The sequence below is a fragment of the Dipodomys merriami genome, unplaced genomic scaffold (assembly GCF_024711535.1).
Source record: "Dipodomys merriami isolate MVZ:Mamm:240054 unplaced genomic scaffold, mDipMer1.0.p SCAF_31, whole genome shotgun sequence".
Lineage (NCBI taxonomy): Eukaryota > Metazoa > Chordata > Mammalia > Rodentia > Heteromyidae > Dipodomys > Dipodomys merriami.
In genome coordinates, this window is record NW_027204604.1 from 10,537,183 (window position 1) to 10,678,105 (window position 140,923).

The 140,923-nt window shown below is 49.4% G+C and overlaps 3 protein-coding genes across 11 annotated transcripts; all 3 read left to right on the forward strand.

The window, feature by feature from the left end:
* The first annotated feature begins 23,115 nt into the window (after positions 1-23,115).
* Blacat1 (BLACAT1 overlapping LEMD1 locus) lies at positions 23,116-44,543 on the forward strand. 7 transcript variants are annotated; one of them, XM_070041688.1, is made up of 2 exons: positions 23,116-23,184; positions 37,912-44,543. In XM_070041688.1, the coding sequence occupies exon 2, from the start codon at positions 37,950-37,952 to the stop codon at positions 38,049-38,051; it is 102 nt and encodes a 33-aa protein (XP_069897789.1). In that variant the 5' UTR covers positions 23,116-23,184; positions 37,912-37,949; the 3' UTR covers positions 38,052-44,543. The 7 variants fall into 7 exon arrangements, 6 of the variants coding, with proteins under 6 accessions (XP_069897789.1, XP_069897790.1, XP_069897785.1 ...); XM_070041689.1 differs by lacking the exon at positions 23,116-23,184 and adding an exon at positions 27,890-27,975; XR_011376327.1 differs by lacking the exons at positions 23,116-23,184; positions 37,912-44,543 and adding exons at positions 28,972-29,057; positions 29,552-29,611.
* A 12,139-nt stretch (positions 44,544-56,682) lies between these two features.
* Positions 56,683-86,177, forward strand: Lemd1 (LEM domain containing 1). The gene is made up of 6 exons (XM_070041456.1): positions 56,683-56,759; positions 58,651-58,769; positions 61,392-61,508; positions 64,663-64,733; positions 84,019-84,095; positions 85,758-86,177. Exons 2-6 carry the CDS (start codon positions 58,688-58,690, stop codon positions 85,921-85,923), a joined length of 513 nt encoding a protein of 170 aa, XP_069897557.1. The 5' UTR covers positions 56,683-56,759; positions 58,651-58,687; the 3' UTR covers positions 85,924-86,177.
* Positions 86,178-107,345: 21,168 nt separating this feature from the next.
* On the forward strand, positions 107,346-127,688 carry Klhdc8a (kelch domain containing 8A). Of its 3 annotated transcripts, none has more exons than XM_070041691.1 (6): positions 107,346-107,500; positions 119,767-120,344; positions 123,744-123,908; positions 124,343-124,558; positions 125,185-125,286; positions 126,685-127,688. In XM_070041691.1, exons 2-6 carry the CDS (start codon positions 119,969-119,971, stop codon positions 126,876-126,878), a joined length of 1,053 nt encoding a protein of 350 aa, XP_069897792.1. In that variant the 5' UTR covers positions 107,346-107,500; positions 119,767-119,968; the 3' UTR covers positions 126,879-127,688. The 3 variants fall into 3 exon arrangements, with proteins under 3 accessions (XP_069897792.1, XP_069897793.1, XP_069897791.1); XM_070041692.1 differs by lacking the exons at positions 107,346-107,500; positions 126,685-127,688 and adding exons at positions 119,304-119,459; positions 125,475-125,622; XM_070041690.1 differs by lacking the exon at positions 107,346-107,500 and adding an exon at positions 119,306-119,459.
* Positions 127,689-140,923: the final 13,235 nt, after the last annotated feature.

Consider the following 140,923-nt stretch of genomic DNA (forward strand, 5'->3'; position numbering starts at 1 on the left):
AGGGCAAGCACTGGGGCTTTCCAAGGCCAGTGGCCCTTGGTGGGAGCCCAGGATCCTTCCTTCTTCTCCCCCCCACCCTCACCTCCCCACTCCTGGTCCCCTGCACAGAAGGCAGGGGTGGGGCGGGGCTGCTGGGCTGTGGGCTGCTCAGGTGTAAGCTCAGGGCAAGTTCTCCTGACAAGTTCTCTCTGGACTTCTGCAGCCCTCCCCAGCCCTCCCCCACCCATCCCCCCTGCCCTGACATGGACTAGGGAGTCTCCCCTTTGTACCTCCTTCTTCCTGCCCCCACCATCCCACATCCTAGTGTATCCCCTCCACCGCCGCTCTCCTGGCAGGATCCTTTGCCCCTAAAGGGCCAGTCTGGCCAGTTCTCTTGCCTTTAAACCTCCAGGGTCTCCCAGCCCTGGAAGATCCTGGAAGCTTCTTCACATGCTCAAAAGGACATCCTTGAAGCCGTGCACTGTAGGGCAAGGAACCTAAATGCTGCAGTCAGACTTTCTGGGTCCAGATCCTGCCCGGGACTTTCGAGCTGTTGATTCAGGACCAACGACTGCACAGTGAGCTTTTTGGTGTAAAAGCTCTCAGAACCGGGTCCGCTCCTCCAACCTCGGTCTCCAGCTCCCTGTCCTCTACCAGCCTCGCAGCGGTAGCCGATCTCCTGGTTGCCTACAACAGATTTCTTCAAACAAGGAGCCTTCACTTCCCTGCCTTCTTGCACATTCCTCCCTCCGGGCCCCTCCTGCCTGCGGGGCACACGCCTGGCCCTGGTGCCAGGCTGGAGAAGAGGTGGAGTGAAGAGGTGGAGAAGGTTGTCTGAGAACTCTGCATGGCAGCTGGAGTGTTTAGGGAGGGAAATTTGTGGGTTTCATGCCAGTCTTGGGGGTGCTTGTCAACTTCCCTCCCCCACACCCCGAGTCCTCTCTACTTCCACAGGCCACAGGACGGGGTAAAGGACAAAGCCTGCCAGGGACTGTGGCCTCCTAGGCTTTGCCTTCCCTGTGGGACTGTTAGAGGCCCGAGGCCCGAGGGCTAGGTGGAAGATAGGAAGACCTGGTAAAGAGAGGTCTGGCTACGGTGCCAACTTTGCTTAGGCGTCAGGGGCTCCTACACTCCTGAGGACCCTGTTTCTAATGTGGCCAATAGCATTCCCTCTGCTGAAGTCCAAAGTGTCCCCTTCCATCGCTCTGCCACATTAGTGCCCTGAGCACACACAATGGATAGTTCACTACTTCCTGGGCAATGTGTCTACTCTGTCTTCTCTTCACCCCACACACATGCACACATCCAATAACCTTCCTTTGTTGTTGTTGTTTTTTCTTTCTTCTTTCTTTTTTTGCTGGTCCTGGGGCTTGAACTCTGTTCCTGAGCTTCTTTTACTCAAAGCTAGCTCACTACCACTTTGAGCCACAGCTCTACTTCTAGTTTTTGAGTGAGTTATTGGAGATAAGAGTCTCTCTTGGGCTGGGAAGGTGGCTCAGTGGTAGAGCACTTGCCTTGCATGCATGAGGCCCTGGGTTCGATTCCTCAGCCCACATAAGCAAAAAGAAAAAAGCCGGAAGTGGCGCTGTGGCTCAAGTCGTAGTGCTAGCCTTGAGCTGAAGAGCTGAGGGACAGTGCCTAGGCCCAGAGTTCAGGCCCCACGACCGGACCCAAAAAAAAAAAAAAAAAAAGAGTCTCTCTCATGGGGACTTTTTGCCTGGGTTGGCTTCAAATTGAGATTCTCAGATCCTAGTCTCCTAAGTAGCTAGGATTACAGATGTGAGCCACCGGCACCTGGCTATTTTTGTTGTTGGTGGTGGTGGTGGTCATGGGGCTTGAACTCTGGGCCTGGGTGCTGTCCCTCAGCTCTTCAGCTCAAGGCTAGCACTCTACCACTTGAGCCACAGCACCACTTCTGAGTGGTTTATTGGAGATAAGAGTTTCATGGACTTTCCTGTCTGGGCTGGTTTTGAACTGTGATCCTCAGATCTCAGCCTCCTGAGTAGCTAGGATTGCAGGAATGAGCCACCAGTGCCTGGCTCTATTTTTTTTTTTCTATACTGGCATTAAACTCAGTATTTCAAGCATGCTATGCAAGCTCTGTGGCACTTGCCCCCCAGCCCTTTTTTTTTTTAATTTAATTTTTATTTTTTGCCATTCATGGGACTTGAACTCAGGACCTGGGCACTGTCCCTGAGAGTCTTTTGCTCAAGGTTAGCATTCTACCACTTCCAGCTTTTTCTGTTTATGTGATACTGAGGAATTGAACCCAGGGCTTCATGCATGCTAGGCAAGCACTCTACCACTGAGCCACATCCCAGGCCCTTGTTTTTATTTTGAGATAGAATCCTGTTAACTTCCACTCAGCCTAGCCTCAAGCCGCTATCTTCTTACCTCCTCCCAAGTAGCTAGGACCACAAGGTGCTGACAGCGTTCATTCATGCATTCCATCCATCCATCCATCCATTCATCCACTTATTCATTCATGCTGGTACTAGGGCTTGAACTCAGGACCTAACACTCTTTTTGTGTGTATGTCGGTCATGGGGCCTGAACTCTGAGTCTGGGCACTGTCCCTCAGCTCTTCAGCTCAAGGCTAGTACTCTACCACTTGAGCCACAGTGCCACTGGCTCTTTCTGCTTATGTGGTGCTGAGGAATTGAACCCAGGGCCTCATGTATGCAAGGCAAGCGCTCTACCACTGAGCCACCTTCCCAGCCCCCACACTTTCAAAAATTATTGTTATTATAAAGTGATGTACAGAGGGATTACAATGATAGGAATTGGGTAATGAGTACATGTCAGGACCTTGTACAGGATCCTGTTCAGCTTTTTCTGTCATGGCTGATGCTCTACCACTTGAGCCATGCCTCCAGCTCTAGGTTTTTGCTGGTTAATTGGCGATAAGAGTCTTGTGGACTTGCCAGGGCACCTCTGACTTCCTCATTCATCTTGGTACCCCAGGGCCTGGCTCAGGGCCTGGCTCTGAGCAGGCAGGCCAGAAATATTCGTGAAATCACGGCTGTGTTAAGCAGTGAGTGAGCGTGCATGCACCGTGGGCTAGTGTGGGCAGGCCTCCAGCTGCCTGGAGGTGGGCGGGTCTTCTCTTTGTTTAGGGTCTGTGGGAAGATGTCGGGGTGGCAGGAGGTCTGTCTGGTCTGCCTGATCCGCGTGCCCACACTTCTGCTTTTCCTGCTCGCAGATCCCAGGGTGCCGTGGCCATCTGCTGGGGCTGGAAGGGGCTGGAAGGGCGGCCTGGCCTGCCAAGCAGGTGCCGGGGAGAGTGGGAAGCCAGCCTGGAGGATTTACTGTGCTGCCTCAGAGCTCCAGGAGCAAGGGGGGAGGGCCCCATGGCCGGGGTCAAAGGGCAGAGCAGGCAGGCAGGAGCCGGGGTGCCCCTGGAAAACTCTGGGGTTCCACGAGAGACAGGGTGGTCCTGACAGCTTCCAAGAGGAGGGGGAGGAGGCCCGTGCCTGTGGGGCAGGACTTGGGGTGTCAGCAGAACCCCGGCCAGGCCCTTTGCACTCCAGGGTGAAGGGGAGTGGGGGGAGGGGGAAGAGGAGGAGCAACAAAACACATGGGAACGAGGGGGTTATGGGCTAAGTCATCACAAGTCAAAAAGAGTCTGTTCTTCTCAGGGACAAGAAAGGTACAGAGTGCTGGTGAGGCCTTGGGGTGAAGACTGCACCCCTGTTCCCTTTCCCTGCTCAGAGATGGGCTTCATTTCTCCTCACAGCCCAGGAAATGGAGGAATGGGACCAGCAGGCCATGCAGAGCTGAGAATGCTGGTGGAGCTGCAGGGAAGAATGTCCTGCAGGGGGACAGGGATCCCAGGGGGCCCGGAGCCAATAGGAGGGGTGACTCCACGCCGGAGTCAGTAAGTTCATGCTACGGTCCACTCAAGAACAACATGCTAAATGCACACCCGACCATATGTACACACACACACACACACACACACACACCTCCTTACAAGCTGACAGCCATGGCCATCCTGTGTGAGTAGGATTAGAGGGCATGCGCAGGCGGTGGCTGAGGACCAGCTTGGGGAATGAAGCTGGAAGTTCAATCTGACGATGTTCATTTAGTCATTCAACATGTGTCTTGTTATCAATTCTGGGGATCTTAGTTTGGGCTTCCCATGACCTAGACCTTGAGAGAAGACCTTTAAAAAAAAAGTAAAAAGCACAATCGAGAGAAGAGTCAAGTATAATTTACTCTTTAAAGTGTACTTAGTGGTATTTAAAAAAAAAAAAAAGAATACTCACAGAGTTATGCGACCATCGCCACAATTCTAGAATAATTTGTCACCCTGTAAAGAAAGCCCATTCCTATCATCGGTCTTTCCATGTTCCCTTCCCTCATCCTCTGGCAACCTTAAATCTATTTTTGTCTCCATAGATTTACCTGTTCTGAACATTTCACAATGGAATCGAACCAGGCACCAGTGGCTCACACCTGTAATACAAGCTACTCAGGAGGCTGAGATCTGAGGATTGTAGTTCAAAGCCAGCCTACGCAGGAAAGTCCAGAAGACTCTAATCTCCAATTAATCACCAGATAAACAGAAGTGGAGCTGTAGTTCAAAGTGCTAGAGCGCTAGCCTTGAGTAGATAAACTCAAGGACAGTGCACAGGCCCTGAGTTCAAGCCCCTTGACCGACAAAAAAAAAAAAAAAAAGGAATCATATGCTATGATTATATGCTTATGACTGGTCTCTTTCACTGAACATAATGTTTCCAAGATTATATGCTTTAGCCTTCAGCATTTTGTTCCTTTTTATGGCTGAGTAATATTCCGCTGCATCAATGCACTGTATCTGAATGTCCATTCATCAGCTTCTACTTTGAGGCTATTATGAATTCTGCTGCTCTGAATATTTGTGTACAAAAAATGCTTGTTGGAACATGTGCTTTCCATTCTCTTGGGTATTTACCTGGGAGTGAAATTGCTGGGTCATATGCTAACTCCATGTTTAACATTTTGAGACACTGCCAAACACGTTTCAAAGCATCTGCAGCATTTTACATTCTCACCAGCAACATATGAAACCTTCCAATTCCAGGTAAGCTTTCACCGAAGAGCCAGGCTCTGGTGGCTCAAGCCGATAATCCTAGCTACTCAAGAGGCTGAGATCTGAAGAGTGAAGTTCAATGGCAGCCTGGACAGGAAAGTCCATCAGACTCTGATCTCCAACTAATCAGCAAGAAGCCCGAAGTAGTGCTGTGGCTCAAGTGGTAGAAAGCCAGCCTTTAGTGAATAAGGGACTAAGCCCAGGTTCTGAGTTCAAGCCCTAGGACTGGCACACATGTGGGGAAGAAAGGGGAGGCAGCCTGCGAGGAATCACTACCAGCCGATGCCTACAGAGAGGCCGGAGAGCCAGCATAGAACCTGTAATTCCTTCTGACTCACCCTATCTGAGGTACAAGGGGGAGCCAATACAGCCTGGATCCAGCTCCCACACTTGCTGCAGGAAGCAGATTCAGGTCCTGCCCTCATACACCTTATGCTCCGCTAGAGAGCAACAAACCTGGATGAGCTATCAAGTCAGGTGGCACCCAGGAACATAAAGCCGGGCAGACGGTGGAGGGAGGCAGTGTTGGCTCAGGGCTCCGATTTCAGCCGAGATCTAAATGACGTGACTGACAGATGCCTGAAGCCAGCTGCGCAAAGTCTGCTTTAGAACCTGGGCATGGGAGCAGGCAGGGCTGAGGTGTCTGGGAGTGCAGAGCGACCTCATGCAGAATGGCTTCTGCAAGGAGCCCTGAGCGGCTCCTGCACAACACACAAGGCCCAGCCTGGTAGGAAATGAGATCAGAAACACCAGGACCTTTATCAAGTCAGGCCAGCTTGGAAAAGTGTGTGTGTGTGTGTGTGTGTGTGTGTGTGTGTGTGTGTGTATGTGTGTGTGTGTGTGTGTGTGTGTCCGCATACATGTGCACGCACACTCTGAAACTCACCATCCTCCTGCCTCAGCCTCCCAAGAGCCAGGATTACAGGTATGCATCACCATACCATGCAACTATTTGGATTTTGTTTCTCCAGAACACAGGATACCCGGTGGTGACAGCAGGGAATTTCTGATCTAGTTAACCCTTTCGCTTCTTGTCACTGAATTACAGAAATACTGAAGCTCTCTGTCCCCAAAACTTCAGTGAGCCTGTGAGACACCTCCCTCCCCGCCCCGGGACATGCTAACTCCATGCTACTGGGCCTTTGAATTCAACACCCATTCATTCTGCTTATGTGCTTGGTTCTGCTCAGCTTCCCTGGGCACTGAGTTGGCATCTGAGCCAGCACTCTCTAGGAAGACAGACAGGAAAGAACATAAATGTGCAATGGAGTCCTCACTGGGAAGCAGAGGCTGGAGGTGCTTAGACTTTTCTTTCCTTCTTTCTTTTGCTTGCTTGCTTTCTTCCTTTCTCTCTTTTTTTGTGGTCATGGGGCTTGAACTCAGGGCCTGGGCGCTGTCCCTCAGCTCTTCATCTCAAGATTAGCTCTCTACCACTTGAGCCACAGTGCCACTTCTGGTTTTCTGAGTGGTTTATTGGAGATAAGAGTCTCACGAACTTTCCTGCCCCGGCTGGCTTTGAACCGCGATCCTCAGATCTCAGCCTCCTGAGTAGCTAGGATTATAAGCGTGAGCCACAGAAGCCGGGCTAGTGCTTAGACTTTTCAAACAGACCATTCGAGGATACTTTCTCCAAGGGTATCAACACTGAGCTGTACCTCTCCGCTCAGCTATCTCCCGGGGAGAAGCTGTCCTTTTCCTTCTTGGCAGGGACCCTGCAGTCAGTTAGGGAAGGCCCAGCCAGATCTCCTGAGGAAGAGGGACAGACCCCAGGGACCCCAGAGTAGAGGACAGGGCAGTGCTCCTAGGCAGGCCTAGTCATAATCTGGGAGGAGGGAGAGGCTGGGGGAGGCAGGGTAGGAGAAGGCTGGGTCTGCCAAGCCCCGGGGGAATATTGATGAGTTCTCTGGCCAGAAGTGACGGAGCTGGTGGGGCTGGCATAATGAAGACAGATGATCCCAGGCCGGCTGGGCTGTCTTCCCGCTGGAGGAGCCGAGTCACAGCCCTGGGTGGGGCGGCGCAGCGAGGGCTTGCCAAACGCCCGGGGTGCCCTCTCTTCTGGCATGGCGCCTCTCCAGCTGCCTCAGCTTCTCCACGGACACCCGCTTCCCCTCCCGCCTTAGCCCACTCTCTTCCCTTCTGCCTGCCTTGGTTTCTCTGGTTATGAGGTCCCTGTCTCCTTCGCTACTTTTCTGTAATCTTCCTTCTCCTGTTTTCTCTCCTTTGCCCATTTGGTTTGCAGCAATTCCATTCTTTCCCTGCCCATCCCTTCTCCAGCTCCTGACTGTGGCCTCTGGGGCTGCACTCAGTCTTTTTCTGGGGGAAAGACAGTGTCGGTCACCTGGTAATTCTCCAGCCAGCAGCCAGCGCATCCCATTCTATCAGCACTGCACCAAGTGCCCTGCCAGCCAGTCAGGGTACGGAGTGTTTCCTTCCTTCCTTCCTTCCTCCCTTCCTTCCTCCCTTCCTTCCTTCCTTCCTTCCTTCCTTCCTTCCTTCCTTCCTTCCTTCCTTCCTTCCTTCCTTCCTTCCTTCTTTCCTTCTTTTTTCTTCTTTCCCCTTCCTTCTTTCCTTTCATCTTTTTTCTTTCTTTCTTTCCTTCCCCTCTTCTTTTTATTTATTTATTTTTTATTTTTTGGGTCCGGTCATGGGGCCTGAACTCGGGGCCTGGGCACTGTCCCTCAGCTCTTCAGCTCAAGGCTAGCGCTCTACCACTTGAGCCACAGTGCCACTTCCAGCTTTTTTCTTTTTGCTTATGTGGTGCTGAGGAATCGAACCCAGGGCCTCATGCATGCAAGGCAAGCACTCTACCAATGAGCCACCTTCCCAGCCCTCCTTCTCCTCTTCTTTATTTCCTTCCTTCCCTTCTTTCCTTCCCTTCCTCCCTTCTTCCTTCCTTCCTTCCCTCCCTCCCTTCCCTCCCTCCTTCCTTCCCTCCCTCCCTCCTTCCTTCCTTCCTTCCTTCCCTCCCTCCTTCTTTCTCTCCTCCCTCCTTCCTGTCATCCTCCTTCCCTCCCCTTCCCTTCTTCCTTCCTTCCGTTTGGATCTTGAATGACCCCTACATTCTCCTATGTTAAAGGACTGGCCCTAGGGTGGTGCTATTAGGCAGTGCTAAAGGCTTCATAGGTGAAGCCTTTTGGGAAGTCTTTGGGCCACTGGGGCAGGCCCATGAAGGGTATAGTGGGATTCCACCCCTCACCCCCACCCAGTCTTTTTCTTTCTGTACTGGTTCTCTGTGCTGGTATTCAAGACCTGAGTATTGTCTCTTAGCTTTTTCACTCCAGGCTGGTACTTTAGCACTTAAGCCATAGCTCCACTTCTGGCTTTTCGCTGGCTAATTGGAGATAAGAGTCTCACAAACTTTCCTGCCTGGGCTGCCTTTGAATCGTCATCCACAGACCCCAGCCTCCTGAGAAGCTAGGATTATAGGTATGAACCACTAGCTCCCAGCTTAGGCAGTCAGCCAAAGTCAAGTGCTGAGTCTCACACCACTCAGCTCTATGTGATCTTGAGCAGCCTGGGAAATGGAACCGAAACATTTTAAAGCTCACGTGTTCTTGGAGCATAAGGGGGAAAAATGACCTGCAGTTCTTTGGCTTGATGAATTGCAAAGTGCCTCTCACATCTCTCTTTCTATGCCTTCTTCTCTATTGCTAAGGAGTTTGGGATCAGTGTTCAGGAGAGAGATTCATTTGCCAAAGACAGCTGGACAAGCATCTGTCACTACATTCTCAGGCATCTAGATCCTTCTGCCAATGCAATGAGCATTGTTTTTCAGATTCTTACTATCTTTGAACTTGACATATGTCTTATAACCAATGGCTCCGTAGTAATTAGGAATGTTCTCTATTTTTCTCAATGGTTTTATGAAATAATACTGCTTGGGACAACTAGTGGTTCAAGGTAAGTAGATTATGGTAGACACAGGTCAGTAAATGTCACTACTAATAATGGGAAGTATAAAGCTGATTGCCTAACAGAGCACTTTTGATGGTGGGATCATGGAGGTTAACCCAGATCTTGGCCTGTGGACCTCCCAACTGAATGAAGTTGGATGGAATACTGATATCCTTGAGCTAACAACACGTCAACGTCATTTAAAAAACCATGCAGGTACACCTGTGGGCACAAGCATGGGTCTAAAACACACAGCTGCTGTGGGAGGGCAGAGATTGGGTGAAAAACCGTGTGTGCACAGCTCTGTGATCTGAGATGCACACTGGAATGCGAGGAGGGGCTGGCACGCTCTCATCTCCCCCGGCTCTGCCTCCCTGCCCCCTCCAGACCTCTCCCATGCGCCAGGAGCCACGTACAAACACAGAATATTTTTACCTTCATTAAAATGGGCCAGATATTGTAATTATGTCCTAGGGAGCGGAGGGCTCCGTTGAAGGGAGGAGGGAGAGGTAGATAAAAGTCAGTTAGACATGTAGAATTCATGAGCCGGGCTAATTGAGCACTCCACTAAGAAGCAGATCTTGGCTGCTTGGGGAAGAACACGGGGTTTTGTTGTCCTGCCTCTGCTCTGTCTCCTCTCAGAGCTTTGGATGGGGCTGTGTGGCCTCTAACCTCCCACAGTAGGCCAACCGTCAGCCCCAGGCACCCACTGATCCTGGGGAAATCTTCCTCCTGCTGGACTGAGAGCTGTTTGAGCACAGAGGCGTTTCACAAGTCCCTGTAGAGCACCACAGGGATGAATACAGACAGAGAAGGACCAGGAGCCTGAACCAGGGTCCTCGGTACCCCCCAGGCCCCTGCAGGGGCTAGCTGCCCCCAGAATGGCCACAAATGAGATGTCTAGGAATCTAGCCAAGAACTTGCCTTTGAACACGCTTTCTTGGTAGCACTCTGTTTGGTAAAGTGGGAAACTCACTGAGACTGAGTGTTGAACTAGGTGATCTTGCAAATGCTTTTCAATTCTGGTGGCCTCTTGTGTTTTTTTTTGTTTTTGTTTTGTTTTGTTTTTAGGTCCAAACGTGGGGCCTGAACTCTGGGCCTGGGCGCTGTCCCTCAGCTCTTCAGCTCAAGGCTAGCGCTCTACCACTTGAGCCTCAGTGCCACTTCCGGCTTTTTTCTTTTTGCTTATGTGGTGCTGAGGAATCGAACCCAGGGCCTCAGGAATGCAAGGCAAGCGCTCTACCACTGAGCCACTTTCCCAGCCCCACCTCTTGTGGTTTGGATGTGAATTATCTCCCCCAAAGTCTCAAGTGCTGAAGGTTTACACACACACACACACACACACACACACACACACACACACACTGGTTGATGCAATCACTGAAAAATGATTGTATCATGAAGGCTCTGATCTAATCATCAATCTATGATTAATGACTAATCATTAATGAATCAATATCAATAATGCATGTGTTCATAGACTCATGGTTTGGTGGCATTATTGGGAGGAGGTGGAAACGGGGTGGTGGGGTCTTGTTAGAGAAAGCAAATCACCAAAGACACAACTTGGTAGGATATATGGTGTCCCTGGTCCCTTCCTGTCTTTCTGTTTCCTGGCGGTTTCCTCTTCTACCTGCTTCCGTCACTGTGATGTTCTGCTTCCCCTCAGGCCCAAAGCAGCGGAACCAGCTGACCTGGAATGGAAACTTCTGAAAGTATGAATTCTTGTAGGTTGACTTTCTCAGGTGTTTTGTTACAGTGATGAAAAGTGAACAGCCACATGGCCTGTAATGTATATTCCAATATTCCAGGGGTGTGTGTGTGTGTGTGTGTGTGTGTGTGTGTGTGTGTGTGTGTGCCAACACTGGAACTTGAATTCAGCATCTGAGTGCTATTCCTTAGCTTTTTCACTTGAGGCTGGCATTCTATGATGTAAACCACAGCTTTACTACTGGCTTTTGGTAGTTAATTGAAGATAAGAGTCTTACACTTTCCTGCCCAGATCTGGTACCGAAGGCTCATGCCTGTAATCCTAATTACTGCTCAGGTAGGCTTTGAACCACCAACCTCAGATCTCAGGGGAATAGCAAGGTATGAACTATCAGCACCCAACTTACATTCCTATTTTCTAAACATTTAATCCTCATCCTCCTTGGTATTAAAAGCCTACTATATGCCTTATTCCTGCCAGTGCAGGTAACTAAAGCTCAGCCAAGGTTCAGAGATAGAGACAAAGAGGAGGCTCTTAGCAAGTGAGTGAGGAAGGTAAGGAGAAGATGAGATGGGGAAGTGGGCTTGGAAAGGGCAGAGACTGGGGCAGGAAGGGGTCAGATGAGCAAGCAGGTGCATCTGGAGCCTGGCTATCACTAAGGGCCAGACTGGTTCCATGCCTCCACACTGGGGGAAGTTGGACACTGCTCATTGGACAACTGTCTGCATGAGTCACTCAGAGAACTCTAGACCACCAAGGTGGCCAATTAGCTAAAATTAAACAGGACTGAGGTCAGAGCCTGAAGATGCACAGATTCATGCCACTGAGCTGAGGGCTTGGCAGCCTGAAGACCCCTGTTCTCCACTCTCAGCCATATCTCTGGGGGCTCTCAGGTTGGAGGTGAGCATGCTCAGTGTTTAATAATGCCTACCACAGCTCATGTTCAGCGTGTAGAGCTCTGAGAGAAGCACTTTACCTGCATTGCCTTACTTAAGCTCTATGCCAGTCCTGCTAGCAAACAAACTCACAGATAGGAAATGTTATTTGCCTTGCTTCCTTGTCCTGTCTGTTGGCAAATGCTTCACAGCTTCCTTAGACATCCATCCTGCCTCCCCCGCCCCCTAGCTAGCTACTCTCCATCCTCTCAGGCCGGTCCCTGCCCCTCTCATGGGAGGGAGCCCAGAACCCAACCCAGCAGGCCTGCTGCAGGGGTTCTGTCCTGGTTCAGGACACTCCCTTCTAATGAGGCACCCCTGCCATGGGCCTTTCTAGAAAGGGCATCCATGGTGACTCAAGCTGAGCTTGTTTCAGGTCAAGCTCCTCATTTAGTGCTTTTTAGTCCTCCTGAGACTTCCTCTACCCCCCTTCAATTCTTAGGCAGTGAAGATTTGTGCCCAGGTACAGGAGTTTACACCCATTCCTATGAATATTTTTACCTTTGTGCTTTTTGGATCCATGTAGCCAGCTAGCCAACTATACACACACACACACACACACACACACACACGAACACACAGAGACATACATGTGCGTGTACATGCACGTTCTTTTCTCCTGGGAGGTATACATTTTCCACAGTTGAATCCATGTGGCCTTCTCTTTTCTGCACCTCTCCCTCCAAATGGGGGGAAAGAAGTTGTACATATATACCTCTTCCAAGGTTTTCCAGTGGGGGTTGGCAGGGTGTGTGGGGTGTGTATTCAGACCAGACAGCGTCATGATTGAGAGCTCAGGGGAGCCTCAGACTGGCTGGGGTGGAATCCCAGCCAGAGCTCTTAGCTCTGTGACATTGGGAAATTAATTGAGTCTCTGGTGCTCAGTGTTCTCTGTCACCTTCATTTTTATCTTGAGGATTAAATGTGGTAGTAATCAGTCAGCAAATGCTTCTCCTCCTCCTCCTCATGTTCTTCTTCCTCCTCCTCTTCCTCCTTTTCTTTCTCCTCTTTTTTTTTTTTTTACCTCTTTGCTTCTCTGAGTTCCCAGCCCCACTGTCCTACCTTTATGTTCTCCTGTCTCTGCTTGATCATACTTGACCTTAGTTACAAAGAAGGATCTAGAAATTCTGTGATGGACAGACTACAGGTGCAGCCTAACCCAGCCATGTCTCACAGGTCCCTTCTGCCGTCCCTCCATGGCTTCATTTCTCTCCAAAGTTGGAGTCTACTTTTGATCTCTCCAGCTCCCATAATGAATCAGCTTCCTTTTTTCCCCCGGTGCAATGAGTGAGCATCCAGCCTCTAGCCTGCCAGATTTATGGCTCTCCGCCGGCTCCCAGGGTCCTTTGGGGTCTGTGCAGCTCAGGAATTATGCACTGGCTGAGACAGGGCTTCTGGTACCCTTGGCCCAACTTGTCTGTCACCTCCTGGGGCCAGTTGCACAGAAGAAAGAAATTATGAGGACCAATATGCTGGCCACATTTTTATGGTCTTCATTCGAAGCTAGAATTTCCCCCGTGGGTCTTGCTGAGAGAGGTTCAGAAACACAGACCATTCCCCACCTGGCCAAGGAGGGAAGATGTCATTCAATATGGGCAACTCTGAGAAGTTTACCACTTCTTTCCAAAGAGAAGAAAGTTTATTATTATTTATTTTTTGTGCCAGTTCTAGGGCTTGAACTCAGGACCTGAGTGCTGTCCCTGAGCTTTTTTTTTTTTTTTTCTCAGGTTAGTGCTCTATCACTTGAGTCATAGCCTCCCCTCTAGCTTTTTCTAGCTTTTTGGTAGCTTACAGTAGATAAAATTCTCACAGTTTCCTGTCTTACAGGTATGAACCATCAGTGCCTACTGGGAAGAAACTTTCAGTTAGTGCCTAGGTTAAGTGAGTCCACTGAATGCACTAGAATGAGAGGACAACGGAGTCAGGGGTGCTGATTTTTTCTAGATCTTTCACGAATTTCTCCAAATCAGGGTTACTAATTATGCAATCAGCTTCACAATTCCCAAGCTTCTAACCAAGCCACTGCCATTAGACCCTCCTGTACAGACATTCTTTTTGTTTTTGGTTTTGGTTTTTTTTTTTGCCAGTCCTGGGGCTTGAACTCAGGGCCTAGACTCTGACCCTGAGCTTCTCTGTGCTCAAGGCTAGCTCTCTACCACATGAGCCACATCACCACTCTGGCCTTTTCTGTTTATGTGGTACTGAGGAATCAAACCCAGAACTTCATGCATGCTAGGCTATAATCTTCAGATCTCTGCCTCCTGAGTAGATAGGATTACAGGTGTGAGCCACCAGCACCTAACTTTATATTTGTTTGTTTGTTTGTTTTTTCCTCTCAATCATGGGGCCTGAACTCTGGACCTGGGCTCTGTCCCTGAGTTCTTCAGCTCAAGGCTAGCACTCTACCACTTGAGCCATGGCACCACTTCTGGCTTTTTCTGCTTATGTGGTGCGGAAGAATCCAACCCAGGGCCTTGTGCATGCAAGGCAAGCACTCTACCACTGAGTCACCTTCCCAGCCCCATATTTGTTTTTTTCACAGCAATGATGTGAACATGATCTTGAGTCGAAGGCCTGTCATGTAGTGGAGGGCCTTCCATTGTGCCAGATGTAACTCTGGGTAAGACAATGAACAGATTTCAATGTCAGTGAACTGGCCTTCAGTTTGTCCATCTGTCAAATAGGGCTGATCACACGGATCACAGAGGACAGGCAGGTGAGAGGGACAGGGAATGGCAGGAGACACTCACCAGGCATGTGTGAGGACAGGCAGGTGATGTAAGATGTCTTGTCCAGTGCTCAGGGCTGTCCAGAAAAACAGGCATTCTCGTGACCATTTTACAGACAAGGAAGCTGACACTCAGAGGATAGAAAAACTGTCCAACATAACTACAGACTTAGAGTCTGTCTGAATGCAAAGTCTGTCTCTCTAGAAGGGCAAGCAAAAAGAAGAAAAGGAAGGGCAGAGGAAACTGAGGCAGGCCTCCTTTTTCTTTGTAAAATAAGACACAAGATCATCTCCTGAGCTGAGGAAGCCGTGCAGGTCGGAGACATGTCTGAGCCTCCAGGATAGGGGCCACCCCTCCTTTCAGAGCATGGCGAAGTTGAGGCGAAGTTGAGTGGCAGCTGATTTCCTCTGTGACACTATTGCTTTTGGAGAAGAAACAGATTTTGGTTTTAGCTTACTGCTAAATCCCTAGATGCTGGCATGGTGCCTGGCACACAGCAACAAACTGACTTATTTAGTAAATACTATGGCACATCTATTACTGGCTGGGGCTGGGGATCCAGCAGTGCTGAAGACAGATTAAACCCTCGTCCTTACATTCTAATACCCTAGAAACCTACAAATGAAACAATCTCAGATAAAGCGAAGAACACAAGGTAGAATCATGGGATAGCCAATGCCTATATGATGGGGTGGGGGGTGTCTTTTCTCAGCAGGTGACATTAGAGACCAGACCAAATGATGAGAAGGTATTCCCACTGGGAAGGAGAGTGGCTTTAGGCAGAAGGAGCAGCAGGTGCTGCTCCCTCTGGGAGGAGCTACCGGGAATGTCTGAGGGAGCCAGAGGAAGGGCTGGGCAGGTGGAGTGGAGGTGAAGGTGAGTGAGAGTCGTCCGAAATGAGATGCGAGAGTTTCAGACCATGTAAAACCTCATAAGCCAAGTTAAGGAGCTTGGCTTTTATTCTAATTCCAGTAATAAGTCTTGGGGAGGTATTAAGCAGTGGGAGGATGTGATCTGATTTGTGCTTTAAGGCACTCACTGTGGCTGTTAGGAAGAAAGTACACAGTAGCAGAGAGGTAGGGTGAAGTGGGAAGGGAGGAAGGGTCTTCATTCCTTCTCTCTCCCTGAGAGTAGGGGAGCAAAGGAGGCAGGGAGGCAGGACACGGTTTGTGCACTAGGCCTGATCGATTGGCTCTAGAGGTGAGAAGAGAGCACTTAGGATATTCTCCTGGGTTCTGTGGAAACGTGGGAGAGGAACAGGTTAGGAGCAAGAGGTTCAGAAGTCAAGAATTCCATGAAGGACAGGTTAAGTTCCAGATACTCCATAGACATCTATTAGGGGTTCCTCAAAAAGATTTGTTAAGGTCCTAGCTCCCAATACTAGTGAATGTGATCTTACTTGGAAATGGAGCCTTTGCTGATATAATCAAGTTAAAATGAGGTCATTAGGGTGTCTCTGATCCAACAAGACAAATGATCTTATCTGTAAGAAGAGGAAAACTGGAACTACACACACACAGACACACACACACACACACACGCACACACGCACACAAATGTATACATGACACCAAAATGAGGCATTACTTGTAAAAAAGAATTGTGAGCCAAAGGAAAGTGTCTTGTATTTCTTTTCTTTTCTCTCTCTTTTTTTTTTTTTTTTTTGCCTGTAGTGAGCTTGAACTTGGGGCTTTGCACTCTCACTTGGCTTTTTCACTCAAGGCTGGTGCTCTACCACTTGAGCTACAGCTCCACTTTCAACTTGGTTTGTTTGTCTGGTTTGGTTTGGTTTTTGCTTGGTCATGGGGCGTGAACTCAGGGCCTGGGTGCTGTCTCTGGGCTTTTTTGCACAAAGCTAGCACTCTACCACTTTGAGTCACAGCACCACTTCTGGTTTTCTGGTGGTTATTTGAAGATAAGAGTCTCTGGACTTTCCTGCCTAGGGCTGGCTTTTTCAGATCTCAGCCTGCTGAGTGGAGAGGATTGTAGGAATGAGCCACCAGTGCCCAGCTTAGCTTTTTTTTTTCTTTCTTTTTTCTAATGCCACTTCTGAACTCAGGACCTGGATACTGTCCCTGAGGTTTTGTGCTCAAAGCCATTGCTCTACCACTTGAGGCACAGTTCCACTTCCACTTGGTGTTTTTATTGGAGGTAGGAGTCCTGACCAGGTTGGCTTCCAACCGCAATCCTCAGATCTCACCCTCCTGAATAACTAGAATTATAAGCATGAGCCACGTGCATCTGGCCTTTCAGCTATTTTTGCTGATTAACTGAAAATAGGAGTCTCATAAACTTTTCTGCCCAAGTTGACTTTGAACTGTGATCTTCAGATCTCAGCCTCCTGGGTGACTAGGATTACAGGCATGAACTACCAGGGCCCAGCCTTAGGAAGGTGATTTTTTTTTTAAAGGTGGGAAACTTCAAGGCACTTTTTGTTGTTGTTGTTTGTATGTAGGAATGCTGTAGGGATGAAAGAGAGACTGATGATTCAGGAAGCAGAGGAGATAATTGCAAGGAAGAAGCAGGAATAGAAGGACTCAGAGCAGACAGGGACACAGACTCTTATCTCTCACATCTACAAGAACAGTGGTGAATGTGAGCAGAACTGAATATTTTGTGGTGGGAGTTTGAAGAGATGCTCGTTTGTTTACACTGATTTGAATTTATACCAGTGAAGCATGGTGCAGAGTCACAAGGAGGGATAGAATGAAGGTTTAAAGTTTAAAGAAAGAGGCGAGGGGGGGGGGGAAGAGAGAGAGAAAAATAGGTCAAGAAACTGTGTGGCAGGCTAGTGAGGTAGGGTTGAGTGCTTTTTAAAATCTTATAGTAGTAAGTTAGGAGTGAGATCAGTCATTAAGCATGGTGACATGACTTTCTTCAGTAATGTGCAACCGAGAGGGTGCAGGTGCAGGGGAAAAGCTAGTATATTTAACAAGGATCGGGGCTTTGCCTTATCAATGAAGTGGAGAAAAAGGGAGGGGCAAGGAAGACAAGGGAGCCTGGAAAGGAGAGACAGTAACCATTATGAGCTGGGTGCTGGTGGCTCACACCTGTAATCCTAGCTACTCTGGACACTGAGGTCTGAGGATCAGGGTTTGAAGCCAGCCCTGGCAGGAAAGTGTGAGACTCAGGAAAAAAAAAAAAAAAGCCAAAAGTAGAACTGTGGCTCAAATGGTAGTACATTAGCCTTGAGCAAAAGAAGCTCAGGGACAGTGCCCAGGCCCTGAGTTTAAGCTGCAAACAACAAAAGGAGTCATGGAATCTAAGCTGGTTGGGGGAATTGGGTACAGGCAGGGGATGGCAATCACTAAGCTTGTTCCATGAATTAGGTCCTCAGGACATGGAAGAACAGTCAGAGGGAGGGTGTCAAGGAAAGCTAATTGAAAGGATGAGAGGCATCCATGACTCATCCTGATTGAGGAAAAACCCAACCATGATCCACTATGAAAAATAGATGCAGTTCCCCCATCAGTCTTGGAAACAGGAAGCGCGCTCGTGGGAGGGACAGCGTATAAACTAGTTCTATATTAGATGCTGAGGTTCATGGGGTGCAGAAAATGTAGGGAGACAGTGTGAGGGCCAGTCGTGAGTGAATGGAGAAGATGGTGACAGAGTAGCAGGGTGTGGAATCTACCAGATGCCCTTGTTTCTGCAGAAGGATGTCTGAAAACACATCAGACCAGCATCAGACTTGTCAGCTGAATATTTACATTCTCTGCGGGCCCTGCCCTAAGCGTGGCACACAGAAAGCACTCAGAATCCTGCAGGTGGAGAAGGCAGGCTGTCCCTTCTAGGAAAGTTCCCCTTTTCGAGACTGATGGAGTTGGGATTTGCTGTAATGAGGACCAGGTGGACAGGAGGCAAAAGTACAAATCTAGAAGGTGACCTGCCCAAAGTTGAGGCTGTAGGCTGTCTCTGCCTCTAGCCCCAGACTAAATCAACACAACCCGCTTCCCAGACCCTTCTCTGGAAACCCAGGAGAGAGCCCAGAAGTTGAAAGCTCTCCAGCGGGTGAAAGGTTGCTGGTCCTGCCCTGAGCCTTTGACCTTCCTTCCTTTTCCTTTAGCTTCTTCGTCTCTCCAGAGTAAGTCATTCTACTTCTTGTGATTTCTATTTTTCTCTTCTTTCTGATTGTGTTTGCCCTCTCCCTCCTTTTGGTTGTTGTGGTGGTGTGTTTGAAGCTCGGCCAAATACTCCTTTTTTCTCCCCAGAAACTCCCACAAAATGCTTCCTGTCCCAACCCTTCCCCCAATGCCACTAGCTGTGAGTGCAAAGCTTGATTTTTTTTATGAGGCTCTGAAGTTCCCACTGATATTGTGCCCCAGTGTCTGCGGTGACCTGGCCTGGTCTCTGTGCACTCAGAGTGTCTCTTTGTGCTGGCTGATGAATGGTTGCCCTGTCCTGTCCCAAGACCTCAATACCTGCAGGGTAACAGGAGAAAGCCCCCTCTCCTCCTTAGGCTTTGCACCTGCTGCTCTCAGCTTTCCTCGGGGGCCACAGGGTATCTGGGCAGAGCCTCCCTGAGTCTTAGCAGCACCCTGTGGGGGTGAGGAGACTGGAGTTTTTCTTTGTCCTCTCTCAGGACACAGTGGGGCTGGCTGAGGGGCCCTACCCAGGCGTGTGGCCTTTTCTCCCCATTACCCCCCTGCTTCATTCCCACTCATCTTCTGTTATCTGCAAGGATCTGAATCTTTCAGTAGAACAGCAAGCCTGTCAAGATGCTGTTACCATGTGAGAAGGAGGGTCTGAACTGGAGTTTCTAGACTGCCAAATACCTTACCTGGTAAGCCATCTACACCCCTGTCTGCAGACAGGGCCACAGGCAAATGCTCTGGGCTGACATTTACTTTCTGAAAGAGACTACAATTTTCCTCAATAATACATCCTGGTGTTTCAAACCAGGAAACTCCATTCAACTTAACAAGGGAGCACAGAATGCCTATTTTAGTGTGGCTGTTGTATTGCTTTACTATCTCATTAAAATATCTCACTATTCATTATGGATATAGCTAATGCATGCACAAAGACAAATCACAACAACTAGAGAGCTAGCCATAAAGTGAGGTGTGGTGAGGCACACCTCTACTACTTGTACTCAGGAGGTTCAAGGAGAAGGTTTCTAAGGTTGAAGCCAACCTGATCTACATACAACAAAGTTCTAAACCAGCCTGGGCAAAGTACTTAGCAAGACCCTGTCTCAAAAGAGACAAATCAGCAAATAAAAAACCCAATAAAATGTAGGCCAGCCAGCTCCCCTTCCCAATAGCTACTGTCACCAGTCTCACGACTGTCACAATGTCTTGTGTATTTTTCCATCCAATTTTCACACACGTACACTCTCACATGCTCCTCATGATCAGCCTTCTCAGAGGGATCTTGTGAATCCCGTTTGACAGTGGAGGGAACTGAAGCTCAGACAGGCATGTACAGTACAGAGTGTGTTAGTACAATGGCAATGCCAGTCAGGCCCTGTGTAAATCTGAGCTCGTTCACATTCCTCTATCTGCCAAAGACTCAGTGCTGGGCAACTGGGTTGGCTGGAGACTGGGTTTGTAAGCCCTGTCCCAGGTGCTGAAGGTTTTCACAGACCCTGCAAGGACCAGGCTCACGGAAGGGCAGGGCGGGGAAGGCTGGCAAATACCTCAAGTGTATGGCGGGGGGGGGGGGGGGGGGGGCAAGGAGACACAAACTCAACTTCACCACTGAATTTCTATACTGCATGAGGTAGGCCATGCCCCTTTTTTGACTCAGTTTCCCCACCTGTCTGTGGGAGATAAACACAACTCACAGGGATGTGGTAGGAAGCCAGGGCTGATAAAGAAGTGCTGGGAAAGAATGCAATCTCACACACACACACACACACACACACACACACACACACACACACACACACACACACACACACACACACAGAGGAAGCAGGCCAGTGCACCAGACAGCTTCTCCGAGGTGAGGGCCCAGGGTCACAGGATGACGACATCTACAGCAGGCTGTGGGGAAGTGGTCAGTTAAATTATCTATTATGGCACAGATTTGGTTCAGTTGCAGCAGATGGAGTCCAGAAGTAAAATGGGGAGTAGGGGGTGGGGTCGACACCAAGAAGCCTCATCCAAAAAGTTAATGTGCAGACCCAGGGGAAAACACCTGTCATACAACTCTAGCCCGTTCCTCCAGGCCAGTCTCAGACCCACCTGATCTGTGTGTATTCTCTGAAACTTGCCTTCAAACAAGTCAATTATCTGCAGCTTAGGCCCTTCCTGTAAGTTATCTCTGGCCATAATTCTTCTCTTTCCTTCCCCATCCCATCTTCAATAGCCATCTTTCATCTTTTGTATCTCATTTCCCCAGAGAAACCTTTGCAGGCTCCCCAGCCAGAGTAGATTAAGATACCTCCTCCCTGCACCACCCCCCCCCCCCTCCACTATATTCTCCTATGAGTCTCCTAGTCAGCTCAGAGCACACCAGGGACGATGACTGACTGCAGCAGGGGGCTGGACTCTACACTGGCTGGTTTACCTAGCCAGGCCTGGCCTGTAAAATGAGCTGAATTATTTGTTGCATGAATGGCCGAAGTGAGTCATTCCTGCTTCCCGGTTCTAACCTGCACAGCTGTGTGTTTCCCAGGGCTGACTCCTCTCTCTGTCCCCTTGGTATTCCAAGGGGGGCCTAGGTCTGGTCATCATCCTACAGGGTATAACTGCACCTCGCTTGAAGAAAGAAAGGAAAAGGAAAAGAAAGAAAGGAAAAGAACGAGGGAGGGAGGCAAGAAGGAAGGAAAGGAGGGATGCAAAACGACAGGAATCTTGGCAGGGAGTTCCTGGAGGGCTCTTCCTTGGCTGGCAGTTAAGGAGCTGGCCTTCCCTGCTGGGTCAAAAGGAGGCAGGCCCAGGATCTTGGGCTGGAGCGGGGCAGGCTGGAGAGAGGCCAAAGGTCCTTGGTGTCTTCTTTGTCATTGCTGCCATGCACTGCGTAGGCCGTGGCCCTGGGACTTGAGCCTCAGTGACTCTCCAGGCCCTTCTAGCCTGGCTCCTGGACCTTAGCGGGTTACCCCCCGACTTTCTCCTTCTAGGGAGGGGGCGTGACAGGGAGGAGGAAGGGGCCCCTCTGACCCGGTCTCCTTCCCTTCGCTGCCTCGCCCCCTCCCCCCCATTCTGGCTGGCGGGGCGGGGGGCGGGGCGGAGTGGCTGGTTGGCATCCTCGGGTGTCTGGAGCTCCCGCGAAGCCCCCGCGCGGAGCGGCGAGGCGAGCCGGGGCTGTGTGCGGTGAATGCAAAGCGCGGGGCGAGCTCCCGGCCCCGGCGCCGCCGACGGCGTCCTCAGCCGCGGCCCAATGAGAAGACGGCAGATAATTTATTCTCTAATCCGGGTTCGGGTGCCCGGCGCTGGCTAGTGGCGAGGGCTGGGGGTGGGGTGGTCTCCCCTTCCTCTCTCCCGCCCCGCCCCGCGGGCGCGGGCCGCGCAGGCACGGACGCACACACACACACACGCGCGCGCGCGCACACACACACACGCACACACACACACACACACACACACGCACACACACACACACACACACACACACACACACACACACACACACTTCCTGACAATTAGCGAGCACACCTTGGCCGCGCAGCCTCCGGCGGCGCCGCAGCTTTTGTCTCCCGCCCCGCCGGGGGCCCGCGGGGCCGGGCTGCGAGGCCGCGGGCTGCCCGGGCGCGAAGTTGCCGCTCCGACGCGCTGCTCCGGAATGCCAGCCGTCCGCTGCCGTCGGGGGTGGGATGGGAGTGGGGGTGGGAGAGGCGGAGGGGGGGAGGACCGGAGCGGGGGGAGGGTGTGTGTGTGTGGGGGGTGCTGCCAAAGAGAGGAGAAGCAGGAGGAAAGTAAGGGAGCGCTGGCCCCTCTTCCTTTGTTACAACCCCGAGTGTGTGCGGGCGTGAGCGCGCGCGGGAGGAGTGTCTGGGCACCAGTGTGTGCATGGGCGCGGATGCGTGCGTGTATGCGCGCGTGTGCACACGCACGCGTGTGCGCAAGTGCCTGGGTGTGTGCAAATGCAAGTATGTGCAAATGCATGCGTGTGTGTGCGGGTCGGGATTCTCGGGGGGGGGGAACGTGGTGTGTGTGTGTGGGGAACAGCAGCCGGGACCCCCCGAGGCGCGAGGCGGCTTTTGCAGGAATGAGTGGAAAGGCGCCTGGGTCTCGGATCCGCTCAGAACTCCCGCGAGCCGGCAGGTAGCCGTCCCGCTCGTTCCGGAGCTCGGAGTTGGTCCCCGGATAGAATCCAAGCCGGGGACTTCGGGGCTGGGGCCGGGCCTGCAGGGGGGTAAGGGAGGAGGAGCCGCGCACTGAGGGGTCTGCCCCGGCCGCCGGGCGGGGCGGGGGGGGTGCGCGAAGGGGTTCTCCAGGTATCCCAGGTCGCAGGCCGGAGACCCGGGTTCGTGGTAGCTAGCGATGGCCGCTCTGAGTTTGGGCAGGGCGCGAGGGGCTGGGCGGCGAGGCGAAGTGTGTCCGCACGCCAGTTCCCCCGAAGTTCCGCGCCTCGGTGGTCGGCTGTCATTTCCGACCTTAATGCATATTTATGCCGCGCCGAAAGAGGCTTCGTAATTAACTCCCGGAGTCATCCGCAGAGGTTAAAGGGACCCCGAAGATTTGTGCATTGATTGGGTACCAGGGCGGGGTGTGTGTGTGTATGCGTGTGTGTGCGTGTGCGCGCGCGCGTGTGCGTGCGCCCCGTGTGAACCCATTGAGAAGAATAATTATTTTTCCCCACTGGAAGCTACAGCCGAGAACCAGACACGGAGGGAAGAGAGAGGTTTGAGGGAGGGAGAGAGAGAGAGACAAAGGAAGTGAGTCCAAGAGGAGCCGGCGCAGCCACGGAACTGTGAGTACTGAGCGAAAACAGGCAGAAAGTGCCACCAGTCGGGGACCCCCCTGCCGGCGGGGCGGGGGCCCGGAGCGGCTGAGAACTCCGCTTGGGATTGGGCTGGGCGGTGGGGGGAGCGGGGGTCCCTGTGGCCTGGACGGACTCCAGGGTCCCGGACTCGGGCGTTCACCTGCAAGCCAGCCAGCGCTGACGGACTGCAGGCTGCTTCCACCGCAGCCCAGGTCTGGCCAAAGATGGGGGGGGGGAGCCCCCCACCCACCCCGCCCCTATTGCCTTTGTTCCTTCTAAAGGTTTTTGCGGCTGGTGGGATTTAGAGGGGGAGTGTGAGGGAGTTCGGGGATGTGACCCCCTGAATTTCCCTTTCTGGGCTGAGTGAAACCTCAGCTTGGAGAGCCTCCCTCCTTCCCCGGCTCCTTGGTGTAGCGCTGGGTGAGGAAGGGGCTGTAACTAGCCTAGGGGTCAGGACTTGGTGACATCTGAGCGTTTGTTTAGCTCTAAGGGGGGTGGGGAGGAGAGCAGAGGTGTCTGTTACCCTAGGAGCTGGGTCCTCAGGAGACAATTGCTTGGTGGGGGTGGGGGAGAGGCCACATCCTGGGTAAAAGCATGAACTCCAGCCAAGGAGGCAAACACGGTCTCCAGGCTTGGGGGGGGGGGGCGGGGTAGCAGTTATCCCACTCCCAATTAAGAAACAAACAGATTCCTCCTGTAGCCATTGGGGTTGTGGGATCTAGCAGGACCTCTTAGAACTGCATAGTGTTCCCCTTGGGACCCTGACATGCCTAAGAAGGGCTGGAACAGGGCCTACCCAGAAGGAGGAGCCAGGCTGGAGGTCCCTAAGGAGAGAATAGGGGCTCTCTTTCCTGAGAGGGTCCTTGACAGCATGCCCCTAGGGAAAGAGGGCAGGCCAGCCCCTGCCTCTCCCTAGCCAGTCAGGAGAGGGCGCCTGGGGGCCAGTGGCCGGCCCTCCTCCCCTGACCAGCATTCCACAGCCTTCCTCAGGAAGCTCTAAGATTGCTGCCCTCAGCCCTCATTGACCAATTCTTCTGGTTTGATTTAATTTTCCCTGGTGATATTTCAACAACGTATCTTCGTCTTGCCAGTGAACAACTCAGTTCAGTTTATGCCTCAAGAATGGCTAACTACAGGGAGAAGTTTTGGGTGGCTGGGATGTGCACCCCAGGGTGAATGGGGCTCTGAGTTTAGGAGAAAGAGCCTGTCCTGCTCGCACCTGTCATCCTAGCTACTCAGGAGGCTGAGATCTGAGGGTCTGTTCAAAGCCACCCAGCAGGAAAATTCGTGACACTCTTAGCTTCAATTAACGATCAAAAAGCCAGCAATGGTGCTGTGGCTCAAGGTGGTAGAACACTAGCCTTGAGCACTAAAGCTCAGGGTCAGCACCCAGGTCCTGAGGTCAATCAAGCCTTAGGACAGGCACACACAAAAAAGGTGTGTATGTGTGGTGGGGGAGACTCTTTTCTTCAGGAGGTTAAATCCTGGACGACCCAGCTGAGGTACAGCTACCTTTCAGGTCACTCTGCTCCATGGGGGCTGTCACAGAGGCAGGAGAAAGAGGAAGATTTCTTCTATCAGGCAACACTTCCTTCAAGGGGTACTGGACACCCCAGACTCAAGGCTCCTGCCCTGGCCCCAGCCCTCTTCCCACATTCCCCCAAAGAAGAGACTATTACCCAGTGGTCTTAGATCCCAGGGCCCTTCTTCTAAAGCACAAAGAGGACACAGTCTCAAGTAGGAGGACCAATTCCAGTCTGATCCCCAGGGAGAAGGCCTCACAATGCCTGGTAGAGGTGACGGCTGGGGAGGGGGGGCACTGAAATTTGCAGGTAGGCTCTGGTGCCTGTTTCCCTACTGGACTACCAGCTTGGTGGCAATGCCTTACCTAGTACTGTCTCCTAGTGTTTGTCTCAGTGTCCATGTTGGGAGCATGCTTGCTAAATGAATGGCTGTTTTTGCATACCTCCATCTCTACCTGCGTCTTCCTCAATTTTTAGAGAGGTACTCCATAGTCAGACTAATGGGGCCCCAAGTTCTGGAGTCCTGTAGGCTGACCACCATTGTTCTGTGCGGGTTGAGGGGAGTATAGGATGAGAGTGCAGGAACGAGGGCCTGGGCAGGCATTGGAATATTTTAATCTTAGTCATGAAGTGCTCTAGGTGAAATGCACGTGAGTTTGCCAATGACACGTTATTGTATTTTTCTTTAACAGCGTGGCTGATTAAGAGACACAAAACTGTGGCCTGGGTCCTATGCTTGGGGAGCCTGGAATCTGGTGATATAAGCGCCTCTCTATGTTCTTGCCTGTCTCCTTATCCCCAGCCTAGATTAGAGGAGGGGCTGGGGGTGGCAAGGTTGTAGGACCCCTTCCCACTCCCACTCCCCCGTTTTTAATCTTTGTTGTTCTTTCTCTGGGTCTCTACCTTGATTCCTGAGGCTAACCCCCAGGCTTAGTCTATGAGATCTCAGGGATCCTACCTACCAAGCTGGGAGCCTCTCTCTCTCTCTCTCTCTCTGCTTACCTGAGAAGCCTCATAATGGAGACTCCAGGGACAAGTGGAGAAAGCCCCAGGGATAAAAAGGAAGTTCATGCCTGACCTCTCCGTGCTTTCCTGTTCAATGGAGCAGCACGTACCCCACTCCCGGGGGCGGGGCGGGGTGGGGGCTTCCAAGCTGTTACACGTTAGAGGGAATCTGAGCTGTTCCCGCTTCTGAGTAGAGATGGGCTAGGGCACAGTGAAGGCTCTAGCCATGGAGAGAGTCATCTGGTGGCCTAGAGAGAGGTCACCCTGTCCTCGGTAGCAAGTAACACTCATTGCTGCTCTGGTCCAGGTCTGGAGGACAGTATGTCGGGGAACCTGCTGGGTGCTTCTGAAACTAGTCTTCCGGGTAAGTTCTGGGCCAGAGATGCTCTCACAGATCCATGCCAAACACAGCTGGATAAGTCTGGATACTGTAGAAGCAAAGCCTTTGAACCTCAGTAGTGCTCCCCACCCACCTTCATGGGTGGAGTCAGACTGCTAAACTGTGCTCCCACAGCCTGTTCTAGTTTGAGGACCCTCCTCATTTCTGACAGAACAGACCTGCGGGAGCCCCGCACACCCCACGCTGAACTAGGGGAACACCTGGCTCTTTCTCTTGCTTCTAAGCTTTGCCCACCATTCATTCATTTCTCCAACAAATCCAGCCTCGTTTGCCCTGCTACCATGGGCAAAGGCAAGTCTGTTGTTGGGTGCGGAGGGGGGGAATCTCAAACTCTCCCTCAGAGTACGAAAGTTTACCAAAAACTCTTAGAGAGGAGAAGCCAGGTCCAGAGTGAATTCGTGAATCCTGGTGGAACCTTGGATTAGATCGATCTAACGTCTTTCTACACTAGCATCTTGCTTTTTATTGGGTGCCTACTGTGTGTCTGGTGTGGTTCTGAGCTTTGCTGTGCACCTGTGTTCTGCTGCCTGGGCCAGGGCAGGGAGCCTACTGGCTCCTTCTGGAGCCAGGCTAGTTCTATCCCTTCTTGGGCTGGTCCCCATCTGTCCCTGGCCCTTCTCTCTGTGACCTGGGCAGATGGCTCATTGAACCCCTTAGCAAATTCTCCTTCATCTGGCTCATCCTTAGCTGGAAATATCATAGACACCCCCCCCCCCAAGGCGCAGATACAGGTGCAGGGTGACTGTTTTTAAAGAGAACGGTAGGACTGGGGATTCCCTAAAAAGCCAGTGTTTTCCCTGAAAAACAAGCTTTAGTTTTCTGGCTAGACCTGGGGTCCCTGACCACCTGTGCTGGATTGTGGGACTGATTATCAGAGAAGGAAAGTCACACCCCTGAGTCCCTCCACACCTCCCAGAGGGGCCAGAGGTCAGGGACACCTCAGGCCTGCTCTCCAGCCTTCTTCTCCATCGCTGTCTGCTTCTTCCAGCTCTCTCTGCACTCCAGGTCTGCCCTCACTTTCTCCTTGTCAGGATTCTTCCTTTCCAGGCTCTCTCCTCTCCCTTTTCCACAGGCTTCTCCTACTCCCTCCTCTAAGCAAAAATGTCCACCCAGGCAAACAAGCAAGCCTCGGAGTTCTCATCTTGCAAGTTGGGATAGCAGTAGTGTTTGCTTTACTGAGTGATGATAATTAATAGATCCCTTGTGTGTGACAACCATTTTTACTTAAAAAAGAAAAAAAAGCTTCCTTTTCCTGTAGAACTTTCTCTGACATTCTCATGTGCCATAAGCCCCTTCCTCTTCTTGCACAATTTCTCTCAGTATCTCTCCTCTGTGTCTCTCAGTTCTATTCACCTCCTTTCCCTCCCTCAGGCTTGTCACCAGCCCACCCTCCCCCAGTTCCGGCCTACGGCCGCAAGGCCCAGGTTATACTGACAAGGGCAGGGCAGGGCTGGTGGCAGTCTTGTTTCTCATTAGAGCTCAAGAATGTGTGGAGTCATGGGGGACAATAAGAGCCAGCAGCAAGAAGAATGGGGCCTCTGTCAGGGCAGGACAACTTTCCCAAATCCTGGCCTTGACTGAATGGGAGTACCTGAGGGCTGGGGAGGGTTGGAAACCCTGTGGTCGCAGGTGGTAGGCGTGGCGGGGGGAGGGGACTGGGCCTGGGCTCCCTGGAGTCAGCCAGCTTGGGAATTCTTAGCCTCTGAAGGGAGAACAGCTCAAGATCCTCATGGAAGACAGGGCCTAGGAAAGCCACAGGGGTTTTTAGTGGCCTTCACACATACCAGGCTGGAAGCGGAGCTGCCTGGGCCCACCAGCCTCCAACGCAAGCAGAGGCATATAAGATTTGAGGTGAGACAGGAGGTTGGAGTCAGATCATGAGCCTGGCTCCAGTGTGAGAAGGGGGTGAGTCCGTGGGGTTGTTCCTGAGTGGTGATTTTGAATGCCTGGGGTTCAGGGAAAGCAGGTTCTCAGGGCTGTGGGAGAGAGGTGTTTTCTGGGGAAAGGAGATGACTGCTCACTCGACTTGTCTCTTCCTCCACATTCCAAATGAGGTCCTAGCAACTGTCAGCCACCAAAGCCCCCCCCCCCCCCCCCCCCCCCCGGCTTCCAGATCTTACTTGGCTGGTCAGCTAAGCCGGTCGACGGGGCAGGTCAAGACTTTTCTGGGCCCAAGGATGGGAAGCCAGGACAGGTGAGCCTTTGCCAGGAATCAAAGGGGAAGACAAGGGGGAGAGGAAACGGGACAGACCAGTGCTGGTCTTGTTTCCCACTTCTCCCCCTTTCAGGGGTAGGGAGTGGTGGGAACAGGAGAAAGGGGTTGGGGCGGGGAGAGGAACTGAAGCTTTTTAGATAGGGAGGAGGGTCAGGCAGTATGCGGGGGCCTGTGGGGAGCTGACTCAGGTCTCCTGCCAAAAATTAAACCATTAAAAAAAAAAAAGCTGGAGGGGAGCGGCAGGGGAAGGATAGAGAGAAAGGAGATGGGGAGGGAGAGAGGGGACCAAACAGCCCCTCTACACCAATAGCCCGGCAGGGGGACGTGAGTAATACTCGGCTGGTTCAGAGGAAGTGAGATCAAAAGCCAGCAGAGACAAGAGGTTTGTGCTTCACCAACCAGACAGCCGGAGGCTCAATGAGACCTTTGTTCCCCCGGCCCAAGTCAGGGTTGAAGGAGTACCTGACCATCCCCGCCCGCTGGCTGCCCCGCCCCCTCCGTCCTGGGCCGGCGGAGGGGTGGGTCACCCGGGAGTCAAGGGGAGTAGGGCAGCTCCGGCCCAGCCAGCGGTGGGCGGAGGAGGGAGGAGGCCTGCCCTCGCTGGGGCGGGGAGCTTCTGGGGTGAGTGGAGGAGTGAGTGGCTGCCTGGCAGGCAGGAAGTGGCTCTGCAGGAATTGAGGGAGACTTCGAGGGAGAGGAGCCTTGCTGGGTCGGCCAGGTGAGCAAATCCTGGGTTCCCGGCACCCCCTGGCCAGCGCCTCTTAGAGGGGACCGAGGGCACTCAAGCCTGGAGCCCTTGGCTTCTTGCAGGTTTTGGGTTTGGGATTCTGGGAGTCGATGAGTCAGAGTTGGATGGGAAGATGGGTGGTATCTACTTTGACCCTCAAAGGTTACGATGGAGGGGTGTGTGTGTGTGTGTGTGTGTGTGTGTGTGTGTGTGTGTGTGTGTGTTGCTTCGTGCTGAGTTACGGTGGGTTGCTACTCTCTGAAGAGATAGAATCTGATCTGGGCCTCAGGTCATCTCCCACTGTCCTGCTTTGGTCCCTGGGAGTTCAAGGCTGTGCCCCCTGGGGTCTGAGTCCCCTGGGGTCTCCCTGACCTGGGCATGCAGATGTCCTGGTTTGCCAGGGCACTCCTTCAAGTCTTATGCCCACAGCCAAACCCTGGCAGGAGAGAACATTACAACTTTGGTTTAGGGCATATCTTTTCCAGGCTCCCGAGACCATGGTGCTTCACACCATAGCTCTTTACCCTGGCCACCTGGTCGTGGAGATGCCTGTGCCAATAACTGGGTCCCGCCTACTACAGCAACAGCACTGACCGGTGAGTGGACAGAGCTGGCTGCCCTCCGCTGGAGATTTCAGCTCAAGTCTTTGCCTGCCTCTAAATAGGTTTGAAGATGCCCCCCCCACCCACGCCCCCCACCGCCTTTCCCTTCTTCCACCAAAGAATGGGTACAGTGAGTAGCTCCCTCCATTAGTCTGAGAAAAGAGGGGATACCTCAGCCCTAGAAGGATACCCCCAAACACTTCTGCCCTTCCAAAGAGAAAACTGGCCTTTTGTTTCTGCATTCTTTTGCCCCTCTGCTTCCTGTGCTGGCCTGGAAAGGGTTAAAGCTTAGAAAGAGGGAGCCCACAACGGGGCCTCTCTCTGGACTGACCTGGCAGCTTTGAAAAGGGAGGCCCTTATTTGCTAGGGGAGGGGAGGAGGTAGTTAGAGACTCTGGGAGGGGGCTAGAAGCTAATTAAGGGGCTTTGAGGAGGTCCTTTATGGCCTGGAAGCCACCGCTTCTCCAAGCAGCAGTGGGGACCATTGTGTGGGGCCTTTGTGGGCCCAGAACTGGAGACTCATTACTGAGATGGCTTTGGTGTTCTTGGGGCCCAAAGGAAAGGGGTTGGGGGTGGGGCAGGGAGAATGCGACCTGGGGGGCCCTAGGCTTCCTGGGAGGCAGACCGGTGGGGAAGGGGACTGGTGAGATTCCTCAGGTGTCCCCCCAGCTTACTGCTTTTGAGATTCCTGCCGCCTGACCCCCCTCAGCTCTGCTGTGGCCTATGGCTTTTCATTCCTATGTGATTGCCGTTCCGAACTCATGTAGGGCTAAAAGCCATGGGCTACAGTGAGGGGCCAGCTCCTTCTGCACAACTGCACTTCCCCACGGACGGGCCACCGAGAAGGGGGGGGGTTGCCTGGAAGCCACGCCTGGGGGAGGGGCCCCACCAGGGATCTGGGATCCTGGGGCTAGGGCCGGGTGAGGAGGGGTTTCCAGCTGCCTGACTTGGGGCAAGTCACTTCCACTCTCTGGACCTGGTCCCCAGTCTAAAATAAAGAGCCTGGGCAGCTGTTCCCAAAGAAATAAGAGGGAGGTGCAAAGGCTTGCTGAGGAGTTGCTTTCCTCCTTGCTAAGTTATTGAGGCCTGGCTCATGCCCAGAGATTTGGGGGCTGGAGGCAGGGGCCATGTGCCTCAGAGTCGTGGTCCCTTCCTCAGGATCTCCAGGATGCTTTCTGCTTTTCAGCCTTGCTTCTGTATTTCACCTTTCTCTGTGCCCAGCTTGGAATTCTCAGCCTTCCCGGTCAGCTGCAATGGGGTGAGAATGTTCCAGAATGGAACTAGAAAGGGTCGGGTGCTGGTGGCTCACACCTGTCATCCTAGCTACTCAGGAGACTGAGATCTGAGGATCACAGTTCAAAGCCAACCCTGGTAAGAAAGGCTGTGAGACTCATCTCCAGTTAACCACCAGAGAACCAAAACTTTGAGCTGTGGCTCAGAGTGGCAGAGTGCTAGCCTTGAGCAAAGGAGCTCAGGGGGAGTGCCCAGGCCCTGAGTTCAAGCCCCAGGACCAGCAAAAACAAAGAAACTGGGAAGGCTGCAGCTTCTCTAGGGCAGCAGCAGGATGGACGGAACCTAGGGCCTCTAGCTCCTGGTCCATCCCTAGCTCCTGGTCCCTCGAGTTCCTTCTTACACTCCACCTTCCTGTCACAGCCTGCCTAGCCCCTTCCTTCTGTTTCCAAGCCTACTTCATTTCTGTCCCTCTCCCTCCACCCTCCTCCTCCCCAACCATCCTGGAGACTCCAGCAGATGGAAATGAAGCAGGCTGTGATGTTGGTGGAATCACCCCTGCTTCCTACACACACCCCCTACAGCCCCCAGGCTGTCTAAAACAGACCACTGAAGATGAGAGGACTATATTTGGTGCTGAGAATCTGAAGGCAAGTTACTTATAATGTCTTGGCGCCCCTAATTCCCTCCAATGGATATTTGCTGAGTGCTTCCTGTATACCACAGTTCTAACCTGTAGGAGCTCATCCATTCCCCCAAATAGCTGTATCTACTATTGGCCCATTTTGCTTATGGGAATCCGAGCCACCGGGAAGCTGGGAAACTGTTCCAAGCACATTTGGCTAGTAAGGGGCAGAGCTGGGGATTGAACCCGGATTCTCCAAAGCCAGAACCCAGTGTTTTTACTGCCTCCTGCGGATGTAGGGAGAGCTAATGCCACCTGAGTGGTGAGACTGATCCTAGAGTGCTGTGCACACCCCAGGGGTGCTCCAGAAGTGTCTAGAGGTGCTGGTCCTCAAATTGGCTCCATGACCCGACTCCAATTACTCAGCCAATCACACTTTCCCAGCAAGAGCAGAGGGGAAAGAAAAAGAAAATCTAACAGGAGAAGCAAAGAGAAAACCCAAACCAGCTGGGGTTATACTTGGCTGGTCCAGGTTACAAGCACTCATGTCCCAGCTTGGATTCTCTAGAGATGGTAGCGCCTGCCCCCCCTCCCTCCTTGTGAGCTGCCTCAGCCGAATTTGTCTTGCTCCCTGTGGTGCTCTGAGAATCTCCCGATTCCTGATTCCTTCTCTTGACTCCCAATCTCCAGCCTTGAAAAGTTAGATGGGAACAGTGTCCCCTTCCTTCTAGTCCCCAGAGCCTTCCAGAGAATGAATTCCACTGTGTAGTTTACCCACGTCAAGACCCCAGCACTGAGGGGAGAGGGACAGGTGAACCATTTCGAAGATTCTACCTCTAGAAAGCTCGGGCCAAGCAAGGCACTAAATAGGAACTGCAGAGTCCTTATTAGTGGGAGAGACTGTGAGCTAGGAAAGGGAAGGGGGAGAAGGAGGGTAGGTGAGGTGAGTTTCCATGAACAAAAAGGTAGAGCAGCTCACCTGAGGAGAGTCCCTGCTTTGCAGGGAGGGGCAGAGGAGAGGGTGTTTGAGGCACTCTGGGGTAACAAAGTTGGACCTCCTTTCCAGCCTTTGTCATCTCTGGGCAGGCTTGGAAAGATACACAATTGTATATGTCACATAATTGTTGAACTGCCCTGAATAGGCAGGCTGGCCTCATGCCCTCTCTCCCGAAGGACTCACAGATCCGAGGCCGGCAGACAGCTGAAAGGGAAAATATTCTGAGCAATCTAAGTTGCTACCGTCCTCAGACCCAGCGTAAAGGCTCCCACGGGAGAGCGGGCCCATGTTTAACCACACAGAGATTCAAGCAGGTCTCTCTCTCTGGTAGTATCTACGATTTTTAGTGGAAATGGAGTTTGACTGCTAAGCTCTACTCCTTTGTGAAGGCAAAGATGATGGCGGGGGTAGGGGGGAAATCTCTGTCTTCATTTTTAGAAGGGGATAGCACTACTGTTTGACCTCTTTTTTGGGGGGGGTCCCTTCTAGCCTGAGCCAGTGCCTAAGTGCCCCCCTCTTGCTGTCCTGATGACTCAGGGTACACCAGCTTCTGCTAAACCCTGAATGCAGGATACAAGGGCATTTCAAGACTTGCTACCCTGGACACCCCTCCCCCAGCTCTGATGGCACCCCAGTATCTCAGAACCACTGATAAACGCTTAGCTGCCCTTTTAGTCTTGGGAGGTGGGGTGGGCAGGCAAACAAAAGGCCAGTATGGCTGGCCTTGGCCTGCTCTAGGGGTGGTGACCTCAGGGGTCTTGGCTCCGAGGGCTTGGCTACCAAATCCAGGCAATTCTGGCTCCCGCAGGCCAAGAAGGAGTTAACTTCCAAGGAGAACTCGGGCTTCTCCCAGCTAGGCTGCTGCCAACTCTGGGAAGAAGTCCTGGGATCTGTAGTTTGTGCCACCACCCACCCCTGGCCTGCCTGTTTATCAACACCGCCTGGTAGACTACAGTTCCCAGAAACCTGCAGAGGCCTGGCTTTGGGGGAAGGGGTGGGGTGTGAGGCTCCGAGATGGCAAGGGAGGGAGAGGGAGGAGGTGGGGAGAGAAAACCCAATTCGCCCCCTTCCTTTTTAATTCTTTCTCCTGGTGTGTCTGCTCCCGAGCCAGAGCTAATCCCCCAAATCCGGTCTCCTAAGCTGCAGCTGCTTCCTTTCTCGGAGATGAATGGCTCGGGGAGGGAAGGTGAATTCATATTTTAATTACTGAGGCGGGGTGCGAAGGGCGCTGGGGAGGGGGGCAGGGCTCTGCATTGTTCCAGAGGTTTTGGGGGCATCCTTCCCCACCGGGTCACTTCACTGCTGCCCTTTACCTGAGGTGGGGGTAGTGGGGTGTGGGGGGGTCTTAGGGAAAGCTTCTTGGCTTCTGTCTGAAGAGTTGGAGGGTGGGAGGGACATTACCTCTTGTTTGAACTCTTGGCTTATCCCAACAGTGCTGAGTATCTTTCTACCCTTCCCACCCCCACCCCGCCACCCACTTCGATGGAGGACCGCATTAAAATTGGAGAGACACCAGAGAGTTGGTGTCCGCAAGTCCCAGCCTTCTCGCCACGCTAAGCGTAGCCTTCTTGGTTCTCCCACGTGTCCAAACTGGCCCCACTGCTCCCTTTTAGCCCACAGTGCTAGACTCAGACTGTGGCAGAGAGATGTGGGGTGAGGGGCAAAGGAAGAGTGAGTTTATAGGCTGGGGAACCCCATGGTGGCTCGTGTGGGGGGAGATGCTAGTGGCTGGATATCTGGCTAGGCAGAGCATCTAGACCCCAGACCATCTTGGTGCTGAGTTCCGGGAAAGTCAGAAAGGAGGATGGGGAAGGAGCCAGGGCCAGCAGCTTGTAGTCTAGTGAGCCAGTCATGGGGCAGTGGGAGAATGGTCTGCACCTCCTTCCTTGTAGTTCTTGGGGTAAAGGAATGGTCTCTCTCTTCCTTAGTCCCTCCTGGATTCTAGGGTGGGGGGGCACAGGTAACTGGGGAGTGTTCCAGGGCTAGCGAAGGAGAGGCCATTGGACCTGACTTCTCCAGGGAGCCTCCATCTGGTGCTGGGGCTGCTGCCATGGGTGAAGGTTAAAGGCTGGAAAGGGAAGGTGCAGGACTTCTGCCCAGCAGAGCAGATAGCAGTGTGGAGAGTATGAGCCCAGCAAAGAGGGCTCCCTCAGTGCCTGCTGGTCAGGGTCCCCAGCTGTCACTCATTTCAGGGGCTGGCCTAGCAATCTGCATGTGGCTGACAGCCTGGGCTGACTCCAGGGCATAGCGTTATGGCCCGCTCAAGCCCTGGTAGAGCAAGCAGCACCCCAGATCCATGCTGTGGGAGGAATAAGGAGTCAGGCCCTCGCTGTGTTGTTCTATCTTTGGAAACAAGGACCCAGAAATCCCACTGGGGTAGCCAGCTCTCTAGTTTTTCTTGGGAACCAACTTGTGACTCCCCACCCCCTACCCCAGTTCAGCTCCTGGGGGATTTCTCCTTCTTGTCTTTGATTTTTTTTCTTCTCTCAAAGCTAGTGCTCTACCACTTAAGCCACAGCTCCACTTCTGGCTTTTTTGGGGGGTCAGTTGTGGGGCTTGAACTCTAGGGCCTGGGAGCTGTCCCTGAGCTCTTCAGCTCAAAGCGAGCATTCTACCACATTGAGTCACAGCACCACTTCCTGTTTGCTGGTGGTTCATTGGAGATGAGAGTCTCATGGACTTTCCTGCCCAGGCTGGCTTTGAACCACAATCCTCAGATCTCAGCCTCTTGAGTAGCTAGGATTACAGGCATGAGCCACTGGTGCCTGGAAACTTCTGGCTTTTTTGGTAGTTTATTAATGATAAGAATCTCACTGATTTTCCTGCCCAGGCTGACTAGAATTATTGGCTTGAGCTACTGTGCCCAGCAGACCTTTCTTTTAATATGTGGATCCTGGGTCCTCTTAGCCCTACCTCTGCCTTACTGACAGGGATGGGCTGAGCAAAACCCAGGATTCTCATCTTCCCCAAAGCACTCCAAGGGGAGGAGCATCACTGAAGGACGTAATTGCCCCTGGGGAGGGCAAGTAGGCTGAAGAGACCCCGAAGTGCCCTAGATGTGGGATGGGGCTGTGAAGGTTAAAGACACTTGCCTGACTTGTTTTGGCCCTGAGTTCTTTCTCCAGTTAGCTTTGTTGACTGGAGAAAGATCTGTAGGCTCTCTCCCCCATGCATTTTTCTGCTGCTGATAGCTCCAGTGACCTCCTTCCTAGCTTTCTGGAAGTGAATGTGTTGTAAGTACTGGTAACCAGGAGTTTACCCGTTCTCCTTTCCTTTTCCTTTTATGGGATTCCCAGTGTCTTTCTAGTTCCTTAGGTTTGGAGTACGAAAGTTAAGCCTTAACTAACTTCCTGGTGCTTGGAAAGAAGGACATGAAGGCCCAGAGATGTCCCGCCACTGGCCTAGGGTGACACAGCATAGCAACGTCAGAGCCAAGAATAGAACCCAGGCTACCTAAGCCCCAGTTTGGATCCCCGTCTCTCTAGGTTTGTCATGGGAGGGATCCACAGATAGCTGTAGGAGATGGATCTAGAAATATAGTAGTTGTGTCTCGCCTGTGTCTATATTTATCCTGGAGGTTGCTCTCTACTCACTATATATACTCCAGCAGAGTGGGTGTGTAAATGGTGTTGGAAAGCGGGTGGGTTATTAAATAGCAGCCTGCCTCTCTATCCATGCTGACTCAAGCTGGGCCTCCTGCCCACCCAGCTGGCCATTGGAAATGCATTGCACCTATTAATTACAGCTATTAGATGTATTACCGAGCGCTGAGGGAGAAATGGAGAGAGGAAGGGAGGAGGGAATCCTGACGGGACTGGCTCCACAGGGTGCTGTACAGTGTGCATGGAGAGGGCTTCTGCTCCACAGGAGAAACAAGGGACAAGGCTGACCAGATCGGGAAATGTCTGCAATGCCACGTGGGCCACACCAGGTTCAGAGATGGAGCCACTTTACAGGTGTGTCTTGCATTTGAGGCACAGGACATCCATGCCATCTCTGCCCACCAAGGGAGGTGCTGTGGCCTTGTTTCAAACCTTCTGACCTCGCCCCCAGGCCTCCCTCTCTCCCCTCTGCCCTCACTTCACGCACATGTCTGTTCCCCATGCTTTTCCTACACAGAGAAACCATTTCACCAGGGTCAGGATGCAAGCCTGGCATCCCTTCCTGTTCCCAGATCCCATCTCTGAGCTAACCTACAAGTTCTTCTGCTTCCTCATCAGCAGGCTCAGAGCCAAGGAACGGAAACAGAAGGAATGTGCAGGTGCAAGGGCAGGGAAACCTAGATGAGGGGGGTAAGGCATTGCTCTGGCAGCCTGAGCCCATCTATCTGCAGTCAGATACCTGCAGGTGCTAGAGCAGCCCTTTGTCTGACTCCTGTGGAGTCAGAGGGCTGACCAGCTAGAGATGTGGGACAATGAGCCATGCCTGGACAAACTCAGCTTCAGCCTCTGCCTTAACATGACTTTTGTGCTAGAGATTAAATGACGTCATCACCCGGTTCCGGTGGCTCACACCTGTCATCCTAGCTACTTAAGAAGCTGAGGCCTGAGGCTCATGGTTCAAAGCCAGCCTGGGTAGGAAAGTCTGCGGGACTCCTTATTTCCAGTTAGTCACCAAAAAAAAAAAAAAAAAAAAAAGCCAGAAGTGGAGCTAAGGCTCAGTTGGTAGAACACCAGCCCGAAGTTAAAAAGTCAAGTGAGAGGTCCTGGGTTTGTCTCAGTAAGAGTGCAAAAAAGAAAGGAAATGATGTGAACTCTTTTTATGCCTACTCCTAATCTCTGTTTTCAGCATAGGCGCTAAATAAAGTAGCCTGTTGGCCGAAGAACTCTCACTGTCTGTTCTCTGCATGTCCAGGCCCAGAATGTGGGTTAGTTACGTAGAGCAGCACAGGATGCGCAAAGCAGTCGCATACCTTGGGGCCTGTTAGGGAAGGAAGGATTTGGTGACTGCATTCCAGGTGTCTGGGCAGAGGCTGGGCTGGATGGAGGACCCTTTAAGCACCACATCCTCCTACATCTGGAACACTTGATTCAAGACCGCAAGGAGAAAGGGCAACACCCCATACACACACATACCCGGGTGCCATAGCCACAGCTTATTTTGAATCAGCTTGCTTCCTGTTCCCCTGCCACAGGTGTGTTCAGGTGTGAGGTGAGGCAGAGGGCCAGGGACAAAGCAGGCAGCAGCTGGGCTTGAGTTCAGCTTCCTCCAGATGAGGAAACAACGCAGGTTTCAAAGAGCCTGTTATTGGATGATGATGTGGCTCAGTGTGGCAGCTAGCGAGGCCTGGGCTGCCTCAGGGAGCGCAGAGGATTCTGGGAACATTTAACCCCAGCTTGCTTCTCTTGTGCCTTTCTCCCTCCCATCTTCCCTCCCTGCCTTTCCTTTGCAGATCTTCAGTGGTGAGCACCCCCCAGCCTGCCCCAGGGCATGCCCCAGTTCACTTTCGCCTGTTTCTGTGGCCTCCATGGCTTCTGCAAGATGAAGAGGAAGAAGGAAGAGATTCACAGAGAGCGGGAAACGGTCGTGTGAGCAGAACCAGGGGCTCCTTGTCAGGTCCCAGGGCTGAGCTTGTGCTGCTGACTGCTGCTGACGCTGGGCGCAGAAGCCATCTTCTCTTAGCTGGCTCCTGACTAATCGGAGGGCATCGGCCTCCTGGGCACCTGGCAGCCCTTCTCATGCCCACACTTATTAACTTCCAATCTTCCCGTCTCCCTGGAGAAAGGCCCCAGTCACACAAGGGGGAACCTCAGGACCAGCGGCATACCTTCCAGAGGAGCCGAAGTTGGCCCTGCCCCAAGGGCTCTGACTCTTCTCTGGTAGCCCCTCCCACAGGGGCAAGTGGCCTTGGGAGAGAGATTTCTAGATGAGAAGAAACTGGCTATTCTGCCAGAGAGCCCCGGAACAGCCCTGTCCTGACCCTCATGGAGTCCCAGGCAGGGCCTCAGGGCCCCAGCTCCTCCCAGCATCCTCTTGGGCCAGGCACCAAGGTAGAGGCCAGAGATGGGCAGTAAGAGGAGAGGCAAGGGATGGGCTCTGCTCCACCCAACACCACAGGGCAGCCTTTCCCCAGCCCTAGCCCTGGACAGGCCCTTCTCCCCACTTCTATGATGTCTGGCTCATTAGCAGAACAAAGATCTGGGGAGGTCTGTCTCCAGGGCACTGACCCCCTCTGGGACTATCTACCAGGAGCTGGACTGTGGGAACCCTTTCCTGGACTAAACTGTGTGCCCACTTTTATTTTCCCACCTCACCCCTGCCTTCTCAGAAGCCATAAAGGGGATCTATTTGCATGTGGTGCCTTCAGGGGAAACTTGGGGGTGGGGGGGAGCCTCTAGGACTGACCTTGACCTTTATCTTCATCTCCTCAACCCATCAACCTTCCTCACTCTCGCCCCAGCCCAGCCCCAGCCCATTTCTAGGGGGTAGAAATCAAAAGAAAGAAAGAAAAAACAAAAGCAACCTTCCTTCTCCTCCCTCCCATTTTCTGCTCTCCTTCCTCCCTGCACTTTGTCATCGTGCCAGGACTTCTCTCTCAGGTGCTAGAAGGGCACAGGGACAGGCACCCTGGCAGCAGAAGTCTTCAGGCAGATTCTGTTGCTTCAGTGAGCCTGCCATGATCCTCCCAGGTACCGCTGTGCTCAGGAGTGAGCTCCTGCCCCCCCCTCAGCACCCCAGGACAGAATAGCTTATCTGACTGTGACCTGTTAGAGGAGGTCAGGGCTGCAGGATGGGAGGGGCTGAACCCCTCTTTCCAGGAATGCGTGCTTCTCCAGGCAAGTGGGGAGGGCAGAGGCCCCTTCTGCGGCTTGTCAGAACCTGGCTGCCTTTCCTGCCTGGCGCATGCCCACAGTCAGGCATTTCCTGGGCTTTGAGCAGATTTGGGGGATCAAGGTTGTCTTGGTGAGGCTCCACTAAGGCTTAAAAGTTCTGTCCTCCCTCTCCTTGGACACCCTCCCACCCCAGCCTCCAACAATCTGTTATTTCCTTTTATATCCAAAGAATTATACACAGAAGCCCTACTCTCAAGGAAACAGCAAGACTCAGCAATAAACACTAGTGGGGTCACAAGGGACAGAGGGAAACCTCCTGGTTCTCTGTCTTGGACAGCAAAGGCCTTGAGTGAGGCAGAGCAAAAGGGCAGAAAAACGTGGGGGTGGGGAGGGTCCCTAATACTGAAGCCCTCCCTTGGGAGCCCTTGTCCCTGGTGGTGGCCTGCGAGCCTGCAGTCCTCTGGAAGGGGAGGATGAAATTCTATCCCTGAGACTCAGAGGTGTTGGGTATTATGTCCCAACCACAGGGCCTCACCCCGAGGTAAGGTCAGAAGAGTAGAGAATGTGGGCCTGGGAAGGGGGGGAGTAGGGGGATGCTCTCACCCTGGGCGAGAGTCCGGGCAGCTGCAGGATTTGGCTGGGGTCCACTCAGAGCTGCCTCCCCCAAGATAGCGCTCTGGACTTGCCAAGGACACGGGATATCTCCCACCCTGCCATGGGAACGTGGGTGGGGTTCCAAGGTCAAGGCTGTCTGGATGCCCGCTGGTGCCTGCCCCTGGCTGTGCTTGGCCTCCAAGCTGGTGGCCTCCTCATCCAGGCCTCAGGCAGGGCCAACGCTGTATTATCTTGTCCCTCTGTTTTCCTTCTCAGGGAGACAGACACTTGGCTTCTCCCAGCATCTTTGAAAGGATTCTGGAAACCTGTTTCTACCTCTGTGCCCTTGGGTGAGCACAGGACAGGTGTAATTAAAAAAAAAAAAAAGCCAAAGCAGCCCGTATCCACACACCGCATGCAGTCAGACCTCTGACTTCTAACCCTCCCTCTGCCTTCCTGTTCCTTCCCAGATGAGCCTCGTTTCCCGCCTTGCTTGGAGTCTCACTCCTTTCCAAAGATTCATTTGGATCGTTTTGCCCTTTCTATTTCAACTTCCTAGGAAAGAGACTATTCCACGTTCTTTTCCCAGGACTCCATCGAAGTCGGGCTTCTGAGCTTTTGGGATGAGGCAGGAGGCACACAGCTTTTGTCCTGGCTAGTGGATCAGTACCAGATCCACCTTGAAGGATGGAGGGCTGAGCATCCCTGAGCTGTAAAGGGGAAAGTCCTTCTTCTTGGGCTTTGGGTTATTGAATGCAGGGTGAAGTATGGAGGCTGGCTGGGGTCCTGGGATGCGATTTGTCTGGGGCCCCAGTGGAGGTCTTATCTCAGGTTGGACCCTTTCCACCAGAGTGCCAGTTTCCTTCTCCACTTCCAGGGGAGGGTTTTTTGAATGTAGCATATGGACCCATAGAAATACATAGATTGTTGTTAAGTCCTCTGTAGAGTTCAGGTCTGTAGGTTGAGGAGCTGAGCTTAGTGGGGCTCCAGGCTGCGGAAACAGGGGTTGCAGGTATCTTGTGATCCAGCAGGGGGCACTCTACAGCTGGTAACAGGGGGCAGGGTGCTTCCCCAGCCACACCCAGGGGAGTCTGTCTAAGCATCTGGATTGGGACTCCAGATTGTGTCTCGAGTGCCACCTTCTTGCCCTCTTTTGGTCTCCCCTTCTCTCCTTCACTACCTTCAGGTCAGGGCCCAGACTTATGTAACTCCTGGGTTTCCCTTCACGTGGTTGTCTATAAGCTAATGGAACCACTCCACCTTCGTACTTTCCTTGCCTTCTGCAAGGGGAAGGGCCTCAGCCCAAGTCTGGCCTGTCTACAGACTGACTGTGCGTCTTCCCTCTGGCTGAGGCTGTCTTCGTGGGATTGTCCTAGTGAGTGCCTTTGGGTGGACAGCGTCAGCCTCTCTGTGCTGTGCCTGACTCCTAGCTGAGGACAACTTGCTTTCTCGCTCCCTCCCTACCTCACAGGAAGGCACATGGTACAGGGGCCACATTGGGCCTGTTGTGTCCACGTGCGGCTCTTAGAATGTTGAGAAGTAAACTGCTCACCAACTCCAAGATCAGCCTTCACCAGTGAAGAGAACCCATAGGCTGCCACCTTTGGTGGACCTGGAGAAACTGGTCTCGGGGAGAAACTGCTCATTCTGAAGGTGGCTGCTGACCCCAGAGGTGATTGAACTGACCAGAACTTAAGAACCAAGAGCCGGAACTTGTTCCGAAGGAGTGAACACACCATTCTTCCGACTCACAAGCATGATCAAGAGACGCCAGGTGTCACCATCACCCTGTTCTTAGTTCACACGACTCTTCACATCCACGCTGCTGCGCAGTCTAGGATCAGGACACCTGGCTTGTCAGCACGAAGTCTTCCACCCTCAGGCTGTCCCTGGAGTGGTCAGTGCCCACTGTGCCAGTCCTGCCTGGGCCTCTTCTGTCAATTCCTGTGGGTCACAACCAGAGATCACAAAGAAGAAACAGAAACCTCATCTTTTTACAGGGAAGCCAGGTCAGACCACCCACCAGGAAGGGGTAGGTGGGCACTGTCCAGGACATCCCTGGGGGAAATCCTTATGCTGAGAAAGGAAGTCTAAAAGCCAGAGGCCTATGTTCTGGATGTCTAAGTTCTGGCAGAAGCCCCCAGGGTCTGGAGTTCCAAGGTTTTCTTAGTGGGCTGTTTGTCTGTCTCCCTCCCCTCTTGGGAAGCCCTCCCACCTCCCTCGGTTCATTCTTGTGTTCCATCCAGCAAAAGGAAGGGGAGAGGGGGAGATAGCAGGACCCAGACAGATCCTCAGGACTCTCCCAGCCTCCGTCACCATGGTAACACTGCTATTTTTATCTCGTTGTTCATGATGCTCAAAGCTCTGACTTTCTCTATTCCAGAGAGGCCAGGCTGCCTTCTGCCCTCATCCCTTAACACAGCACCTCTCCCCAGAGGCCCGAGGAGGGAAAGGAATGATGGTGAAAGGGGAACACACAAAGTCCCCCCTCAATCAGAGGGATCTTTGGCAGGGGTTTGCCTCTATTCAAGCCTTTGGTTTGTTACCTGGCTTAAGTACCCAGTTCCATGTTTTCTGCTGCAGAGAAAACAAGGAAGAGCTACTGCTCAGGTTATTTTCCCAGCCACTCAGGACAGGCTGTTAGAACTTCCAGGGAATGCCATCTATGATTCAGAGAGATGTCCTGTTGGTATAAGCAATATGCAGAGGACTCAGTTTGGTTAATTAGCAGTGAGCTCTGCTTTAGAATCTAAACCAATACTTTTCTTTCTTTGACCCATCCACCAAAGAGCTAGGACAAATGGCTTAAAGTCTTTGTTTAGACTGCTGAAAACAAGACAGCATATATTCTCCAAGCTGAAAAGTACACACGCCCCTCCCCTTCTAAACAGCCACATTCCCTCCAGGAGCTTTAGGTCTTTAAATATTTTCATGGTGTTAGGGAATCAGACTGAAAGCCATAGCTGGGCATCATGTTACACACCTGTAATCCCAGCTGTCAGAAGCAGGAGAACTTTCAATTAAGAGTACAACCTGAGCAAAATTTGCAGTGAAATCTTGTCTCAAAAATAAGAATAAGCAGGCCGCCTGTGGCTCACACCTGTAATCCTAGCTATTCAGGAGTCTGAGATCTGAGGATCTCAGTTTGAAGGCAGTTTGGGAGAGAAATTTCATGAGACTCTTGTCTCCACTTAACCACCAAAAAAAAAAAGTCAGAAATTGAGCTGTGGCTGAAGTGACAGAGCCCAAGCCTGGAGCACAAAAACTCAGGACAGTACCCAGGCCCTGAGTTCAAGCCCCAGGACCAACACCCCCCCCCCCCCCCACACACACACACTAACAAAAATAAAAGGGCTGGTGGCTATAGTTCAAGTGGTAGTGTACTTGCCTAGTATGCAGAGGTCTTGGGTTAGATCCCCAGCACTACAAATAAACAAACACAAACAAAGCCAAAAGCCTTTGCCAGATGCCAGTAGCAAGTAATCCTAGCTACTCAGGAGTCTGAGATCTGAAGATCATGTTTCAAAGTCAGACCAGGCAGAAAAGTCCTTAAGGCTTTTCTTTTTTTGTTGGTTGTGGGTTTTGAATTCTGGGCCTGGGCACTGTCCCTGAGCTCTTCAGCTCAAAGCTAGCGCTCTATCACTTGAGCCACAGCGCCACTTCTGGTTTTCTGGTGGTTAATTGTAGATAAAAGAGTCACACAGACTTTCCTGCCCGGGCTGGCTTTGAACCGTGAACCTCAGATATCAGCCTCCTGAGTAGCTAGGATTACAGACATGAGCCACTGGTGCCCGGCTGTCCTTGAGGCTCTTATCTCCAATTAAAAACTAGAAAACCTGAAGTAGAGCTGTGGCTCAAATGGTAGATGGTCAGTGTTGAACAAAAGGAATGTGCCCAGGTTCAGTACACACATGCACACACACACACACGCACACACACACGCACACACACACATCAAAGCCTTGAACATGCTCAGCAAGTGCTGTATCAAAAGTTACTCCCCCTCCTTGGATCTTCTGGTCTTGATGACACTCATGAAAACAGGGCTTAATGGAAAGATTTCTTCAAAGCTTTCCTCCTCTGTCTCTTCTCCCTGGCCCAGCCTTTGGTCCTCTTCCTCCATCCCTGCCTCCACTCCCTTCCTCCACTGCAGTGGCAGAGGACCCTTGAGAGTCAATGGTGCTAATGTTCCCCACCTATATCTATGTAGGTCAATGAGATTTGAACCTTTCACACAGGGTGGCTGGGTTGTAGGGTGCATTATATGCACATTCTCAAGACCAAGACCATGAATAGAGACACATCTAGAGCTTCTTATTTTTATTATCATACATTAATGTGGGGGAGCCATTATGATATTTCTCCACCTGTATACAATCAATGTATCCCCATCAACCTTGCCCCCAACAACTCTCCCTTCACACCCTTCCCTATGCCCAGATCTTAACCCAGTAGAATAGTGATCTCCATCTTGATTGCCCCTGCACTGAGGTTTTACCTCTGTGGAACTGAGTCCTGGATGGTAGGTTCATTTTCTAAACCTCTAATTGGATTCATTTTAGCTCAAGTTGCATGGTTTCCTGAATCGGGGCACCTGGAGTAAGCACTTTTCTGGTGGCCAGAAAAGCATGCCGACAAGCGCTGCTCTGTTAATTGCTGTAATAAACAGACTTTATTATATCCCTTCGCAGTCAGTGAATTATGTTGTCAGGGCGGATGGGACCTCCGTGTTGATCTCGCACTGTAATACACTGCAGCAGAAGCCAAACATTGGTCTCCACCAATCTGCTGAAAGAGGAGGATGGAGACTTGGAGGAGGGCTTGGGAGTGCGGATATACAGCGAGACTTTGGAGACATCCAAGCCCCAAAGAGACTCTGAAGTTGTGCACATCAAGTAAGAAAAGCCAGCCCTCCATCTCCTAACATCTCAGAAGTCTTAAGCTAAGTCTGGCTGAAACAGGAGCAGGAAAGGTGGCTTAGGATAAGTTATGGTAACAGGCAGAATAAAGACCTATACATGGGCCTGTCAGAATGATTGACAGGACACATGGGAATTTTCAGCCTTGCAAGAATGCTATAAGCTGGCATAACACTATGAACAAGGGTTATTATATTATGCAGTATATGAATTATATATCAATAAAGCTGTTTAAGAAAGAATTCCTCTATCATAACCCCACTTGGATGAGGGGCGGGAGACAGATTCTCCAAGAGGGGACAGAGCCATCATCCATTACCCTAACGCCAGTCACCTGTGAAGAAGGAGTGCTTTGGGCAGTGTAGTTTAGAGTCTTGGGTTGGCTGCCTCTCCTCCAGACTTGGCCACCTTGATGCTTGCTGATACAAAGCCCTCAGGAAGTTGGATGAATAGTCTGGGATAGATATGAGTCCCAAGTCTTCAGTTCAGGAGTCCAACTGGGGTGCATTTTCCAACCTCCTACTGTCTGCACCCCAGCCCTCACCCCCAGGTGTGAAACCACGTGTGCTGTGTGCGTTTGGATCTATTTGATTGAGTCCTGCTGCTGTGCAGGGCCCCGTGGGAGCTGCTGCAGGAGAAACAAGAGAAACACGGGGAAGTCAGCTGTTGCCGGAGGCCTGAGGAGTTCACCGTGTAACAAAAGGCAGTGTGACAGGTTCAAAGAGTACAAGATGACTTGGGTAGAATATAAACAAAGGGCTTTGCGAGTACCAGGGGCCTAAGAGGACTCGATGGTTTACAGAGTGGGCATGGGTCAGGGGAGACAGAATTTAAGCTCATTTTGAAGGACAGAGAGAAAAGGAAAGGCTAATAGAAGGATGCTTTTCTCTCCCCTTTACCAACATCTACAGACTGCCAATGGCCATGCAGATGATAGCAATGGCCATGCTAGCAACTGCTGTAAAGAGCCTTCTCTGGGGGTCACAGGTGGACCTTATTGCTCCCAATTTCCCCTTCTTTCTAGGAACCTCTTCCTGACATCTCATTAGCACTCTGACTTTAGGCTTTGATCTTCTGAGCAGCATCAAGGCATTTGTCCCTAGAATCTACTATTATGGTGGAATGAGTTTTGTTTTGTTTTTCTTTCGTACTGCTACTGGGGCTTGAACCGAGGGCTTGAGTGCTACTCTGCTCACTCTTTTCTCTCAAGGCTGGCACTCTACCCACCACATGAGCAACAGTTCTACTTTCAGTTTTTTGCTGGTGAATTGGAGATTAGAGTCTCACAGACTTTTCTATCTAGGTTGGCTTTGAATCTTGATCCTCAGATCTCAGCCTCCTTAGTAACTAGAATTACAGTCATGAGCCACCAGCACCCAGCAGGATCATGCTGTATTAGGAAAAGAAGCCCTCCCCCCGCCCCCTCCAGCCTCAGCAGGTACCTGGCCGAGGTACCCCACCTGGTAGGGGAAGAGGTCTCAGAATAGGATAGCTGGAGCTCTCCAAGAATTTCTCTTACCTCATGGCTGCCGGAGGTGTCTGCACACAGTTGTTTTCTCTCCAATCCACCCTCCTCCCTTTCCCTTCCTCTTCTTTTTCTCTAACTCATCTCTACCCCCCACTCCAACCTTTTTCCACAGAGACAGATAGGAATCCTGGAAAACATCATGTCCCCTCATTTCCATGATGCTGTTTAAGAAGAAGAAGAAGAGAAGAGAAGCTGGCAGGCCTAAAGTGCTGTGCTGTAGTCTTGGCTCTCAGCCAGGTAAGAATTACAAATGGCAAGTTGTGCATTTTGCATACCTCATGTATTCTTCGGCGTGGATCTACGGTGCTTGGTACAGAGTAAACACTGGAAGCACAGATCAAATTGAAGACCAAGTATGGGAAGAAAGTGTGAGTACTAGGGGCTCACACCTACAATCCTAGCTACTCAGGAGGCTGAGATCTGAGCATCAACGTTTGAAGTCAGACCAGGGAGGAACGTCGATGCGACTCTTATTTCCAATTAACCACCAGAAAACTGGTAAAGGTGCTGTGACTCAAAGCGGTAGAGCACTAGCCTTGAGCAAAACCCTTACTTCAAGCCCCGACCAGAGAGAGAGAGAGAGAGAGAGAGAGAGAGAGAGAGAGAGAGAGAGAGATCAGAGTTCATTAAACTAACTGGTATCTTAGGCAATTTCTCCTTTGTCAGGATATAGACAAGATCTACTGATTAAATGTATTTGCCTCCAAACTCAAGATGGTTGGGTGGTGAAGGTGGGCTGGGGTTCTCCCAGCTAAGTGCTCAGGACATCTCCTTCTGCTGCATTTTGGGGAGCATCCTGCAGGTGGAGCTCTCCCATCGTCTCAGCCTAGTCGGGGCTGGGGTAGGGAGTGAGGGGTGAGGGAAGTGTAAAGGAAAAACAGCCCCACGCGTCACTCACATATTTACATCGCAACTGTCAAAATAGTTATTTTTAAGTCGAGTTCCGTCTGCTGTGGGTTTAGAGCTGAGTGGCGCGGGGGCGGGGGCGCCCTGCTGTGTGTGTGGGGGGGGTGGCAGTGAAGTGAAACACGCATGCGCCAGCAGGGCCTACCTACGCTGGTGGGCAGCCCAGGGCCCAGTGGGGTGTGCCTGGGGCTGTGTGGGCACGGGTGGCCTGGGAAGACAATCTCTTCCTTTGGCCACTTGGTACCTGACACGAGGAGCTGCAGAAACTCCATTCCTGCTTCTGCAAGGCAATATGGAGGTTGTTCCTGTCTCAAGGGAACTGTATTCCACGCTAGGACAAGAGGGACTGCCCTGTTCTTTCCTCTTCTCCTCTCGTCCACCTGCCCCTCCGCTCTGATGTCTGTCTCTCTGGAAATTATTTTCCACAGCACACCTTCATACCTCCTGGCTAGAGCATGGATGAACCTACTCTGTCCTTTTTTTCTTCTTCCTTTCTTCTTGTGCTGCTACTGGGGCTTAAACTCGGGGCCTCTGAGGACTGTTCTTTAGCTCCCTCACCCCCCCTCGAGGATGGTAGTCTATCACTTGAACCACACCTCCACTTCAGGCTTTTTGGTGGTTAATTGGAAATGCATCTTATGGACTTTACTGCTCAGGGTGGCTCAGATTCAGCCCTGCTGAGTAGCTAGGGTTACAGGTGTGAGCCACTAGCATGGGGTACATTCTTGTCTTAAAAGCAGAACTTCACAGGATTCCAGATCCAGGTCTGATTTTGAGGTTTTGAGGGGTAGGCTCCCTCCACAGCCGTCTGGACCATCAAGTCCTTCCTAGGAGATCAGAACCTGGATAATTCTCCAGGAGCTGGTATACCTTATGTTTGGTCTAAAGCTAAGGATCTGTGGGTGGGCTAGCACCCACTGGACTCCCTCCTCCCCCCAAAGTCAAGGGTGGTAAGAATTCATTTTTCTGCAAGTTTGACACTCCGGATGCTTGCTTCTTTCTTGTCCTCTCCCTCGCTCGCTCGCTCAGGGGCAATGGGATTTGAGACAGACGCTGGCTGGCCCTGCTGCCATCAATATGTGTCCCAGGCCTGTCCAATGTCTGCTCTGTAATGAGTAGTGTTTCGGAATGTCACCTCTGTTAATGGGGAAGTGGCACCTGTGCCCAGCCGGAACCGCCTCTCTGTCTTCATTAGGCAGTCCGCAGCCTCGCTGCCGGCTGCCCTCGCTGGGTGACAGATGATGGGGACAAAGAGCGGGGAGCAGCAGCCTCCTGCTGTCCAGGATTCATTCCCAGACAATGACCCCAAATGCCTGTCCTCCCCCTCCCCCCACACACACCAAAATAGACAGCCGAGAAAAATGCCCTTCTAGGGCAAGGTGCAGCAAGGACAGATAATAGCTAAAAAAGCAGACTGAGGAGACTGGAAGAGTCATTTCTGGAGACAGGCACTTGTCTTACCCACTCTCATCTGTTTAGATTGCATTTGGGGATCTCTTCCTCCTCCTCCTCCTCTTCTTCCCAGCTATCTCCACAGGCCACCTTATTATGTCTCTTCTAATAAATCTGTTCATGCAAAAATCCCCGGATGAGGATAGAAAGGTTGATCCCATTCCAGGCTGCTTCCTGGCCCAGGTGTGGTGTGTATTGTTCCCAACAAACTCCCGTTCCTTTTGTTCCTTCCTGAGACAGTGGTGCATTGATTTGGACAGAGCTACGAAACTGTGGGCTGTAACATGGTTTTAGGGAACCCCTTCTATCCTGGTAAGATTAGTCCCTGAAAAAGCACCACCAAATCCCTCTGGCTGGGCTCAGTGTGCCCTCCCTTCCCACACGGGCCCTGTGGAGTCACCACAACATTGTATTGGACTCCCCATTGCCCCCCCAAATGATTCAGAAGTGTCTTGCTGAAGGCTCTGGGTGACCAGAGGTGGAGGCGGGTAGTGCCAGCCATGGAGGGCTAGGGGTGGTGGCGATCACTTGGAATGGCCTAAAGCAAGTGTCTGATGGGAAGCTGCTGGAGCAGTTGGTTTCCTGACTGGGGCTGGGGTAGACCTGGTGTCCCTCTCCAGACTCTCAAGGCTGTGGGGGGCCCAGCTGGGAATCTAGTCTCTTCCCTCTGACCTTCCTTCCTCTATCCACTAAGGCATTGAAGCCACACATCAGAGTCATCCTTATCAGCCCCCACTCTGTATCCTACCTTTCACCTGTTACCAAATTCTGTTGGCTCTCCCTCCCAAATTTCCCTCATGCCCACCCTGTCTCCACGGGGACTACCTTAGTCCAAGTTTATACCCATTTTCGCCTGGCCTTTTGCCATCAAAGGAGCTTTGCCATCCAGCCCCTGCCAGCCTTTCAGCTTTGCCCATTGTTGGTCACCCAGTTACCTCCCATGCTCAGGAAATATCCAACCCTGTACCTGCTCCTCCCATTTTACACTACTTTACACTTCCCACTGAGGCTGGGATGATGGGCACATGCCACCAGGCCCAGCTACTTCTGTTGAGAGTCTATCTAAACAGAACTTTTTGTTGTTGTTGTTGGTCATGGGGCTTGAACTCAGGGCCTGTCCCTCAGCTTCTCTGCTCAAGGATAGTGCTCTGCCACACTGAGCCACCGTTCTACTTCTGGTTTTCTGATGGTTAGAGATAAGACTTTCTTGCCTGGGCTAGTTTCGAACTCTGATCCTCAGATCTCAGCCTCCAGAAATGTTAGGATGATGATTACCTCTCCTGGTTTTAAGGACAGGAGTGGAAGTCCTACTATTTTATTTATCCTTCTGTTCTGTTGAGTCTCCTGTTATAAGGTGTTCTATCTTCCTACTGCTGGACAGCATTGTGCTCTTGTTGTAGGTAAGCCCACTCTTCTAGAATGTTCTCTCCCTCAATATCCTTTGAGCAGAAGCAGGTCCCTGGCTGATCTTTATGAGGAGGAGCTACTTTGAGTTCTCCTGGGATCCCAGTAGGCACTAAATGAGGAGGAGAATGGTGTCCCCTCCCCACGGAGCTGCCTAGCACGGGCCTCACACACAGCTCACACTGTGAACTTTCCAGGAACGCTTGCCATGAACAGGATCATGAACACCTGCAGTGCTTTAGCCCAGGCCTTACCTGTTAGTACTAGTGCATCTGCCAGGTGAGAAAGCCTGGGCTTTCTCTGTGGTACAGAGGATTCAGCTGAGGCCAGGCTCTGAGTTCTGGGTGTGAGATGCTGGTAGGTCAGAACCCCCCTGAATTCCCTCTTTACTGCTGAACATGTCATAGGACTTCCCAGTCTCCCTCTCTGCCCTCTGGGGTCTGTCCTGCCTGGCATGCCTGTAATCCTGACACTGGCTCTCACTGTAGGAACCTTCTCCAGAGGCAGAGCAGCCCCAGAATAATGGAAGAACCCTAAGAGCAAAAGGGACTTGGGGCTCACACCTTGCTGGAAGTGCAGAGTATTCTGCGAGTGGATTCACGGGTATCCATCCATTTGTCTGTCTGTTTATCTATCTATCTATCTATCTATCTATCTATCTATCTATCTATCTATCTATCTATGATCTAGTGTCAATCCTGAGGCTTAAACTCAGAGCCTGGGCACTGTCAATAAGCTTTTTATTTTGTTCAAGGCTAGCACTCTACCACTGGAGCCACAGCTCCCCTTCTGGCGTGTGTGTGTGTGTGTGTGTGTGTGTGTGTGTGTGTGTGTGTGTGTGTGTGTGTGTGTGTGTGTGTGTGTGTTTGTGATTAATTGGAGATGAGTCTTACAGATTTTGCTGCCCAGGCTGGCTTTGAACCATGATCCTCAGATCTCAGCCTCCTGAGTTAGCTAGGATTACAGGCCTGAGCAACCCACTCCTTCAGCCTTTATTCTTCATCTGTATTCCTATAATCCCTTTGAGGTCAAGAAGTACAATGCAAGGCCAGGTGACTTGCTTGTCCTCATGGAAGAGTGGGAGGGAGAACCATTTTGGTTTTAAGTAGCAGCTTGAAAAGCAAGGTCTATAGGCAGCCTTTTCTTTACTTTGATGTAGCAATGGAAGCTTTATTTTTTTTCTTTTGTGCAGTCTATGCAGGAGGCCAGTGTGTAAGGCAGATAATGGACTGTCATGGGTGTCCTGGACTGGGGGGGCTCTGGGCCCCTCAGCACTCCACGAGAGCTGTCTACATTGGTACAGAGGTGGTGGCTAGTGCATCCACATTTGACAATTGCTAGAGAAGATCACATCTTACTTCACATTATTTACTAATTTAGTTTACTGCAACAAGAAATTATGCACATGGTTTATGAGAAGCATATTTGCTGTTGTGTTTGTAAAATGGCAATTAGGCAATGTTTCTCCCTTTGTTTCATACAGAATTATTGGGCTTTTGCTTTCTCATCATTAACCTTATTTGTGTCTGTTTTTTTGGAGGGAAGATGCTGCCAGAGCACTCTCTATACCAGATAAAACCACCCGCGCGTGCCCCCAGCACAGAGGCTCCTAGAGCAGAAAAACTGCCTTCATTCCTCCTCTTTTTTCTTTTTTCCTGTGCCTGGGACTTGAACTCAAGGCCTGGGTGTTGTCCCTGAGCTTTTTTGCTCAAGACTGGTACTCTACCACTTGAGCCACAGCTCTACTTATGGATTATTACTGGTTAATTGGAGATAAGAGTCTCCTGAGTCAGGTGCTAGTGGCTCATGCCTGTAATCCTACCTACTCAGGAGGCTGAGATCTGAGGATTATAGTTCAAAGCCAGCCCAGGCAGGAAAGCCCATGAGACTCTTATCACCAATTAACCACCAGAAAACTGGAAGTGGCGCTGTGAATCAAGTGGTAGAGCACTCACCTTGAGCTGCAGAGCTGAGGGACAGCGCCCAGGCCCAGAGTTCAAGCCCCTGGGCTGGCTTTCCTGCCTGGGCTGGCTTTGAACCATGGTCCTCAAATCTCAGCTTCCTGAGTATTTAGGATTACAGGCCTGAGCCACCAGGGCCAAGCCTTTATTCTCCTTTTTATCTTCAGCTGTAGCTCGATGCTCAGTGCTTGGTAGGAGCTCATCGCTTAGTAGTTGCTTGAGGATTGAACCCCAGGAGCTAGAGTCCCTAATTACAGAGCAGGAGTCAGTGAACCAGACCCAGCTTCTCCCCTGGGTTGATCCAAGGCCTGCGCAGCATTAGCCTCCCTTCCCCCCAACCCCTAGCTTCCCTTCCTGCTCTCCTTTCTCTGCCCAGCTGGCAGGAGCTCAGAGAATTTTAGTTAATTTTAATATTAGCCTAAGAAAGATTAATTAGGAAGGCAAATTTGGCCTAAAAGGTGTAATTAATTCCAAAGCCAAATAGAAGAGAGTTATGGATTATCTGTGTCTTTCCTGCCTTCAAGTGGTGTGGATAATCAAGGGCTGACTAGACAAGTGCAGACTAATTTTTGAAGTGTCGGTGCCGTGTAGACCAAACTCCATATGGTTTCTTATGTAAGCAGGCTCCAGGCTGCGACTAAGGCTGGGAACTGACTGGGAAGGTGCTCTGCAAGCCGAGCGAAGAGACACCGGTCAGGCAGCCGCAAGCTTTCATGAATCATGCATCTGTCCCTGGGCCTCCTCCAAACTGAATCATCTCTTTCCTAGACTGCTATGATACCTTCTACCCCGCCCCCAGCAGACTCTCCGCTCATCATCCAGCTACCTTTAGTCATGGCTCCTGGCCCACTTAGAACTTCAGTATGCCTGAAGGTGAAAGCTTCACAAATTGGCCCCAACCCATCCAGCTGGATTCCTTTTCCTTCTTGTTTTGTTTCTGAGATAAGGTCCTATTTATGGAGCCTCAGCTGGCTCAGAACTCCTGATCGCTTTGCCTCAGCCTCTCAAGTGCTGGGATTACAGGTGCGTGCCCCTAGGCCCAGCTCTCCTGACTGCGTTCCTCCTGGCTTCCCACACTCCTAGACCATGATGTAGCTGATTTTGACAGGATGCACTATTGCTCACCCTGAAAGTCTCAGCCTGATTCACCCTTAGGCACTCCCAGTGATGGCTTCCCTGTTGACATGTAATCCTACTTTTTTGTCCTGGTTTGTTTCTTTTCTCTTAAGGAAGACGGTCAGATCCTTCTAAGACAGCATCTCCCATGGGAAATGGTTAATAATTATGTGTGGTATGTGTAGGGGTGTGTGTGTGTGTGCATGATGATACTGGGGTTTGAACTCAGGGCCTGGATGCTGTTCCTTAGCTTTTTCACTCAAGGCTGGTATTCTACTTGAGCTCTACTTCCTGCTTATTGGGGGCTAGGGGTGGGGTGGGAGGTTTGTTTGGTGGTTAATTGGAGGTAAGAGTCTTAAAGACTTTCCTGCCCTCGTTGGAAATCCTGTGATCCTCAGATCTCAGCCTCCTGAGTAGCATGGATTACCAGCGTGAGCCACCCAGTGCCTGACTAGCATTTGGTGAAATTGGTCAAGGAATGATTTCAACAACGATAGCCATGAGTTTAGGTCACTGAAAGCCACACGTCCCCTCCTCCCCGTCAGGAGTAACTTCAGCTAGAAATATGTGGGGAAATGGCTGTGTCCCCACTTCTGTTTGCCTGGTAGCTGAGGCTCAGAGGCAGGTGGCTCCAGGAAGAAAGTTCTCGAGGTGGTGACTGATGTAAACTGGAGATTGACAGCTGCTGATTGGTGCTTTGGTGGGTTCTCCCCTTTGCAAATGGTTATTGGCCATTGAAACTGCAAATCTACTATCTGCTCCCCTACGTAAATTGCATTTACATTTAAATTGTGTATTCTTCCCAAGGATGGGGTTAGTAAATAACTGGCAGATTAGAGCTGAGGAGAGGAAATTGTGCCCCGCATCAAACCTGAGACTGAAGTGACATCTGGCTTTTACTAGTTCCATTATTTCAGTTTAATAACAGCATGTGGCATTAAGGAAAGAGAAATCGGATCTCCATTTTAATGAACGGAGGAAGCTCTCAGGATTTAGATACCTTATCATGCTGAATACCTAGTGGATTGGCAATTAAAACTTGCTTCCCTCAAGAAAGGGAATCAAATGTCTCTGCAGCTACGGTGAGAATAAAAAACAAACACCACCACCCTCCTCTCCCCAGCCCTCCCCCTCCCCCAGAAAAACCCCCAAACCAAGCCACTGTCCAGGACTACGCAGATGGAAATGCTGCAAACATCAGAGCCAAATATTCCAAGATTCTTCTTCATAGGAATCTTGGAATATTCATAGGAATTCTTCCATGGAAATACTGCTGGCACTGGGGTTGTGGATAGGGTTATGCATGCAGTGATTGATTCTTTAAGAGAAAATCTTCAGCCAGAGTGATTGATTGAATAGTTGGCACAGAATCAGTGGCTCAGCCCACGAAGGTTAGGTGAGACCTCTGTTTTCATCCCGTCCCAACCAAACTGGGTTTAAACCCAGTTTGAGCAATTCCCTTCTCGTGGCAGCAGTTGCCGCCGCCGCTGCCCCCTCCCTGTGGAAAATGGAAGCGGTTCCACCTGCTGGCAGCCTTTTTGTTGAAAGCAATTGGGGAAAATGTAAACAAAATGCTTGTGCATCCTAATATACCCAAGCCTATCATTTATTTGCTTTGATGGAAACAAATGTGTCAATTTTCGAAGTCTTTGTTTGGTGAATCCAGTGTTTGGATGTTGCTAAATGTTTGCATGGCATGTTTGTTTGGAAACTGATGATCTATTCAGAAACTTTGGAGCACAGCCTGGGAGCACTCCCTGAACCTTCCCAGCCATCTCCCACAGCTCCTAAAAATGCTTAGCTCTCTTCCATGATCTGGAAAGGGCTGCTGGCACAGTGCTCCCATGGGCTTGTACATGAGAGAGAGAGCCTCTTGAGGAAGACATGGAAACTTCTTGAAGATTGGACTCTTAATCAAAATGTATTTTCCAGAACTCACAATACTTACTGCTGAATACAAGGATTTTGTAAACTGTAACTGAATGAATCTTCATCTCAGCCCTAGAGAGGGGTCTCCATTGCAGATAAAAGGCACAATGGGGTCAGTAGCTTACCCTTAAAGCCCTACCTGGTAAGTCAGAGCTGGGGGGTCTGACTCTAAGCTGAAGTACTCCACTGTCTCAGATGCAATCCTCAGATTCCCCTTTCCCTGGTGTTTAATCAAAGCATTGTGTGTTTTCTCACAGTTACATTTTGTCTTGCATAATTGTTTTTAAAATTGCAACCGTATTTCTTAAGAGACTCCAGCTAATAGTTAGACAGGTCTCTCCTTAAACAAAATAAAGCAAAAAGCCTGGTGCTGTGGTACATGAGGAGAAACAAGAGGCAGTGTTTTGACAGCAGATATCTGTATCGTTAGAGGAGCCTCCAGAGGATGGAATGGGCTGGGACACGAAAGTATTTTCAAAAGGCCAAAGCTGGGTCTGGGAATGTGGCTTAGTGGTAGAGTACTTGCCTAGCGTGCATAAAGCCCTGGGTTTGATTCCTCAGTACCACACGAACAGAAAGAGCTGGAAGTGGTGCTGTGGCTCAAGTGGTAGAGTGCTAGCTTTGAGCAAAAGAAGTTCAGGGACAGTGCCCGGGTCCTGAGTTCAAGCCCCAGGACAGGCAAGAAAGAAAGGAAGGAAGGAAGGAAGGAAGGAAGGAAGGAAGGAAGGAAGGAAGGAAGGAAGGAAGGAGGGAAGGAAGGAAGGAAGGAAGGAAGGAGAGAGAGAGAAAAAAAAAAAGAGGCCAAAGCTGAACAGCACCTAGGCCCCAAGTTTAAGCTATGACTGACAAAAGCTATAACTTCTGCAACTTTTGACCTGCCCTTAAACCTGATTCTAATTGTGTGTGTGTGTGTGTGTGTGTGTGTGTGTGTGTGTGTGTGTGTGTGTGTGTTGGTAATGGGGCTTAAGTTCTGAATGTTGTCCCTTAGTGTTTGTACTCAAGGCTAGTGCTCTACCACTTGAGCCACCGCTCTACTTTTGGCTTTTTACTAGTTAATTGGAGATCGTTTCACGGACTTTCCTGCTGAAGCTGGCTTTGAACTATGATCCTCAGATTTCAGCCTCCTGAGTAACTAGAATTAGAGGAATGAGCCACTGGTGCTCAGCTTCTGGGTCTAGTTTTCTTAAGTAAGAAAGCCTTACCCAACAGATGTTTCTTCCAGCTTCCTATTCTCCCTAGAGTAAATGGCCTCCCTATCCATCCATGACTGTAGGTCTTTTAATGGTGGTCTAGACACCAGCACTCATTTGATTTCTCTTTTTTTCTCTTCCCTTTCCGGGCACCGTTCAGCTGGGTTGTATTTCCTTGCTTCCTGTGTATAGTGGTAGCTTCTCTCCTCTCTTGACATTTCATCATGGCTGTCTGCCTACCAAGCCGACCGGTGTCTCCTTCTGCTTGAACTTAGGTTAAATTAATCATCTGATTTCTACATCAGTCTGTTGCTATGAGGGTTACTGATGTCATACTGTCAGTATTATGATTACCATAATATCTAACAGGCAGAGAGGGATTGGTTGCTAGTGGAAACCTTAGGATGAAACTGTCCCAGCTTTAGTAACCAGCCTGATTGCATAGACTTTAGACACCATGTGAAAGGGGTAAGTGGATTAATCGTGCAGTTGGATTCCTTTGAGCAATTTTTTCTTCCATATGTGTGTTCCGTCTAGGCAATTGTCCAGTGCCACTTGAGATGGATGAGGGCTCTCTGGAAGGTTATTCTGGGGAAATGGGGGGAACAACAGAGAGCTGTTCTTAAGGACAAATGTCACCGGATCTGCCTAAGCCACTGCACAAAAACATCTGAGGTGCTAAGATTTAATGCCCCCACGCTGGTGTTGGCTGCTTCCTAGTGGTTTAAAAGTGGTTACAGGGCTCGGAAGGTGGCTCAGTGGTAGAGCGCTTGCCTTGCATGCATGAGGCCCTGGATTTGATTCCTTAGTACTACATAAACAGAAAAAGCCGGAAGTGGCACTGTGGCTCAAGTGGTAGAGCACTAGCATTGAGCTGAAGAGATGAAGGACTGCGACCAGGCCCAGAGTTCAGGCCCCATGACGGGAAAAAAAAAAAAAAGTTGTCTTTATTCAGCCTGGTACCATGGTTCACGCCTACTCAGGAGCTGAGATGTGAGGATCATGGTTTGAAACCAAGCTGGGCAGGAAAGTCCATGAGACTTTTATCTCCAATAACCATCAGAAAATTGGAAGGGGAGCTATGGCTCAAGTGGTAGAGCGCTAGCCTTGAGCTGAAGAGCTGAGGGATAGCGCCCAGGCCCAGAGTTCAGGCCCCATGACTGGACCCAAAATAAATAAATAAATAAATAAAAATAAAATAAAAACAGAGGCTAGCCTTGGGCAATAAAGCTCAAGAATAGCACCAAGGCCCTGAATTCAAGCCTATGACCAGTAACATACACAAAGCTTCTGGAACTCATAGGAAAAGAAGACGCTAACATTTACTAAGTGCCTATTGTACGGGAAAAAAAAATAATAATAAAGCTTAGCTTTTACACAGAAGACAGGCCAGCTAAGATGTCCCTGAACAAGTCTTAACAATCCATGGCATTTTCAAGCTTGTATACAATGTTCTTCCTAATTGGACATTGACTGATGTCCAATAAAAGCCAAGTCATTACTTAAAATTGGTCTAGATCCTCCTATGCTGAGTAATTATCTTGCGATCGTTTTCACTACAATATTAAAAAGCCTTGAAACATGATAGAAATGAGGTACAACAAATAAACTCCTAAATTAAAAAAATCTCTGTGAAAAGGCCTGACGAATGGGTCTGTCTTTTTCAGGATTTTGTGAAGTAGGTGTCAGGGTGAGGCTTGGGTTTGTAGGGAGAAATTAAGAGCTCCATGGAGGATCAGTGATGGAATTTAGGCTGTGTGCGTTTAGAGTCCCATATCAAGATTTGCACCAATCTATATAAATCAATTTGTGTGCCAGAGAATGAATAGTTGACTTTTTTTTCTCCAAATGCCAATTCAGCAATTACAAAGTCTGCTGGTGGTTAATTAAAAACAACCATCTCGTTATGCTCAGAGTTAAATTGCAAGTGTGAAAACCACTACTGTTTGCAATAACTGAGTGTTCTGTACTCTGCACTCCCATCAAAGGAGGCCAGGGATAAATAACTTTCATTTAACTTGCAAAAAAAATTTTTTCTCTCAGCCCTTTCCTATTTAATTAACTTATCTTTTCACAGAGCTTGAGTCTTAGTGAGTTTCGGAGGAGTTAGTTGTATAGAAAATGTCAATTGAATCCCAAGAATTCTGTGTTGATACTACACCCTCCCAAGGCTTCATAAGGGGACCCCCTGATCCTTACAGGGGTTCTAGGTGGAGAGCCGCACAGCAGTGATACATGTTTATCATCTGTTGTACCTCTAAGAGCAGGAGATGGGGCTGTGAGCCCTTTTGTGGGTGAGTAGCAATCTTGCACTTCTATGTGAAGCTGGATTCAAGAACTTCATGTCTTATGATTGCAGGGATTCCACTGTAAGAAAAGACCACGCTGCTCTCACTATGGTAGACGTGCAGTGTCTGAGCAACTGTGACTTGCAGATCCATCTTGAACGGCTTGGATTTTCTCCTGGCCCCATACTACGTATGTCTAGGGCAAACTGAAGGACTCACATTTGTGGTTTGCAAATGACCTCATTTAAAGCGATTTACAGCTGGCACTCCTGGCAATTTAGGAGACTGAGATCTGAGGATCATGGGTCAAAGCCAGCCTGGACAGGAAAGTCCCTGACCAAAAAGCCAGTAGTGGAGCTATAGCTCAAGTGGTAGAGCACTAGTCTTGAGCAAAAAAAAGCTCAGAGACAGTGCTCAGGCCCTGAGTTCAAGCCCTAGGACTGGAATCAAAAAAACAAACAAACAGCCGGGCGCTGGTGGCTCACGCCTGTAATCCTAGCTACTCAGGAGGCTGAGATCTGAGGATCTCGGTTCAAAGCCAGCCCAGGCAGGAGAGACCGTGAGACTCCTATCTCCAATAAACCACCAGAAAACCGGAAGTGGCGCTGTAGCTCAAGTGGTAGAGCGCTCTCCTTGAGCTGAAGAGCTGAGGGACAGCACCCAGGCCCAGAGTTCAAGACCCACGACCGACAAAAAAAAAAAAAAAAAAAAAAAAACAAACAAACAAAGAAACACAAACAAAAAAAACCCTTACAATAAAGGAATGTATGCAATAAGAATCATGAAAATAGAAATAGGTTAGGTGTAGTGGCCCTGTAAGCCCAGCCACTCAGGAGGCAGAGATAGGGAAGATTTCAAGGCCATCACCCCAGCTACATAGGCTCATGGTTGGGGAAGCTAGGGAATAAATGGAGACCCAATTAAAAAAAAAACCTAAAGCAAAAAGGGTTGGAGTCCTGGCTCATGGGAGGCTATCTACCTGGCAAGTGCTAGGTTCTGAGTTAAATCCAGTATTGCCAAAAAATAAATAATAATTAAATAGAATAACAAGAAAAAACCATACAGAGGGAAGAAGTGATAAATACACCAGATTTGTACAGATTAGAAATACAGTATGAGTTCAGGGGGCCTGAGTTGTTATTGTTTTTTCCAACAGTTTAAAGTAGATTTTTTAATTCTACCTCCTGTTGTGTTTGGGTATTTAGGATATGCTTATTTTTGTTTGTTTGTGGTTTGGATTTGGGGGGGGTTGGTCTTGGGGCTTGAACTCTGGGCCTGAGCTCTTCCCTGAGCTCTTCAGCTCAAGGCAAGCACTCTACCACCTGAGCCACAGCACCACTTCCAGTTTTCTGGTGGTTAATTGGAGATGAGTCTAACAAACCTTCCTGCCCAGGCTGGCTTTGAATCGTGATCCTCAGATATCAGCCTCCAGAGTAGCTAGGATTACAGGTGTGAGCCACCATTGCCTGGCTAGGATATGCTCTGTTTTCTTCATCTACAGTGTTATTGTCTGTAGCTTCCATAGACAAAATGCCTGTATGTTTCCTTGTTCTCGGGTGCATTGCCTGCCTGTGGGTAGTGTGTACAGGCACCACCTAAGTGTTTGTAGACTAGAGGGAGAGGGTTGAGTGACTGTGGAATCCACTTCATTTTTAAAGTCATAGTATTAACCAGTAATAGAAGGGGCTAGGTCTCAGTTAAAGATTATCTGTGTCAGCCGGGCGCTGGTGGCTCACACCTGTAATCCTAGCTACTCAGGAGGCTGAGATCTGAGGATCTCGGTTCAAAGCCAGCCCAGGCAGGAGAGACCGTGAGACTCCTATCTCCAATAAACCACCAGAAAACCGGAAGTGGCGCTGTAGCTCAAGTGCTAGAGCGCTCGCTTTGAGCTGAAGAGCTGAGGGACAGCGCCCAGGCCCAGAGTTCAAGCCCCACGACCGACAAAAAAAAAAAAAAAAAAAAAAAAAGATTACCTGTGTCAGCTGGGCACCGGTGGCTCATGCCTGTAATCCTAGCTACTCAGGAGGCTGGGATCTGAGGATCGTGATCGCGGTTCAAAACCAGCCCAGCCCAGAAAGTCCGTGAGACTCTTTTTTTTTTTTGGGGGGGGTCCAGTCGTGGAGCCTGAACTCTGGGCCTGGGCGTGTCCTTCAGCTCTTCAGCTCAAGGCTAGTGCTCTACCACTTGAGCCACAGTGCCACTTCCGGCTTTTTTCTTTTTGCTTATGTGGTGCTGAGGAATTGAACCCAGGGCCTCATGCATGCAAGGCAAGCGCTCTACCACTGAGCCACCTTCCCAGCCCAATCCGTGAGACTCTTTATCTCCAATAAACTACTAGAAAACCAGAAGTGGTTTTCTCAAGTGGTAGAGCACTCACCTTGAGCTGAAGCACCAAGGACAGCGCCCAAGCCCAGAGTTCAAGCCTAACAACCGACAAAAAAAAAAAAAAAGATTATCTGTGTGGGTGTGGGTGTGCATGTGCATGCACATGCACATGTGCATATGCATATGTGTGTGTGCCAGTAATAGGGCTTAAACTCAGGGTTCTCCCTTAATTTCTCACTCAAGACTGGCATTCTACTACTTGAGCCACACCTCTAGGTCCAGTTTTTTTGCTGGTTAACTAGAGAGAAGAGTCTCAGACTCTGCTGGGGCTGATTTTGAATCTGGATTCTCAGATCTTAGCCTCCTGAGGAGCTTGGATTACAGGCCTGAGCTGCTGGTACCCAGCTAAATTAATAGAATACCTTGAAGCCAGTAGATCATACACAAAAGCAGAACAATTACATTTGTTCTCCCAATTCTTTCTCAGCTTCTACCAGAAAACTATATGAAAAGAAACTGGTGCAGTTGCTGGTCTTACCTCCTTATGAACAACCTGTGGTGAAGGAACTCAGAAAGCTGCGTAACTCTCAGGATAACATGGAAGGTATTGCCATAACTTGTACCACTAGCTAGCAACTGTGCGCTCATGAATCCCCTGCCCCGCATGATTGCATGATTGGTGCAGCTTTAAGTGGTGTGTGTGCCTGCTTGCACACTGAGCCAGGAAAAAAAGGCCCTGGGGCTACCCAAGAAACTTGTAATTCCATATCTGTGTTCGCTCTGAGACTCAGTTGGATGGGAAGTTGGGAGAAGGATTGAGCTAACTAGAGCCAGGTTCCTTAAAACCAGAAGTTTCTACAGGCAAATGCTGAACTTCCTTTGAAATCTCAACTTCTTCTTTGTTTCAACAAATACATTCCATCGTTAATTTCTTTTGGATGAAATTATTTTTTAAATAATTTTGTTGGATGAAGTTGTTTTGTGACTATTAAGCTGGTAGCCCATGCTTCTAATCCTAGCTGCTCAAGAGGTTGAGCTCTGAAGACCATGGTTCAAAACCATCCTGGACAGGAAAGTCCATGAGACTTTTATCTCCAATTAACCACCAGAAAAAGCCAAAGGGGAGCTTTGGTTCAAAACATACTAGCCTAGAGCCGGGCGCTGGTGGCTCACGCCTGTAATCCTAGCTACTCAGGAGGCTGAGATCTGAGGATCGCGGTTCAAAGCCAGCCCGGGCAGGAGAGACCGTGAGACTCCTATCTCCAATAAACCACCAGAAAAAAACCGGAAGTGGCGCTGTAGCTCAAGTGGTAGAGCGCTCGCCTTGAGCTGAAGAGCTGAGGGACAGCGCCCAGGCCCAGAGTTCAAGCCCCACGGCTGACAAAAAAAAAACAAAAAAACAAAAAAAACATACTAGCCTAGAGCTAAAAAGCACAGGGACAGTGTCCAGGCCCTGAGTTTAAGTTCCAGGACTGGTACACACACACACACACACACACACACACACACACACACACACACACACACACACACACACACACACACACACACACACACACACACAAGAAAAGATGAAGTAGCTTGTACCATCTTTGAATTTTTCTTTCCTAAGCCAACTGCACTCTTTATTCCCATGGGAGCAGAAAGCAGCAGCTAGCTGGTCCCTTTTGGGGTCACTGAGTGGGTGATTTGGGAGCGCTGGGCTCGGGGGTCCAGAGGCCCGGGTCCTGGGTACACCATTCTCCTGCAGTGGTATCTGTGCTCTGGCACTCTGGCTTGGAGATTCCCACACTAGATTCCCCAACATTTCTTAAGAACCCTCTTTAAGCCATAGTGAATAACTATACACCATCTCATTTAACCCTGACAATGCTTAGCTGAAGCTCCAAGGGGCCAACATCACAGAGGTGGGCAGTGACCTCTGAAGATAGGCACACATTCGCATGTGCCATGCAGAGTGGGGCCCGGGCACTCCCATACTGTCCAGCAACTAAAACAAAGCAGCAATCCCATGTCTGTTTGGAGAGTAAAAGTGACAGACCCGAGATTTGAACTCACATCTGGCTCTCAAAATTGTCTTTCCACACAGACCTTCTATTTTTCTTATAATTTCTACTATGGGGCAGAAAATGCTACACATTGGACCAGGTCTGCCCTGGATCAGGGACAATTTCACGTCCTTCAAGTGGACAGCTCAACCAGCCATACAAATGCCCTCTGGAAACTTCGTGGTCATCCTAGAATCGGAGAGGCATGGAGCTTACCCCGAGGGGCAGGCACAGCCAGCCTTATTTGAAAAGGACAAGGTTTAGGGGACGGCCATCACCCACCTAAGGAAGCAGTGTGCGCGAGGGAGCCCAGGACCAGGGCTCTCCCAGACGCCCCTCTGATTCCCCGCAGCCAGCCCAAGTGTGGCAATGCTGGCTGGGAGGAAATTGGTCCTCCCACATCTGAGCTTTGCCTGCTTTTAACTGGGTTCATTTGGTGCCAACCAACTACAGGGCATCAGGTCAGAGGCACAGGCCCTGTCAGCAGTACCCCTGGAAGGCCACCCTTGCTCCTGGTAGAATGCCCTGTCTCCAGGGGAGGGCTGAACTTGCCTCTGAATTTGCCCCTCCAGAGAGTCTCACAGCCTCTGGTGCCATTGGAATGAAGTGGCTGAAAAGTAATTGATGGGGATGGGGATGGGAATGTGAGTGTCCTATGGCACTTAATGCTAGGGTGAGGCTGTGTGGAAAGTTCTAGAACAATTCTGAGTCATCGAAACAACAGTTGCTTTCTCCTTTTCTCCTTTTCACTCACTGTTTGGACAGCTGGGGGGTTGAGCTTAAATGATCTAACCTCTTTTCAAACTTCCCAAATCTTTCTTTGGCTTGAGGAGCTCATTTAAAAGTCTCCCATTAAGCCAGCCTGGTGGTTTAGGACTGTAATCCTAGCTACTAAGACAGGAAGCTGAGATCTGAGGATCCTGATTTGAAGTCAGTCGCAGGCAGGAAACTCTGAGAGTCTCTTAACTCCAATTAGCCAGCAAACAAGAGCCAGATGTGGAAATGTGGCTCAAGTGGTAGAGCGCTAGCCTTGAGCAAAAGAAAGCTAAGCAACAGTGTGAGATCCAGAGTTCAAGTCCCAGGACCAGGGTGTGCATGCACACACACACACACACACACACACACACACACACACACACACACACAGAGAGAGAGAAAGAGATAGAATCTGGGCTCAGTTTGTGGAAGCGCAGGAGTCTTGATCCAAATACTGTATTTGATCCAAATACAGCACAAGCTGATTTCTACCACTGGCTGCCTCCCCCCACCCTCTCCTCCCCACCACCCCCCAAAGCCTTTGAACACAGACCGGGCCTTATCCTCCCCTAGGTGCTTTTTTTTAAATATACACAGAGAGAGGGGAAAAAAATCCTCCTGCTGTTCTGACATTTAGGACTGCACAGAGCTGGCACACGGGGACAATGACAAGGCTGCAAACAGCCGTCCAGACGAGCAGCTAGCTCATGACAGCCAGTCCAACCGCGTCCCCAGGGGAGGCCCAAGCGGCTGCTCTAGGCTGCTGGAGCTCCAGAGGTTGGGGGAAGGCTCTTCTCCCTCAAGGAGGGCAGCAGGAATTTTCTTCTGTGCAGATGCCCTGGGTGGAGCGCATTCTCCCCCACATTGCTGGTCGTGTCCTTCGCTGGCTTGTACATTCTCATGGCCTGTTTTTTTTGTTTTTTTTTTTTTCTCTTTTTGTTTCCCTTGATCCAGAACTTAATATCATTTTGAAAGGAAATATCACACTCACCACAGGAAAAGAAAAAGACAAGGAATCCAAAAAAGTACGTACAATTCTAACACATGAATGATCTACCTCGTTATCTATAGATGAAAAAGAATAGCAAATAGCACTTCTGTTAGAGGTGGTAAAAAAAAAATCCTGATTGAGAGAGGATCATTTGAATTCAGGTTTTTGTGGGTGACATGTTGAGATGGGATCTCCACCCCAACACCAGATTGGAGCAGGAGGCCAAATCCATGAGGGTCGCATGCTTACGAATAAGGTCTGGTTGGTTCAGAGACCCTCTCTCCGCTTACTGGTAGAACGCTTTGGGGAGGTCAGTTCATAACTGTAAGCCTCTGCGTGCTCGCAGAGCCCCTCCCTCCCAATGCTCTATGGAGTATAAGGCAGGTCAAGTTCTCATTGCAGAATAGAGCGCAGAAGCGAAGCTCAGGAAAGACCTCCGCTACCCTGTGCATTCCATCTCCTAACCACCATTTCTCAATGACTCTAGGCTCTCTTGCTTTCTCATCTTCCTCTGGCTTTCCCATCTTGCTCCCCTCATCCCTGGGCCTGTGTATGGTGGCTTCCCAGGACTATGGGTCTGGTACAGGCCTGGCAGAAGAGCCACTTCTGGAAAGCTTCTCCCTCTTTGTTCTCCATCCCTCCCTCTCTTTTTGCCTCCCTCCCTCCACCCAGCCAATGGTGTCCCAGACGGGTGAGCATTCTGCAGATGACAGGATGGCTTTGCCTTTTGGGTCCGGGAGGGACATGAGGACCAAGCACAGCTTTACTCGCTGCAGACTTAGAAGCCCTGGTGGCTTCTGTCAATGGCCATGGCTTTGCCTTTGCCCCTCCCCCGTCCAGATTCAAAGGCTCCCAGACACCTGGAAGTGCCGAGCTCCCTGCCCCCCCCCGCCCCCCCCCCCCCCCCCCCGCCCCAGTCCCCATCAACTGCCACGTATTTACAGAGGACAGGTCCCAGGTGCAGTCATGTACCCTTAGAATCTCAGCACTCAGAGGCTGACACTGGAGGATCCAGAAGATCCAGAGTTCCAGGCTACCTACTGAGATCTTTTCTCAAAAGCAAACCAACCCACCATTTACCCCAGAGGCAAGATATGTAGCTGGATGCAGGGTGTTACCTAATATACTCGAAGGCTTGAGGCTGGTCCTCAGCCCTGCAAAAAACCCGCCCCCAACCAACCAAACCAAAGCAAGCGAAACACAAAATAAGGTAATAAACAAAAACACCATCCTGGCTTAGTCTTCCCAGAGCTACTATCCTATTTTATGCCATATTCCTTTTTTTATGTACTTGGTACAATTGCAAAATTGTTGTATAGTGGTCTCTGCCTTCAGCTTCCCAATTCTCCCTCAGAGATCCCTGCTGGGATTAAATCACAACACTTAACTTGCTCACCGACTCCTCAAAACCAGCTGCTTCCTTGACCTTAGCTCCCCCTCACCCAATCCCCACTGCTCCTGCCTTGGTTCCCAGAATCCTTTTCACTCTTACATCCTGCATCCCATTTTCCTGTCAAAATCCGGTGATCATTTAAGAAATTTCCCAAAAAGCCACTGATGGAAAACCTTTTAAAACAGCATTGGGGCTGGGCACCAGTGGCTCACAATTGTAATCCTAGCTACTCACAAGAGGCTGAGATCTGAGGATAGTGGTTCAAAGCCAGCCCAGGCAGGAAAGTCCGTGACACTTTTTTTATCTCCAATAAACCACCAGAAAACTGTAAGTGGAGCTATGGCTCAAAGTGGTAGAGCACTAGTCTGGAGCAAAAAAAAAAAAAAAAGCTCAGGGATAGCACCTGGGTCCTGAGTTCAAGCCCTATGACCACCACCACCAACAACAACAACAAAATGGCCTAGAACCTCATCCACTAGCAGCCACAGAGCCTCACACAGAATCTACCAGAAGTTTCAGTGTTGAACAGTTTAGTTTGCAAATGTGCTCCCGAGTTTCAAATGACTGCAGAGTTAAACCAATGAAAAGGAATTCCAGGTAAACATTGGCGCAATGTGCTTGGCGTTTGCTTCCTATTGAAGCATAATTCAAATTTGATGAAGTAATTCTGATAGCATGTCAGATTTTCTGAAAAGGTTTTCAAATGGCTCGTTAAGGGTTCCTTTGCATTCATCGCAACCTCGGTTCCTCAGAAAATCCTTTTGTCTTGTTCCTGCAAAGATGTTTATGGTAGAAAAAGGACCTGAGTATAGGAAGAGCAACTTGCGTGGGCTGAAACGCGTCAAGGGTGGCGGGTGATCTTTCCTCTTTGCTTTCTGTGGGCCTGAAGGAAAGCCACATCAATATTTTGAATTGGCAATAGAATTAAATAGAAAGTTTGTGATGGCAGAAAATCTTTTGATCTGAAGGATTTATGTAAGCCATTTTGATTCCCAGAAAGGCCCCAAGACATCTGTTCAACTTTATATCCGAAAGTAAATGTAAATAAGCATTTAAATTCCTATGTAAAAGTGGGGGTAGAAAGTGTTTATTGAGACACTCGTCTTACACTATAGACTTTAATTACTTAAAAGCACTGGTCTGTACCTAACAATCTTCTGCGTGCCTAGAGAGACAGTATTTGCATTCCCCTTCCCCCCAAAGCACTCTATTTCCCTCTCATTTTGGTGGGTTCCTAGTGGAATAGAAGACGCTGTGATTCTGCACTTCCTTAACCTTGTCTCAAGGAAAGAACGGAAGGAGGGAGGGAAGGAGACCGAAGAGGGAGAGAGAGAGGGAGAGGGCAAGGAAGGAGGAGGAGGGTGGGAAGAAGGAAGGAGGGAGGGAAGAAAGGAGAAGGAGGGAGGGAAGAAGGAAGGAAAGGAGAGGAACAGAAGGAGGGAAGGCGGAAGAAAGGAAGGGAGGTCTTTGTTTTTTAATGGGAGTGCTTTTGTCTGAAAGACAGGAGACTGGGCTGACACTGGCAGTGCTGGAGTCGCTTAGCCCCGTGTCCCCTGCTGAGTTGGGAGGGGTGGGGGAGCCGGGGTACCCATCCAGGCACATCACAGGAAGTGAGATGCTAGTGAGAAGTGAGAGGACATGGGACCCAGGGTGTGAAATGGGACACTAGCCAGGAGGAAGGGGGGATGGGGATGGTCCTGGCCACAGCAGGGCCTATGGGCTGGGGCTAGTGCCAAGGTTGAAGAGTGTGTGTGTGTGTGTGTGTGTGTGTGTGTGTGTGTGTGTGTGTGTGTGTGTGTGTGTGTGTGCTCCTCTTGGGCAAGCAGGGATATCTGGCCCAGCTGTGTCCTCCTGCCTTGTCTGGGCCCTTCTCTCTCTCTCTCTCTCTCTCTCTCTCTCTCTCTCTCTCTCTCTCTCTCTCCCTCCCTCCCCCCCCATACACCACGCCCTTTGTAGCCAGGATCTCCATTCCATTCCATGCCTTCTGTTGGCCCAGCTTAGATATCTCTCTCTCTCTCTCTCTCTCTCACTCTCTCGCTCTCTCGCTCTCTCGCTCTCTCACACCCCTCCCTCTTCTCTCCCTCTCTGTGCCACTCCTTGGGCTTGAGCTCAGGACCTGAGCACTATCCCTTAGTTTTTGTGTTCAAGGCTACCACTTGAGCCACAGCTCTACTTCTGGCTTTTTGGTGGTTAATTAGAGATAAGAATCACATGGGAAGTGGCCCTGTAGCTCAAGTGGTAGAGCATTAGCCTAGAGCTGAAGAGCTGAGGGACAGCACTGAGGCCTAGAGTTCAAGCCCTACGACTGACAAAAACAAAACAAAACAAAACAAAAAACCCTCCAATTAAAAAAAAGAATCACATGAACTTTCCTGCCCAGGCTGGCTCTGAACCCTGATCCTCAGATCTCAGCCTCCTGAGGAACTAGGATCATAAGAGTAAGCCACCAGGGCCTGGCCATGAGGAATATATTTAAATGAGATCTGCAGACAAAGTATATATTTAAAAACAAAAACAAAACCATAGACTGGACGCTGGGTGCAGGCGGCTCTGGGAAGTCCATGAGACTCTTATCACCCATACACCACTGAGGAAAAAGCCAGAAGTAGAGCTGCAGCTGAAGTGGTAGAGCGCTAGCCTTGAGCAAAAAGCAGCTCAGGGACTGTGCCAAGTGCTGAGTTCAAGCCCCAGGACAAGCATAAAACAAACAAACAACACAACAGCCTAGAGAGCCAGACTGTCAGGGTTCAAATCCCAGCTCTGCCAGACACTTGGGCAGGCTCTCCAGCTGTGTTTCCTCATGTACAAACCAGGATAGCAGGGACGTTGGACTTTGCACAGGGTTGGGAAGATGGAATTCCAAATGTGAAGCGGAGCTGAGGTGGAGCGCAGTGGTGGGGCTGCGGCCTAGGGCGCGCAAGCCCTGCCCACCCATCCTCAGCACTGCCAAAAATAAAAATAAAATAAAAGTCGTTCTGGAACATAATAAGGAGCTATTTACGTACAAACAAGAACCATGATTATTGTTAACGTGACTGTTGTATAAAGAGCATGATGCTTAATTATCTGCAATACAAAAGCAACATATTTAGTGAAAAAAAAAAAAAAACTAACACCATGGAAATACTCCAGTACTGAACTGAACGCCTGAACCACACAGAATGTGGCTTATCAGTGTCTGCAAATATAGAAATAAACATGCAGATACAGTACAATTATAGATGCCTTTCTGTGAAGACTGTGGAGGATGGATACCAACTGAGCTTTCGTGTGTTAGAGCTGAGTGTGGTGGCTCACACCTGTAATCTTAGCATCTGGGACATGAAGGAGGGAGAATCTTAAGTTTGAAGTCAGTTTGGGCCTGTGTCAAAGTAATTATAATAATAGTAGTACTAGTAATAATAATAATAATAAATTTAAAGGTATTGAAGACTTCTTTATTTTATGCTTAAATTCTTCCCTACCTTTTAAGCTCTTTTAGTGTATGTATAGCACTGAGGTTTGAACTCAAGCATTCTACCACTAGAACCATATCTCCAGCCCTGCTGTTTGTTGGTTATTGAAGATGAAGTCTTTCGGACTTCTTGGCTCAGGCTAGATCCTCCAGATCTCAGCTTCCTAAGTAGCTAGGATATAGGCATGAGCCACCAGCGCTGACTTCTTTGAAATATTTAAAGAAATGAAGGTTGAAATGTTTCAGACATACAGAAAGTAGCAAAAATATGGAGCTGGGAAGGTGGCTCAGTGGTAGAGCGCTTGCCTTGCATGCATTAGGCTCTGGGTTGGATTCCTCAGCACCACATAAGCAGAAGAAAAAAAAAGCCGGAAGTGGCGCTGTGACTCAAGTGGTAGAGCGCTAGCCTTGAGCTGAAGAGCTGAGGGACAGCGCCCAGGCCCAGAGTTCAGGCCCCATGACCTGACCCCCCCCGCCCCCCCAAAAAAAAAAGAAAGAAAAGAAAGTAGCAAAAATAGCACAAAGAATTCCTGTATTCCTTTTACCCAGATATCTCGTTTTTTCTTTGTATCACTCGCTGTGTATGTGTGTGTGTGTGCACGTGTGTGTGTGCGCATGTGTGTGTGCATACACTACCATCATTCAGTCTGGGAACACGGTGCATACAAAACCCCCAGCCCACAAGCAAGCATTCTGTCCACCCCCATGGGGCGCATTCCCACTGGCACATCGTGAAACGCTCCTGGTGTGACCCACGAAGCCTCCGTGCGTCTCTGATGCCCGGCTAAACTGTTTCATTTCTTCCATCTCCTTTTGCTTTCTGCTCCAGGATCACTCACAGAACACCTGTCAAGTCTGGTCCTCCCTGCGGACCATGTCCCGCACCTGATGTGTGTGTGGTTTTCTATTTTCCTCACCTGCAGTGTTTCAGCCAGCAGGGAGGCCAGGCCTCGTGCTTCCATCCAGACGCCCCCTCCCCAAGATGGCTCCTGCTTCAGACCCCAGGCTCAAACCCTCCGCTCCCTCCCTCGGCTGCTGACCAGCCAGCGCTGAGTCTGGAGTTCTCATGAGCCCCTCCTTGGGTTGCATAATTTGCTAGAGCAGCTTGTAGAACTCAAATTCTCATCTATTTGCCAGTGGGGTGTGTGTGTGTGTGTGTGTGTGTGTGTGTGTGTGTGTGTGTGTGTGTGTGTGTGATTTATGAAAGTAGATGTGGTTAGGCAGGAAGGTAGATGATAGGGAGTTGAGTAGATAGGCAGACAGACAGACAGTAAATGATAGGTAGATGATAGATAGATAGATAGATAGATAGATAGATAGATAGATAGATAGATAGATAGATAGATAGATAGATAGATAGATAGATAGATAGGCAGCCTGGAATCCAGGTCCTTACACACATTTACACACCCTCTGAGTGTATCTTCAGTGCTCCCTTGGTATTATTTTAGTGCTCAATTATCCCAAACTTGACAAGTGGGAGCCTTTGAAAGATGGATATTGTTTCTTTGTGTGTGTGTGTCTGTGTCTGTGTGCGTGCACGCGTGTGCATATGCACCAGTGCTGAAGCTTGATTTCAAGGCTTCACACGCTCAGCCTTTTTGCTCATGACTGTTGCTCTACCACTTAAGTCACACCTCCACGTTTGACTTTTTGCTGATTAATTGGTGGCTGGAGTCTCACAGACATTTCTGTACAAGCTGGCTTCAAACTGCCCTCTTCAGATGTGAGGATCAGTTGCGAGTGGCTCACATATGAGTAGGTAGGATTACTGGTGTGAGCCATCCATGCCCAGTTTTTTTTTTTTTGTTGTTGTTGTTTTTTGGGTCTGGTCGTGGGGCCTGAACTCTGGGCCTGGGCACTGACCCTCAGCTCTTCCGCTCAAGGCTAGCACTCTACCACTCGAGCCACAGCGCCACTTCTGGCTTTTTTCTTTTCATGCAAGGCAAGGACTCTACCACTGAGCCACCTTCCCAGCCCCTTGCCCAGTTGTTTTTTTTTTTTTAAGGTGTGCCCTCAGTTCCTGGCTTAACAGATCTTCCCAGCTTATTTGCACTTTCCCTGTCCCCAGGGGACCTTTACCTGCGGGGCCAGGATTGACAAAGCAGCCTGCCAGCTCTCAGCTCGCTCCTCTCAGGGCCCCTGGCCGTGGGGCCTTTGCAGTGGACAGAGCTAGAAAGTAACTGCATGCCCCGTGTATCTATTTGACATATGAAGGTATGACACCGGAAGCTGGAGCTCCAGCTCTCTCCAGTAGCCATCCAACCTGTTGGTGTTCTTTCTACCCATCCCCCTCATAATTGCTCTCTGACAAGGATTCCATTATCTTCTGATTATGGGTTCCATTATCATCAATAGATTTGCATTTTTACTCAGTTTTCTCCTTTTCTCTGCATGCCAAGTCCCCCAGTACAATGGCTCCCTGGTCTGTTCAAGCCCAGTGGCCGCCTTCTTGACCGCTGACCACCATGCCAGCACCAGTGACCCTCCCCTTGCCACTCCGTCACCCCCATCCCTGCCCCCCCCACTACTCCCATGCTTCAGCCACCAGCGCTCAGAACCCTGGGCAGCCTTCCTGCTCATTTTAGTCTCCAGCCATTCTGACACCTGTCCTGTAATCTTGGCTACTCAGGAGATGGAGATCTGGCGATCACAGTTCAAAGTCCACCCACTAGTCCATGAGACGCTTAGCTCCCATTAACCAGCAAAAAACAAGAAGTGGAGCTGTAGCTCATGTGGTAGAGCACTAGCCTTTAGCGGAAAAACCTAAAGAGACAGTGTCCTGAGTTCAAGCCCCAGTACTGGCAGGGGGAGGGGGGGCTCAGAGTGACTAGGGAGTGTATGTTAAAGGACTTCAGTCAAGAGTTGAGCTAGGCACTGGTAGCTCATGCCTGTCATCCTAGCTACTCAGAGACTGAGATCTGAGGATCATGCTTCTAAGCCAGCCTGGGTAGGAAAATCCATGAGACTCTTATCTCCAATAGACTACGCAGAAAAAGCCAGAAATGGCATTATGGCTCAAGTGGTAGAGCACTAGGTCACAAAGAGGCTTAGGGGTAGTGCCCAGGCCCTGAGTTCAAGCCACAGGACTGGTTGTGTGTGTGTGTGTGTGTGTGTGTGTATGCACGCACAAGTGCACACACACACACACATGCACATGCACACAAAGTATGGGTTGAGTAGTATAGAAATGCTTTGGAAGATCAGACATATGGTACTAAACCTCTCTATAAGTGTTGTTTAATTAATTGAAAAATAACCTCCTTCCCCATAGGGGTTGTATATTCTAGTTGGGTCAAAGTGAAATGTAAATTATAGATTCTATAACTACTTAATAAGCCCTTTCTTCCTACCTTTGACATGTGCTAATGGGCGCTAAATGCCATCTCTGTAAGGAATGTGATTTAATTCTTCCCTAAAAAATACTGACCTCCCAGGAAAGAAGGTTCGGGTTGGTGTAATGCTCAGTGCATCTGGTCATTACGCATTGACTTATTTCTGTTTAACAGAACGTAGTCTTTGAAAGCCAAGGGTGACTTAAAGAAACTCTGATTTGTAAAGGTAAACTTACTTTCATAAAACTGAATGATGAGTTGGATACTGGTGGCTCAGGCCTATAATTCTAGCTACTTAAAGGCTGATATCTGAGGAGCCTGGTTTAAAACCAGCCTCTGCAGATAAATCCCAGAAACTTTTATATCCAATTAATCATCTGAAAGCTGGAAGTGGAAGTGTGGCTCAAACGCTAGAGCACCAGCCTTGAGCAGAAAATGCTAAGTCTCTGAGTTCAAACCCCAGCACCAGCAACAGCACACACAAATGTACACACACACACAAATGCACACACACACACACACACACACACACGAGTTATGAATAGTGATTTTCTTCTTCTTAGGAACAATGTTAACCTGTTTAGAAAACTTTCATTTCCTGGCCTTTCAACTAAGGAAATACTCATACTGGCTTTAGCTAAGTCATAATATACTTTATGCTAATAGATATATGTATTAATTTTTTTTTGCTGGTCCTGCGGCTTGAACTCAGGGCTTGAGCTCTGTTCCTAAGCTTCTTTTATTCAAGGTCAGCACTCTACCACTAGAGCTACAGTACCACTTCTGGCTTTTTCTGAGTAGTTTATTGGAGGTAAGAATATCACAGACTTTTCTGTCCCGAGTTTTCTTCAAACAGTGATCCTCAGATCTCAGCCTCCTGACTAGCTAGGATGATAGATGCAAACCACCAGCATCGGGTATATACTCATCTTAGGGAGATGCATTTCCTGATGTGCCTTCCAGATAGATGAGCACCTAAAAGTTATTTTAACCTCTGAGGACTTAATCAGGTTTCTGAGCACCAAGCACCAGTCAGAATTCATGAGTCCAGGCATGATTTATTACAATTGGTGATCATGAACTTTCCTATCAGAAAGGCTTCCTGAGGAGACTAGTGGCTCATCTCAGGTAGAGACTAGAAAAATACACATATGAGGCTGGCAGGCTGTTTTCCCAATCCCCGCCTGCAGATAAAGGTCCCCTGGGGACAGGCAAAGTGCAAATAAGGTGGGAAGATCTGTTAAACCAGGAACTGAGGGCACACACGAGTCAAGCTGGGCACCGGTGGCTCACACCATTAATCCTACCTACTCACGGTGAGCCTCGAATTTCCATCTTGCTCAATGCCGGTGGTTCACACCTCTAATCCTAGCTACTCAGGGGGCTGATATCTGAGGATCTCAGTTCAAAGCCAGCCTGGACAGGAAAGACCCTGAGACTCTTATCTTCAATAAACCACTCAGAAAACCAGAAGTGGTGCTGTGGCTCAAGTGATCAAGCACTTGCCTTGAGCTGAAGAGCTGAGGGACAGCGCCCAGGCCCAGAGTTCAAGCCCCACGACCCCCCCACCCCCACCAAAAAAAAAAAAAAAAATTCCATCCTCTCAACTTCCTACTTCACAGCAAGTGACCAAGGGGGAGGAAAACAACCTGGAAAAAAGTTCGGTGGCGAAATAGCTCCCCCAAGTGTCCATTCATTGGAACTGCAGAGAGATTCGGGACACCTGTGTATGCTCAGGAGACCCAGGTCTGATCATTCCTTTGGGATAAGAACCCATAGGCATGCTTTTAGTGACCCTCCCAATCACATAGCAGCTCCCGTGGAGGGTGGAGGTGGGGGTGGGGGAAATTGGCTGATATACACGCAAATGGGTAGCTGGAGTTTGTCCAGATGGAGGATTGACATGAATCTAAACGCCTTTTAGAAAATATATTAGAAAATGCCTTACACATTTGGAAAGGCATAAAGAATTACACACAGTGAACAAAGATGAAAAACAAATCACTGTTAAATCAGTTTTAGAAAACCTCCTGTTTATATGCCCTTTCCTTTCCGTCAAGGTAACCACTCTTCTGAGCTTTCTATCTACTCTTTCCCTCTTCTTTATGGTATTCATAACTCTAGTTTGGCTCTGTATGATTTCAGATTTTATTTAAATGACAGCACAGTGTAAACTTTCCTCTGCAATTTCCTATTTATTGTTCAGCCTTACTGTGTGGGTTTCACTCAGCATTTGCAGTTCTAGTTGATTCATCTTTACGAGAAGACAGAACAATTTTAAAATGTACTTATTTGCTCTCTATTTGTTGGACATTTGGATCATTTCTAAGTTTTTTCCTAGCAGAAACAATGCTGCTCTACACTGTATAGTACATAATTGGTGTGCATATGTGCAATAACTTTTTTCTGAGTGCATGAATCTATGTAGAAGTGTAATTGCTGAAATGAAGAGTAGGCACGTATTTTCAGCTTAGGAGATCATAGTAAGCTTTTAGTCGGGCTCCTGGCCTGCTTCCGTTGGCTACCAGCCCCACCTCAGTGACATCCCAGGCTTCTTCTCCCCTGGCCGGTGGGCTTGGAGCCGGACAGTTAGGACCATAAAGTTTGCTATGGGGATTTTTTTTATTGCATCCATTGGTGGTCCAGTGTCCAGTCTAAGACCCATGAGATTCAAAACTAAACCCAGACGGCCCGCCTCCTGTTGTTCCCGGGGCCCTGCGGGTCTAGTCCATTGCCTTCTCCCCACCTTAAGAGTTACTCTATGACTTGGATTGGGCTGCGTTGAGCACAAGGAGCTGGGAGACGTCCATGACTCCATTGCAGACCCAGTGCCTCTTTAAACAGTCCTTGCTTTCCTTTTTACTTTTTATTGTGTGTGTGGGGAGGGGTGCTGGGGCTGGGTGCTGTACTTGAGCTTGACTGGAGCCCTACTACTTGAGCCACAGCTCTACTTGCAGATTTTTGGTGATTAATTGGAAATGAGTCTCACGGACTTTCCTATCTAGGCTAGCTTTGAACCACCATCTTCAGATCTCAACCTCCTAAATAGCTAGTATTACAGGCATGAACCAGCAATGCCTGGAAAGGATTTTATACACACACATAATATTCATACAAAATTTATACACACATATATAATATATACAAGAATTTATATACACACATACATATATATATATTTGCATATATGAGTTCAAGCCCTAGTACTGGCAAAGAGAGAAGGAAAGAGAAAGACAGAAAGAAAAGGAAGGAAGGACTAGACATTATATATATATATATATATATATATATATATATATATATATATATATATATATATATGAGGACTTTAAAATTGTTACTGTGTTACATGGAAATGAAGTTGTATTTTGCATACTGATCTTCTAACAAGGCACTCTTGTCAATAACTAATTTTTCTGCACATTCTTTTATAATTTGGTTTCATGTGTTCTGGCAAAAATCCTCTTTAATGACTTTTTTTTTTTTTTGCTAGTCATGAGGCCTGAACTCTGGGCCTGGGCGCTGTCCCTCAGCTCTTCAGCTCAAGGCTAGTGCCCTACTGCTTGAGCCATAGCACCACTTCTGGCTTTTTCTGCTTATGTGGTGCTGAGGAATCGAACCCAGGGCCCCATGCATGCAAGACAAGAACTCTACCACTGAGCCACCTTCCCAGCTCCATCTCTTTAAAGACTTTAAAGGAACTATTTTTTCATATTTTGCCTCTGGCTGTGAATGTTGGTGTAAGTGTTTGATGACCTCTTTTGGCTGGTGCTGTTCTCTTCTGGGTTTCAGAGATGTTTTTCTGGTAGCCGGAACAGAGGCTACTGTAAGGATCTCATGTTGATGCAGTACAGATTATTTAAAAGCTTTTCCAATTAATTCAAAATCATTACTTAGGTTAAAAGAACACAATATATTTTAAATGAAAACTTTATTAAATCAACATTAGGGTAAAACAATAAAGTACGAGTCATATCATTATAAGAGCTTTTATTAATCTAATCATTTTAGTCAATAAAAGGACTTGGGGTTAACTCAATTTTAAGGAGCTCTAAATCAAAAGGGTTTTTGCTGCCTGCAAGCAGGTCATAACTGCCACTTTGCTGCGCCATTTATAAAAATGTCTGCTTCTGCATCTAAGCCTTCTTTCTTCTTCTTCTTCTTCTTCTTTTTTTTTTTTTTTTTTTGCCAGTTCTGGGGCTTTGAACTCAAGGCCTAGGCACTGTCCCTGAGCTTCTTTTGCTCAAGGCTAACACTCTACCACTTGAGCCACTTCTGGCTTTTCCTGTTTATGTGGAACCGAGGAATTGAACCCTGGGCTTCATGCATGCAAGGCAAGCTCTCTACTACTGAGCCATATTCCCAGTCCATCTAGGCTTTCTTTAACAAAAAGCAAATGCTGGGCTGGGAAGGTGGCTCAGTGGTAGAGTACTCTGGGTTCAATGAGGCCCTGGGTTCAATTCCTCAGCACCACATAAGCAGAAAAAGCTGGGAGTGGCACTGTGGCTCAAGTGGTAGAGCACTAGCCTTGAGCTGAAGAGCTGAGGGACAGCGCCCAGGCCCAGAGTTCAGGCCCACAACTAACAACAACAAAAAAAAGCGAATGAAGCTGCGTGCCAGGGTTCATGACTGTAATCCTAGCTACTTAGGTGGCTGAGATATGAGGATCTTGGTTTGAAGCCAGTACTGCAGACAAATCGATGAGGTCCTTATCTCCAATTAAACAGCAAAAAGCTGGAAGAGAGGCACAGCTCAAGTGGTAGAGCACCAGCCTTGGGTGACAAAGCCAAATCAGATTGTGAGGCCCTGAGTTCAAGCCTAGTACTGGCAAAAAGAGAAAGAGAGAAAGAGAAAGAAAAGGAAGGAAGGAAGGAAGGAAGGAAGTAGAGTGCTAGAGTGACTGGGAAATATAGCTTGTTTTGTTTTGGTTGGAGAGAAGCACATGCCCAAGACATGGCCTTCAGACTCCCCCAAGTTCAAGGATAAGAAGTCCTGGAAGGATGGGCAAGAGGAACTGTGGGAAACGGTGCCTGTTCCCCTTCCCTGATGGCTCCAAGTGAAGGTATGAAATGTGAAATGTGAAATGCATGTCGTGAAAAGGCAAACAAATCCAGCCTTCTCTGTGGATGGTTAGTTCTCAAAAAGCAAATATAATTTTTGAATGCAGACTTCCTGTTGTTCCTTCTGGCTGTGAATATCAGGCCCAGTGTTTTGTAGTTAACCATAACATAATAGAGCATGACATTAAAACTCCTACATAATCCACCAGCAGATTCAGGCAAGCAGGCCCAGAATCAGCACAAAAGAGTTTGCCTGGAATAATCTCGTGAAAAGGCTATCAAAAAATATTTACAAATAGAACTAATAGCTACAAATGTTGCTTCTGCAGGAAATGAATGATTGGGTAATCTATTAATTAATGGAAACAGTTTTCAGAAATGTGTTTTCAATGATAAATTCCCTAATCAGATGGGCTTTTGTGTTTATGAAGCAAGATCTCAACTATGTAGCTCAGACTGCTATAAACTTTTGATTGTCCTGCTTCAGTCTCCCAAATTGAGATTACAGAGATGCTCAACCACATCCAAAAAAAAAAGATAGATAGATAGATAGATAGATAGATAGATAGATAGATAGATAGATAGATAGATAGATGGATAGATAGATGGATAGATAGATAGATAGATAGATAGATAGATAGATAGATAGATAGATAGATAGATAGATAGATAGATAGATAGATAGATAGATAGATAGATAGATAGATAGATAGATGGGTGCCAGTGGCTCACAACTGTAATCCTAGTTATTCAAGAGGCTGAGATCTGAGGATCACAGTTCAAAGCCAGAACAGGCAGGAAAGCCCAGGAGACTCTAATCTCCAATAAACCACCAGAAAACCAGAGGTGGTGCTTGGCTCAAGTGGTAGAGTGCTAGCCTTGAGCTGAAGAGCTGAGGGACAGCACCCAGGCCCAGAGTTCAAGCCCCACAATCAATACACACACACACACACACACACACACACACACACACACACACACACACACACACACACACACACACACACACACACCAGTACTGGGGTTTGAATTCAGGACCTTGTTCTTGCTAGACTGGGGTTCTACCATTTAAGTCATTCTTCCAATCTTGTTTTTTGCTGGAGATGGAATATAGCCAGGCCTTGGTCCTCAATCTCCAGATCTCAGCCTCCTGAGTAGCTAAGATTATAGGCTTGACTACTAGTTCCCATCTGAGAAATTTTTTTTAAGTCTTTGGAACTGGAATATAGTTAAAATGCATCTTTAGGTTCTGGGGACATAATTCTTCGGTAGAGTGCTTGTCTAGCATGCACAAAGCCCTGGATTAAATCCTTTGCACTATCCCCCCAAAGAATATTCTCCTTTTACTAATAGTGTTACCTTGGGCAACTAGTTTAGCTCCTTAAATCTCTATTTTCTCATGGATAAAGTAGTGACTATAGTGCTTTCCTCCTCAGGTTCTTAAAAGGATTAAGGGAATGGAGTTACATTGATGCCCAAGATATTAGGTGACAGAACGTGGGTACAATGTTCCTGGCAAGGGGGCAGAGCTAGAGACACTGAGGGACCTGAGGCAGGGCGGAACCAGAACTTCGGAGCTGCACAGCCTGGGTGGCGCTCGACCGCTTGAGTCATGCCTCCAATTTTACATTTTGCTGGAGATGGAGTTTTCAGCAGCTGTGTGATCACAGCAAGCTGTAGAAACATTCTGCCTCCATTTCCCTATCTGAGAATTGGCCTCCTAGAAGCAGCTTCCTCACAGGGCGGGTTTGGAGATGAAGTGAGTTGATTCAGGGTTAGCCTGGCTCACAGGAAGTGTGAGTGAGCTGTGAGCCTGCCTGGCATCCCTGCCCTGTTGATTGGCCTGGCCATGGCAGCGGTGGCCGGGCTTTGGGTCTTGGAAGTGAGCACTGGTAGAATTTCCTGCCTTGAATTCTTCAGGGTCAAGGTGAGGAAGGCGGAGAAACAGAGGAGGCCACAGGTCCCCAGCCCAGCACTCCACACGCTTTGTTAAAAACAGCCGTGTTTGCAGATTCTAGCTCTGGGTGAGCGGGTGTGGAGTGAAGCTATTTCTCCCCAGAGGCCCGTTTACCCTCGCTAAGCTAGTGCTTTAATGAATACCAATATTTTTTAGTTCCACTGTAAGTGTTGTTTAGAGTGAAAATCATATTATAAAAGCATTAAAGGGATTTTTAAAAAATGAAATACAAGTCAATTGCAAACACACTACTTCATGCAAAAGAAACCCCCAAGCCGGGCGCTGGTGGCTCACGCCTGTAATCCTAGCTACTCAGGAGGCTGAGATCTGAGGATCTCGGTTCAAAGCCAGCCCGGGCAGGAAAGACCGTGAGACTCCTATCTCCAATAAACCATCAGAAAACCGGAAGTGGCGCTGTAGCTCAAGTGGTAGAGCGCTCGCCTTGAGCTGAAGAGCTGAGGGACAGCGCCCAGGCCCAGAGTTCAAGCCCCACGACCGACAAAAAAAAAAAAAAAAAGAAACCCCCAAACTTGTGTCTCGTGTATTGTGATGGTCGGTCTAGGTTTTGTTTGTGCACACAGTTGGTGTGTGTATCATTGGCAACACTGTGCACAGCCATTTTATTCTGCTTGTTATTTAATATTAGTGGACAATCCTTTTCCTGTAATGCAGTCCTCCTAATATTGTGGCTATTGATGGCAGCCCAGTCTAGTGGTTAGGCCGCCATGACTCCATTTGGGAAATCAAAACCCTTTACATCCTCTAGGAGAACTTGAATATGAATGCTAGCCAAGAAAGCAAACTATAAAAGACTAGGAGACCAGGTATGGTGGTACACACCTGTAGTCCTAGCTACTCAAGAGGACAACGGCTTTAGCAGGAGAAAGCTTGAATCCAAGAGTTTTGGGCCTCCCTGGGCAACAAATTAGGTCCTATCTCAAAAACCAAAATGAACAGAAAGAAAGGAAGAAAGGAAGGAAGGAAGGAAGGAAGGGAGGAAGAAAGGAAGGAAGGAAGGAAGGAAGGAAGGAAAGAAGGAAGGAAGGGAAGGAGGGAGGGGAGTGAAGGAGGGAGGGAGGGAGGGAGGGAAGAAGGGAGTGAAGGGAAACAATAAAGACAAGGAAATAAAATACCTAAAGCTACTTAGGGCAGGAGGAAAGAAAAGAGAGGGAGTATTTGATTGCCCAAGAGCTGTGAAATCCTATCATTTGATTTTGCAACAGGCCAACCCCAAATGCTTTATTTAACCTTCCTATTTTTAAATTTAAAAGACTTAAACACGAGCGTGGCATGTGCAGTTTCATTCCACTATTGTCTACTTCCGCGTGCGTGCAAATTTTTCCCTAAGGTAAGAAAGGTTTTGTTTAATGCAGGATTTCCCAGCACTGTTGGAAATACTTTGAAACACTCTGGGCATTGCAGGCCTCGCACCTGTGGGGAAACTGAGTCCCTCTTGCACAGGGCTTTTTCTTCCTTGCCCCAAATGGTGGGAACAGTAGGGAAGCCTGTGATGTCCATGCAGGGTTTGGGGGCTCCCTCAGCTGTGGGACCCCTGTGTCATGTCTGCCTGTCCACAGGAGACCATGCCTCTTCTCTGAGAAGGGGGAAGGGGGCTGCAGGGAGAAGAGGAGGAGAGGAGAAAGGAGAGGGAAGGGAGAGGGGAAGGGAGAACAGGAGAGGACAGGAAGAAATCAGGTGCTGGTGGCTTACACCTGTAATCTTAGCTACTCAGGAGGCCGAGGTAGGAGGATAGAAGTTTGAAGCCAGCCCAGGTTGGAAAGTCAGAGATGCTGATCTTCAGTTAACCAGCAAAATGGCAGAAATAGAGCTATGGTTCAAGTAGTAGAGGGCCAGCCTTCAGTGAAAACAAAAACAAAGGGATAGCACCCAGGCTCTGAGTTCAAGACGGAGTACACACACACACACACACACACACACACACACACACATGCACACGCATGCACACACACGCACGCACGCACGCACAACAGGGACAGAGAAGGGGCTGCAGCTGTCCCCTGGCTCATGGTGTCCCCTGTGATTGAGTGATTGGCAGCACACAGTGCCACACGAGGCCGTGAGCCTCAGGGGCCTGCAGCTGCAGGCGCGGAGTGTAGGGACTGTGAGCTCTGTGGACCGCATGACCACAGCGCGCTGGCTGTCAGAGCCCCGCCCTTGGGCTTGGCCGTGGTCCGTGGAAGACCATGGAGTCCCAGGAAGGCCAGTCTGTGTCTAGGATTCTCCCATTCCCCGCTCATCACTGGATGGCACAAGTCCAGCACTGCAGGATGCGAGGCTGCCCACGTGTGCAAGGGTCCTGTGCTTCCCAGAGGAGGGAAGACACCAAGGGACCAATGACCTGAATAGTAGGCACTGTGGCTTGCTGGAGCAGCAGATGGTGACTGTGTGAGATCAGATGCCCCGGGGGATTGGAGCGGGAGGAAGCCGGGCCAGGTAGGAGCAGAGTCACCTCCGCTCCAGCTCTTGGAGGTCTCCACTCACCAGGCCTGGTCCTCACTCCGCTACAAATGTCTGATGAATTAAACAAAATTTCCGGTTAAGTTGGGTAGGAAACATGTAGATTAGGACTGGATAGCTATGTCCAGTAGTGTTGTAGAAGCAGTAGCTCTCCATTGGTAATGCTGTGTGACCCAGGCAAAGTCCTTAACTTCTCTGTGTCTCAGCTTGTTTCCCAAATGGAGCTGTGGTGGTGCCTATCAGCAGGCCTCAGGGAGTCTACTGACAAGTAGAGGGGGGTATCAGGTGATGCTGATACCCCCTCTTTACATTCCCAGGGGGGAGGAGTCATTTGCAGGATGTATTATTTGTTCCTTCTCTAATGAACTTTCCCATCACCTTATGGTTGCTTTTTGTCTGAATTCTCCTGCCAGATACAAGAACCAAGGCCAGATGAGCTGTCCTAAGCTTTCTGGTAGCATATTTGGTGTGTTGGGGAGTGTGTGTGTGTGTGTGTGTGTGTGTGTGTGTGTGTGTGTGTGTGTGTGTGTGTGTGTGTTTCTGACTTAGACTCCTCCAAAGATTAGGTCCTCTGTTTTAGAAATGTTTTCACTACTTGGCATATGTTAAAGTACTTTTTTTTTTTTTCCGGTTGGTCCTGGGGCTTGAACTCAGGACCTGGGTGCTATTTGTGAACTCTTGTGCTCAAGGCTAGTGCAATACCACTTGGAGCCACAGCTCCACTTCCAGTATTCTGGTAGTTCATTGGGGATACGAGTCTCATGGGCTTTCCTGCCCAGGCTGGCTCTGAACCATAATCCTCAGATCTCAGCTTCCTGAGTAGCTAGGATTACAGGTGTGAGCCACTGGCACCAGGTTTGAAAGACTTTTTTTTTAAACTAAAAAATATCAACAAAAACTCAACAGTCACTACTCCAGTGCCTCTTACAGTGAAGCTTTCCTTTTGTCAGTGATCTTCCAGTCCTTATTTATAATCTACATGGTTTTAAAAATAACTTTATCCTTTGGGTAGTAATGACATATGCTCATAAAAAAGCTCCAAGCCATAAACGAATAAAAGGAGAAAGCAAAATGGCATGTATTTAAGAACACGGAGGGGTGTTTAGGAACAGGTGGGGTATTTAGGATCATGGTAGGGTATTTAAGATGGTAGTGGGAACTTGTCACCCTTGGGTGGCTCTTGTTCTGTGAATCACTGCATGGGCTGTCCCTAGGTTTGCTAATTGTCAAAGAAGTGTGAGCTGGAAGTTTGTGTTGGGCGATATTAAACTGCCTCATATGTCAAAAACTGATCAAGGCCAGGCACCAGCGGCTCATGCCTGTCAACCTCGCTACTCAGGAAGCTGAGATCTGAGGATCACAGTTCAAAGCTTACCTGGGCAAGAAAATCTGTGAGACTTATCTCCCATGAGCCATCAAAAAGCTGCAAGTGAAGTTGTGGCTCATGTGGTGGAGCACCAGCCTTGAGTAAAAAAGCTAAGGGACAGCACCCAGGCCCAGTTCAAGCCCCAGTACCAGCACATGTGTAAGATTTTTTTTAAATCAATGGTGCTTTTTTCTTTCCTCCTAGAATAAAGGCCAAGATGCTTTGTACAAGACATTGGAAACAAATTTCTGTTGATGTTTTCTTTCTGTTTATCAGAGACTCAAGACTTATTTCAGTAAAGCAAGAGCTGTGGACATGCGTTGTCTGACTCAGATGCCTGCCAGTCCAATCAGGTGCATCCTGCTCATAGCACACAAGATACGTTCCGGAACTTTGGGGGGGGGGAGTAGGAGGAATCTCATTATTCAGATTTCCGTGTGTGGGTGGGTGGTTGAGCCTAAAATTGAGAAGGTGAAAGATCTGCATTGCTACCTCATTTCAAACAGACAAGCAGCTTTCTGTGGTCTCTGATGTCTCTGCTCTTATTTAGAGATGGTGGGGGGCAGGGGAGGGGGAATGCCAGAAATCTCAGAACTGAGAACAGTAGTGGATTGGAAAGACGTTTGCCCTCTGTGTCTTGGAAGGATATCTTGAAAGGGAAATGGAGTGATAAGAGCATCTGGCCTGGCTCTTTGCCCCACTATGGCCCAACAGATAAAAGATTTCCAGTTCAATAAGAGCAAGGCAGATCATTTTTCTTAGCCAGAAAATAAATCTAGGATTTGAGAGTGAGTCTTAGTGGTAGACCAAGAGACCCTGGGTTGATCCCGAGCACTGAACTAAAAAAAAAGTGAAACTTTCCAGAAAGTTCCCTCACTTTAGAACTCTGGGCCTGGGCGCTGTTCCTCAGCTCTTCAGCTCAAGGCTAGCGCTCTACCACTTGAGACACAACACCACTTCCGGCTTTTTTTTCTGCTTATGTGGTGCTGAGGAATCGAACCCAGGGCCTCATGCATGCAAGGCAAGCACTCTACACTGAGCCACCTTCCCAGCCCCAAGTTCCCTCACTTTAAAGTAAATGTGAGCAGATTTTTGCAAGATTATAGCACAAGTTCTCACTACAATAAATCCAGCAAGTAGCATGAGGGTATGAGTGTGGTGGTTCATACCTGTAATCCCAGCTACTCTGGAGGCAGAGGTAGGAGAACCAGGGGATTAAGCCAGCCAGGACAAAGTTAGCATAAGACTCTATTAAAAAAAAACCTAACCAAAACTAAAATCTATTAAAACTCTTCTGTACAATTGCTTAATGATAATTTAAAAATTAATTAAAACATACTAAAAGCAAAAGAATTAAGGTGTACGATTCAAGTTGTAGTGTGCCTGTCTAGAAAGTGCTAGACCCTGAACTCAATCCCCAATTCTAAAGGGGAGGGAGAAAAAGCCCTATATTCTTTTTTGAAATGCCATTCAACTGTCGATTTATTTTCAGCGTGCTGGTTCAGCTGGCGTTCTACTACTTGAGCTACATTTCCATCCCTGCTCTTTGCGGGTTATCGTGAAGATAGAGTCTCAAGGACTTTTCTGTCCAGGCTAGCTTTGAACCACGATCCTCCAGATCTCAGCCTCTTGAACAGCTAAGATTCCAGGCATGAGCCACTGGCACTCAGCTTAAGTGGCAAAAAATTTTAAATAAACAAGTTAAAGAGAGAAGACACCCATCCATTGGTATAGCCTCCCAATGGGGACCTGGGGTTCTTGAATGTCCCCAAGCCAGGCTTCATGCCAGCTGTGAGCAGTGTCACCCAAGTGGTAAGTTGTAAGTGAACGCTCTGGGGGACCGCAGGGCTCTTTCACCGCTGATGCCTGTTGAAATTTGGTTAGGTTTGGAGTGAGTCGAAGGGCCACTGAAACCCCATCATTGAGGTACCCTTAGATCTGGAGGGGCCCACACTTAGTTTAAGGGGTGCTGGGGAGTAACTATACAATCCTAAGAGCCGCCAATATTTTCACAGGTCTGCCACGCCATCAGTAGGTGCCATCCATACGCAAGACTTGTGGCCGGTGGCCAAGGGCATTGAGGAGAAGTTTTCTTGGGGCCTGGGGCTCGCGGTCCTTGGCATTTTCATCATCGTCGTGTTTGTCTACATGACTGTTGAAAACAGGCCAGTCTTGGCTTAGGGGACCCAAGGGCAAAGCCATGTGCTTGTGTTTGAGCGACAGCCCCAGGAAGCCCCCCAGAGACTGGGAGAAACCACAGGCTTGCCCTGGAGCAGCCAGGCCCAGCCTTAGCCAGGCAGCCTTCCCTCGCCTCTCGCTGAGCTCCCACGGGTGCCCTCCACCAGAGAGAAGAGCAACGAAGAGAGCCGGACAGCTGTGTGAACGTGTGGTTGATAGGGAACCCCCCGAGTCATACAAACCATCATTACAGGCACTGCCACACAAGAGAAGTGTTTGTTTTTGTTTTTGAGACAGAGTCTTGCTGTATACCCAGGCTGGCCTTGAACTTGTGATCCTCCCATCTCAGAATCCAGAGTGCTGGCACACACCTGACTAGGAACAGATTTCTAACAATCTAGTCTGCCTGACTGTCTGTCTTACTTCGTTCCCTCCCTTCCTCCCTCCCTCCCTCCTTCTCTCCCTCCCTTCCTCACTTCCTTCCTCACTTCCTTCCTTCCTTCCTTCCTTCCTTCCTTCCTTCCTTCCTTCCTTCCTTCCTTCCTCCCCCCCCTCTTAATTTCTTTCTCTTTAGTTCACTTTTTTTTTTCCTTTGGTAGGTCATGGGGCTTGAACCAGGGCCTGGACTCCTCTGTCCCTGAGCTTTTTCGGCTCAAAGCTATCACTCTACCACTTTGGGCCACAGCACCACTTCCAGTTTTCTGGTGGTCCATTGGAGATAACAGTCTCGTGGACTTTCCTGTTCAGGGTTGATTTGAAACACAATCCTCAGATCTCAGCCTCCAGTCTGCCTGGGAGGAGGGCAGGGCTGGTAGGTCGCTCAGCAGTAGACTGCTTATCCTGCATGCACAGGCTTTGGGTGCCATTCCAGCATTGGGATGCGTGTTGGGGAGGGAGGAGACGAAGAGAAATGTGTCTAATTTAGCAAACACAAAGAAATGTTCAACATCATAGAATAAAATTGTATATTTATCTCTGACAGTAAGTCTCTGAAGCATTGAGGCTTGCTCAAGGAGAGCTGCAAAGCCATCTGATTTTGGTTGCCTGTGTGGCCTTTGGTGAATTTCTTGTCCCCTCTGAGCTTGGGTTACAACTTCTGAAAATCGACATAAAATAGATCACTTAGGGAGACAAAGAATTTGAAGAATCTGGGTATGCTGGTATATGCCTATAACCCCAGCAGGACTGTGAGTTCTAGGCTAGCCTGGGCTACATAGCAAGAAGAGAGAGGCCAGTCTGGGCTACATAGCTTGTAATCCTAGCTACTCAGGAGGTTGAGATCTGAGGATCACAGATGGAAGCCAGCTCTGGCAGAAAAATCTGGGACGCTCATCTCCAATTAACCACCAAAAAGCCAGGAGTAGAGCTGTGGCTCAAGTAGTAGATCACCAGTCTTTTTTTTTTTTTTTTGGGTCCGGTCGTGGGGCCTGAACTCTGGGCCTGGGCACTGTCCCTCAGCTCTTCAGCTCAAGGCTAGTGCTCTACCACTTGAGCCACAGCGCCACTTCCGGCTTTTTTCTTTTTGCTTATGTGGTGCTGAGGAATCGAACCCAGGGCCTTGAGCATGCAAGGCAAGCGCTCTACCACTGAGCCACCTTCCCAGCCCAGATCACCAATCTTTAGTTTAAAAAAAAAAGTAGAATGTCAGAGCCCAGGCCCTGAGTTCAAGCCCCAGTACTGGCAGAGTAAAGTGGAGTCAGAAACACCATGGTTCATGAGACAGGAAAGCACTTTGGTCTTTTTCATCTCTAAAAGGCTACTGCTAGGTGACAGTGGCTCAAGTCCGTAATCCTAGCTGCTTAAGAGGCTGAGATATGAGGATCATCAGAGTTTGAAAAAGTAAAGTCTGTGAGACTCATCTCTAATTAACCACCAAAAAGCTGGAAGCAGAGCTATGGCTCAAGTGGCAGGGTGCTAGCCTTGAACAAAAATGCTCAAGGATAGGGCTCAGGCCCTGAGATTTCACACACACACACACACACACACACATACACACACACACACACACACTGCATAGGCATCCCTAGGACTTGTGGGTAAGACCTGGGGAGTAGCTGGGGGAGAGGGGGGGTTGTCTTAAAGGAACATACTCAAGGCAAATTCAACAATCCACTGAGTATCTCCCCTGTGCAGTCACAATAAAATGCCAAAATCGCTCTCCAGGAATGCCCCATCCTGTTGGGGGAGGGGATGGCAAAGCCAGCAGACATGGGGTGTGACATCCTTTTGATGGTGGTCCATGCTGCCCTGGGGACAGCCACCTAGAGTGCAGGGAGCAGGCCAGGGAACGGTCAGAGCTGAGCCTGACGGATGAGTGGGGTTGTGTCCAAAGCAGGAAGAGGAAGTGGCCTGGGCTAAAGGATGTTTGCCAGGCAGAGAGCAAGCTTGGTATCTGCAAGCCTGATCCTGGGAAGGGGAGATCGGGAGGGAAGAGAGGGAAAGAGGAGAGAGAGAGAAAGGGAGGGAGGGAGGGGAGAGGAGGACTAAGAGGTGGGGCTGGAAAAGCAGGCAGGCCTGACCTCTTGGAAGGTCTCCAGAGCCATGTGATGGAAGCAGCTCCCTAGGTTAGGCAAAGGTTTGCACTTGGATTTTGCCTGTTCATCCCTGTGAAGGGAACTGTCCTTAAGATGGATATGCGGTTTGAAAAGTATTCCCATTTCTCCTCCCGGGCAGTCCACACACTTTTCCCAGGCCCTGACTTCCAGGACACCTTTGGCACTTATTACTGCGAATGTCACTATTTACCTTGGGGTTAGACCTGCCACCTGGGAAGGTGTGATCGCCATCTTTATCCCGCAGGGCAAGGCTGCAGAAGCACTGGCTAAGAAGCCGAGCGCAGCTAATTGCTTGTTTCTGAGGTACACTGAATCCTACCACCCTGCTCTCCATGTGGGACACATGGCCTATTATTCAACTGCTGGCGTGCTGTTTACATCTCTACGCAGCCAGTGTGCAGACTGGCAGATGGAAGGCATTCTTCAAAGCTCTATTTTTGTTTTTCAACATCCACAGAAACACTGTGCTACCACCTCTTAAAAATAATTGGTTAAGAACCAAGTTATTTTCTTGACCACAGTCATAAATAGAGAAGTGCTAGACCACATTGTTCATATCTATAGCAGTTGGACAATCATTCTGACATGCAAGTAAAAGGGTTATTGATGTTTGGGGTGCTCTCTTTTCTTGCTTTCCCCTCCCCTTCTTCCATCACCATCTCCCCCATCTGCCCTGTAAGGAAAATTCTTGTCCAGGGGCTGGGGTTGTGGCTCAGTGGTAGAGTGCTCACCTAGCATATATGAAAGCAGGAGGCTGTGAGCTCAATCCCCAGCACTGTATAAAAATCAAAACCAGCCTGACATCATGATTCAAAGCCAGCCCAGGGAAGGTTTATTTCCAATAAACCACCAGGAAACCGGAAGTGGCGCTGTGGCTCAAGTGGTAGAGTGCTCACCTTGAGCTGAAGAGCCTAGGGACAGAGAGCAGCCAGACCCAGAACTCAAGCCCTGGGACTGACAAAAAAAAGGGGGGGAGGGGGAGGATTCCCGCAAACTCCTGTTTAGCTTGCTCCAAAGAGCACTGACTTTGAAGGACCTGCCTCAAGAAGCAATGAGCCTGGGACAAGGGCTGCTGGTCCCTGGCACAGATCTCAGTCCCTTTTGTCTATATCATGTTGGCAAAGCAGGTGAGAGGCCGGGAGGCAACACAGGCTGGGGGGGGGGGGGGGTGTTGGTGGAGGGCAGACAGCTGGGTTCTGAGATCTCCAGCCCGGCTCAGCAGGAAGGCCTGGTTTCCCCTTGTGGGCGTCCCCCAACACAACCCTGCCTAATGAACCCCTCTCTGCCAAGCCGGCCGCCAGGAGGCTATTCTAGGTACGCTGGCTGCCACCTCACAAATCACATCTCTCATCATTTCCTGGCAACCAGGAATGGAGTGACAGCTCCATTCCTAGAGAGCCATTGTTAAAAATCGCTTTGGAGTTTAAGGATTAGTGGGAAATATTTGGAGGTAACAGGAGTTTGCATATATATGTATGTGTGTCTATGCATACATACATATTTATGATGTTTTTGAGGGTTTTTTTGTTTCGGATTTTATTATTATTATTGGCCCCTTAGGGGATGGCTTCCTTTTGGACATTGCTGATTTCATCGCCAGGGTAGTTTTATCACTTTCCAAGACTGATATTGACTGGCACTATTAGCCAATATTGGCTATCAACAGGCCGAGATCCAGAGGATCATAGTTTGAGGCCAGCCAGGTTAGAAAAGTTCAGGAGTCCATCTCCAGCATACTCAACACAAAGCTGGACTGAGTGTGTGGTGCAAGTGACAAAGCACCCCCCCCTCCCCGGAGTAAGCAAGTCTAAAGAGGACCAGGTCCTGGAGTCAAGAAACATAAGCAGAGTGGTACTTTGTACCCCTCAGACGGGTGGGGGCCACAGGAGGGGAAGAGCAAGCACCCTTTCCAGGATTTGAGAAGAGCAGTGTGAGGGAGTCAGGAGACCCCAGGGCTAATCCTCACAGCTCTCTTGGGGTATACCACTCCCCCACCCCTGGCCTCAATTTCCTCATCTGTTCCATGAGTGTGTGAAGCCCTGGAGACACTATGCTGATAAGAATGATGGGGACCCAGCAGGGTCAAAGGCCAAGATGTAGAAAGGAGAAGGGTAGCGGCCAGGGATTACGAGGAGAGGGAGGATGGGGATCCAGTGTTAAATGGGACAGCTGTGCTTCGTACGGCTGAGCCCCATGCCTAAACTCTGTGAAAACGATAAAGTTCATGTTGTATAGACTTCATCAAGCCAGTGCCAATGGCTCATGCCTGTAATCTCAGAAGGCTGAGATGGAGGATCACAGTTCAAAGCTACACTGAGCAGAAAAATCTGTGAGACTCCTATCTCCAATTAAGCATCAAAACCCAGAAGTAGATCTGTGACTCAAGTGGTTGCATGCTAGCCTGGAGCAAAAAAAATCAGGAACAGTGCCCAGACCATGTTCAAGCCCCAGGACATGGACACAGATAGACTTTATCGTAATATTAAGGAGTCAAACAACAACCGAGTACCTCTCACATTTGCTGATATCATGGAGGGCCTCAAACAGAAGTACCCGTGGAGGCCTGGCAGGTGGGGCAGATGAAGGAGCATGCCCAGGGACCCTGCTATGTGCAGGATTCCAGGAGGTAGCAGGTCCCTGTCTTGCCAAGACTTCCCTGTGGAAATGTGGGTAGGATTGTTTTTCAGAACAAGTTTTTAAAAATCTGCATATATGAAACATAAATTCACAAATGTGAAATCTTTAAATAAGTTGCTAATTCAAAAATTTACCAAGAAACAAAATAACTCAGGAGGCTGAGATCTGAGGATCACTATTGGAAGCCAGCCTGGGCAGGAAAAGTCCCTGAGACTCTTATCTCCAATCAATCACCAAAAAATCTGGATGTGGAGTTGTGGCTCCAGTGGTAGAGCACTAGTTTTGAGCACAAAAGCTCAGGGACAGCACCCAGACCCTGAGTTCCAACCCCTACCCTCACCCCTCCACACACACATACACACAAAAGAAACAAAATAACCCACAGTTAACAATCTGTTTGCAGGACTTGAAGTATTATATTTCTGGGTCAGCAGACAATCAGTATTACCTAGTTTTCTTCTTCCAACAACCCACCCCACACTTCTTCCTTAATAATAGGTTGTGGCCAAGACAAACTGTACCTGGATAAATGTCCCACTCTCCTACACATGTGCCCATCAGTCCATCCAGACAGGGCCAAAACCAGCAGGGAATATTCACTCAGAACCCGCCCTGGCAGCAGAGTTGCGTTTCCCAGTAGAGGGCATCACTTCATCTCAAGAATGCTACCTGTAATTATCATTATTCTCTCAACTAGCTTTCTTCCTTTCTTCCTCCCTCCCTCCCTTTCTTCCTTCCTTCCTTCCTTCCTTCCTTCCTTCCTTCCTTCCTTCCTTTCTTTCTTTCTTTCTTTCCTTCTTCCTTTCTATATATTTCTCTCCCTTCTTTCCTTCCTTCCTTCCTTTCTTTCTTTCTTCCTTCTCTCTCTTTCTTCCTACCCTCTCTCCCTCCCTTCCTTCTTTCTTTTGGTCAGTTATGGGGCTTGAACTCAGGGCCTGGGCACTGTTCCTGAGACTTTCTTCTCAAGGCTAGGGCTCTACCACATTGAGCCACAGTTCCATTTCTAGTTTTCTGGTGGTTATTTGGAGATAATAATCTGTTAGCCTTGGGGCTAGGAAGGTGGCTCAGTGGTAGAGTGCTTGCCTTGCATGCATGAGGCCCTGGGTTCCATTCCTCAGCACCACATAAGCAAAAAGAAAAAAGCCGGAAGTGGTGCTATGGCTCAAGTGGGAGAGCGCTAGCCTTGAGCTGAAGAGCTGAGGGACAGCACCGAGGCCCAGAGTTCAGGCCCCACGACCGGACGCCCCCTCCCCCCAAAAAAGAATCTGTTAGCCTTTACTGCCTGGGCTGGCTTTGAACCATGACCCTCAGATCTCAGCCTTCTGAGTAGCTAGGATTACAGGCTTGAACCAGTGGCACCGGGCTTATTTTCTTAATATAGATCTAATAAAATCCTTAGTGTTCCATCACACTTCACACTTTTTTTCTGTTTGTTTTTGTTGTTGTTTTTTTAACTCAGGACCAGATCATTCTCCCTTAGTTTTTTTGTTTTTGCTCAAAGCTGATACTCTACCACTTGAACCACAGTTCCACTTCTGGCTTTTTGCTGGTTAATTGGAGATAAGAGTCTCATAGAGTTTCCTGTCCAAGTTGGCTTCAAATTGCAATCCTCAGATCTCAGCCTCCTAATAGCTAGGATTCTAGGCATGAGCCACCAACACCTGGCTTGATTTCTGTTTTAAGACCAATCAGCCTGTTCACTGCACCCTAAGTCCAGCCTCCCCACCATATTTAGAAGTCAGCCAAGATCGTGTATATGCCTTGATTTTTGACAAGTGTGGAAGACATCTCAGTAGGTGAGTTCACAGTAGTGTATTTTCCTTTACCTGAGCAGCAGCAGCATTAGATTCTAGGGGCCACCTGAACTGTATTTCACTCACAACCCTGCTTGGTGAGCACATGCACAGCACTCTGGGGTTGCTGCCAGCTTTCTTTTTTTAATTTTTTAAATTTATTTTTTTAAATTTATTGTGAAAATACCATACAGAGGGGTTACAATTACATGGGCAAGGTAATGAGTGCATTTCATACCAAGCATTGTTGCCTCCTTTGTTTTCCCTTCCCTCCCCTTCCCATCACCGCCCCCCCCCCCCCCACTGCCAGCTTTTTTTTAAAGGACACTGTTGCAGCAGAAGTATACCATGTGGAGAGGTATAGGGAACTCATCACTCATCTGCTGCAGGTCTGCTGCCTTTTATTTTTGTTTTTTGTCCTAGTCCTGGGGCTTGAACTCTGGGCCTGGGTGCTATGTCTGGGCTTTTTTGTTTGTTCTTTTGTTTTCTTGCTCAAGGCTAGTGCTCTACCACTGAAGCCACAGCTTCACTTTTGTTTTTTGATGGTTAATTGGAGACAGGAGTCTTCCGGACTTTGCTGCCTACACTGCCTTTGAACCACAATCCTCAGATCTCAGCTTCCTGAGTAGCTAGATTACAGCCACCAGTGCCTGGCTTCTGCTGTCTTTTATATCGAAGCCAGGATTGGAAATGCTCAGACCTGGACATTTCCTGGGGGCAGGCTTCTTCAATTAGCCTGCATCTCTCCTGTTTGTAAGAAGTCATACACCGAGAGATTCTCTTTGGTGTACTAGGGTGCTTCCAAAGTAAGGAAGCAGAGTATGGCTCTGATAAACAGAAGTGCATCCCCAGAAGTCCCTGCATGGTGACACGATGTGGCCATTGTTAGTGAATCCTTCTCTCTGACCATATCTGTGCCCAGTGTAGCCTTTTTCCCAGAACACTTCATTCAGCTGGCAGGGTTTGGTTTTTTGTTTGTTTGCTTTTGCTTTTGATAATCACACTTTGCCTCTTTGAATGGTGTAGCAATTTCCCATCTAACTGTGGGGCATCACGTTGGAATCTGTACAGGACCTATTAAGCACCAGGCACTGGGTGAGGAGTGGGGATACAAAGACATGGTATCACTTCCACAATATGCTCATGAAATATCAGGAGTAGCAGGCACATGCACAATTGATTAATCTTGTTCAGCTAGCCTGCACCAGTGGTTCACACCTGTAATCTTAGCTACTCAGGAGGCTGAGATCGGAGGATGGCCTAGGCAGGAAAAATCCAAGAAACTCTTATCTCCAGTTAACCAGCAAAAAGGTAGAAATGGAGCTGTGGCTCAAGTGGTAGAATGCTAGCTTTGAGCACAAAAGCTCAGGGACAGTGCCCAGGCCCTGAGTTCAAGTCACAGGACTGGCACAAAAACAAGCAAAAACCTTGTCCAGAGTAGCTGGGCACCAATGGCTTACACCTTTAATCATAGTTACCCAGAAGGCTAAGATCTAAGTAGCATGGTTCAAAGGCAGTCCCAGCAGGAAAATCTTATGTCCAATTAACCACTGAAAAACAAAACAAAACCAACTGCTCAAGTGGTAGAGCACCAATGAAAAAGCTAAGAGAGAATACCTGGGCCCTAAGTTCAAGCCATAATACCAGCACACACACACACACACACACACACACACACACACACACACACACACACACACACACACACACACACACACACACACACACACACACGAACTTTAACCTATGGACTAAAACTCAGAATATTAAAATTTTGCTTTTCTTCCCGATAATCTGATGGGCAAGGTGATTTAGTAGTTCGATGTTTGCAAACAATAAGGAACACCCCTCCACTCCCCCACCTCCCCACCCCCCACCTCCCACCCCACCAACAAAACCCATGTGGCCATTTGCCTCTGTAGCTCCTGGCCAGGCTTCCAACATCACCCTGTGATGCCCTTCTTGTCTGTTTTCAAAATGACACAGAATCTCTTCACAAGTTTTTGGACTTGGCTACCCTTTGCTCTCTTAGAGCTAGACAGGAGGCAGATGGGGGAGGGGGAGAATCATGCTTAATCAGCTGTCTACTGTTGGGGCCACCAGGCAGGATGAGAGGAGAGCTGGTCCCTCAGAGATCAGGTTACAGAAACTGCTGCACTGGTACATTGTGTACCCATAATAATTAAACTGGTCAAGCAACTGGCAAGCCTTGTGCTGTCTGGCTCGGAGCCTGGGTTCGTTGTTCTGATCTGTCTGGCGGGTGCCTACCATTCAAGATCTCTGCAGGGCTGCCTTGGTCCTACTAAGGAAGGAAACATTCTCCCTCTTGGTTTGAAGGGCTCAGCAGCTGATGGGCAAATCTGACCTGACCAGCTAGGTAAAGATATCTAGGCATTTCCTCTGCAGCACATTTGGGTGGAAGGCTCTGCTGAGTCCACACTGAATCCTTCATCTCATTCTTTTTCTTTTTCTTTTTTTTTTGGGGGGGGGGTCCGGTTATGGGGCCTGAACTCTGGGCCTGGGTGCTGTCCCTCAGCTCTTCAGCTCAAGGCTAGCACTCTACCACTTGAGCCACAGCGCCACTTCCGGCTTTTTTCTTTTTGCTTATGTGGTGCTGAGGAATCGAACCCATGGCCTCATGCATGCAAGGCAAGAGCTCTACCACTGAGCCACCTTTCCAGCCCCCCCCCCCATCTCATTCTTCAGCCCAACTCTGTGTGTGTGTGTGTGTGTGTGTGCGCGCGCGCACGCGCGCATGAGTGCAAGCATGTATATATACCAGTAGTGGGGCTTGAACTCAGTGCCTGAGTGATGTCTCTGAGCTATTTTGCTCAAGGCTAGAGCTCTACACTTGAGCTACAGTTTCATTTCTTATTGGAGATAAGGGTTTCACTGGCTTTCCTGCCTGAGCTGGCTTCGAACCATGATCCTCAGATTTCATCCAGGATAACAGGCGTGAGCCGCACAGGTGCCTGAGAACTTTTGATGATGCACTCTTTGTTGCGCCTCAGATCAATTGTACCAGCATTTCTGGGGAGGGAACCAGGCAGAAGTGTACAATCAAGGTTGAAAATGCCTTGCCTTAGTGAATTTCACTTTAAAAGCTTTCAAAGGATTGAGCTCAGAGTAGAGAGCATGACATTTTCTTTATCATTGTGAGCCAGGCCAAGAATGACTGAGGCTTTGTGACAAAGAGAACCTTTTTTGATTCTTTTTTTTGGGGGGGGTGTAGCAGTTCTGGGGCTTGAATTCAGGGCCTGCCCCTAAACTTCTTTTACTCAAGGCTAGCATTCTACTTCTTGAGCCACAGCTATACTTTCAGATAATTTTGGTAGTTAATTGGAGATAAGAGTCTCACAGACGGGGGGGGGGGGAATTGGGGGGGTGGAGGGAGTATGGGAAGGGGAAACAAAGGAGGAGGCTACAATGCTTGATAAGAAATGTACTCAGTATCTTGCCCATGTAATTGTAACCTCTCTGTACAGTATTTTCACAATAAAAAATAAATAAAAAGTTAAAAAAAAAAAGAGTCTCACAGACATCCAAGAGTCTCACAGACATTCCTGCCTGAGCTGGTTTTTAACCAGGATCTTCAGATCTCAGCATCCTGAGTAACTAGGAATTCAGGTGTGAGCCACTGGCACCCAGCTAAGGAAAACCTTCTGATACTAGACTCAGAGAGCAAGGGCTCTGGCCCATGGCTGGTCTTTCATATACATAATTCTCCATTTGAGCTGACAAGAGGGTTAGAAGAATCAGAAATTTCAAAATTTGCTGTGCAAGATAATTTCTGTTCGAGATTTTTTTATATGCATGCCCAATCAAACTAGTTAACAAGCCTTTTCATGTGCTCATGAGCAATTATGCTTGCTCTGTATAACTTATTTTATATGTAAATACAGGTATTTAATTTTCACTGCTCACGTTTAAATGATAGAAAACCATGCTTACATGGAAGGTCTAAAAATTATGACAGAACATTTCCTGGCTGCTTTGGTCCCAGTTATGGGGAGTTTTAGGGAATCCCATATCTACCTGAGACAGCTTCAGAAGAATGTTCACTTAAGCCAGGTACCAGCAGTACCTGAGATATAGGATTGTGGTTCAAAGCCAGCCCGCGTAGAAAAGTCTATGAGAGATAGCCGGGCGCTGGTGGCTCACGCCTGTAATCCTAGCTACTCAGGAGGCTGAGATCTGAGGATCGTGGTTCAAAGCCAGCCCGGGCAGGAGAAACCGTGAGACTCCTATCTCCAATAAACCACCAGAAAACCGGAAGTGGCGCTGTAGCTCAAGTGGTAGAGCGCTTGCCTTGAGCTGAAGAGCTGAGGGACAACGCCCAGGCCCAGAGTTCAAGCCCCACGACCGACAAAAAAAAAAAAAAAAAAAAAAAAGTCTATGAGACTCTTAGTGCCAATTAACCACCAAAACGCTGGAAGTAGAGCTATGACTCGAGTGGTAGAACACTAGCCTTGAGCAAAAAAAGCTCAGGGACAGTGCCCAGGCCCTGAGTTCAAGCCCCAAGAGTGGCACCAAAAAAAGTGCATTTAATATAAATACCCCTATTAAGTTTGCTGTGAAAACTTTAACTGATGTTAAATTTAGAATATCTGTTGACTACTGTTTGGGATTGTTAATTATTTTAGTAATTGTTTTTAAATTTATCTGGGGCTGGGAAGGTGGCTCAGTGATAGAGTGCTTGCCTCACATGCATGAGGCCCAAGGGTTTGATTCCTCAGCACCACATAAGTAGAAAAAAACAGAATTGGCACTGTGGCTCAAGTGGTAGAATGCTAGCCTTGAGCTGAAGAGTTGAGGTACAGCGCCCAGGCCCAGAGTTCAGGCCCCACGACTGACCAAAAAAAAAAAAATTATGGTTTTTGCTGATAGGGTAATGAGGAACTGAACTCAGGGCCTCATGCATACTAGACAAGTACTCCACCACTCAGCCACATTCCCTGTTTGGAGTCTCCAGTTTGGGGACTTCTTGTTTAGACAATTGAAGGTGTTTCTTCTCTATGGATTACACAGCTTTAACTTCTTAGGAGGATTTTCAGAAGACCCTTTGTATAACTGCAGGTGCTAGAATTAAGAATGGCCAGTGACTGCCCATGTAATTGTAACTCCTCTGTACAGTATTTTCACAATAATAATAATAAAAAAGAATGGCCAGTGATCACACACAAAAGTTGATATCCACCCAACTCTAGAAGTATAAGTAATCCTAATTAAAAGCTCATAATATGCCTAGAATTGTGCTAAGTACTTGATGTGCATTTCATTCCCTCAGCAATCCTGTGAAATACAAACCGTGCTAATCCCTCCTTTACAGAGGAAGAAACTTAGACCAAAAAGTTAATTTGTCTGAGTGGTGAACTGGATTTGTATTCCATGTCGTCATGTGTATGACCAAATAGGAAAGACTTCCTGGACCCACAGCTTTAGGGGGCGGGTGGGGCAGAGTAGTTCACACTTCCATTGACGGGAAGCAGAGAAAATGGGACAACGCAGGAAGAGGCCAGGGCAAGATCTAACCCATTCCAACAGACACCATCCCAAAGACCCACTTTGTCCAACCCCGGCCCACCTCCCACTACCAATAACTTTTGTGGATTCATAAAAATCAATTCTATCAACGTGATTCCGTTGACTTAGATCAGAGTGTTTGTGATTTGGAAATGCCCTTATAATCACACCAGAGGTATGCTTTACTACTCTGTCAGGTGCATCTCAATCCAAGCACCTTGACAAGATTAGCCATTACAGAGACAAACCCACACCTACCCCATGGGAAAGCCTAGGTCCTTTTGTTGTTGGTGGTGGTGGTCATGGGGCTTGAACTTAGGTCCTAGACACTGTCCCTGAGCTCTTTTGCTCAAGGCTAACACTCTATCACTTTGAGCCTACAGAACCACTTATGATTTTCTCATGGGTTAATTGGAGATAAGAGTCTCATGGACTTTCCTACCTAGGCTGGCTTTGAGATCTTAGATCCTCAAATCTCAGCCTACTGAGTAGCTAGGATTATAGGCATGAGCCACTAGCACCAGCAAGCCTAGGTCTTGTAAAAAGTCCTTTTCTGCCTGCTTGCATGCCTTCTTTCCTTCTTCCTTCCTCTTTCCTTCCTTGTTCCCTTCCCCCCTCCCTCTTTCCATGCCTTCCTTCCTCCTCATCCTTCTTCTGCTGCTCCTCTTTCTCTCCCTTTCTCTCTCTCTCTCATTTAGAGATGAGCTTTTCCTATGTTGCTCAGGCTGACTCTGAACACCTAGACTGAAATGGTCTGCCTTAGTCTCTCAGGTAGCTGGGACTACAGGCACATGCATGGGGTTTGTTCTTCTTTTTAATATAGTCCTAATAATATATACATATATAGGCATATAATTCATCTACCATACGTTCAACAATTTAATTCAATGGCTTTTACCAGGTTGAGTTGTTTAATTCTGCCACACTTAACTTTAAAACTTTATCATCACTTACAAGGAAACCTTGTCTATCAATTAATGAATGAATAAATAAAATGCGGTATATCCACACAATGAATGTATTTATCCATATTCTTGTGAAATGAAGTATTTATCCATATTCTTGTGAGAGCTAGACAAAATGAGAGAGAGAAAAAAAAAAGTTAAATGGGGAAAGGCTCAGGCCTGCATATCTGAAGTTCTTTCCTAAAGATCTTCTAACAGCCCAGGGGAGATTTCTTCCTGTTATGCACATATTCCATGATTCCCAAGTCCTTATGTATGCATGGATTTCTGTAAGCTCATTGTTCTAAGTGGCACAACTCACAGTGTAATATTGTAACAGTACAGACAAGGTGCTCTTGATGAATACTCACCCAGCAACTGCACCTCATCCAATGAGCTGAAGCCAACTTCTGCCTCCCGTCTCCAGGACCAATGAGCTTTGTATCCAAGTAGTTTATGCAAATCTCTCTGTTATTGCCTTTAAAATTTTCCCGAGCCCTTGCCTCAAACTCTGCAATGTGCTAGTTTACTATGATTCCCATTATAATGACCTGTCATTCTTGAATAAGTATCACTATGCTTTGGAGAGTCTTTCTCTTTCTGATTGTAATTTAGGTTGACACATGCTAGCACAAACCTACTTTTCTTCCTTTTGTCATTTGTGCTTCTAGAGTCATTTTTGAGAAACTACCACCTAATCCAAGGACACAAGCCTATAGGCATGTATGTTTTCCTCTATGACTTACATTTAGGTCTTGGAAGTATTTTTCTCTTAACCACGCTGCTTTACCGTTTTATTTGTGAATAGATAAAGATAGAAAGACATCCACAAGCCCCGGAAGTGGGAGTAACATGAAACGCCTGTATAATTGGAATTTGAAGTTATCTCTGGATTTTAATGATCTGTGTTCCTCCCACTCCAGCTCTGCTTGTAATTAAGAATCAAATCACGTGGTGGTGTCTTGAATATATTGGTTTGCAAGAGCAGTTCACACTCTCTTGTCCATGACTCTAATTTAGGTCCTCATCCGCTCATCTGCAGGCTATTTTGATAATCTTCTAAGTAGGACAAGTTCCCCCGCTCCTAAAACTCACCATCCTCTGTGGAAACCAATTGCTTGTTAATTTACTTGCTAGGATTTTGTCTTCATCATGGTTCCCCGTACCTAGCCCAGAGCTGGCATAGATGGTAGCAGGTGTTCCTCCGATAATTGTGGAAAGGAAATCTGGGTGGTACTCTCCTGTTGGCTGAACTCCTCCTCCCTGTTAATAGCCAGGTGTTTTTATCTTGAGGCTCTAGACCAGGGCTTTGATTTACAGATACTGACCTTACCCCTCCCTTCAGCAGCTATGGCCCTCTTGGGTTGCTAACACCCCCACCCACCCCACACACACTTGTGAATATCTCACCACTAGCTGATCTTTTACCAGCCCTCACCAGACCACTCTAGCATTTCCCCACTGCCAAGACCACAGCCTCGAAGGAGGAGTGAGTCCCTAGCTTTGGCTGGAGATGCCTCTCTGCCCAGCTCCCTTCCTCCTAAAACAGCCTGTGCGTCTCTGTCTATTCTCTACATAACATATATACATTATTATCTTTAAGTAATTGTACAAAAGAGTTACTATTGAGCAAATCAGTTTTTTTTTCTTTTGGGCCAATCTTGGGGCTTAAACTCAGGGCTTAGGCTCTGTCTCTAGCTTTTTTTTTTTTTTTTTTTTTTTGCTTGAGTCCAGTGCTCTACCACGTGTGCCACAGCTCTCCTTCTGGCTTTTGGGAGGTTAATTGGAGATAAGACTCTCACAGACTTTCCTACTTGGTCTGGCTTTGAACTTTGAGCCTCAGCTGTCAGCTTCCTGAGTTGCTAGGATGACAGGTGTGAACCACAGGTTCACAGGCTGATCATCCTGTCTCCTCCTTTATTGGGCAACCCTACCATCAGCCTCCCTGCATCCAGTCCACAAACACAGATCTATTGTCTCTATTTAAAATGTCCTCCACTCTCTGCCCAAGTCTGATACCTTGTTGAAGGCCAAAACCAAAGAGTCCCCAGTCTTTTCTGGCACTCTCTGATGGTTATAGCCTCCTCCTCCTCCTCCTCCTCCTCCTCCTCCTCCTCCTCCTCCTCCTCCTCCTCCTCTTCCCTCCTCCTCTTCTTCCTCCTTCCTCCTCCTCCTCCTCCCTCCTCCTCCCTCCTCCTTTCCTGGAAATGCAAAGTACAGATCCACATGAGACCCTTACCACAAGCCTTCCTCCACTGTGGGGGTGAATGGCTTGAGTCTCTTCTGGCTGTGAGCCCCCAAGTTTCCTGACCGCATATGCCCTGCTACTTCACGCTGGAGGAAACCATTAGCTGTGTGTTGAGAAAAAAATAATACTTGCTTGGCCTCAATCAGAGCCTCTTCCCTTTTCAGTGTTAGACTGGCTTTGTCCTTAAAACCCTAGGATCAGTAGCACAGGGGAAAACACAGGCAAGTTACATGGGTTTTTTAAGAGTCTCAATATGAAACCTTCCAATTTAGGAGAAAAGGAGGGAAGAAAAGAAAATCATTATTATAGCTTTAAATGGAAATGTTTCCATGTGGCAGGAGTTCGCTTTTTGTACACGCACAGGCAGACTGAGGTATCTCAGCCTCTGTTTGAGTAGGGTTTATACTGAAAAATGGAAAAATGAAATCTCCCAGACACTGTGTGCCAAAGGATTTGCTCTCCTTCTTTGTGTGTTCTAATTAATCCTAGAGTGGCTGAGAGCTGCCCATTTTTTGTCTCTGGGTTCAGGCAAAAGGGGGCAAATCTTTTCCAAAATAGTCCATGATGCTGAGCATTCTGAGATGGGATTTTGGAGAGGACAAAAGAACCATGAAGACATTTATGAAGGGTGTCAGGACAGGGTGCGTGCTCCTGTGGAGGGCTGGCTGGCTCCCGCCATTAGCACATCTTATGATAATCCTCTATTGATCGGGGCTTCCAGCTCCTTCCTGTCCACTTACTCAGTCCCTCCCCGCAGTGCCCTCTGATGCTCCGCTCCTCTTTTCCTGCTCTAATTCAATGCCTTCTAATTAGATGCTCTGCCTGGCTAATGGCTTCCACCCCACTGCATGGCTGACATTTACTTATTTGATTTCCACCCCTCCCTCTGCTCTCTGGCCTCCTTATGAACAGAGCTTAAATTAGGCAGGATTTCAGTTCTCATACCTTTTTTTATATTTCAGCTTGAGCCCCATTTTTTTAAATTGGGATGGGGAGGGAGTAGCTGAAAAGACTAGTGTACATAGGCAGAGAGAGAGAGAGAGAGAGAGAGAGAGAGAGAGAGAGAGAGAGAGAGAGAGAGAGAGAGAGAGAGAGAGAGAGAGAGATGGGGGGAGAATCAATCCCAATGCTTGCAGTGAAGTCTAGCTTTGGGATTGGTATATGTCCCAGAATCCTAGCTGACTCCAGACTACTGTCCTCTGTGGATGGTTCAACCTGGAGACAGCCCACTCTTTTGAGCTGCAATCAACTTTGATTTTGTCACCAAATATCAGCACGTGGCCAAAAGAGTTGTTGATCGTTTCCATTTTTGCAAAGGTTTTGGACTTAGTATCAGATGTTGCCATTACTAGGATTCCACATCGGGATTGTGATTTGGGGCTCTGTTGATCTTAACGGTGTCATTGTCATCGTCTCAAATTATCCCCTTCTCTTCCCTGTCCCTAGATATATGAGGGACATGATCACAAGAGTATTTTCATATTGGACATATCCTCATCATTGCTAATCATTTCTGCTCTTCCTCCTCCTCCTTCTCCTCCTCCTCCTCTTCTTCCTCTTCTCTTCTTCCCCCTCCTCCTCCTCCTCTTCCTCTCCTCCTCTTCTTCTTCCTCCTCCTCCTCCTCCTTTCTTAATTCAGTGATGAGAATAAACCTTTGTATATGCTACTAAAAACTAGTTAGTCCTAGCTGCGGCACCGGTGGCTCACACCTGTAATCCTAGCTACTCAGGAGGCTGAGATCTGAGGATTGGGGTTCACAGCCAGCCCGGGCAGGAAAGTCTGTGAGACTCTTATCTCCAATAAACCACTTAGAAAACCATAAGTGGCACAGTGGCTGAAGTGGTAGAGCACCAGCCTTGAGCTGAAGAGCTGAGGGACAGTGTTCAGGCCCAGAGTTCAAGCCCCATGACCGACAAGAAGAAGAAGAAGAAGAAGAAGAAGAAGAAGAAGAAGAAGAAGAAGAAGAAGAAGAAGAAGAAGAAGAAGAAGAAGAAGAAGAAGAAGAAGAAGAAGAAGAAGAAGAAGAAGAAGAAGAAGAAGAAGAAGAAGGAAGAAGAAGAAGAAGAAGAAGAAGAAGAAGAAGAAGAAGAAGAAGAAGAAGAAGAAGAAGAAGAAGAAGAAGAAGAAGAAGAAGAAGAAGAAGAAAGAAGAAGAAGAAGAAGAAGAAAGAAGAAGAAGAAGAAGAAGAAGAAGAAGAAGAAGAAGAAGAAGAAGAAGAAGAAGAAGAAGAAGAAGAAGAAGAAGAAGAAGAAGAAGAAGAAGAAGAAGAAGCAGCAGCTAGTCCCTTGTCTGGGACTGTGGCTTAGTGGCAGAGTGCTTGCCTAGTATTCATGAAGTACCAAGGTTCGATTCCTCAGTACCACTTAAACAGACAAAGCCAGAAGTGGTGCTATGGCTCAAGTGGTAAAGTGCTAGCCTTGAGTAAAAGAAACTCAGAGACAGTGCCCAGGCCCTGAGTTCAAGTCCAGGACTGATTAAAAAAAAATCTTACTCATGCTGGGCACTGGTGGCTCATGCCTATAATCCTAGCTACTCAGAAGGCTGAGATCTGAGGATCGCGGTTCAAAGCCAGCCCAGGCCGGAAGTGGCACTGTGGCTCAAGCGGTAGAACACTCGCCTTGAGCTGAAGAGTGCAGGGATAGAGCCCAAGCCCAGAGTTCAAGCCCCCTGACCGACAAAAACAAACAAACAAAATCTTACTCAGTATTATAACCCATATTAAACAGAGAAAAAAGGATCCAGTGCACCAAATATTTTCTGGAGAGTCCTAAATTGAATTCAAAATTATTCCCATATATGGGCGATGGAATTTCTAGGCGTCTCCCACCAGAACAAACCGCGAATGGGGAGCTTCCCTTTGATTTGGGGCCATTTGGCAGTAAGGCTCTGATCTCTGGTGTCACTCAGGCAGGCTGTAAGCTCATGGCCTGGCCTGCCTCCACAGACCACTGTTACTTGATTCTCTTAGTTTACTTTTGTTTTTGTGCCAGTACTGGGGTTTAGACTCAAGGCTAGGGCACTGTCCCCTAGCTTAAAAAAATTTTGTCAGTCATGGGTCTTGAACTCAAGACCTGGACACTGTCTGTCCCTGAGCAATTTTTGCTCAAGGCAATGCTCTACCACTTTAAGCCCAAGTGCCACTTTGAGTTTTCTGGTGGTTAATTGGAGATAAGAGTTTCTCAGACTGGGGCTGGGAAGGTGGCTCAGTGGTAGAGTGCTTGCCGTGCATGCCTGAGGCCCTGGGTTCGATTCCTCAGCACCATATAAACAAAATGAAAAAAGCCGGAAGTGGCGCTGTGGCTCAAGTGGAAGAGCGCTAGTCTTGAGCTGAAGAGCTGAGGGACAGCGCCCAGGCCCAGAGTTCAGGCCCCACGACTGGACCCCCCCCCCCAAAAAAAAAACAAAAGAGTTTCTCAGACTTACTTGCTTGGACTGGCTTCAAACCGTGATCCTCATATCTCAGTCTCCTAGTAGCTAAGATTACAGGCATGAGCCACCGGTGCCCACCTCTTTCCTTTCTTTTTAGACAGAGAGCTGGGAAATAAGAAGGAATAAATATTTTCTATGTTTTAGTTATTCAAGGCTGATTTACAACTCATATCTATCATCTATCTATAATTTCTATCTATACTTGTGTAAGAGTTTGAATTCAGAGCCTTGAACTCACTCAGCTTGCTTGCTCATGGCAGGTGCTCTACTACTTCAGACATACCTCCAGTCTGGCATTTTGCTGGTTTATTGGAGCTGAGCGTCTCATAGACTTTTCTGCCTGGGATAGCTCTGAACTCCAGATCTCAGCTTCCTGAATAGCTAGGATTACAAGTATGAGCTACTGGCCCCCAGCTTCAACTCTGTCTTCAAAAATTAGGGCTCAAGGACAGGGAACATAGCTCAATGGTAGAGCTCCTGCCTAGCGTCCCATCCCTGAGTTCTCTTCCCAGACCTGCAAAAGCAGATTATAAGATAAACATTTTGATGGGGGGGTTATAATTTACAAACAATAAAATGTTGCAAACTGTGTTGATTTCTGATCAATGAATACAATTCTTCTGATCACCATTGCCTTGAGTATAATTGCAAAATGAGTGTTCACATTTAGTGCTCCTAAGAAACTGGTGTTGCTGGCCAGCCGGTTTAAAGACCAGAAGGATTCATACCAACAGCAATAAAAATGGCAAACACTGAGTAGCCAGCACGGCTCTGAGGGTGGCACACACATGGCTCATTTCATCCTTTCTCAATACCAACTGGCCCCTCTTACTGATGAGGAAATGTGCCTAGGGTCACAGAGCTCCACCCTACAAAGTTAGACTGGGATTTCCGGTGTTCACTCTGTATTCTTCCCCTGACAACAGCCTTTTCAGAAAATAAGAAGCTAGGGGCTGGGAAGGTGGCTCAGTGGTAGAGTGCATGCCTTGCATGCCTGAGGCCCTGGGTTCGATTCCTCAGCACCACATAAGCAAAAAGAAAAAAGCCGGAGGTGGCGCTGTGGCTCAAGTGGTAGAGCGCTAGCCTTGAGCTGAAGAGCTGAGGGACAGCGCCCAGGCCCGGAGTTCAGGCCCCACGACAGGACCCAAAAAAAAAAAAAAAAAAGAAAATAAGAAGCTAATCTCTGTCTTTTTTTCTTCTTTCTTTTCTCTTTTTTTTTGTTCTTCCTTTTTTCTTTTTGTAGTAGTAGTTGGGTTTGAAGTCAGGACTTGGAGCTTGTAAGGCAAGTGTTCTACCACTCGAACCACACCACCCAGCCTCCCCTCCTTTTTTTTTTTCTTTATCAGGTAAGATCTCTATTTTTCTTGGGACTACATTTTGGATCTACAACTTGCTGTCTGTGCCTCCTGTGCAGCTGGGATTGTAGACACCAACACTGATCTTCTGTGTTAGAATGAGACCTTGCTAAGTTTTTGTGTAGACTGGCCTAGAACTACAAAATTTCGGATCTCCGCCCTCTGAAAAGCTGTGATAAGAGATGCTCAGCCTAAACTTTTCTTTTGCTCTAGAGAGAAAATCCTTCCAAACAGAGCTAAAAGTCCTAAAAGGAGAAACACATCTCTGTGATCCATTTGATCTTTCTTGAAACTGGAGACAGCCTACTCTAACTTCTAGAATAGAAAAGATTGGGCTGAACAAACAGCCTGTTGCGTTACCTGCTAAAACATTAGCTCTTCATCTGAGGAAGTCCTGCTAGCCATCTCTTAAAACAAGACACTTTGTAGAACCAGTCCAGCTTGGCTAATGGTGCTGTGCATTTCCTTGGAGATGGCTCACCCTCTCTGGACCACAAATGTCCCATCTGGGCACAGAAAGGCAAAGAGATGAGGTGGCTATTTGGGACCAAATCTAAAAAGCTCAATCTCCATAGTCTCACACCTAGAAGGGGAGAATGTACCATGAGTGGATTGGGGTGGAGGTGGACGTTTGTCCCTGGCTCAGAGGACAGCCTGGCAGAGCGTGGCTCCCTTTTCCGCTTCCCTCTGATCTCGCATCAGCCGGAGGAGTCCGGCTGCCTAATCTTTTTGTTGGTTAGTTTCCATGGCAGTTATTGTCTGTGTGTGAGCGCATCCGCCCCCTCATCCCCTCCTCCCAGAGCAAGCCCTGGAGCTGAGGCTCAGTGGGAAAGGCTTGGAGAGAGGCTCAGCTGCCCCCACCCACCGCGGTCCTCCCGGTGAGGACTTCAGGGAGCCCAGCCCCCTGGGGTTTCTGTGCAGGTAGGGTGGGGCGACAGAGGCTGCAGCAGTGGACTCCTAGACTCATCTCTTGTGAAGGAAGGCCCAGGCACGCTGCCCACACCAGCGGGAGGAGCCGGATTCAGATCCTGAGCAGCCCCTCCCCACCTCTGTCTCTTGTAGATGACCTCCAGATGCCCTTGTGGCCCTGCTCAGGTAGGTGCTCTTTCAATCTATCTATGAATCTTGGGGGGTACTGAGAGGAGGGGCCCCAGCCCAGGCAGCCAGGGGCAGGGAGGAACAAAGGTCTGGGCAGGGCCTTTACTTCTAGGCTGGCCTTTCTGGCTTTGAAGTTGAATGCCCCTCCCCATCTGGCTTTAGCCCGGCAACTTAGGTTCCACGATCACAGACAGGCTAGCGTTCAGCTAGTTTCCAGAACTTTCCTTCCATATTCAGTTCTGCTTTGAGAGTATCTACTGTAGTCACGGTACTGGGCTTGGCTCCCCGGTGGGGTAGGGTGTCTGTGGGAAGAATGACATGTCACATGGTTCTTGCCTTCAGAGCACCTAGCATCTGGAGAGAAAGGCAGAGTGTCTGTGTAGATGGGTGTGCAGACTTCAGGCTGGGCATGCTGGTCTGTGCACACTACTTGCCTTGGGCAAGTCATTCACCCTCATCAAGTCTCAGTTTGAGCTTCTGAAAAATGGCGGTAGTAACAGTGCCTACTTTAGATGCTAGATCACACATAGGCACGAACGTTAGATCAGTTAGTGCCACAAAATAAACACCATACACTCTTCGCTGTGATCACTCTTCTTCTTTTTGTTGTGGTGGTTGTTGTTGTGGAGGGCTTTTTTGCCAGTACTGGGGCTTGAACTCGGGACCTCACATTCTCACTTGCTCCTCCCCCCTCATTCTCCTCCGCTCCCGCTCTCTTCCTCCCCCTCCCATCCCCCCTGGCTCAAGGCTGATGCTCTACCACTTGAGCCACACTTCTGGCTTTATGTTAGTTGGAAATAAGAGTCTCTCAGATTGTCCAGCTGGGCTGGCTTCAAACCTGGGATCCTCAAATCTCCTCAGCCTCCTGAGTAGCTAGGATTACAGGCATGGGCCACTGGCACTGGGCTATTCTTGGGTTCTTAAGAGGCTCAAATTTGGAGTGGTGATCTGCATGGTAGTGGTGATCATTACCATGGGAATCCACCACAGTAATTACCATATACACTTACCACAGTCCCAGAAGGGCTACAGAAACATGGGAGGGATTATTCTTGTCCGTAGAGATCTCACAAACCTGAGGAAGCTGGCATGGAGGTGAAGTACTGAAGGGTGCAAGCAGGGATGTACATAGGAGGCAGATACAGAGCCACGGGCGGGACAAGGAAAAGCTATCGGCCATCAGCTCAGTTCTGGAGCCCAAGCACTAACCTTAGCTGTGAGGCTGTGCTGAACTTTAGGCTCTCTCTGGAAGACAGAGCCAATTTTAGAGCAGGATGCTGCAGGTATTGAAAGAACCAGTACAAGATGAGGCTATGAGGGAGTGACCCTCAGAAGAGATCTAGGCTGGGGGTCGGAGACCAGAGCTCAGGTCAGGCTGAGCTTCAGATCAACCTGGGTGCTCTGAGGCTAATACCTTCACTTCTCTGGGTTTTGTTTCTTTGGTGGTGGTGGTGGTGGTGGTGGCTGTAGGGCTTGAAGTCAGGGCACAGGTGCTGTCCCTGAGCTCTTTTATTTTTTTGTCAGTCATGGGGCCTGAACTCTGGCCTGGTGCTGTCCCTGAACTCTTCAGCTCAAGGTCAATACTCTACCACTTGAGCCACAGCACCACTTCCAGATTTTTCTGCTTATGTGGTACTTAGGAATTGAACCCAGGGCCTCATGCATGCGAGGCAAGCACTCTACCACTGAGCCACCTTCCCAGCCAATCCCTGAGCTCTTTTGCTCAAGGCTAGCACTCTACCACTTTGAACCACAGTGCCATCTCTAGCTTTCTGGTGGTCAATTGGAGATAAGAGGCTCACAGGCTTTCCTGCCTGGGCTGGCTTTAAACTGTGATCCTCAGCTCTCAGCCTCCTGAATAGCTAGGCTTACAGGTATGAGCCACTAGTGCCTGGTTGGGTTTTGTTTCTTGCTTCTGAAAGGGATCATAACTTACCTCCCACCTGTGCTACAGTTATTAAATACCACATATGAGCATGAAATTATAAATTAGCTTATAAAATACAAAGGAATAGTAATTCTTTAAGGAGAATGAGTATGTGGTTCACATGGCATCGAGGTAGGTGCAAAGGAAGAGACACAGATAAATGATCTTAGAGCAATGCCTGACTCCTAACAGCAGACTAATGAATGATCTCCCCCATAACTGATTTATTGACTCCATTCATCCATGGAGGTGTGTGTGCAACAAGTATTAGTGTCTCCCCCACGTAATGCCTGATACTTGGTTCCGGGATGAGCAAGAGTAGTGAGTTATACAGACAAGGTAGGGTGGGGGAGTGGGGGAAAAGGGGGAAACTCTGCCTTGACTGGAGCAGGACTTCCAGTGCTCTATACCCTGGCAGCTTCCACCTGTCAAGCACTATCCAGCTTTTCTCCAGGGTTATTGTTAGACATTTCTCATTCGTTGATTGTAGGCTCCGAAGACAAGACCCTGTGTCTGCATAGATCTTCTAACACCTCCTCTCTGCCCTCTGCTGATGGAGAGCTGGAATCGATTTGCAGTAAACAGCTCAAAATTCATCAGTCATAAATCCCCCAGCATTCCCAGGGCTTTTTGCCACCCCTGAGACACCTTTAATATTTAAAGAGGAATGAATTTGTAATTAGCACCTGAACAGTATATCCCAGCCATGCTGGAGGTTTTCCTATTTAAATGCAAATTGAATTTTCCCAGAGGAAAACTGATAAGTGATGGAAATAGATAGCAAAGGAGAAGAAACGCTGTCAGAGCAGGGAGGTGGCACGGATGTGACATCGTCACTTTTGTCATTGTTGTTGACTTGCTGCCTGTATACCCCACACTCCTCTTACCTGAGGACCAGGCTTTGAAGCTCAGAGACCCTGAAATGGGGCCTAGTCCCCACAGAATCTATGTTTCACTTTTCCTGTGTCTCCATGGGGATGGCCCAGCTAATGACCACTTGTGTTAGATTTGGTCATCCTAGACTTTTGGTGGCCTGAAGAGGAAAAGGGACATTTGGAGCCAGGCACATTTGAATTTGAACTCAGAGTCCGTCGTCTGTATGTGTGTGTGCTGGGAATCAAATTTAAGACCTCCTGCATGCTAGCCATGCTTGTAAGCACTGAGCTTCAGAATCTTTTTCTGACAAGCTAAGAAGCAAGGCAAGTTCCCAATCTCCCCTCATGTCTTCACAACAGACACGGAGCTATTAGTACTTGTTTCTGTCAAGATGGCTGTGAAGATTATGAGCAGAGGAAAGATATGTGGTATATACAGAAGTGCCCAAGAAATGTTAGCGTCCTACCAGTGCTATGGGAGAGTGCTTGCTTAGGCCCTGAGATCAAGCCCCAGTACTGGTATGTGTGTGCATGCATGTGTGTGCGTACATGCGTGCGCGCACACACACACACACACACAGAACAGTGGATGAAGGCAAGACTTAAATACTCTGGGAAGGGCCAGCTTATTCTGTGTGGTTCACACCTGCTGTCACAACTACTCCATGCAGTGTTGTGGTGGGAAAGCCACACAGACAGCATTTGAGCGACTGAGTGAGGCTGTGTTCCAGTATAACTGCATTTGCAGACACTGAAGTGTGAATCTCCTGCCATCTTTATGTATCCTGAAATATTTCTTGTTTTCTTTTTCTTTTTACAACCATTAAAAAAATATAAAAACCACTCAAAGATGGCAGGAAATCCACACCCAGGCAAGTCTAGTGTCACCAATTTGTTGATCTATAGACTGTCTATGAGCTGGAGCTGGGAGAGGAAACCTGTGCTGAGTAACCTCATCGGGCATCGCTCCTTGAGGCTGGATCGCAAGGGGAAAAAAACGGATTTTTTTTTTTGGTCCAATTGTGGGGCCTGAACTCTGTGCCTGGGCTTTGTCCCTCAGCTCTTCAGCTCAAGGCTAGCGCTCTACCACTTGAGCCACAGCGCCACTTCTGGCTTTTTTCTTTTTGCTTATGTGGTGCTGAGGAATCAAACCCAGGGCCTCAGGCATGCAAGGCAAGCGCTCTACCACTGAGCCACCTTCCCAGCCCCAGAACTGATTTTTTTTGAACCAGAACTTTGGAGGAACAGGGCCACATAGGATCCCTGGTAGTGGCTCCTCTTTGGGTGCCAGTCATTAGATCAAAACATGAATAAGAGCCAGAACTGGTGGCTCATGCCTGTAATCCTGGCTATTCATGAGACTGAGGTCTGAGGGGTTTTGTTGTTGTTGTTGTTTGTTTATTTGTTTTTAAGCCAGCCCAGGCAAGAAAGTCTGTGAGACCCTGATCTCCCACTAACCAACAAAATGCCAGAAATGGAGCTGTGGCTCAAGTGGTAGAGCACCAGTCTTGAGCAAAAAAAAAAAAAAAGCTAGCGCACAGAGTTCAGGCCCCAGTATGGGCATAAAAATCAAAATACAAAACAACAACAACAAACCATTGAGCAGAGGTCACTCTAGTTCTTCCCTACTGGAGTCAAAAGATCAAAGGGCAAAAAAAAAAAGAAAGACACGATCAACAGGGCTGCCAGCCTCTAAGCAGAAGCTTCGCAGGGGTTCAGGCTCTGCTAGTATGCTCAGGCAGGACAGCAGAGCAAGTCCCCAGGACCTCCTCCTGCCCCCTCGACTGCAAACCTATCTGCCCCTATTAACAAAGACAGGCAGGCCTTTTGATTCACCAGGAGCCAGGCCTGCGTCTCACTTTCCTGGATTGCCATCTATTCTTAGACAGGCACAACCCACTTGCAGCCAGCCCGTTGTGTGTGTCCCCTACCCATCCCCACACCTCTCTGTTCTGTCTGCGGCACACAGGGGACACAGGTCAACACAGCAGATGGCAGCCTGGATGCTGAAGCAGATTGCTGTTTCCCATGGGAGCCAGATAAAGCAGGGCGCAGGATGAGGCCCGCTCTCCGCCTCACCCCTCCTTCTCTTCAATTGCATCTCTGCCCAGTTCTTTCTCCAGAACCTCTGGGGAGGGAGTTGGGGCAGGGAGAGCAAAAATGATCCACTACCTCCATAGAACGCTGCCCAGTAAGCAGGCAAGTCTTTCTAGCTGGAGGGAGAGCTTGACCCATCTTTCTGGTGTCCATAGAGGTTGGCAAGCTCTTGGGGGAAGGGGAAAGGGGAGAGCAGAGGTTCCCAAGGCCTGGGCTAGAAGGGGCAGAAGAAGGGTGAGGCTTCTGAGGGTGACTGATCTCGCTTCCTGAGGCCTTGGGCTGAATGGCAACTCAGAGCAACCCAACCTGTGGACCCCACCCCCACCCATCCATTCCCTTCCCAGCCCCAAAGCAGGACCCAGAGCCTTGAATCTCACCAGATTTCATTTCAAGGTTAGATAAAATTTGTGTTGGAAGGAACGTGAGCAAGGAGATTCAGGCTATGAGCAGCTATGATCAAATAGCAACCCAGCACTGGAAGCCCACCCAGGAGTGGGGAGTGGCTTTCTCTCTGTCTCTGTCTCTGTCTGTCTGTCTGTCTGTCTGTCTGTCTGTCTGTCTGTCTGTCTGTCTGTCTCTCTCTCTCTCTCTCTCTCTCTCTCTCTCTCTCTCTCTCTCTCTCTCTCTCTCTATTCTTTTCCTTCTCTCTTTCTTTCTATAAGTTGTGGGGCTTGAACTCAGGGCCTAGGAGATATGAGCTCTTTTGCTCAAGGTTAGCGCTCTATCCCTTTGAGCCACGGCTCTACTTCTGGCTTTGAACTGCGGTCCTCAGATCTCAGCCTCCTGAGTAGCTAGGATTACAGGAGTGAGGTAGCAGGTCTGGCTGGCCCCTTCTTTTCTCAGTGGAAACAACTACCTTGTGACCTCAGCTTCTGTCCTCTAGATAAGACAGCTCTGCTCAAAAGAGGACCCCTTAGCGCAAGGCGAGCAGGCTGGGCTTTGGGTTCACGCTGGAGGGAGTAGCAAGCTTCCCCTCTGGCCTTACAGAGCTGAACTCTGTGGCGCAGGACTGTGGGTTGTGGCTCTCTCTGCCTGTTCCGAGCCCACTCCCCCTCCGGCAGCTTTGAGCAGCCATCCCATCTGCCAATCAATCTTCCTTGTTGATTTCCCAGCTGGCAGCAGCAGGACTGGTGCGTAAATCATTCAGAGCCCCTCTCAGCTCCGCCAGGACACGGAGCTCGTTTTAATTAAGAAGAATGGAGGATGCTGCTAGCTCTGGAAATGGCGATATTAACTTACTAATGGACCTTTAAAGAGCAGTGTCTCTTCTACAGAGCTGCCTGAGCCCCTGGAAGCGGGGAGAATAAGGCCTGCTTTACCTCAGTTTCCATCCAGTCTCAGCCCGGTGGGTTGGGATTCATGGGTTCATGTTCCCTGTCCAGATTGCACTGTGATTTGAGTCAGATCCTCTGTTTTCTGCTTCAACCACTGTGGGAGACAAGCGGCACTCAGGAAGGTCAGATCCCATCCAGAAGCACGGTTCGATTTCTAGACAGGTGCCCAAGACATTATTAGGCACTCTGCATCTATTACAAGGCCCACCTTGTTCCAGGCTAATTTGAAGGAAATGAAGGTAGTGACAGCCACAGGGGCTGGGGGAGGGTCTCTGACAGAGTCTTCCATGGAGGCTGAAGATGGCAGTGCCCAAGAAGCCTGGGGAAGGGGCCACAGGTATGGCAGGCAGATCTCTGTGTGGTTGTTTCCAAATAGCACAGCTCCTGGGTCAGAGAAGACCCCTTCCCCCATTCCACCATCCCAGACCTGAGATCCCGGTTTCCCCTACATTGGTGGGAAATACTCACAGAAGACTGACATCCTACAGTCACCACAGGCCCCTGCCCCACATTGGGTCCTGGCTAGGAAAGGCACAGGACGGGTTCTTAAAAGAAATCCACCAACTCAATTCTTTTTCTTTTTGTGCCAGTCCCGAGGCTTGAACTGAGGGCCTGGGCACTGTCCCTAAGCTTCTGTACTCCAGGCTAGCGCTCTTTCACTTGAACCACAGCTACCCTTCCAGCTCTTTGACAGCTAATAGGCGATAAGCATCTCATGGGCTTTTCTGCCCAGGCTGGCTTTGAACATCGATCCTCAGATCTCCATCACCTGGGTGGCTAGGATAACAGGTATAAGACACCAGGACTGGACTTCAACTCTTTAATCAGAGCCGCTGTTCAGGACTTAGGATTCTACACCTTCACTCCTGGGGCACTAGTGCCACCCAATCAGACTATATAGCTGCAGATTATGGCCCTACCACGCCACCTCCATTCAAGTGTATGCATGCCCTAGGAGGCCCTCAGGATGCTTATCTAAGCTGGGGGAGGAGCCTGTCTTTCCCTGGGCCACCCTTGTTCCTAATTGGCTGAGGCAACCTTGCCAGCACCCTTGGTTTAGGAATGAGGAGGTGATGAACCAGCAAAGGACACCAGCTGTTCTTCAGATTAGATGATGGCTCCAGCAGCAGCAGAAGCTATCTCAGCCAGGAGAGAAGAGATCTTGTCTAAGACCCAGAAATGATGGGATGGAGCAGGGTGAGGCCTCCTTTTGAAATTGGCACCTGCTCCTTGGGGCACCCTGGCCCGGCATACAGCAAGCTACAGGGCCAGAAAGTCACTTCTCAGAAAGAAGGGGCGGCGGGGGGGGGCGGGGAGCAGCCTTTGTGGAGGATCTGCAATATGCCTAGTAATAATGCCTGACACCCTCTTCCTCCCACTCCTCAGTCATTCCCCTTCTTAGAGATTCAGGGACAAGGGGCTGAAAGCGTGGCTCAGTTGGTAACGTGCCAGCCCATAAGTGAAAGTGTCAGGTGTTGAGTTCAAGTCCTAGTCTTGTTCATGGTCACTTAGCTAGAGGTGACACAGCCAGGATTCAGACCCAGTTTGTCTGAGTCCAGAGTCCACACAATTTCCTGCTGTCTTATGATCTACAGAGCACTCAGAAAGAGCTACACAGAGAAGGCAAACCTGGCCTGGGGAGCTCTCTGGTGTTTCTCCAGCCAGTGTGGCAGCCTGCAGGGGAGACCTAGGATGCGGAATCTACCAGCCCCTCAACATCCACCCTTCATGCCCCATCAGGAGCCTGCCACACTGAGAAGCTGCTTGTTGTTCTAAATGGTCCTTTCCCAGCCCCCCTGCCCCCCGCTATAACCCACCTCAGAACTCATGAAGGCAGGATCCTGAGGAATACCTAACAGACACTCCATACATGTGGAGAAGACTTCATTTTCTTGTGTGTGAATTAGGCTTCAACACATCTAAGGTACAACTTAAAGAAGAAAATTGGGTAACTTTGTGTCACGACAGTAATTCCACAGCACCTGAATGTTTAAGAGCTCTCATGACCTTTCTGACCTTTTGTCTTTCCATCTCCCCCTCCCACCAAAGCAAAAAGTCAAACCTATGTCTGTTTGTTTGTTCTGGTGCTGGGATCAAATCTAGGGGCTACACTTGCTAATCTAGGGGCTACACACTATATCACAGAGTGATGCTCTCCACCTCCATCAAACACTTTTTAAGAGAGAGAGAGACCCAAGCCCCATGCCATCCAAGATCTTAGATCAAGAAAGATATCGATTTGACAGGAGGAAGAACTTCCCCACCAGAAAAGCATTCCACACCAGCATGGAGTGGCACTGGACTCCCCTTCAGCGTGGCACTCCGGCAGGCCCCAGCTTGGTGCACACCCAGTCCAGACATGGAAACTGCAGGTGACTCAGGGAATCTTAAGTGGTGGTTGCTAGGTTACAAGCTTCTTTAATGTGCACTCGATGTAAGGACTAAAGGATGTCACCTGGCTAGGAGGGAGGAGCCATGGGGGAAGGGGCTGGGGAGATGGACACAAGCCAGGACTTCCAGAATTTGCAATTAGGCCATAGCCCGGAAGGTACCCTGTTCTTAGTACTTTTCCAAAGGCCTGAGGCTCTAGATCCTTCCGTCCCTTGGTCTGGGTGGTGCCTGGGCATTAGAGGCCTGTTGTGGACTTGATTTCAGGCACAGATATTGAGTTGTTGCCGGAATCCCTTTTTTCTTTCTTTTTCTTTTTCTTTTCTTTTCTTTTTTTTTTTGAAAATCAGTTTCTATCTTTACGTGCTGTTGGACAAAAATCCAGAAGCCAGAAGCCAGATGAGAATGTAAAGTCTTGGCTTCTTTAATGAACCATTTGTTCGTTCATGATTTCATCGTGACGAATTGAAGGGAAACTGGACTAGAATCCACAACCTCACTGAATTTCAGGTTCCTTTGTAAGACCTGGGCACTTGGCACCCACGCTGGCCACCATTGCCAGAATTGTTCAGAGATTATGAGAAATAGATGCGAAAAGGCTTACTTCGTCCCAAGAGGTGACACAAACTCCAGAGTAGAATGCCACACATCTGCTAGCAGCTGAGTGGGGATACAGGAGGAGTGGACTCATTGTTCCGAGTGGACAACTCAGTAAGGAAACAAGGCTAAAGACACAGTCCAACAAACCCTTTCAGTCTACCACCGAGTGCTGGTTTGTGGAAGTCAGTCAGGTTAAGGATCTGGTTGGGTGCCAGTGGTTCACACCTGTCATCCTAGCTACTCAGGAGGCTGAGTTCTGAGGATCACAGTTCAAAGCCTGCTCGGGCAAGAAAGTCTGTGAGACTCTTATTGTCAATTAATCACCAAAAAGCTGGAAGTGGAGCTGTGGCTGAAGTGGTGGAGCACGAGCCTTGAGCACAAAAGCTCCCAGACTCTGAGTTCAAGCATTGGGACTGGCACAAAAAGAAAGAAAAAGATAAAGATCTGTTTACTGTTTCTCTGGGCAAATTCATACTCTTTCTTCCTCCCACCCCTGCAAAGGAAGGAAGGGAGAATTTAGTGGTGATTCCTAAGAAACTTCATAAATTCAGACCATATCCTCTTGTAATTTATGAGTACTTACTGAACAGAAAACAGAACACAGCCTTCTTCTGTAGAGGTTGTGATGGTACTCGTTTTGCATGGATGAGAACCTTAAACTCAAACAAACACACAAAAAACCTGAAGTGGTTAGGCCAAGAGCTCATCATACTAACATGGCTTGCTATGAAGCACAGCTTCTGCGTCTCACAAGAAGTCATAGGAATGATAATTGTATTCACAGAAATCTATTAGGCCCTGGGTGTCAAGTGTGCACACTTGATAAATTCCATCTCATTTATTGTCACAAAAACCTACACAAATACAAGCATACCGCCGAATGCTCCAACGAAATAAAAGATGACAAATTGATATATACAACAGCCACAATAGGTCTACAGGGAGTTATATGCAGTGGAGGGGCACCCCCAAAGTTCCATACTGTATGATTCTATTTGTCACACCCCAAAAGTTCCATACTGTATGATTCTATTTGTCTAACAAGTTGTGTGTGTGTGTGCCTGTGCGTGTGCCTGTGTGTGTGTGTGTGTGTGTGTGTGTGTGTGTGTGTGTGTGTGTGTACACCAGTACTAGGACTTGAATTCAGAGCCTCCTACTCTCCCTTGGCTTTTTTACTCAAGGCTGACACTCTGTCACTTGAACTATACCTTCACTCCCAGCTTTTTGCTGGTTAATTGGTGATAAGAGACTCAGGTATTTTCCTGCCCCAGGTGGCTTTGAACTGTGTGATCCCCAGATCTCAGCCTCATGAGTAGCTAGGATTACAGGTGTGAGCCAGCAGTTTGCCAGTTTGTCTGTCTTAAAGTGAGGAGTTTCTGAAAGTGGGGAACCCAGCACCGGTTGCCAGGGATTGGGGAGGAAGGAGATGGGGGAAGTGGGCCCCAGATGGAAGGGCGATGGAAGGATGTTTGTGGGATGAAAATGTTCTCTGCGTGGACTGATTGACTTCAATAGGCCGGTTGTACAATTGTACTTGAGTTTCCCAACATGTTACTGTTGGGGAAAATTAGATAAAGAAGTCTTTCTTACAACCACATGCAAATCTACAGTCTATCTCTAAATAATAAAGCTAGCAGGAAATAACATATGTAAGAAAACTGATGCTCAGCATAGCTAAATAGTTCTCAAAGCCAAGATTTCAACCCAGGTCTGCCGGGCTCTCGGGCCTGGGTGTTTCCAGGTGGGGCTGAACTAGAGGAGATTCCCATGAGCCTTGTAGGACGGTGGTCCCCTGCTGCGCGCACCTGTGTTACTAAGGCCTACAGTCTTGCAAAGGCCATTATTGGAAAGTGGGTTGAAGACTCTATCCTGTCTAGCCCCGTGGGTTGGAGTCCAGATGGAGATCAGCCAAGCAGGTTTGTACCTCCTGAGGTGTGCCAAGGTGGTGATGTTCACCTACGTTGGTGTCCCTGGTTGTGTGTCCACGTATGTATCTGGGCATTTGTGAATTGCACATAGACCCAGCCGTGGCTGTGCCTATTGGGGGACAGGCAGAAGTGAGGCAGACACCTGCAGGCTGCGGGGGGGGGGGCACCGTGTGGGTCTGCATGGGTCACTCCCACCTAACTTGCTTCCCCGAGGTTAAACCTTTGGGGAGGATCCACCTTGCCAAAGCAGAGGCAGATTGTCACGAACTGGGTCTGTGTACTGTAGACAAACTGGGTAATTGGACTCTCCGCCTCCTCACCCCAAACAAACACTAGCAAACGCCGGCCCCCACACCGGAGGGAGTCTGGTCCCCATCATCTGGGTACTTGGCTTAGTGCCTCCTTCCTCCCCGCTTCCCAGGCCCTGTAGACGACAGGTGAGCCTCCCCTGCCGCCGGGCCTGCCCCCCTCCCGCCCCCCCCCGCCCCCCCGTCCCCCGCCCCCCCGCAGCCGGGCCGGGCTTATGTAAAGAGGTCACGGCTCGCTCCGCGGCGGGGCGCGCGCGGATTCCTGCACAGGTGTAGCGGATGCGGGCGAGGCTGCGCGCCCCGCGGGATCGCCGGCCTCCTCCCGCCGGCCTCCTCCCCGTCGGCCTCCTCCTCCCCGCTCCCCCTCCGCCTGTGTGACCGCGGTGTGCGGGCGGGGAAGGACCGAGCGCCCTCTCCCCGGTTCCCTGCACCTCCCGGCTGGAGCTCGGGGCGCCGAGGGAAATGCGCTTGGAGCCCCGCGCGGCTCCGGCTCGGCTGTGTAAGCGGCCCGGGGATGCGGGCGCCGAGATTGCGGGGGAGACGCGGCGTGGAGGGGGGTGGGGGGCGGGGAGGCTCGTTCCCGCCTGCCTTCGCCCCGGGGAGCCCCGTGCCGGGGGTGTCCCCGATCGCTCCCCCAGACCACCCGGCCCGCGCGCTGGGCCCGGGCGCGGCCGGGGGATCTGGGAGCAAGGGCGGAGGTGGGGTGGGGGGCTCTGGAAGTTGCCGGCGGCGGGGCGTGGGGGCCGCGGAGTCTCCCCGGCCGCTCCCCCCGGGGCTGCCCTTGATTCGCCCGCTTTCTCCCGCAGGGCCGGGCGTGGACGCCGCCGGGACCGCCGAGACCCGAGGGACGGTGAGGCGCTGGCCGGCGTCGGGCGGGAGCCGCCGCCCCCGGGGCGACATGGAGGCGGCGCGGGGCGGCGCGGGGACCCGCGGCGCCGACTAGCGGGCAGAGCGCCCCCTGCCCCCTCCGCCCCGCCGGGGCGAGCCTGCCCGGACCCCCGCGCTGCCATGGAAGTGCCGAGCGCCAAGGACTTCCACTGGAAGAGCCTGGCGCCGCTGCCCCGCCGCCGCGTCTACTGCTCCCTGCTGGAGAGCGGGGGGCAGGTGTACGCCATCGGGGGCTGCGACGACGGCGGCGTCCCCGTAGACTGCTTTGAAGTCTACTCGCCCGAGGCCGACCGCTGGACCGCCCTGCCGCCCCTGCCCACCGCCCGCGCCGGCGTGGCCGTCACCGCCCTGGGGAAGCGCATCATGGTGATCGGGGGCGTGGGCACCAACCAGCTGCCCCTGAAGGTCGTGGAGATGTACCACATCGACGAGGGCAAGTGGAAGAAGAGGAGCACGCTGCGAGAGGCGGCCATGGGCATCTCGGTCACGGCCAAAGGCGAGTGGGGCCGGGGGAGGGGAGGGATGGGGGGAGGATGGCCACGGAGAGGGGAGAGGGCCCCTCCCCGGAGATAACGGGTGGGAACCCACCCTGATTATGTTCCTGCTCCCATCTGATCCTCGCCATGAGATCCACTGATGGGGAAATGGAGGTTGAGCCGCCAAGTGTCTGGGAATTCCATGGAACACCCCCGCCCCCGCCCCCCAGCAAGCTGGGCAGGTCACTGCTGGAGCGGAGGGTCGAGGTGTCAGGTGTGCGTCGTGGGGTAGGTGCAGACCGGGGTCCCCCATCCTTCGGTAGAAAGACCACGCCTCCCACCCACCACACCCCATCCACGGAGACCCATAGGTTTCACCACCAGACTCTCAACCTGGAGTCCTGAGGGGGTTCAGTCCATCCTTGCCCAATCACTGAGCCTCCCTAGGGGTCTGTGGGACCTGATTTTAGCACTCTGTGTGTGTGTGTGTGTCTGTCTGTCTGTCTGTCTGTCTGTCTGTCTGTCTGTCTGTCTGTCTGTCTATACTGAGGCTTGAACTCAAGGCTCGGGTGCTGTCCCTGAGCTTTTGCTCAAGGACAGTGGTACTCTACCACTGGAGCCACAGCTCCATTTCCCGCTTTTTTTTTTTTTTGCTGGGTAATTGGAGATAAGCATCTTACAGACATTCCTGCTCAGGCAGATTTAGAATCATGACTCTCAGAACTCAGCCTTTTGAGTAGCTAGGATTATAGGCCTGAGCCACCAGCGCCTGGCTCCAAGTCTTTCTCCCCACCTCCCTTCCCCTCGTTCCCTTCTGCCTCCCAGACTCAGAGGTGCAAGTGGAGATCAGAATGTTCAGTGTTGTGTTCCCATAGCTCATTCTTTATCCAGGTTCACTAGGCTCCCAGGCATTAGCTTCCCAACTGTGTGGATTTAAGATCTTCATTTCACTTCCTCAGAGTCCCTCAGTTCATTCTTTTTGAGCCTAATACAGCCCAGAGCATGGTGGGGTGTGGGAGGGTTATCTGTGGCAATTTTTACTAAGACTCAGCTTTATGGGAAATGGTCTAATAAGAGTTAGGAGATCCCAAGTTCACACGCTTGCCAGAGCGGCACAGGTATTCAGTAGAAGGTGAGGGTAACCTCCCCCATATTTTTCCTTATCTTTCCCTCCTTCTTTTTCTCAGTCATCCCAGCTGTCAGGCCTAGATCAGAAGCCAACATTTCTTTCTTCCCTTTTTTGTTGTTGTTGTTGTTGTTGTTGTTGGTTGTGGGGCTTGAACTCTGGGCCTGGATGCTATCCCTAAGCTTGTTCATTTAAGGCTAGCACTCTACCACTTTGAGCCACAGTGCCACTTCCAATTTTCTGGTGGTTCACTGCAGGTAAGAGTCTCCCAGTGCTCACTTGGGCAGCACATATACTAAAAAAAAAGAGTCTCACAGACTTTCCTGCCCTGGCTGGCTTTGGGCCTCCATCCTCAGATCTCAGCCTCCTGTATAGCTAGGATTACAAATGTGAGCCACCAGCGCCCAGCAGTCAACATTTCTTTACCAACTGCTCAGTCTCTAGCACAGTGCTAGACTCCAAGGAGGAAAGAGAGGGAGAAGTTCTGATCTGTGGTTTCAGAAGGCCGTTCTGACCAAGAACAGTGTCTAGAGAGAAGTTCTTGCCCAGAATCCCCTACAGCAGGGCATCCAGTGGGGTTCCCCTAAGCTCCCAGGAAGAAAGGATGGAAGGTTCTGAAGCCTACAGGGCCAGAAAGAGAAAACAAGTGCCCTCTATCGCCTTAAGAAATGGTGCTGACAAGTTAAGAACTAACATGTATTGAGTCCTTACCCTGGGTCCTTTATCTTTGAACCTTACCACCTATCCAACATGCTATGTTCATCCTCATTTTAGAATGAAGCAGTGTGAGGCCTAGAAAGGTTAAGTCACTGGCTCAAGGTCACAAAGCTATTAAGCGATGATCACATCTGTGCACCTAATTATGGCTTCAAATCGGTTCAACAGTTGGGCTCATCTGCATTTCCATGCCAGGCAGGGCACAGATTCTGAGACTGCAGCGGACCTATAATACATTGAGAGAAACAGGATTTCAGGAACGTGGCAAGCAGGAGCAGGACAATGGAGCTACCATCTCTCAGGAGACACCAGAGTGTCTCCCAGGGCCCAGTCTCTCCATTCAGACACCCAGGTGAATGTGAGAGGCTGAGTCAGGATTGAGCCTGGAAGTGCGACAGGATGTGGAGTAGGTAGGAGGCTTTCCAGGGGGAAGGTAGCTCAGGTGGGGAGGGGAGGATGGGACTTGTGTTAGATGACTTACTCGTGTAGGAAGCCCACCTCCCAGCCTTAGTCAGAAAGTCTGGGAAGTAGAAGGAAATAGTACTGATGACTCGTTAGTAACCTTAGAAAGTAGAGGTACTGGGCAGGCAGGAGCAGTGGAAATGGGAGGCCTTGATCAAGGCCCAGTTCCCCACTGAACTGTGTTTCCTGAAGAAGCCAGGTCTCCCCACAAACCTTGCCCTCATTCAGCCCTAGCCCTAGCCCATTTAGCACAGGTGTCTCCTGACTTCATAGGCCATCTCACCTGTGAAGGAGGATGGCACCCTCCCTACACACACACACACACACACACACACACACACACACACACACACAGTAGAAGTGTCTAAGGAAGATCCAGAGGCATGTGGTATCTTACAAGATCAATGACAGCAGGGCTGTGTTGTTTGGTTTGGTTTGTCAGTTGTGGGGCTTGAACTCAGGGTCTGGGCGCTGTCCCTGAGCTCTTTTTGCTCAAGGCTAACATTCTACCACTTTGAGCCACAGCTCCACTTCTGGTTTTCTGGTGGTTAATTGGAGATAAAGAGTCTCCTGGGTTTTCCTGCCCAGGCTGGCTTCAAACCATGATCCTCAGATCCTGAGTAGCTAGAATTACTGGCGTGAGCCACCAGTGCCCAGTGAGCTACCAGCACCCATCCTGACTGTGTTTTAAAGATCCATGCTGTCTCTGGAGAGTGTCGGTCAGTCTGGAAGTCCCAAGGACAGGCCACTCCCAGCGGTCATCAGGAGAAAACCTCGCCACAGCAGCTTCCCCTCAAGCTGTCTAGGCAGGAGGTCAGTAGAAGGACAAGACCTAAAAAGGCGTTGTTCAGTCCTAGGCATCAACTACTGCCCACCTCCAGGACAGCCTTAGTGACTTGGGCTTTGCTAGCAGTTCTGCAATGGCTTCAGGAAGAATCAGGCTCAGCCACCACAGAGACCTTGAATGTGTCCCTCCCCTCCCCCCCCCCTCCACTGACATAACTGTGGTTCAACCGGTAGAGCAGTGACTGGGCACTTGGCCTGGCCCTGGTGAGGGATGTGACTCCTCGTGCCTCTAAGCTGAGCTGGGGCTGGCGGTGTCCTTTCTTTTTAGATTACCGAGTGTATGCTGCAGGCGGGATGGGCCTGGACCTGCGTCCACACAACCACCTCCAGCACTATGACATGCTCAAGGACATGTGGGTGTCACTAGCACCCATGCCCACCCCAAGATATGCTGCCACCTCCTTCCTCCGAGGCTCCAAGATCTATGTGCTAGGTAAGGATGGGTTATCTGTTGTACTCGCCCCCCCCCGCCAGTCCTGGGGCTTGAACTCAGGGGTTGGGCACTACCCCTGAGCTTCGTTTGCTCAAGGCTAGCACTCTACCACTTGAGCCACAGTGCCACTTCCGGCGTTTCCTGTTTATGTGGTATTCAGAAATTGAACCCAGGGCTTTTGTGCATGCTAAGCAAGCAATCTATCACTAAGCCACATTCCCAGCCCTCTGTTGTACGTGTCTCCCTTTCTCCCTTTGGTCAGTTCCCTTAGAAGAAATACCTGTGGCTGGGCATCTCCTTGGCACTAGGGGAGAATCACGCTGCCACACCCCTTAGGGAGCTTCCTGTGTGACTGGGACAGGCAGAAAGGGAAAGCCAGCCCCATCCTCAGAGACGACTCTTCTGCCCACCCTGCCCTCCACCCTGGCTTCCAGGGGGACGGCAGTCCAAGTATGCGGTCAATGCCTTTGAGGTCTTTGACATCGAGACTCGCTCGTGGACCAAGTTCCCCAACATTCCCTGCAAGCGGGCCTTCTCCAGCTTCGTGACCCTGGACAACCACTTGTACAGCCTGGGAGGCCTGCGGCAGGGTCGGCTGTATCGGCAACCCAAGTTCCTTCGGACGATGGATGTGTTTGACATGGAGCAGGGTGAGCTGGGGACCAACCCTTGCCCTGATCCCCTGTGAAAGCTGTCTGCTTGTCTTCCTTCTGGCTGATCCCCAAATCTCCTGCCCTGTCCATCATCCCAGGGCCAGTGGGTGCAGTGGGTGCAGCTGGGTGCAGTCCCAGGTCTGAGCTCTCCGCTGCACTCATGGATACTTCGGAGATGCAATTCCTTCATCTCTCCAGGGTTCCCTTTGGCCTGGTTGGTTGTTTTCAGCAAAGGCTTTTCTACCTATTGTTTCTTTCCTTACTGATGTCTGTTCAGGACCAGGTCAGGGAGAGATTCTGCTTTTACTGATGGGGAAATAGAAGAAACCCCTGACTCTCACCCTCATGGCTCCCCTCAGTCTTCCCTCCAGTTTAGGGAGGGAGAATCAAAGGACAGCAGAAATCTCTGACAGGGTTGTCTTCCACTGTAACAAGTGGGGATGGCAGGGGGCCATCCCAAGCTGCAGGGGGCGCTCTGGGTTCCCTGAGCACAGGGGTGAACACGAGGGGCCGCTGCCCAGGGTGAAAGCCATTTGGGACTCCTTCGTATTTGGTAGTAATGACCAGCACCTTTTTTTTTTTTTAAATTTTCTCTCCATTCTGCCATGACCCATGGCTTGTAGGGGGATGGCTGAAGATGGAGCGCTCCTTCTTCCTCAAGAAGAGACGGGCAGACTTTGTGGCTGGCTCTCTGAGTGGCCGGATCGTAGTGGCAGGGGGACTTGGTAAGGACGGGGCGTCCAGGCGGGAATGGGTAGTGGACATGGTTGGAGGTGGACCCTTGGCTCTCTGCATGAGCAGCAAATAGAACTGACTCCGTGTACACTCAGAATTCAAGACACTCCCTTCCTCCCAGCCAGAACTTTACCTATCTGCCTATAGCCCCAGATGTGTTCTTTCTATCCTCTTGCAGCAGAGAAACTGAGGTCCACAGAGAATAAGGGACGTGCTGATAACTGGGAATGATTGGAGGCAAAGTGCAGAGGGGTTCAGCTCTCGACCTTCTCTGTGTCGTCTTTTCCTTGGAGACCCAGCCCTGTTTGAGGCCAGGAAAGCATCTAATCAAATAAAGTCTAAATGAATCCTGGATTTGATGCACCAGCCTCCCACAGACCACTAGTATTGTGGAGGGAAAAACCTATGTCAAGCCAGGTGCTAGTGGCTCACATACCTATAATCTTAACAACCTAAGAGGCTGAGATCTGAGGATTAAGGTTTTGTTTTTTTGGGTTTTTTTTTGTCGGTCGTGGGGCTTGAACTCTGGGCCTGGGCGCTGTCCCTCAGCTCTTCAGCTCAAGGCGAGCGCTCTACCACTTGAGCTACAGCGCCACTTCCGGTTTTCTGGTGGTTTATTAGAGATAGGAGTCTCACGGTCTCTCCTGCCCGGGCTGGCTTTGAACCGCGATCCTCAGATCTCAGCCTCCTGAGTAGCTAGGATTACAGGCGTGAGCCACCAGCGCCCGGCAGGATTAAGGTTTAAAGCTCGCCCAAGCAGGAAAGTCCATGAGACTCTTCTCTCCAATTAACCAGCAAAAAAAAAAAAAAAAAAAAAGCTGGAAGTGGAGGTGCGGCTCAAGAGGTAGAGCACTAACCTTGAGCACAAAAGCTTAAGGCTAGTGCTCAGGCTCTGAGTTCCAACCCCAGGATGGACACCAAGGAAAACAAATAAACAAACACCAAAAATGTATGTCATCAGGCAGAGACACAGGCAGCTGGGCTCCTGAGAACCGTAGAATACCTCCTTTTACTCACATTTCAAAGACCATATGAGCAAACCCATGTAGTTCTGTGTGTGTGCGTATGTGTGAAACAGGAAAGACATAGTAGTGCCCTAGAGACTTCCAGATGTAAAACAGGGATGGAGACATCAAGCTGTCTCTCAAGGAGATGGAGAGACTAAAAGGAAGTAGGAGGGACAAAGGTGCTGCCTGGCAGGAGCCATTGGCCCAGGACCAGGAGAAGCAATCCAGTAGCTGAGCACATCCAAGCTGCCAACTTTTGCTTATGAGTCCCAGGTCTAGAGGTGGGGGGCGGGGAGCTGGGGGGGTGGAGCAGGGGTAATTGAGAGGCTCAAATTGGTAACTGGACTCCTGGGTAAGCTGTGATTCCCTTGGTGCTTTTAGGGAACCAACCCACTGTCCTAGAGACAGCGGAAGCATTCCACCCAGGGAAGAACCGATGGGAGGTGCTCCCTGCCATGCCCACACCCCGCTGTGCCTGCTCCAGCATCGTCATCAAGAACTGCCTCCTGGCCGTGGGGGGCGTCACGCAGGGTCTGAGCGACGCCGTGGAGGCCCTGTGTGTCTCCGACTCGTAGCCATCCGCAGCCCAGCGTCTATGCCCTGGAATCTCTCTCCTTCACTGCTGACAAGGAATGGCCTTGCCAAAGCAGTTGACCTATTTCCTGGCTTGTCATCTCCTTCTTGCAGCCAGCAGGGTCGGGCTCTGGGGCTCTCCGTGACCTCCTTCAACCCCTCAATACAACCAATCCCAGAAGAGGAGAAGAAGGGCAGAAAACTCCAGCAGGAGCCCAGCTGTCTCTTGTGCACCGTCCTTGCTCAGTGCTCAGGCTCAGAAAAACAAAGGACTAGTCCCTTCCTGCTCCTCCAGGAGTTCCACCTCTCTTGTTACCCCCAGGAGGAGGTCCTTCCCCTGTTCTGACTAGTTTGAGGGTCTCTTGGGATGAACAGTGGGGAACGATAAGAGAGCCCCAAACCCTGTGTGTCTCTTTGACCTCCATCCTTTCCACATTTGGTGGTGGGTCTGGCCCGGGCCCCATTGACCCAGCAGAAATTGACTTGAAGTGAGGCCCCGCTGCAGACAGAAGAGAGTCGGGGGACACACGGCCACTCCCTGCCAGCAGCCTTGGCAGGGAGGACCAGGGCTGAGCATGTGGTGACAGGGAGGGGAAGCAGCAGCCCCATGTCTGCTTCTCCAGCCCTTCCCTTTGCATTTTGCCTTCTGCCACCTGCTCCCACCAGAGGCCTGGCTCTTTTTGTCCCCCATGGCCCCCAGAGTGTTCCTGTGTGAAACCTCATTTACACTGTGGCATCCAAATCCACCAAGGATGGATTCATATGCACTCGGGTTAGTAGCAGCAGCACAATGATTAAAATCTATATTCCTATTCTCTCTGGTACTGTACTGTGGGAGCGGGCTGGAGGGACCCTCTGATAGATAAGTAGAGAAGAGCCCTGAGAAACCTCTTCTGGTGCCCTCAGGCTAAATACCCTTCCTCCCCCCCCCCCCAGGGACTACTTATTCTTGGCTGTTCCCTCTAAAGAGTGCCACCTTCCCACAGCTGCCACCACTTGCCACCCTCCCAGAGAAACAGCAGATTGGCCTTTGCTGGTGCCGAGACTCTGTGTGTGTGTGTGTGTGTGTGTGTGTGTGTGTGTGTGTGTGTGCACGCACACATGCGCACAGCAAAGATTCTGTTCACATAGTTGCCTTGAGCCCGTGGTTCCATGACTAACCTGATTTCATTCCAATTCTCTCATATCCAAAGGACAAGGGAAATTGCCCACCTACTTAAAAATAAAAAAGGGGGGAGGGCTTTTGAAAACGTACCTCTCTTTAGCTCGTAGAGCACCCCTTTGTGAGTCACAGTTATTTTTAAAAGCTCTCCTGGGCTGGGATACAGCTCAGTGGTAGAACCTTTGACTAGCTAGCGTGCTTTAGGTCCTGGGTTCAATCCCTAGCCCACAAAGGAAGAAGGATTGTTTTTTAATTTATTTTATTATTTTAAAGGTGATATACAGCAGGGTTACATTTACAAACATCAGGTAATAAGTACATTTCCTTTCGTACAGTGTCATCTGTTCCCTCATTTCTTCCTACTCCCTCCCATCTCCACCCATGAGTTGCAGAGTTCTCTTTCATCAATATCCAGTGCAGGAGAGAGGTTTATTTATGTTCTTCCTCTCTCTGTGTACCTGAACATCTTCCTTCCTCAGGTCCCAAAAGGCACTGCCACCTGCTGCCTGGCTTTTTCTTTCCATCAGGGCGAGGAAGCAGTCTGTGGCCAAGGGTGCCCCCTCGTGGCTGATGCCAAAGAGGCCTTTCCCTTTGCTTTTGGATCCCCCGTTGGGCTGGGCGGCTTAGAGGGAGCTGGAGGAACTGCAGGTAGAGGAGGCCATTCTGTCTCAGTCTCCTTCCATTCTGCTCTGCCCTCCCAACCTACCCAAACTCCTACTTTTAAAAAAGGGGGTCATAATTAGAAATGACAAAATAATGGCATTTGCAGGGAAATGGATGGAGCTAGAAGGAATCATGTTGAGCGAGGTAAGCCAAGAACGAAGAGACAAACAGTACATGGTCTCCCTGATAAGTGGATGATGAATCCAAAATGTTAGGTGATATGACAAAACTAACAGGACTTAAGAAACAAAGAACTCCCACTCATCTGGTTGAACCACTACTAAATATCCCCATGCTGCTGATCACATATATGGTATATAACATATGAGCACCGTTATATATTACAGACTGTGATAGACAATTTGCTCCAGGAAAGTTAGAATGAACTTGTGACTTTAAATGAGCATCATTATTCCACAATACTGTGAATTTCCGGAAATTAAGTAATCACTTAATCACAATCAAAAAAAAAAAAAAAAAAAGAACCTTGGGGAAGGGAGGGAGGGAGGGGATGGTAGGGGGAAAACAATGGAGGGGGTAACAATGTTCAAGAGGAAGTGGAAGTGTACTCATTACCTCACTCATGTAACTGTAACCCTCTCTATAGTATCTTTACAATAAAAAAAAAAGGGGGTCATAGCTGGACATTGGTGGCTCACACCTAGCTACTCAGGAGGCTGAGATTTGAGGGTAGTTCAAAGCCAGATCAGGCAGGAAAGTCCATAAGACTCTCGCCGCCAATTAACTGCCAAAAAAAAAAAGTCAGAAGTGGAGCTATGACTCAAGTGGTAAAGCACTAGCCTCGAATGAAGGAGCTGGGTTCAAAAAAGCCATAGAAGAAAACAGCTTGGCATTGGTAGCACCAGATATTTGAGTTCCTCTCTGGAGGAAAATGAAGTCATTGCAACCAATGAAGCCCCTCCTAGGATCAGAAAGACCCATGATGGTCGCATTTCTGTTACAACATGTGGGCCACACAACACACAGGCCACCCTTAGCAGCACTTTTCTTGAGCATTCACTGGGCAGAAAGGGGGTCCCAGAAGGCTTTGGTACCTCAAGAAAGCGGGCTAGTTCACAGCCGCTTGTGATTCATTTCTTTCCAGTTTTTGTTTGTTTGTTTTTGCCAATTCCAAGGCTTGAATTCAGGGCTTGAGCACTGTCCCTGAACTCCCTTTTGCTGGAAGCTAGCACTCTACCACTAAGCCACATCCCCAGCTCCCTTCCAGAGTTTATTTCCAACAACCTCTTCCATTAATCTTGTGATTTATGCTTCTATTCTCACCTCAGGCTCCTGCACAGGAGGGGAGATATAGAGTCTTCTGAACCTCTGCTTTACAGAAAACATGGAGAGTCAGAAATCCTGAATATCTAACCCTAGAGACACAAATAAGGAACTGGTAAGAGCCAGGCACCAGTAGCTCACACCTGTAATCCTGGCTACTCAGGAGACTGAGGTAGGTCTGAGGATTGCAGTTCAAAGCCAGCCCAGGTGGGAAAGTCCTGTGAGACTCTTACCTCTAATTAACCACCAAAAATGTTGTGGCTCAAATGGTAGAGTGCTAGCCTTGAACACAGAAGCTCAGGAGCAGTACCCAGGCCCTAAGTTCTAGCCCCAGAACTGGCATAAAGAAGAAAAGAGTGCTAGGAATGAAAACTCAAACCCAGCTCAGTACGCAGCACTCCTACCTCACACACTGGTGTCTCTGACCTTCACAGTAAGAAAAACAAGAGTGGCCCATGCATGTACTCACACCTCCAGTGACCCCTCCCCCTCCAAGAACAGCTCCAAAGCCCCAGCCAGAGACTTAGAGATGTGGCCTTAGTGAGATCAAGTACATGCATGAGCAGGCATGTAGGGGATGGAACGAATGCAGAAGTGACCCCAGGACAGGACACAGGACTCAGGCCAAAGAGTCAGGACAAGAGCCAAAGAGACGGATACCCAAAGTGACAGATGAAAAGTTCCTGTGAGTTCAATAAGGTCATTCTCCTAACAAAATGCCACAGACAAAAGGGACTTAAAAGAAAATGTCCTTGAGTCACAATTCTGGAGATGACAAGTCTGACATCAAGGTGACAAAAAGGCCAGGCTTTTGCTGAGGGCTCTTGGGGTTGGGGGGGGGACTCCCCTGGCTTCTTCCTAGCTCCTGGTGACAGTTGACAGTTCTTAGTGTTCTTTGGCTGGTAGCAGTGTCACTTCAGACTCACTCCGTTTCCACACAACCTTCTCCTCGGCAGATCTCTCAGCCCAAGTTTCCCTCATCATATATGGACACCTGTGGTTGGACTGAGGCCCATCCTTATCTGATAAGACCTCATTTGAAGTAGATTATGTCTACAAGGATTCTATTTCCAAACAGTCACGTTCACAAGCGCCAGTGGTTAGGACTTCCAATCAACTCACAACACCATGGCGAGGTCTTGCTGGAGTTGTGGGAAAAGAGGTCAGAGGCTAGGAGGAGTACATGCAGACCTGGAAGGGGAGTTGAGGCCTGGAGAGGAGGGGGTTGGGACAGGCAAGCTGTGAGGCAGCAGTTCTAGCAGTGGATCTCCTTCCTCATCCCCACTCCTACCCCTCACCCCCTACCATGAAACCAGTGCCGGAAGACAGAGATGGTCCCTGGGCAAAGGGGAAGGCCAGCTGGCTGCCACAGCCCAGTGTCCTGTGTTAACCTCATGTAGAGTGTACATTCTCCTTTGTAGTCTGGTCTTTGTTCTAATGGCTTAAACTGTGTGCTGTTGAGCTCTATAAACATCTGTGTGTTTGCATCCCAGAGCCCTTGGTCCCGCCTCCAGGAAACAGAGCACCAAGCACCCTCCCTCCCCAGCCCAGGAGCAGGGGCTCTGTGAACCTGAGCTCTGTGAATTGTGTGCAGTAGCTACCTCACACCAGGCCGGCCTTCATGCCCAGTACCCATTACCTCTTCCCCTTTCCACCTCTCCCCCTCTGCCTTCTCTCTCCTGGGGCTTGAACTCAGGGCTTTGGCACTGTCCTTGAGCTTTTTCACTCAGAGCTACTTTACCTACCACCTAAGCCACAGCTCTGCTTCTGGCCCTCTGATGGTTAATTGGAAACTTGACTCCTTTCGATTGCCTTTCCCAGGCTGGTTTTGAACCACAATCCTCAGTCTCCTAAAAAGTTAGTGTTATAGGCATGGGCCACCAGCCACAGCAGAATCCTTTTCATTTGAAAGCCTAGGTGTTGCAATATTCTACAGCAAGATCAGCCACCCATCGCCTTGAATTATTACATTCTAAAGGCCTCCTGATTTCCTCAAGGTATGAGGGGCTTATGGGGGTGGGCGGGGACCTGATCTTCCTCCCTCCCCATCTCTGCTTAGCCCTAGTCAGTACTGGATGCCAAATTCGAGCTTCAGAACAGCAGGTAACACACTGACTAAGAACATAGATGGCTCCCCGAGGGAATTGCTGAAGGAAAAAAAAAAAAAAAAAAACCCACGTCCCTAAGTCCTGTTCCTAATTTAGCCTGGACTCTCCTGGCTCCTGAGACATTTTCCTTTTTTACGCAAAACCTCTCAGCCACCCACCTTCATCCTCCGAAGAGGAAATCGTTGGCAGGTGACTCAAAGGACCTGTGGGACAAGGGGCAAGAGGCCAGAGAAGTGACTGGAGATTCGCTGCCTGAGGAGACACTGCAGGGATTTCTGGGAAGTTCAAGGGAGAGCCATCCTCTCCTGTCTGCCTGTATGGAGACTGGACAGGAGGGAGCTCCAGGCTGGCGGTTGGTGGCTTGCTAGCCTGCCAGGGCTCCAACTGGTCAGCTTTAGAAGGACATGGATATGCCAGCAGGCTCTTGTTACTGTCCTAGAAGGTAGACCACTTTGTGGACAAGACAAAGACTTTGGCACACTTTGCCTGGCATTCACAAACTGGCCCTTAGCCCAAAACTCTAAAACAAACCTGTATAAGGGAATGCTATGCATATCTCTTTCCTGGGCTCCCTGGCTCAGATCCTGGGGTCCCATTTGCAGATGGGGCCCGGCTGGGCACTGCTCTTCCAACCAGGTCCTCTTCTACCTGGGACCTGAATGTCTAGCTCAACCCTGGATAGAAAATGTCCTTCTGACCTTCCCTCTCCTCCCTCAGCCACAGACTTCCTTCTGACTTCCCTCACTATGGATGAACATGTCTATAGCTCCCCTCTTCCATGCCTCCCTGGATTCCATGTGCCCTTCCAGAATTCTTTCTGGTCCATAGATTCATCTATATCCTTCCAGAATTTAAACACGGCCTCCACCAGGCTTTTTAGACCCTTGTAAAGACTCTGCCCTTGCAGTCTCCACTCCTCTCCAGCCCAGTGTTCCCAGAATGCACCTGACAGCTCAGGGGCGGGGGGAGGGGGGGAAGGAAATCTCTGCACCCCAGTGGCCTTCCCCCACCCTGTACCCTCAGCGGTGGGAGCCACTGTCTCTGAGCCCTTCTCCTTCCCACCCACCCTCCACTTTGGAGGTTCTCCTCCAACTGTGCTCCATCTCTAACCCTTGTGGACCTGGGCATTCTAGAGCAGCTGGCACTCAGGAGTTCAGTGTGGAGAGAAAGTCTGAAATCAAAGAGCCTGAGACAGCAGTGGCTGAAGAAGTATCTTTCCACTGTCCTCTTTTCATCTGAATTCTCTCCAGCCTGAGGTGAACCTGGGAACCAGATCCCAGAAATAGCAGTATTTCAAATCTTCCCCCTTAGGGATGGCATCCTGTCTCCCTTTTACTGTGGGCTGTTTCAGGAGTGAGGGGTCACAGTTGGGTTTTGTGTGAGCTCTGACCACTGACAAGATGGCCTTGGAGTCACAGCCCCTGCGCAGCAGGCTGCTGGCATCATTCAAGGCCAGGAGGAATGTTGCCTCGGCCTACTCTTACCAAGGGCCAGGAGGTAGTGACCTGGTTAAAGAATGAGCCTTGCGCCAGGGTTACATTCCAGGTCCAGGCCAAGGGCTCCCGGGCAGAAACCCGTGCACAGGATTGGAAGGCTGATCGGAGGAAGCCTCCCTTCCCCTCCCTCCTGGTCCGTGTCCCCTGTTCTACTCTTTTTGGTCAACGCCTGAGCCAGCAGGAAAGAGACACTCTGCCCCTTCATGGTGTGGCGTGTGAAGCCATCAGGTTTCCTAGCCACAGGGCCCACGACCATAAACCTCATCAGCCAGGAAGCCTGTCACTAGCTAACGCACCAAGTTCAGGGTCTCCTTAGACCAATTAGAAACTGGGGCCTAGGGTGAGCCGGCTGCCCGAGGTCATGCAGCCATCTCCTACTTCCATTTGGTCTCATTTTGCCCCTGCCTCATCCAGGTCAATGACCTCTTTGCCCAAATAGAAACCAAGGCCCCACTGGGCCAATGAGGGTTCACTGAAACTGACTGTGAGGGCGTGGACGAGTATAGAGACTGACTGTTTCAGTGTACCCCATCTTTGCCCATCAAGCATCTCAGGTGGCTTACAGCAGTGACACTGGAGGAATTCCTGCAAAGCACGCGGAGACTCAGGGGCCCAGTGGAGAAATCCTTTAAATCTTCCACCCTGATCATAAGCATAGCCCCACACCCACCCACTTCCCAAACAGAATGGGGGTTACCTGTTCTCAAAGCTCAGGAGAAGGACAGGTGGAAGGGACAGAAAAGAAAGGATTTGTGGTTGCCCTTGTTGTTGTGCCAATAACAATAGAGCGGGGATGAGGAGCACTTTCCCAAAGCAGAGGGAGAAGCCCTAGGCTTGAAACCATCTCACACATGGACCTCCCCCCTTCCCAACACCCTCATTCTGGAGAGAGGGGTAAAAGCAGCTTTAAGAGTAGTTAAGGGGGGGCTGGGAAGGTGGCTCAGTGGTAGAGCGCTTGCCTTGCATGCCTGAGGCCCTGGGTTCGATTCCTCAGCACCACATAAGAAAAAAGCCAGAAGTGGCGCTGTGGCTCAAGTGGTAGAGCGCTAGCCTTGAACCTTGAGCGTTCACAGCTTATCTTCAGAGGCCTCTGGTGCTGGCACTCGGCCTTGCTTTGTTGCAGCTCCCCACTTCAGCCTACTCCCCACCACCACGTTTGGGGTTTCTGTCATCACTGGGGGAGGGGATTTGTAGGACCACAGTCCAGCTAAGGTCCAAGCAGACAGACAGACAGCTGTCCACGTGCAACTTCATACAGAGATCCAGCCCAAACACAATCACCATTTCAGATCTGCAAACTGTGCCACAGCAGCTTGGTTTATTAGAGGCAGGGCAAACCAGGAATCTTCCCCAAGCCAAAGCTTGATGGCGAAGAGTACCATTTCCAGAACCACCTGACAGCTTTGTGGTTCTGCAGGAGCAGGTACTGCACATCCCCGTGACTCTGTTTCCCCCCTCATCCACACCATGGAGAAAGGCATATGCAATTACCTACTTCAGAGAGTCCTGGTAAGAACTGAATTCATGGAGACAGGTCATCTAAGGTCATCCAAGGCTGGGCCACTGTATTCCCTGAATGAAAGAGCATCATTCTTTCTTAGAGTTGCAAGGAGATAAGATATGGCCACAGCCAATCAGCAGAGTAGAGCTCAGAACCGCATTGCCAGACTCTGAGCCAAGCCATCACACTAGCCTGGGGGTAGGAGAGGGAATGGGGTTCCTGAATATTCAGTGGTGGAGCAATTAGGCACCAGGTAGGCAAAAGGAGTGGCTGAGGTTTCTAATTGATACCTAGTTAAATATTGTAGAGGGGTTGAAACAGATTTGCATGGAGACTCCGTTGATTTATCCAAATTCCTCTGTGTGTGTGTGTGTGTGTGTGTGTGTGTGTGTGTGTGTGTGTGTGTGTGTGTGTACTGAGACTTGAACTCAGAGCCTAGGCACTTGTCCCTGAGTTTTTTGCTCAAGGCTGTCACTCTACCACTTGAGCCACAACTCTACTTCCAGCATTTTGCTGGTTAATTGGAGATCAGAGCTTCATGGATGTTTCTGCCTATCTGGCTTTGAAACACAATCCTCAGACCTCAGCCTCCTGAATACTTTTTTTTTTTTTTTTTTTTGTCGGTCATGGGGCTTGAACTCTGGGCCTGGGCGCTGTCCCTCAGCTCTTCAGCTCAAGGCGAGCACTCTACCACTTGAGCTACAGCGCCACTTCCGGTTTTCTGGTGGTTTATTGGAGATAGGAGTCTCACGTTCTCTCCTGCCCGGGCTGGCTTTGAACCGCGATCCTCAGATCTCAGCCTCCTGAGTAGCTAGGATTACAGGCGTGAGCCACCAGCGCCCTGCTCCTGAATACTTTGATGACAGGCTTGAGCCACGGGTGCCAGGCTCCAAAATACCTTCTTATTGATGAGGAACCATATGAAAAAAAAAAAATCTTTGGTCCTGTCTACTTTGGAGGCAGGGTAGAAGTGGAACTGGACAGCAGGACTCCTGGCTCTCATCCTTCTGTGTATGTTATTCTTACTTCTCCAGGCTGGAGAAGGTCTTCTGATGTGGCTTCTCCCCAGTCATGTCCCTTCTCAGATCTAACCAGTAATTGATATTCAATTCCCCATTGTAACTGATCATTGTTTAGGGTGTTTGCAGCACAAAATTCTCCAAAGCCCTGTTAAGATGTAATTTACTAATTTTGCTTATAGTTCATTAGTTCCATTGTGTAACTCTTTTTCTTTTTTGTCAGTCATGAAGCTTGAACTCAGCGCCTGGACACTGCCTCTGAGCTCTTTTGCTCATGGCTCATGGTCTACCACTTTGAGCCAGAGCACTACTTCCCATAGATGATTAATTGGAGATAAGAGTATAGGATCTTCCTGCACGGACTGGTTTTGAACTAGGATCCTCAGCTATCAGCCTCCTGAATAGTGAGGATTGTAGGCAGGAACCACCGACACCTGACTCCATTGTGTATTTCTAAAGCTCATTTTGGTTATCGAAAAAAGGCAAAGCAACAGTTAGGGGCAAAAACTGTAACATTAAACTGACAGAGCTTAACTCCTAGCTCTGCTGCTTCTTAGCCTTGGATGTGACGCGATACCTAAGATGCATAAAACCAGGGATGGATCAGAAATGTTAGGTATAATTATGACTGTTATTGAAGTTGTTCAATATCTATTGCCTATGACCAACAATGAGTAGCTCATCGAATTGCCTAAGCTGACCCCTGTGTGATCACTGCCTCTGGTGTCCCATGAAATTTGCTTAGTTTGGTCACAAGAGGGCAGCCGTGAGCCAGGTATCCCAATTTGCTAAAGAAAATATCCCTAGATAATATCCTCTTGTCTTGGAAGGCCAGCTCTAACCGACAGGCCCTTACCCAGGGCCCCCGAGAGAGGGCCTGCTCTCCACCACAGGGTGTGAAGAGTGAACAGAGAGCTGCCCTCTGAGCTCTGGGGAAAGGCTGAGGTTTAGGTCTCAGGCTGGAGGTAGGTGATGTGCTGAGCTCTCCAGTCTGCTCATTACCCAGAGCAAAGGGGAAAGGGGCTCAAACATCCAATGTGAGATCAGTCCAAGGCTGGAGATACTCTAAGGTCCTTGGAGATACCCCATCTAGCTCCTTCAAATACAGAAAGAGAGAGTGCCCTCTCTCTTTCCCTCACCCCCACTCCCAATTACAAATTTCATCTCTGAAGGCTAATTCAAATGACACGGTACATCAAGGCCCAACTGGCCCCCTCCAAAGCCCTCCTAGAAGCTTCTAAGCGAGAAGATCCATCCATCCTTCCAGCCTCAGGGAGCACTTTGCAGCTGCCTTCAAGGTCCCCTCATCTTTTTTGTTGGATTAGCTGGTCAATTGTCTTCTCTTGTTTCCCTTGTTAAGCAATAAACTTCCTAAGAGCCAAGTACTAAGAATCCTCATTCTTCCCTGCAGACTACTCTTCACGCGTCTGACCCCGGCCTTGTGCCCATCCACAGCGGGGTCTTCCTCACTGCTCCTCACCCATGCTCCCAACCACACTCCACATGCAACGGGCCATGCCACCGTGCTCACTCCGAGCTGCTCTCAAATACCCTTTTACCACCCTGGGCTTGCCATCCATCCCCAACACACACACACACACACACACACACACACACACACACACACACACACACACACACACACACACACACTACACACAGAAGGCCCTATAACTGCATTTTCCCAAGAGTCCTTTGGATATTAATTCGTGGTTAGGCATGGGGTAGGAGGATACTCCTTCCCTTTCCAGGACCGGAGGGTGTGGTGGACAAGACTGAATAGCTGAGCTCAGCTCAGACAGCTAAGGATGTCCTCACATCTGAGCACGTGACCCAGGAATTCCCCAAGATCCCACAATAGCCCTCAGTCATTCTCCTGCCACCCAGGTTTCCTGATAAGGATTGGGAGTGCTGAGTCCCATTGTCTTCCTGCCCTGGGTCTGTTCCTTTGTCTTCCCTGCTGTCTGCTGTGCACAGACAGTAGCCCAGACCTGTCAATCACTAAAGTCCTCTCTCTGAGGCCCTGTGGATTACCAGGCTGCACCTGGCCTGGAATGAGGGAGATCTCTTTTCTCTGGGGTCTTTGGTTCTGGTTTGCCCTTTAAATGAGAGTTCTGATTATAGTCAAGGAGGCTAATATAGGGGTGAGAAAGGTCCAAGCAATTACAGAAGATGTGTCCCCTCTGCAGTCACCAACTGAGCTGGTAATTAGTTACCACGTGGTCCGTAGGTACTTTCACCTTGGTCTTTGCATTTCATTTCACATCGGTTTCTTCAGCTTATAAACATCTACTGAGCACTTTTTTAAAAAAAATACTCTATAGGGTTTGTGTTGCCTGGAAACACTCAGAAGTTTAGATAAAGCCTGAAAGGGGATCTTGGACTCATTTGTGTAATTCTTGTGCATGTGTGCACTCTAAGTTCTTTTTTTTTTTTCCTCTAAATTGTCAATCTACCCCTTGAGCCACACCTTCACTTTCAGCTTTTTGCTCTTAATTGAAAATAAGAGTCTCTAGGATTTGTCTGGCTAGTTTTGAACCCAGATTCTCAGATCTCAGTCTCCAGAGTAGCTAGAATTACAGGCCTGAGCTGCCTGGCTCAAATTGGTATAATTCTTTATCTAATTTATGAAGAAACATTGATCCAACCGAGTCACCGCACATCCTTTGGATCTCAGATTTGAACAGCCTGTCTTCAAGATGTATCCCCTGATGGGCATCCTCCAATGTCTGGGCTGGGAGATCTCTTCTGTTTTGTATCCAAGCGCCTTCTGCCCTTCCGCCATCCAGGGCAACCTCAACATCTCTATAGTATTGGCCTATTTACTTCTCACTGGACTGAGAATTCTTTGAAAGCAAATCCCATAGCTACCTTGTCATTATAGCCCCAGGCCAGCATATGTCAGTCAGGACTAGAATTCAGATCTCCCAGCATTCAGCCCTCAGCCTGCTCCTGTAATACCTGTACTTTGCAGAGTCCTCACCTGTCTGACAGATGGACTCTGAGAAATAGACAACAATCTTGGGGGCTGGGGTAAAATGCAGGTCAGAGGAACTGTCTCCTGGGCTCCATTAAATTTCCCCACATTACTCTGAGCAAAAGTAGAAGCTGGTAGAGAGAAGAAAGCCAAACTAGCTGCCACCTTCTGCAGGCTGTCCGGATTTGCAGAACAGAAGCTGGTTTCCTACATAAGATGGGTCTTCTGTGGCCACAAAGCAGGGACTGCGATCTCCACAATTGCCACTAGAGAGAGTCACGGTCAGTGGAAGTAGGCAAAGGGCAAACACTAAATCCAAATTGATCAGTTGGGAATCTAGGTCTTGCTAGGGGGAAAGGCTGTCTGCTCTGTCTGGATGGACTCCAGTCAGGACCCTATGGCTTGCAAAGAGAGGCTTCCTTCAGGGAAGAAATCAAGGCCTGATGTCCTCCATTTTCCTCCCCACAGACCAGGGACTGAGCCCTAGTTCTATTGCCTTCTCACCACTTACGTGGTGAGCACAAAAATATTCACCTTACAAAACTGAGTTATCAAGGAAATGTTATCAGGAAATGTTCCTTTCCCTTCACTAGAGAGAGGAGGAAAGTCTATGGATATTCTTATGTCACGGGGATTCTAGACCTAGATAGACAAAAACCAAGCCAACCCTACCATTAGTCTTCCTGCTCTAAAACCACAGAGAAGAAAACTTTGGATAGGACAGCGAATTACAGATTTAGCAACACAGAGTCACTAAATAAGAATGATATGTGTGTACATACATATAATATGTACAATATATAATATATTCATATGTACATTTTTTTTAGTGCTGATACTGAGGCTTGAACTCAGGGCCTGTGCACTGTCCCTTAGATTTTTCACTTAAGGCTGTAGCTCTACCAATTAAACTACAGCTCCACTTCTGGCTTCTTGCTGGCTAATTGGAAATAAGAGTCTTATGGACTAGGGTAGCTTCAAACAGGGATCCTCAGCTCCTAACCTCTTGAGTAGCTAAGATTATAGGCATGAATCATTGCCCCCCGGATTTTTTTTAAAATTAATGAATACGCTCCATAAATTCTATCACAACTTGAGGGAGATTCCTTCTACCCTAAAAGTTGTCTCCAGAGAAATGGTAAGGACTTTTAACTTCTTGTTGTTATTACTGAGTGTTGTTGGGGATTGAAACTCTACCACTTGAGCCAAGATCTCTAGCCCAGCTTTTTACTGGTTAGTTGGAGATGGAGTCTTACAATCTTTTCTTCCTGGGCTGGCTGCAAACTGTGATCCTCCAGATCTCAACCTCTTGAGTAGCTAGATTACATGTGTGAGCCACCACACTTACTGAAGCAACGACTTTATATACCATTTGGCTCCAGAGCAGCTCTGCATCAGCTCCCACCCTTGGTTGGAGTTGGCCTCCATCCCATTCCATCCCCCTTTCCTCTTTATGGATGTAAAAAAATGTAATGAAATAGCTGAACATAGTGGTGTATTGTATGCCTATGATCCCAGCTACTCAGGAGGTGGAGATCAGCAGTGGCCAGATCAAGTTGTGGCCAGCCTGAGCAAAACACAACAAAAAAACAAAAACAAAAAACATGAAACTCCTATCTGAAAAATAAAGTTCAGAATGGTAGAACCCCTGACTAGCAAGGGCAAAGTCCGGAGTTCAAGTCTCAGTATCTCCAATAGAGAGAGGGAAGGGGGGGGCGGGGAGAGGAATCAGACGACCTTTAACAGCTTCTGTCTTGAGAGAAGCCAGTTTACTCTGTATGGAGAAACACTTCGGTGTAGGGCACTCAGATTGCCAACTGAGAGCACAGCACAATAA

Bases quoted from the DNA above. Each gene is read 5' to 3' on its own strand.
- Blacat1 (XM_070041688.1), top strand. From the start codon at position 37,950: ATGCCCCAGTTCACTTTCGCCTGTTTCTGTGGCCTCCATGGCTTCTGC.
- Klhdc8a (XM_070041691.1), top strand. From the start codon at position 119,969: ATGGAAGTGCCGAGCGCCAAGGACTTCCACTGGAAGAGCCTGGCGCCG. The intron at 120,345-123,743 runs GCGAGTGGGGCC...CTTTCTTTTTAG, and splicing joins CATCTCGGTCACGGCCAAAG to ATTACCGAGTGTATGCTGCA. The intron at 125,287-126,684 runs GTAAGGACGGGG...TGGTGCTTTTAG, and splicing joins CGTAGTGGCAGGGGGACTTG to GGAACCAACCCACTGTCCTA.
- Lemd1 (XM_070041456.1), top strand. From the start codon at position 58,688: ATGGTAGACGTGCAGTGTCTGAGCAACTGTGACTTGCAGATCCATCTT. The intron at 61,509-64,662 runs GTATTGCCATAA...CCCTTGATCCAG, and splicing joins CTCTCAGGATAACATGGAAG to AACTTAATATCATTTTGAAA. The intron at 84,096-85,757 runs GTGCATCCTGCT...ATATTTTCACAG, and splicing joins ATGCCTGCCAGTCCAATCAG to GTCTGCCACGCCATCAGTAG.